This window comes from Chionomys nivalis, chromosome 9, assembly GCF_950005125.1.
Source record: "Chionomys nivalis chromosome 9, mChiNiv1.1, whole genome shotgun sequence".
NCBI lineage: Eukaryota > Metazoa > Chordata > Mammalia > Rodentia > Cricetidae > Chionomys > Chionomys nivalis.
The window spans coordinates 20,048,484-20,177,267 of record NC_080094.1 but is presented as its reverse complement, the minus strand read 5'-3'; the positions used below and the strand labels follow the sequence as shown (position 1 = coordinate 20,177,267).

The window sequence follows — 128,784 nt, the reverse complement described above, 5'->3', positions numbered from 1 at the left end:
AATCCATGGGGCCTCCAATTAAAAAGAATGTTTTATTTTGATGTACATGTGTGTATCTGCACATACAGCACATACACGCAGTTGCTCTGAGAGACCAAAAGAGGATGCTGAATTCCCTGGAGGTGGGATTACAGACGCTTGTGAGCCACCCAAGGTGGGTGCTGGGAGCTGAACTCAGGTCCTCTGGACAAGCAGTAAGCCCCCGAGTCTTCTGTTTTATTTTATTTAACTTTTATTTTATGCACATTGGTGTGAAGCTGTCAGATTGCCTGTAATGGGAGTTACAGACAGTTGTGAGCTGCCACATGGGTGCTGGGAATTGAACCCAGGCCTCTGGAAGAGTAGCCAATGCTCTTAACCTCTGAGCCGTCTCTCCAGCCCTAGCCTTTTATTTTTAATGATAAATATTTTTGTAGATTGAATAAAATTTATGCCCTGGCAACGCTAAAGCATTCATGGGCAGCCCATATCTGACAGTTCTGTTGAACTTGCTCCTATTGGGTTTCACTACGTTGATGAGGACGACTGACCAGGTCTCTTCCTCAAGAGGGCGCCAGATCTCATTACAGATGGTTGTGGGCTACCATCTGGTTGCTGGGAATTGAATTCAGGACCTTTGGAAGTGCAGGCAGTGCTCTTAACCGCTGAGTCATACACATGCACATTTTTAAAAAAGGAAACAGTGTAGAGTATTTTCTGAAGACATCCGCCATCCTATTCCCTTTCCTAGGCAACCTTAAAGAGAACTGCCTTAAGCCACCATCTCCCCTGCCGGGAACAAGAGCCCTGCTCTTTCAGGCTACATTGTAGAGGTATACCTGAGCATCTCGTTCTGGAAGGCCGTGAGACATGCCTCACACATTCACCAGGCACTCATGAGCAACTGACTCTGGCTGACTAGACGTTTAGGTTGTTGTGAATCTTTATTAATGTAAACATGTACCAGTAAACATGCCACTTATCACCCCTGCACATGGGGAGGAAGGTTTAAGGGGATGGAGAGATGGCTCAGTAATTAAGAGTAGTTGTTTAGCCGGGCGGTAGTGGTGCATGCCTTTAATCCCAGCACTTGGGGGGCAGAAGCAGATCTCTGTGAGTTCAAGGCCTTAGAAAATCGGGGCTCAATTCCCAGCATCCACACACTGTGTAGATCACAATTGCCCATACCGCTAGTTCCAGAGGATCCGATGTGTGTCCTATGTGTGCATGCACCAACATTCATGCACATGTGTGTGCATGCGTGCACACACACATAATTGAAAACAAATCTAAAAAACCACCTCTACAGTTTTTCTTTCTGAACACGTGATCCAGCATTGTTCTAAAGATGTGCACTGTCCCGTGTGTATTTGTAGCACGTATGTACAGTGTCCACAGAGGCCAGAAGAGAGCACTGGATCCTCTTAAGAGGAGTCAGAGGCAGCTGTAAGCTTCCCTGTGGGTGCTGGGAGCTGAGTCCAGGTCCTCCTCAGCAGCACTGAGTGCTCTTCACTGCTCAGCCCCCTCCCTTGCTAATACTCGTTTTTAGGAAATAATCCACAGCACATTGGCATAGCTGCCCAGTAGATTGTGTTGGGCAGGGATGTGGAGTGTCTCATCTGCTCCAGACTGTGTGATCCCATGATTCTGTTGCTGTCTGTTGTTGACATACAAGACATCTGGATTGCTTTTGTAAACAAGGAAAGTCAACACACAGACACAACTCTCAAAGGAGATAAACGATAGTTGATTCTGGAGCCAAATATGAGCACCCACAGCTGGGCAACACAGATTTATGTTGCCCCAAATACCATGTTCCAAGGTGGTCCATTTCCTGAGTACTTTGTGGGGCACAGGCAGGTTACAGTCAAGCAGGAAAACCTTTGGTGCAGGCCTTAGATAGTCTCCGATGACGTGCTTAGCCCTTGGGCTGGGGGGGCTGGGAGTCTGTCAGTCACTATGGTGTCAGCTTAGAGACAGGTAGGCAACGAACCGCTATTTAGGAGATGAAAATAGCCCCAGATAACTTGGATGCAGACCAGCAACATTCCAACTCCCCACAATCATGTAGTTGCTAGTCAGTCAATGAGCCTCGTAGACTCCCTGAAACGCTGCTGGAGAATGGCCTGTGTGCACACATTTTCATGTGCTGTGCATACCAAACCTCGAAGGAGCGTGCACCAATTACAAACCCATCTTCCATATTGTCATCAGTCTTAAATCCCAGCTGTTTTAGGAGAGGGGACTATGCCCGGAGCCTGGCCCAAACCCTTCCTCATGGAGTAGACGTGACAAGCTCACGAAGACAAAGGAACACTCAAGGTCACTTAGGGGCAGTGCCAGCTTGGTCCCTATCTCTCTGGTGTTCTCCAGAAAACTAGGGCGGCATCTGGGGCAGAAAGAGAACACTGGGTGGGGTCCCCGTGGGGTGCTCTGAGGTCTCTCTCTGTTGCTCACCTGCGCAGAGGAGGGATGGGACGGATTTTACATTTCCAGAATGAATTTCCGGCTTTTCTCTCCATTCCCTTCCCTCTTCCTGCCCCCCACCTCCCATCTTTTCCCTTGGAAACAGTCTCAGATTCCAGAAGGTGCTTTCCTCACTTCTGAACCCGTGTGGGAGGAAGCGGAGGACGTGGGGGTTACTGGTTGAGAGAGGAGGTTGAGACCTAGAGCTGTTGTGCAGAGAGAATGGCAAATTACCTAAGGACTGGAACCAGACCGGGGGTGGGGTGGGGGTGGGGGTGGTGCAGGCAGCCATTCGTCAGCGGCTTTTAACCCTTTCCTGCGGCGAGCGCAGGCAGCACTTGGTACCAGGTCAAGGCTGCTGGGGGAACATTTCCACAAATGGTAGATGCTGAAGCCTTTGAAATGAGGAGGGCCCGCTCCCTCTTCAGGCTTTGCAGACAGGTTCTGGCTCAGGGTAAAACTGTAGGAAAAGGTAGCTGAGTGCCTAATGTCGGAGATGATTCCTGTGGGAAATCAGGCTGCTTTTCAGGCATGATTTGAAAAGCCGCTGCCTCCCAAAGTCAGCAGTGGTGGGGTGGGGTGCGGGTGTAGGGAGAATGCCATTTATAAAGCAATCAGCGCTTCGCCAGAGTCCCCCATCACTCAGAATTATTTTCTGAAATTTGGCCTCTGTTCCTCACTCTGGAGGAAAGGCAATTCGGGCTCTCAGCTTCCAATCAAGCGGATGAGGAGGACTGGGGCGAGCCACACAAAGGGAGAGGGGCTCCTGCATTGTTCCGCACAGCTGGAGCGGAGGAAAATCATTTTCAGGGCTCCTCTACGCGGCTCGGGATGGAGCCCGAGGAGGCCTCATCAGAGGCCCCATTCATCTCACTTCGTACTTTTAAACTTTAAAGCACATATTTATGTGCCTCAAGTCGCTCGTGAACCACCGCGTGTCAAACAGTTCTGGGCTGATGGAAGAGGTACCCGTCCTGGGACTTTCTGAAACACAGTTCCATTGCCGGACTCTCTCTTTCTCTCTCTCTCTCTCTCTCTCTCTCTCTCTCTCTCTCTCTCTCTCTCTCTCTCTCTCTCTCTCTCTCTCTCTTCCTGTTTCTTCCGTATGCTGCCATGAGATGAATATTCCTAAAATGCTCTCCAACACATCCTGTTCGAGAACCTTCCAAGACGACCCACCGGGCTGATCCCTCAAGCCTGAGACTCCAGGCTTGGCATTCAAAGCTCTCTGCAGGTGTGGCCTCAGCTTTGCCCCAGACCCCTTACCATCCCCCCTTCCAGCAGGTTGTCACTGACAGGCTGCAAATGCAAGGTGATAAATGACTGTCACTTTCCTCCTCCCCACCTCAGCAGGCGTCTGCAGGCAGCTAAACACAGCCCTCTCTTCCTTTAGAGGGAAGCCACTGCACCCCAGTTCCTTCTGCACACGGTAGGGTGAGCTGACCTAGACTTGTGCCTCCAGGCCTGTCTGTGAAGACGTAGATCAGGGGCTGTCGAATTATGGTTGGGGGGAAAAAAGAAAAAAACAACCCATCTCATTATTAGACCTTTGAGCTAAACGACTTTCCTATTATTATTATTATTTTTTTAATGTATAGGGGCTGGAACAACAGGCCACCTGGTAAAGTGCCTGCCTTGTAAGCATGGGGACCCAAGTTCAATCCCCAGCACTGATGGGAAAGCCAGGTGTGGTGGTGTACACTTGCTACCCGAGAGTCAGGGAGGTGGGGACAGGTGGCTACCCAGGGCTCTCTGTCCAGCCAGCCATGCTTACTAGGTGAGTTCCAGGCCAAGTGAAGAGACTGAAAACAAAATGGGTGGTTCCTAATCTAAGGAAGGACATCCACAGTTGATCTCTTCCCTCTACACACAACCACATGTATTCCTGTACACATGTGCTTTCCTCCCACACATATATGCACCCACACTTAACACACATTTACACACACACACATAAATATTTTAAAAGGGTACTAAAAAATAAAAGGTGAGCAGGAATGCCTTTATTACCAGCTCTTGGGCAGTAGAGGCAGGTGGATCTCTGTGAGTTCGTGAGTTCGAGGCCAGTCTGGTCTACAGAGTTCCAGACAGCCAGGGCTGTTACAGAGACCCCCCCCGTCTCAGCCCCCCTGCTCCCCTCCCAACAAAAGTCAAAGGTGAAGAGTCCTCTGGTCTTAGAGGCCCAAGGGCCCCACTGCCTGTCCCTTTACTTAGGTGGACCACTGCCACCTACTGTAAGTGGCTGATGGCTGGTTTGGGGTGCGGCAAACAATGAACTGAGGAGCAGGTACCTTGGGCTGCATCTGACTCTGGCTGAGGGAGGCGAATCTCCAGAGTGTGAAAGAGAAAGAATGGTCACCTGGAATGGCTGCAGGTGGCCATCTCTGACTGGATAGAGGTTACAGAGAAGGAAGGTCACACTAGGGAAACAGGAGTGCAAGGCTGGACAAGGCATGTGGTGAATTCTGGCCTCTTGGTGCTCACACCTCTTATCACTCCACTTGCAGGAAGCCAGGGTGAGACACGGGCAGGGGTGCCTATGCCTGCAAGCATAGACTTCTCCCTTGTAAGAAGTCCCCACATTTCCCAGGCCCTGGCTGGAACCTTTCCCCAGCCTTCATCTTCCAGCTTTCCTCTATACAGAATCGAAAAAGGCCAGCGGCAGCCTTCCCAGGCAGGTAGACGCCAGCAGCCTCTTCCTAGGCAGGTAGACGCCAGCAGCCTCTTCCTAGGCAGGTAGACGCCAGCAGCCTCTTCCTAGGCAGGTAGACGCTGGCAGCCATCCCAGGCAAGAGCTTTCCCAGTTTAATGCATCCAGGGTCTTGTGTGTCTCCTTGCAGACCCGGCTCAAGTCCTGGTATTTGGACTCGAGTCAGTCTCCTGTCTGGCTCCCATCTGCAGCTCCCTTTGGTTCAAATGTAGGTCATGGTGAGGGCTAACCAGGGACTGTCTCAGCCAGAACTGCCTAATAAGCCATGGGCGGGCAGCAAGTTGCAAAGCAGGGAAGTCTGGTGGAGTCTGAGTCATGGTGACTGATAACAAGAGTTTAGAGTGGACTCCTCCCCACACTGCTGCTGCAAGGGGCCAAGGCAGCAACAACACCAGGGATGAGAAAGGAAACTCGGAGTAAAAAGGACCCGTCCAAGGTCACACAGGGGCAGGCAGGAATCCACCCAGCTCGGATGTGCCTAGGCATCCATGTTCCTTCCATAATGTGGCACCACCAGCCACCTCCACAGGACGCCCTACCTCCAGCTCTGTATTCCCCGACCTCTCCAGAACCTTCTACTGTACGGTAAAGCTCAGATTCACTCAACCCCTTTTGTTTTCATTTATTCACTTTTCTTCACATGTGCGGGTGCACATGGGGAGGCCAGAGGTCAACGTCCAGCATTTTCCTCAGGAGCCATCTGCCTTCTAGAAAAATAAAAATTAGCTGGGCGGTAGTGGTGCACGCCTTTAATCCCAGCACTAGGGAGGCAGAGACAGGTGAATCCTTGTTTAAGCCTAGCCTGGTCTACAAAGTGAAGTTCCAGGACAGTCAGGGCTGTTACACAAAGAAACCCTGCCTTGAAAAACCAAAATAAAGAAATAAATATTAAGAAAATTCTTTATGTGTTAAGTGTTTTGCCAGCGTGTATGTATGTACACTGTGTGACCGCCATGGGGGTCAAAAGGCATGGGGGCCCTGGAACTAGCTGTCAGTGGTCGTGAGTTGCCACAGGAGTCTTCTGTAAGACAAACACGTTCCCTTAAGTGGGAACCTCCACCTTGCTGTTTTTAAGAGAACTTACCAAGCAGGCTAGGCCAGTTGGCCTGCCCCCAACTCCACAGTGCCATCACACCTGGCTTATCTCTGAGTTCTGAGGGTCCAAGTCAGGACCTATGCCCCAAAGGCAAGTGTCTTATTAACTTAACTGTTTACTCAATTTCCCATTCTCTTCTTTCAGTTTATTGTGTGAGTGTATGTATGGGGAGGTGTCAGGACAGCTCTGGGGTCTGTGCTCTCCTATCTTTACACAGATCTGGGGCTGCCAGCTGCGCCATCTCACCAGTCCTCCCTGCCCCCTTTTCTTTAAGATAGGGTCTCATGCGCCTCAGGCTGGGATGACCTTGCACTCCCGGATCTTACCCCTGCATTCTGGCCTGGCTTCACTGTCTGCCCACAGTGTACCGACTGTGCTAGGCCACGGTGAAGGGAAGCTCTTCCCACCTCAGCAAGCTGGAAGAGGGGAAGAACCGCTGTTGGACATCCATGCGAACAAGGTCTACCTGAGTCAGCTGGCCAGGCTCAAAATTAAAGTTGTCTGAATATAACAGAGGCACACTAATTAGTTTTTTTTTTTAATCAAGTGTAACAATCTGCCTGCTGCAATCAGAAAGCAGCTCAGTCTATTTTAACTCGTTGTGGGGCAGGAGCAAGTTTGGAGCACAGTGGCAATCCCTCCTGCATCCTGTCACTTCTCTGCCCTCACCCCGACCCCATTAACTGTGTGATGCTCTGTAGGGCATGCTACCTGGCCGACATGTTTTCTCATCTGTCAGACGCTAGAGAATGAATTAGCCCATCACTCTGTGCTGGCAGAGCTTGGAACAAAGCCACCCTGGAACTTCACAACTAGAAGAGAGTCAAATGATACCTTGTGCTGCCATGGACTCTTAGCTTGGGGTCCTAATGAAATCTCAGGAGTTGTACAGAGTTCTGTGATGTCAGCTACATGGCGCGTTGGAGCGCTGAGGCCAGGGAGGAAGCCCATGAGGACCCACCTGAAGAGTGGTGGCCATCAAGACCTGAGGGAGCTGAATACCCCACTGTCCTCACAGAATAGACAGTGACCGGTAGAACTAGCTGCAGCCCCTCAATCCAGTGAACACCCCCCCCCCAATGCCAACGAAGTGCTGGAGCTTGGGGATCATCCACATCACTCAGAGAGTTATCTGGCTGGTGCCTGAAAGGGCATTTGTCAATCCATCCCCTAGCTGCACACTCAAATGTGTACTGTGCTAAATTTCTCAGCTAGAAAAAAAAAATCAAGTACTTTTTTTTCCCCTGCCTTTTCTACATAAATGGTAGCTGCAGGCTACAGATGCCTGAGGAAGGGAAGATTCCTGGTACACAGACACCTCAGGCAAAGGCAAGTCTGCATGGGAGGCGCGGCAAAGCAGTATCTGTAACCTAGTGAGTGAGTGGTGACAGCACACCAGTGGCCGCTGATGTAGGTCCTGATTGAAGTACTTACAAGGGATAGTGTGAAGCCAGGAAACTGGAAGGAGAAACAAAAACAAAAACAAAACAAGCCATGCCTGACCAGAACTCCTGCTGTTTCCCAGTTCACAGAAACTCCAGCAGAGCCTGAGCTGACCCTGCATGGATGTAATTAGTAAATCCATTCAGCAGGCATAGGCCATGGAGTAGAAAGCCTGTATCCTTACAGCAACCCTTCAGGAAAAGAGAGGTGCAGGGGGGAGCTGCAAATTAGGAGTATTAGAGGACACACCAGTACCCCCAATGTACGTGACTTGTTTAATTCTGATTCAAATATGATGGGGAAACACTGAACAGCTGACATTACTGGGTCACCGCTGGGCTCTTTAGATGCAGCCACAGAGGCTTACACTTACACACGTAAATCTTGTGCAAGACACCTAGGATCTGCGTGAGCTTGACAAGTGGGTAGGGCTGTGTGTGGTGCACCACCCAAGGCCGTGGGCACATGTCACTGTTTAGCCACACATAGCTCAGCCCTCGCAGGGACTAGTATGCAGTACCAACAGTACAAAGTTAAGAAATCAGCCAGCAGGGCTGGAGAGATGGCCCAAGAGTTAAAGCACTTGGCTACTATTCCGGAGATGCAAGTCTGGTGTTCACTACCTACATGGTGGCTCAAACCATTCACCATCCATAACTCCAGTTCCAGGGAATTTAACACTTTCTTCTGACATCCTCCAGTACCCAGCGCACACATGGTGTACATACATATACACATACGTACATGTGGGCAAAACACTTATACACACTAAACAAAAAATTAAGAAAATGAAATTAAATTAGAAGTGGTGGCTCATGTCTGTAATTCCCGGTATGCAAGAACTTGAGAAAGGAGAACTGTCATGAGTTCAAGGCCAGCCTGAGCTACCTAGTGAGTTCAGAAGAGTAACTCTGTGTCTTAAAAAAAGTGGGGTGGGGAAACGACGAGGACGGCTCAACAGGTAAATCCATCTGCTGAGCTTGCTGGCCTGAGTTCAACCCTGGGAACCCACGGTGGAAGAAGTGACTCCTGCAAGTTGTCCTCTGATTGACATGACTGACATGCATGCCCCACACCCCATAAAGAGTGAGGAGAAAGCTTTCCCCTCCAAGTGAATAAATCAATCTCCCACTAAGAATTTTTTAAAGAAGATTTATTTATCTTATGAGTGTTTTGCTCATGTGTGTGTCTGTGTACCATGTACAAGTCTGGTGTCCGTGGAGGTCAGATTCCTTGGAACTGGAGTTCCGCATGGTTTTGAGCTACCAGTGAGTGCTGAGAATCAAACTTGGGCCTGGAGCACAGCTGCGTGTGTGAGTGAGTGTGTGTGTGTGTGTGTAGGACCCGTGGGGCAGAGGGGCTGTGCAGATAGTAGGCTAACTCTTAAGCTTAACTCTTAGAGCCCTCAGACAATGCCATCTGAAAACACGAAGAGTAAAATATAAACAACAGTCAGCTACTTTCCTTCAATCCAATTTCTGAGCAGTTGTGTGATTGATCAATTTAAACATCGATTGGCCTTCACCACCTCTGTGCTGCTGCCACCGCCTCCATTAGAGGTGGCTCAGTTCAACTCTGACTGGCAGGGTCCAGCAGGGTCACTGTAGCTGCTGGAGCAGGCGGAGCACGTTGGTGGCATAGGGGTTCTGTTGTTCGGTGGCCCCCCGCAGCTGCACGGGGTGAAGGCTGGGGTGGGGGGCTGTGAACTGCTGCACAGGGCAGTGCAGCTCTTGCAGGAGAAGCCAGGTGGAGTCAGGATCTACTTTCATCAGGTGGAGGAAGACGCTGTGGAGAGAGGATTGCGTGAGCAGGGGAGGTGGGTGGGAGGAGGAAGGAAGGGCGGCTACTGCTCATCCCAGAGGCTGTTCACTCAACTCTGAGAAGTCACTTCAAACAGTAGAGGGAACCTACTTTAGATCCTAAGACAGGGCCATCAGGATGGCTCCAGAGCCTAAGAGAAATATAGGCAAATAGCTTCCGGTCCACTGATGTGGAGTAAAACAGTAATTAGTCCAAGGGGTGCAGTATTGACACAAAGAAGCTCTTCAGTGTAAAGCTGGAGTCTGAAGGAATGACAGGCCTAGCTCCACAATACCAGCTATGCCTGGGGATTTGGGAAAGCCCCTTAACTTCTTTTCTTCAAGGTCCTCATGTCCCCTGGCTGAACCCATTCTGGTCACTCAGAGTCATGGCTTCTTAGAGGTCTGGGGACAAGAGCCAACAGAATACATGCTCATTGAAGGCTAGCCAAGGGATCTTGAGGCGAACAGTATCGATGTCCTGTACAAACACAACCTGGAGCTCAATTAAGGGTCAAGGCCACACAGTGTTGCCAGGAATGAAAGTCTTCACCTTGACCTGAACTCTGACTATTATTATCTGTTCAGTTCCTGTTTCTGAACCACCAGTGTGTGCCCCCAGACTGGATAGTCCCGTGTAAACCTCACACACTTGGCGGTTCAATCCTAGGGTAACTAATGCTCTCCCTGTGCTGGCCCTACCAGCCCACCCACTGAATCACCTGCTGGAGAGGCTGCTTTCCCACTTTGTCGAGGTGGTCTCCCCTCTTTCCTCTCAGGACTCTCGCATTTAGCTGTCTCACAGTTCAGAGTGTGGCTGCTGGCTTTCCTTTGGCTTAGCACACTATAAGCACTCAGTGAGCACCTGCTGACTAACGGGCTCTCACTGCCTGATGACTGACTGATGACTCTGGGGGACACCCCTTCCTGGGGTTTTTACATTCTAGCAAGGATCTGCGAAAGGTCACGAGGCCATCATAAGGAAGAACAGGAACAGGGAAACAAAATGTGTTGTCACGTGTCACTAGCCATGGAGCCTTAGAACTACACACATGGTTTGGCCTCAGTTTCCCTGTTTCCCTTCTTTTTTCCTTTGAGACAGGGACTCATGCAAATCAGGCTGGTTTCAAACTTGCTATATAGCCAAGGTTGGCCTTGAACTCCAAATTTTCCTGCCTCTACTTACCAAGTGCCCGTGAGTTCTTTTAGTGAAACCACATCTATTTTCAGTTTTCTCATTTTACGGCATTTTGCTTAGGTTTAAGACACAGGTCAGTCCCTGCCAACTCCAGTTAGCATTTTTAATGTTTATTTGTTTGTGTGTGTATGTGTTGGACATGTGCATGCCATATGTGGAGGCAGGGGATAACTTGCAGGAGGAGGTTCTTGATTTCTTCCATATGGGTCCTGGGACAGAACGCAGGTCTTCAGGCTCCATGGCAACTGCCTTTACCATCTATCTCAGCAGCCCCCAAGTATATTTTAAATTTAATTTTGAAGTTAGCATACACAATAATATGTTTTGTTACAGTTTTCACACATATGTACCATCATAGGTTGTTCTTGCCCATCTCCAGGTGACTTCCATTTACCAGCTAAAAATACCATCAGTCTCAGTATTAGTGGACTCCATCACAGACTCAACTAGTGAAGGACTAAAATACTTAAAAGCCAAATTCCACTCGTAATGAGCATAGACAAGACTTTTCCTTGTCATCAGTCCCTGACTACCCAGTGTAACCAGCATTCAGTGTTTACACCGTGCAAGGTGATCACCATGTGCCCAGGTTGTAGAGACATGCTGACATTTCACAAAGGGACTAAGTACTTACGGGGCCTGGAGCCAATTCCTCCTGTGTACGGAGGAACAACTATACAGATAGGAAGATAACCTCTTTCTTGCCAATTATTTCTAGGGACCTCTAGCATACTTTTGAGAGTCAAATGGGAATAAAATGATTGCTAAATAAAAATTAATTTCTGGTTTTTAATTTCACTAATCAGAAAAATTTGTGCCCCTGGGGGAGTTGGGCTTTATCCTGTGACACCAGTTTTGCTTTCTTCCTTGTGTGTGATAGACATATCCTGGGGGCGGGGGAGACTGTGTGTGCATGTGCGTGTGAGTGTACATGTGTGTGCACCTGTGACTGTGTGAACATGCATGCGTACATGTGTGTTAGCTTAGAATAATCTTGTTGATAACCTACACGGTGGTGCTGAAGAAGTGATTATACTATTCTAATTCGTTGTTTCCACTCCACTGCAGAAAAGAGATGGGGCCTGCGTGGGAGACAATTTTTGTTTAAAAACAAAAAATATCTTTGATAATTAGAGTGGTGAGGGAAATGATAAAAAACACCCCCCCCCAAAAAAAAAAACCAACCAGGAAGCACATTTCTGTTTACACGTGACACTGTTGACAGTTTCCCCTGGTGCCAAAGACTGTTAGAATGCAAATGATTTCATTTGACTTTTTTTTCTATTTCAAGAACTGGAACAATTTCTTAAGCTGCAGCTGCTCTTCCTTCAAGGAATATTTTTATATGGGCAACAGTCAGCAGAAGGTGCTGAGGCCCAGCTCAGCCACAGTTCCGCTCTGCTTACAAGCTCAGAGCATAACGACGCTCATTCCTGAGACCCCTTTAGCTGAATGGGATGCTGTAATCACCCTCTGAGATCTCCAAATAAAACACTAACAGGGAACCAAAGAAAGCATGTGCAAACTTCACCTGCTTTTATTAAGCAGAACCAAACTCTTAGAAATCATTTTAGATGTCTAAAAGGGTGGACACTCAAACAAGCAAGTTCCTCCTCCTGCCTCAGCCCCTGGAAGCAAAGCATCCTGCCTCCAGAGCCTGCTTCTACTTTCTCCCAAGCATGATCACAGGCAGTCTAGCCTCCCCATGGGTGTGTTCTGAGGGGAGGAGACAGGAAGGGTGAGGCAGGGGAGCACTCTGAGTGTCTAAAGAAAGCACTGTTTCAGAGAGACACACAGAGAGAATCAGAGAGACGAGAAAGAGGGACGAGGTAGAGATAGGGAACAGAAAGAGAGAGAGAAGGTGGAGGGAGAGAAGGGGAGAGAGACAGGGATGGGGTGGGGAGCAAGAGCCCGAGGAATGATTACTACTACCGACTCCAGCAGTATCACCAGCTATGGATGATGCTCAGACTGAAAAGGGCAAAACATCTGTCTTTTGTCTCACTCAACTCCACAGTGCCTTGGTAGGGCCCAATTCTCAGCCTCAGGGTTCTAATTCTGTCTGTGATTTCAGGGACAGCGGAGTGCAGTATATTTCACCACCTGCAAGCATGAGGAGGGGGAGTGAACCTGTGCCATGAAGGCAGGTGGCTGGCAGGAGCAGCTGCGCTCCTGCTGGGCAGGAGGCATGAGGTCTGCTGAACCCTAAAGACTGACAAATTCTTAACCTTGGCCCTGTTGGCTTTGCCACCAGGAGCTGAGCCTGAGGCCTGGCAGGTTGGGTCTGAGGGCTCCAGAAGCCTGGCTTTGATTCTCAACTCTGGAGCACTTTGCTTGGGGCCACTTCTTGCCCAGCCTTTCTGCATAATCAAGCTAGGAGACAAAGGCAAGGCCTCTCTTTGAGTGACCAGGGCAACTGCCTGGAACACGTCCTCAATCTAGCTCCAGACATGGCAGGGATGGTTGTTACAACATGCCAAATGGCCAGTTCATCTTTTTTCAAACCCAAAGAGAATGTATACTATTTAACTCCTAAACAAAAACTCCTTTCTCCTTCCCCCAGGCCCAAATTGGTGGCTCCGGGGAGCACAGTTATCAAGAGATTACCTGGTCCCCAGAGCACAGGAGGCACTCAGCTGTGCCTCTTGCCTCCACATGTCCCGAGGCAGGTGATTATCTCTCAATAACCTGTAGGGCCGTGTAGCTTAAATGATAACTTGACTTTAAAAAATTTAGAACTCGCCGTTAGGCAGTTTCTAAGCAACCTCTGTTTCCATGGCAAAGAAGCCTGGTGTTTATACTGATTTTTCACTTAAAATGCGGTTTTATTGAATTTCACTTCATGCAGGCAGCCATTTCCCTGCACTCCAGCCCCATCTATGGTTGACGGGTATCAGTAAGTACCTAATAAACTCCAGAGGCCAAACCAACAGAAGGAGAGCATTCCTTCAGGACCAGTGCTGGGCTACTCCAAAGAGCCAGCTGGGGTGTGGTGGCCTGGAGGGAAGAAGTGTGCTAATGGAATCTAGCTAGCAGAGTCAGGACCTCATTCTTGTGGTTCAGACATTTGCAGACACTGTGCTAGGTTTCTGGGATGTCACAAAGGAGGCTGATGAAAGCTATGGTTTTAGGACCCATCTCATCTTCTGGGAAGGCAGACATCATAGTGTAGTATGGCCAGGCCATCCTAGAGGCCCTCTGTGGGTGTAGCCAGGGAAGGATTCCTAAGGGGTACATACGGGCAGTGGCGACTCCAGGGGCAGACAGATAGTTCTGAAGCGCTGTCTGGCTTCCATGGGCCCCCACAACTCTGTAGCATGAGCACCGGATTATCTACCACTGCCACCACTCCCCGCCCAACCCCAGTGGCAAAACCAAAAAGAGAACCCGGTGTTGTAGCAGCAGAGTATGTCTTTGCAAGCTCTGTCTAGAGAGCATCCGCTCAAAGGCGGCTCTAGAACACTGTAAGCCAATCAGGGTCCGGAATTGCTAAATAAACTGTAACTGAAGTGCAAGGCTCCCAGCTCTCCGGGTGACAGGCTATTCATTCTCTGTCAATTACTTGCTTGAGGGATCTGATGTTCCTTGTCTCTTTCTGGATTTATAAAATGCTCCCAGGAGCTGTCAGGGCAAATGCTAGAGAGGTAAAGAACTTGTGGCTTTGTGTTTATTTGGAGCATCTAAGGAAGTGGTTCTTAGGAGCATGACACACCTCTTTCCACAGGGGTCTGAGCAAATGTGGCTGAAAGCACATCACTTACTGGGAAGCGGGCCTGGTCCCCTCTCCAGCAGAACAGCTTCCACATCCCATTCTCTGGTCATCTCTTCCTCCATTACTCTGCGCATGCCAATACTGCAAATGAGGCTGTGTGCTGCCTTTTAAACAAATGGATGCCCAGGGTGTTGACTTGTCCCAGGCTGCAAGCAGTGGGCTATGTTTCCATACTCGGTAATTTACTCTAATGGGTCTCGGTTCATTGGTTAACCAGTATTTCAAGCTTGTCCTTTCTTGCTATTCAATTTAGCTATCTTCTTATGCACCAAGGCTGTTTTTTGTCTCTAAATGTTGGGAATGGGGGATTATGACTGGAAGCAACAATTTACTCTCCAAATACATGCTACCAATTACCTTTGCTGATACACTTACTTGTTAGACCTAGCTATATTTACCTGTTCAAAACCATTCACCCATCGATCGACCTCCAACACAGACTCCCATTAAAAATATTTAAATGCAGAGAGGACAGGATTTAAAACCATAAACACTAGTTGCAGCGTATGATGCTAATCATGCCCCTAAAATATCACAAGACAGAGTATCATAAATGTAGTAGAATGCTTCCACTGCTTCATGCATATTTAAAAGGACATGACACGGAGAGGCCCAATCTGTTAGAGACAATTCAAAAGGAAGCCAGAACCTAGCAGGGTTTAAGTCTTACTGGGTGGGTTTTAAATGAAGCCCCTTCCATCTGGCTAGCTTTTCTACCTCTAGGCCCCAGGCTAAGGTCCCATGGCAGGGTTGCTTGCCATGGCTTCAAAGTAGCCTCTTGTCTCAGCTCTGGCTAATATACTCAAAGGTCGCATGCAGTGTTTCCTGCTCCTACAAGAAAGATGACACTTTTGTGACAATCTAAGTGTTTTTGCCCTATCCTACTCAAATTATTTTTCTGTGACCCATGCTTTGTCACTAAGCTAGCGGCTCCTGCTGATGGGTGCAATGAGAAGTCTTTCTTAGAAATGTATTTCTGGTGGGGTATGATGGCACATGCCTTGGATCTTGGCACTTGGCCTCTGCATGTACAGGCAAGCTTACCCCCCACTCCCCGATACACACACTGGGTGCAAACTCCTGCAGGTTAGCAATCCCATGACACATTACAGCCTCGGGAAAATACTGGCAACACATGGTTTAAGAAGTGCAGAGATCTCTGCCTTCATATCAGAAACCTAGTAACCTGCTTTGTTTGTAATCTGCATGGCAGATGTCTCTTATCTCTGACGCCATGAAATCATGCCTCTATGTGCACAGTGAACGGTTTCAGATCTGAGTGTATTTTTAGAACAATGGGCCTTGAAAAGAAAAGCAACAGTGCCTGTCAAAAGATGGATAATAGGAAAGCAAACTACTTGGATCTGGATTTGTCAACTATTAATCAAATGTCAAAAGGAAAAATATGAGGAGTGCCCTCATTTCCATGCCAGGTGCAACCCAGGGGGAAAACAGCTTTGAATCCAGGCCTCAAGTGGGCTGCCCACCCCATTCAGGGGATGAGCTATTCGTTTTGAGCTAGCTGAACTAGTGGATCACCTCAGTAGCTTCTGAGCTGTTCAAACAGACAGGCCTGTGGGTGGCGTAAAGAGGAGTCAGGCTCTGGTAGGGATGAAATGAAGGAGCCTGTGCTAGTCTGTGCTGTTCAGGGTTTGAAGGCACCAGCTGGTTCTTTGATGGGCTGGGATCCTACAGCTAGAAAGAGAGCTGGGAAGTCAGTCAATAAAGGAACCTTCAAACCTGCTCCTGACTTCCCCCACAAATGGAGATGGGGAGGGTGTCCCAATTAACATGGGAAAAAAAAAACCTTTTGAGGAGAAAGCCCTATTCAGATTTTAATAACAAGTAGATTTAGAAGGAAGGCTGCACCCAGGTATATACGCACATGACAACATATTATTTGGTTAGTGTATATACACACATGCACTTCCTACATATACATATAGAATCACACTTTGAAACACACGCACCGCAAGGGCAGAATCCACCTGTCTTCTATTTTCAGTACCCAGACCAGGGCTTGGCATACAGGAGTTTACCACATAATCTTTAGATTTGACTTTCTGACCACATTTAAAAAACAAAACAAAGGCTGGGCGGTGGTGGCGCACGCCTTTAATCCCAGCACTTGGGAGGCAGAGGCAGGCGGATCTCTGTGAGTTTGAGACCAGCCTGGTCTACAAGAGCTAGTTCCAGGACAGGCTCCAAAACCACAGAGAAACTCTGTCTCGAAAAACCAAAACAAAAAAACAAAACAAAACAAAAAACACCTGTGAGGAAGACATCACCACCATCCACTCATACGGGGAGGAACTGAAAAGTAATAGATCCCATGTGGCTGCATAGCATAGGATATAGGACCTAAACCTAGGTTTGTCCAACTGGTGCTACTTGCTTTCACACCATGCCAGGTGAAGGAAGGTGAGTGAGTACTGTGTACCTTCAACACCCCCACTCTGACCCAGGTCTATCTAAGCGGTAACAGCATCAGGACCTGTATGGCAGAAGGTACACTAGCTGGTGGCTACCTGTATCCCTAGCCAGGTTCTGGGGTTGGCAAGGGCAGGAGTTGATAGAGACCAAGCAGCCTTGGAGCTTAGTTTTACTACAAAACTTATTGGGGATGGGACTTCATGCTTTAACAGTAGATATTGTCTAGTTTTTATTTTTTATTTGTTTTTGGCCCAGAGTGAAGGTGCATATGATGTAAAACCTCGCTGTAGGACAGGGAGCCTCAGAGGCTAGCAGGAGATCGGCCCATTGAGTGTACATATTCAAGGAAAAACCAAAATTGGGATGGAACCCTAAGAGTAGGGGAGTTGCTCTCCTCTGGAATTCTTCCCGGGTATGAAATGGCAAAGCCCAGTGGTCAGAAGGGCAAAGAACCATAAGCTGGGAGATATACTGAAGGCTTCTAGACTACTTAGGAATTTACAACAGTTAAGCTTGCCTTTGCCTCTGGCTTAGGTGGGGCACGGCTGATCCAAGGCTTACTCCTATTGATGCTGCCTTCTTTATAGTCCTTGGTTTGATGGCTACTCTTCCCATTCCCAGAATATGATTTACTTGTCAGTCATTAATGTTGCTTAAATACATGGGATTTGAAGAAGCGTCCCCCCCCCATAACCAGTTAACAGTGACACCTTGTGGTAATAAGCAGCAAGGTTATCTCCTGTCCCACCCCTCCCCCAAGTTGTAAGATTTATGCCCCCTCCTTACAAGGTATATTTGCCAGATAAAAGCATTAAACTGGGATGGCATCTCCACTCTTAGCATTTACAGCCTTGGTTATATCAACCACCCCCTGATCAATTTCCATTTCCAGAGTTTACGACCTGGATGTAAAGCCTACCATGAAGGCTATATTTAATAAAACAAATTAAAAAAGCAAACAGAGGCTGGGACATTCTTTGGAGCCAGGAAAAATAAACAGGAGGGAGGAGAACTTAGCCATGATGTGGATAAAAGGAATATGCACCAGTTGCCAGCTTTGCCACATCATGACGACTCCGAGGCCCACAGAAGCACCTATTCTCTGGGAATGTGGTTTACCATCTTGTAGAAGGCAGAGGACTCAGAACAGACAGAGGAGCAGCGTGAGGAGTTCCCCTCTTCTGAGGGGAGTCGGGCCATCTGCGGCCCTTCTGACTTCCCCCGTTACTTCTAGAGCTTATGCTGAGGTTTGTCTTTTGCACAACCTGCTACAAGCTCTCTAAACACGAGAGCGTTCCCATCTCCCATGAGTGTGTGTTGTGTTACTCTGACAGCCATGTGGTGAATACGGTGTTAGAGGTGGAGGTACAGCTGGTAAAGAGGCTTCTGTGGTGGCTCAGGTCAGGGCTTATGGTAGTCTGACTATATTGGTACTTGGAATGGAAGAGGGGCAGTTTTCCAAGTGGGCAGGTAGGCATTCTCTTAGTAAGGGAGGAAGGGGTTAAGGAAAGAGAACTAAGGACAAAGGGGCTGGCCTGGGACCCCTACTCTCTCTTCACGACTACCTTGACTGCTTCAACGCAATCAGCCTCACCAGGGCCCTCCACATGATGGCTCAGGATACCAGGCCTGCCTATTGTCTTGAGTGACTCTTCCTGTTTAGAGAGCTCATTAATTTCAGAATTAAGATGCTAAATCGGAGAATACTGACTCTTAGCCCCCAGCCCCTTCAAAATAAGTTTGCAGATGTGGTGTGGGTGAAGCAATCAGCTTTGTACATTCTCTCCCTCCCACAAGGCAGACATGGTCATCTGACTCAACCCCCTGGTGGAAGGGAAGGCACTGGAGCAAACAAAGGGAGCCACAGTAAGTGATCCGGCTGCATTCTCCTCCTCCAGCCACCTTGAACACCAACTTAAGATTCAGCAAGGTCCAATTCTGGGTTTAATTACTTTCAGTGGCAGAAGAGAATTGGGAATGAAAAGATAAATGCATTGTGAATATCGGCTCGAAGGCTCTAAGCTTGACGGATGGGATGCAGTGGACGTAGGAAAAGCAGAGTGGGATGGGAAGTTGAAAATCAGATTTCTATAACTCAGAAGAATTTACTCCAAGATAAAGTCATCATGTCCTTGGGTTGCACCTTAAGTCACAGCACAACCAGTTACAGCATGGCCCAGGGAGGATCCCTTTCACTCTGCGCTGGTTCTTAAGGAACAGGAACGCCTGAGGATAAGAAGCTCCTTGGGATGCTCCCCTATGCTCCAAAAACCATGACTGATTTTGGGTCTAAGAGATTTGACGGGACAGGGACAGAAGGAAAAAAAGCTACCAAGGAAATCAAGAGCAAAGAATTGCAAAGACAATAAATCAAGTCTAAGAGCTATTCCTCTCACTTGTAGGGAATGCAAGGTTTATAAGGGAGCATGCTGCTCTCCTCATTCCACAGTCAGAGCAGGCTTCCCAGCTCCGAGGGGAATGAGGAGTCACCTGACTCCCACCCCAGCAAGGATGAGGAGGGCTAACTCTAGATACCTGGGGAGAAGGGGCTATGCCCACATTAAGTTGGCAGGCCAGGCAGCACTGGCAGCAAGTGTCCAGGGACAGGCAGCTGCAGAGCACAGGTTATTCCCAGCAGGGAGGAGTGCTGAGGAAAGGAGGCCAGGGTGCACTCCAGGCCTCAAGTTAAGGATGCTGCTGTGCTCAGTTTTGGCTTATGAGAAAAAGCACTTAGTCCTTGTGGAACCAAAATAGCTTGTGTTAGAGGCACAGCTATTTTCTAACAGGCATGGCCAAAACTCTGGGAAATGAGGCTCATGTAATTTTGGAATCAAAAGGTCTATCAAGTTGCTCTTTGGGTCAGCTTACTGCCAGAAGCAGTTGAGTGGTATGAACACGAGAAACAGGCACGCATCTGCCTGCACCCAGTTCTGCACAGATTCTTCTTCCACCTATGACTTTCTGTAGTTAGTCATGGCACACCTGGTGCTTTCCTTTGGCTTTGCTATGAGGAGCGAGCAGAGGCATAGAAAGGTGCTGGATCCCTGATCACAGGAACAGAGTAGAGGCAGAAACCCTACAGCCAGGAGGGCTTGGGTTCCCTCCAGCACCCGACCTTTCTGCTTTGTGCCCCTCTGGAATTGTTGCTGACACCGCAGCACCGGGAAAGGTCACGTGCAAAGAGAAAGCATCTAGTCAAAATACCATCCTTGAAGTTGGCACAGTTAAAGAAATCATCTTAACCTGGCAAGGAGAGAGAAAAGAGAGCAGAGATTGCCTCAACTCTGCTTGCCATTAGCAAATCATCTATAATTTAGAGCAAACGTAAAGAGATGCGGGTGATGAAGCAGACGTACCTCCTGGCAGCCTCTTGTAATTTCACGGGCTGTTTAGTGCTGAGGTAAATCAAGCAGGCATCAGCCACTTTATTCAGGTCACCCTCACCTGCAGGGCAGAAAAACAAAACAAGCCTCAGGCTCTCAGACTGCACTGGGTACAAGCAATATCCAACACTGTCTTGGGACTTAAGATTAGCCATGCAAAGTTCCCTGAGCTCTTTACTCTGCCCAGCAAGCCAGGAATACCTTAAGGTAGAAGGAGAGATGGGGGGTCAGGGTAGACTGAAGGAGGTGTATAAGAAGGGAGGTGAGGGATGCAAGCGCCACTCGGCAGAAGACACAAAGCAGGGGCATCAAGTCATGTGCGGGCTCTATGGCCAGGAGACCCATGTAGTACCTACCTAAGTCCAGACTCTCACAGAGGGGACCCAGGCCCTGCAAGACAGCTAGTTGTAGCTTGAAAGCCAATGTGTGAGAATAAACTGGTCCAGCCCGGGCACTGATGGGGGCCTGGGTGATTAAGGAGCTGGCCAATTTTGGCAAGACATCTTTGCAGAACCGGCTCCGGAGAAAATCGCCGCATCTACTTCCAAGTGTCTGTAAAACCTGCAGAAACAGCCCCCAGTCTGGTGACTGCACATTGCTAAAGCAGTAAGAGGGCTGGGACACATTTGCTAATTCAATTCTATCTAGGACTCTACTTAGGAAAAAAAATGGAATTATTGCTGTTAATTCCTTGCCCATGGTTTGTGATTCTGACAGTTATGAATTCGGAGGTCTCTGCTTCCAAGGCATAGATTCTTCTATCCATAAATACAGATTACATGGAGAGTAATTCAGAGGGAGCTTGGGGTGGAGGAATAATATGATTAATACCTTGATTTCCTTTCCTTTTTTTGATAAGAGAGAGCGAGCACTTAAAGCAGTTCACATAGATCATCTCTGGAATCTTCCTAACATCCCTTGAGAAGACTTGGGCTTTTAACTCTTACTAGCTGAGCAAACATAAACTCCGAGGCTCAGCAGCTGCCATGTGCAGGCATCAGGAAGATGGCTATGGTCCCTGGCTAAGCCAAGGCTGGTCCCTGTGGCTGGAGCCATCTCTGCGTTCCGTCTGTTCAACTGCATAATCTCTCATGTACATCACCCTTTTTCTATCTTTCACAACAGGCAGTCTCTTTGCATGTGTCGTTTAAACTTTCTGTAGCAGAACATATTGAAATGTTTTGCCCCGCTGCACAAGACTGAGTGAACAGGAGGATAGGAATTTCTTTAAGAATCAGTAAGCAAGGCATAATGGGCTCACAGTGTCTGTCCAGTCTGCAGAGTAAGGTTCTCATCTCAAGGGCCCTTAGCTGTATCACATGATTTCAGGAAAAGCACTATTAATGTGTCTACATGTGGAAAAAGCAGTCTTGCTTGCAGCACACACGTCTTAGTATGTTTTCATTTTTCTACACTGGCTGGCTCTCATTTCAAATAACCTATTAATTTTCATAAAGGGAAACAGTACATCTGAGTAAGATTTAATAATACTGCCTTCTCTCTCTGCCTTCCCCTTTCTCTCTCTTCTCCTTCCCTCTTAACACACACACACACACACACACACACACACACCATTTCATGCATTTTGCTTTGGTATTAACATTAACAATTATGTCAAATAAGCTGGTATTCTGACTTAGTATCTATTAGAGAATCTTACAGAAAACCAGACTATCTCTGCCAGGCATACTGACTGCATTTCCAGCTCCCATCTGCTGCCCCTCCACATCTCTTCCCTCTGCTTCATCTTGCTCATCCACTTCTAATTTATGCTGTCTTGCATGGCAAACGTATCTCTGTAGGATGCCGTTAAGTGCTTTTCAGAACAAGGAAGGATATAAATAAATAAGTGAAAATTCATGCACTAATATAAGCCAAACTAACCAGGGAGAATGATATCTCTACAGAGCTGCAGCTTATCAAAGGCCTTCACCAGAGTTCTGTTTCATCCTTGGCAAAATTGTACCTAAATTACTCCTGAAAATGGGTGACTGTGGGCTTGGGCTAGGCAGAAGTGGGCTGTCATCAGGTCTTTCATGATGATTTACTGAGAATGAGCCTGACCTGGGTTCTACCCCTTACTAGCTGTAGAATTCCAAGGTATGTTATCATCGCTGAATTTGTTTCTTTCTTGGCCAAAAATGGAAGTAATAAGTGCCTTGCAGGTTACTATAACATGAACTCCCATGTGGACAATGCCAAGCCTTCTGCTCGGCACACAAGAGATGCTCAGTGAATACAGGTGGCCTTTGATTTTATGAGATCACTCAGTTAAATTCTAAAGAAAGTGTCATTTAATCTTTTCTGTGCTTTTCTTATTTTTCTTTACTTTCTTTAAGGTCCATGTCCAGAGGTCAAATAAAGAGAAGTAATGCCGAAGACTGGGTCAGTACCTTGAAGGCTCTGAGGACTGCCAGGGGGTCATCACTTGTGAGTCGGTGCACGAGTGAAGGCCAGGCCCGATGAGCCAGGGGGAGGAGCTGGTTCTTATGGAACTGTAGAACCACCACACACAAACCCAGCACATCCAAGACCTGAAAGAAAAGACAGGACTTCAACAGGCAGTAGGGGCTTAAAACCAGATGCCTGGGACCAAGTTCCTGTTCAACAAAGTGAGCCCGAGAAATGCATTAAAATAGTAACAGAAACTTGATACACCATTTAGTTCTGAAACAACATGAGCCCAGTATCCTGGAGATTTGGCTATTCCTGTTGATTTCAGTCCAGGCCAGGTATTAGAGTAATACAAATACACAAGGAAAAGATATGTATACTTCCTTGCCTTCATGGAGTTTAGAGTCAGCTGGCAGAGACCTTAGATACTATTCAATAGAGAAAAGATTAGCTACTGTGTCAAGAAAGACCGTAAAGTATGTAACACAAAGAGATGAAATGAAGAGCAAGGTGTCTCTCAGGAATGGCTTCTAATGATGAGCAGGCACTAGTTCAGTGCACAGTGAGGGTCCCTACAGCTGGGCTACAACGAAGAAACCCTGCGGCTGGGGTGGACCTTGGTGGCAGAGTGCTGCAGAGCTTGTGCCACTCCTGGGTTCCATCCCTAGTATCAAAACCAAAACAAAACAAAAGTCAAACAAACAAAAACCAAACCAAAACAAAACAACAACTCAAAACTAAAAAGCCCCAGAGCTCGCTCTGCTTAAGAAATGAGAGCAAGATGGAGCTGGACCATAAAAGGTCATCTTAAGAATCTTTTATTTTGTGCTAAGTATACTGGGGCATTTCCAAGTGTTTTAGCAGGGAAATGACAGGACACATCCACGTTTTCTGAAGGTCATCCTAGTAGCTGAGTAAAGAAGGCATTTGAAGGGGATTGGGAAGAAGTGATGAGGCCCTTAGGAGCTCATAGCAAAGGCGTGATCACATGATGTCGGCAGAACCACAAAAGGATTTGAACATGTTCTAGAAAGGATTTGAACCCTGTTTGACCTCAGCAGCACTGTATGACCTCAACGGAGATACTCACAGTCTGGTGGAGGAAAAGAGCAGCAGTGCCACTGAAGGAAGCAAGGAGGAGGAGGCTGAGAAGATGGTGGGCTCAAGTCTTGTTGCTATCAGGAGAATCAGGCAGGAAACAGGACTATCCAATCTTACCAGGGAGGTTTGGGCTAGCCTAAACAGTACACTGATCTTTCAGTCTACTACTGAACACCGACAGCTGGCATCAATTGTAGGTAGTGGTCAGTACAGCAGCCAACACAGGCTTTGCAAGAATGGGTGCCCACAAAGAGTGCACAGGGTATGTGCTCTTGAGTCAGAAAGGCAGAGTGAAATTGGTCAATGTTGTCTTACCAGCTTTCTACAACCAGCTGACCCCACACCAAGGGCATAGAAAAGAGGAGGCCACATCTCAGCAGGTGGAGAGAAAGCTTAGTGGGACAGAAAAGGGCAAGAGTGTAGCACCAATGGCTTTGGTGTCACTGTCTGGACAAGCTGCATTTTATCTCATGGATTCAAAAATGCCTATTTTCCCCCCTATACCGAGAAAGTTCTCTTTGCTTTATCCCTTTGCATAGCTAGTTCTTTAACCTTTAGAAATGTTGTCACCTCAGAGGCCCGCTTAGCTGGCTAGTTGGAATCAGAAAGCAAGCTCTGCTTCATGGATAGATTACCCTTCTCTATCATGGTGCCTGTTCATTATCTCGCCAGAACCTCCCAAACTTGGATATATGTGTGTATTGCCCTTTCCCCACAATAAACAGAAAGATCCAGGGGGAAAAGGGCTCCTTTTTTTTGTGCCACTCACTGTCTTCTGTATGTCCTGCATGAGGGCTGAACGAGGGCGGGAATGAATGAGTGTCTACATCATACAGCAGGCTCCCGTATTTTCATATGGACAATCCTGTGAGGGTGACATCCTTGTCCCCTCTTTCCTCATGATGATGCAAAGGTTCAAAATTCAAGGTCGCATGGCTAGTAAAGGACAGAGGCATCATCTTAACTCAACTATGTGGATCTTACACTGACAGGCTTCTAAAAGATTTAGTATTTGTATGATGTGTCTGTGTGTACATCTGTGTACCAGAGTATGTGTGCCACCGAACTATGTAGAAGTTCTAATGTGTAGCAAGCAGTTTTGCCTGCTGAACCATCTTGCTAGTCCAACTGACACTCTTTTTTATCCAAGACAAGGTTCCATTGTGCAGCCCTGGCTCTCCTGGTGCTCACTTTGTAGACTAGGCTATCCTGGAACTCACGTAGATCTGTCTGCCTCTGCCTCCCAAGTGCTGGGATTAAAGGTTGCACAACCATGGCAGGCACCAACTGATACTCTTAGTTACTGCAGTGTGTACACAGGTGCCAGAAAGATGAAGAGTATTTAGAAGGTTGACAAATAGTTTCTAGGCACTCAAACTGAAGCTTTGCATGTCACATGTACTCCTGCCCCCAATACTTGTCGAATGTGTGATGGGCAGATGTCTCAGGAAGACTGAAAAAACTCCGTAACACAAACCCTGACACTGAGGTAACTTGCAGATCAGGGTTTCCATCCTTTAACAAGGCTACCGACACAGAGCAACGAAAGCAATTGTTCTCCCTCCTCGAGGAGTGGAGAAGTGATGCTTTTCTTTGGCTTAAGAACTTTTTGGAGTGATTATGAGATTTCTCCCTCCCAATGGTCCTTTGACAAAGTCACTCACGTGGCTCAGTCCTTGGGATCAGGGCTTGTTTGGGAGCTGCTGACATAAGAAGTCAAGTTACAGAAAGTGTTAGTTTTTTTTTTTTTTTTTTTTTTTTTTTTTTTTGGTTTTTTGAGACAGGGTTTCTCTGTGGTTTTGGAGTCTGTCCTGGAACTAGCTCTTGTAGACCAGGCTGGTCTCGAACTCACAGAGATCCGCCTGTCTCTGCCTCCCGAGTGCTGGGATTAAAGGCGTGCGCCACCACCGCCCGGCAAGTGTTAGTTTTTTCTATGATGAAAATAAAAACAAAAACAAAGATAAGGGCTCAGAAGAACAACTGCCTTAAAATATTAAAAGCTGCATCCTGCATTATGTCAGCACAGAAATGGTCACCATTCAAAGTACATAGTATTCCTTGCCTTGGGGACTCAGTGAACCTGCCAGGCTCTGTGGTTTTCAAGGTAGGGGACTAAGCTCCCTCTTGATATCTGGGCTGACACAGAAAGATGTTAAAACTGCTGTCCCAGAGAAAGACCCCTTTTGATGCTTCTTTCTCATGGACATCACACATGGGCCAGGAGATGAGGAAATTTGCTTGTCTATCCAGTTACCACTGACCACAACACATCTCAGACCTGCTGCTCTATGAATGAAGAAAAGGGTTGCACACCGACCTTCAGGCGGATTTTCAGATTTTTATCTGATGATAAGTGGATGCAGCGCTCCATCACATCCTTGGCTATCTGGATGTGTACTGGCAGTGGTGGCTCCACATCTGGAAGGGTGTCATTCTCATCCACTTTTAGGGGAGATGATTGTTCCTCTGAAAGAACAGAATTAGTGACAATGCTTTAGAAAAATCCAGCTTGACAGATAGCTTTAGACTCCAGAATAGGACGGTGGTGGTTTGAAAGAAAATGACCCCATAGGGCTCATAGGGAGTGGGGTGTGGCCTTGTTGGAGTAGGTATAGTTTTATTAGAGCAAGTGTGTCAGTAGTTGCAGGCTTTGAGGGTTCAGATGCTTAAATTAAGCCCAGTGTAATTCTCTTTCTGCTGCCTGTCAATCCAGATGTAGAACTAACTCTCAGTTCATTTTCCAGCACTGTGTCTGCCTGCATGCTGCCATGCTTCCCACCATGATGATAATAGACTAACCTCTGAACTGTAAGCCAAACCCAACTAAATGTTTTTCTTTATAATATCTGCCGTGGTCAAGTCATCTCTTCACAGCAATAGAACCCTCAGTGAGACAAGGACTTAGAGGAAAATGTGTAAAGATGCATCATAAGGAATTTACGTCAAACTGAAAAAGTCAAGAAGTTCACTAGGAGTGGTGCTGCGTGCCTTTAACCCTAATGCTCGTGAGGCAGAGGCACATGGATATCAGAGTCTGAGGTCAGCCAAGGTTACACAGTGAGTGGTACCCCACTTCCCTTCCTACCCTGTCACCCCACATCTGCAGATACAGCACAGGCTCTATAATATGTTTTTGCATGAGAGGAAGAATAACAATGTATTGGGAGGGGTAGGCCATGGAATGATAGATAACTTAAAACTTTTTTAGGGCATAGTTCTAATTTGAGCCCCAGGTTGGGTAGTACCCTGGGTGGCCTTTTCTCTGTTGTCTCCTTTCCTTTTTTATTCACCCCTTGACCACAGAGAGCCAAAGCTGATCATTTCTACTAGCTTGTAAGAAGTTTAGATGACCAACACCAAAATCTTATTATCTTCGTTTGAGATTTGAAGTTCTAGGGCAGCCTGGTGCAATGCTCAGATGTAGGGCTTGGACTAGGGAGACTCCACAACCTATTAATACATCCTTTCACTGTGCATCACCTCGCCTGCACCAAAGGGATAAGGCATATCTTCTGCCACTAGGAGAGTGAGTAAAGAGGATGGCATAGCTCTCAGCTCTCCCTGCCTAGTACTGCTTGAGAAGATGATGATGGAAACTGAACAAGACTGGCCAGCTGTCTGAACCCCAGGCATCATCTCTGTCCTGCAGGACTTTCCTGTCTACAGGCCCACCTTGTTCCACTGTCCTATTACCAGCTGTGAGTGAGCATTTTCACTGAGCTGAGCACTGCTCCCCTTAACTTTGTCTGGGTTCAGATTCCTCTGCTAGAAAACCTGAACCTTATAATAGAGGGTATACTAGTCTCTGCTAGATTCTGAGAGGATGAAGGGAGATGCATCTGTGGAATATTTGGCTTTCTCAGAGAAAGGGACCTTGGCTGTATAAGCTGCCTTTACATAGTTAAACAGAACATTCACGCCAAACCTGTATTAGGACGAACAATCTTACAAAGTCAAGAAGTCGAATACCCATAAAAAATGCTAATTGCAAGAGTAACAGGGTTAGACCGCTTCTCCTCAGAGGAGGATCTGTTGTTTGAATCTGTGTGTTGTGGAGTGCTTTTCAGGAATGTGAGCTTCTGATTTTGGAGGAGGTTTGATTCATGTCATCTGATCCTAGCAGCTATCAAACAGAAGCAGATCTTTGTGTGTTTGTGTATATCCATGTGGATGGGTGGGTGCGTGCATGTGTGTGTGCTTGGAAAGGCTAGAAGTCAAACTTGTGTTTTGTTCAAGTTATCCACCTTGGTTTTTCAAACCTGGTAGAAACTGGTCTGGAGCTCACTGAGTAGGCTAGGCTAGCTGGCCAGAGAGCTTGGGGACTTGCCTATCTTCACAGCCTGAGTACTGGGATTACAAGCCCATGCTACCATGTCAGGCTTCTTATGTGACTTCTGAGGATCAAACTTGAATCCTTATGCTTGCACAGCAAGCACTTTTTTGACTGCATTACCTCACCAGAACCAGAAGACCTTACTCACAGAAGAGCAGATTTATTGTTGGGTTTGGATCTTGGACTAGAGTGGCAGCCTTGATCATGAAAGGCCAACTCACATCCCTCTTCAGAGACGCAGGACTGGGTGGAGTGTGATTCACAGGAAGGTTCAGGCTGGCTCAGCAGAGAAACAGAAGAAAAAGCCTGAAGGTTATAACCAGAGCGCTGGCTGTGGGAAAGAGTTTGGACCTGTACTGCTTGCCACTGCTCACAAGGAATCTTGTTGCATTCATGGCTGTGGGCTATACTTTCCCGTTATCCTGGATGTTTTGGCTCCAGCTCACCAGAATAAAAGCACAGATGGGAAAAATGAAAAAGAAAAAAGAAATCTGCTCACTTCAACCTAACAAACTAATTTGGGACTCAGTTCGATTTAGGATAGTTCTGGGACCACCAAGCTCATTATGACTTGGCATTTTATATTTGCAGAGGCGATTCTAATAATTTATTAATCCTTCCATGACCTAAAGCTCCAGATTGAGTTTGTGAATAAAACAAGAGGCCAGAGCTGTTACTGGCTTGAACGCTCTTTTTCCTCTATCATATATATGTAAGAAAAACACCGCAATCGTTCCCTACTAATAAAGGAATAGATGAAGCCCATGAATAGACAATGGGCCCAAGAAAGAAAAAAATGATAGGAAGAAGCATAAAGAAACACATCCAACTTGGGCATCAATCAAAGACATGCAAAGTAAAATAATGAGCCATTATTAACTTGCTAACACTGGCAAGTGAAGCAGGCAATCACCACTGCTGGGAAGGTGCAGACTGATAAGACTGTCTGGAAGGCAATCTGGGCAGCACTAGCTGATGCTCTTATCTTGGATGTAGAAACCCTACTTGTGAGAATTTCTAGAGATATGTGTAGTGATATTTCATCTGTATTTTCATAAGTAAAGCTTGCCCAAAGATCAGAGAGTAAAACAGCGCCCTGGTCAGCCTTACAGACTAGGCAGTGGTGACACACACCTTTAATCCCAGTAGCCACACTAGTTTGCCACAGAAACCAGGCGGTAGTGGTGCATGCCTTTAACCCCAGCACTAGAGAGGAATATAAGACAGGAGGAGACAGTTCTCAGACACAGTCTCATTCTGAGATTCCTGGAGGCACGATTTTCATTTCAGACTGAGGTAGAGGTAAGAGCCAGGGGCTGGATGTTGTATTTTTTTACCCTTAATCTGAAACCCAATTATCTGTCTCTGGGTTTTTATTTCTTGTGCCACAGATATGCAAGTACGAAGAAAAGGTCACACACAGAGAATTATCCCTTGGCACACTGTATCACAGCAAGGTTGCAGGCAACCCTAACTTCACATGGGGGATGCACACTTGGTAGCTGCCACCCCAACAATGACTCTGAAAACTTGGAGTGTCCTTTATGACTAAACACGAAGGATATGGGACATTTAGACGTTCGAGCCAGAGGCACTAGGTACAGTCCAGTGGTAGTGAGTCCCAGCACAATCTTCATCAGCACAAACAAAACTATGGCTGCTACCATGTAAATAGTTTTGTTTTTTTTTTTTAAATAAAAGGAATGGGGAAAGTTTACTCACATACACACACACACACACACGAACAGCTGTGAGCATAGTGAGGTTTAGGGCAACTTTTCTTCCACTTTCTGGAATGACATTTTATTGTTTTCACAATGATTGGTTCAAAAAGGAGCTAGTGAAACCAAACAGCAATTACCTTCCTCAGTTTCAAGGTCAGAAACATTCCCCTCTGCTATGTCCTTCTCTTTGAGGTAGTTCAGCACAAACTGCTCGATGTCCTCTGCTGTGGCACTAGCCTGGCGAGCTGCTGGCATTTGCCTTCCCTCCTCTTCTAAACTGCACGGCTGGAGCTGCCCAGTAGAACCTGCATCTGGGAACCAGCGGGCTGCAAGAAAATGTTATCATGACTCGTGATTAGTGACAGGCACCAGCACTGCAACCCCACCTTCTACTACGTCAGTTGGCTGCCCCCTAACTTGCCAACTTCCAGTGGCTCCAGCACACAAGGTATTTTCCTGCCTCAGAACTCTTATACATGCTGCTGCTCTTCAATGTCCAGAATACTTTTCTCCTACTTTACATCTGTCTAATTCCAAATCACTGCACATTTCAGAACAATCAGAACATTCCCAGGAACGCTGTCCCTTACACAGCACAAAGCTCTTTCCCTTTGTATTTTGTAACTGTATTTATTTTTCGTGTAGTTTGGTATGTGAATCTTCACCATGGAACTCCTGACTCTAACATGCCACAGCACAGGGTTGGAACTCAAACATATGCAGTGTGTCTGAGGACAAACACAAGTGCCGCAACTCTGAGGACAGGATACGCTCCTCGTTCGATGGGCTCTGCAGTACTGGGAGAACGGGCAGCCTTACACGGGTTTCTTAACAGAAAATGCTCCAGTGCATAAACCTTAAACCACTCCAGTGCTTTCCAACTGTCCCCTGAGGGGCCTTAGGCCTCTGTAGCAATCACAAAGGGGAAACCAGGAAGTCAGGGTGAGTGTGGGGTGTCCACCAGGGTCTAAATTCCTTACTTAACTACAGCAGTTGTAATTTCAGTCATTCCTGGGTATTGAGACCCTTCAAAGTCTTTAATTCCAAAAGGTTCTGAATACTTAAAGAATAAAGCAATAACATCCCCAATCCTACAGCCTCTTGGCCAGTGCCCTCCCTCCCTTCTGCCAACAAGAGGAGAAAGACTGTCACTTTTAGCACCTGCTAGTCTCCTTTTCAATAAGGAGCAACTGCCCAAAGCCAGAAAGCAGAAGGGAGGTGACCTGTTCAGGCACCTGGGAGTATCAGGGAGCAAATGATCGAGATGACAGTTTCCTGGCTGGTATCTGGAGGCTCCTACATGTGGAGTTAAGCATCCTTTCTAAATTAAATTGAATTTTGAGACAAGGCAGAGATCTGCCTGCCCCTGCCTCCTGAGTGCTAGGAGCAAAGGCGTGTGCTCCATGCGCAGCTAAGCATGCCGTTTCTTCAGCGCCCCATTCTCAGGTATATATTAGGCTCTGGGTGCACTCTCAGGCGCTGGACCCCAAATGGGTAAAGCCTAGCCCCAGCATTGTAACTGCAGGGAGTCCACACACTGCAGATTATTTTTACATTCAAAGCTAGTGTCAGACTGGAAAATGTCTTTGCTCACAAATGGGTTTTAAACGTATGAAAAGAAGCTCAACCTCACTCTTAATGCAAATTACAACTATAATAAGGTGCAATTTTTCTCCTATTGGATTAGCAAAGATCAAAGGCTCGGTAATAAGACAGTATAGGTGAGGGTGTGGCAAAATTGGCACTTTTACATTGCTGATGGAGCTTAAATTGGTACAACCTCTTAGGAGAGCAATTTGATACTCTCAATCAAAAATTTAAATGTAAAACCCTTTGAACAAGCATTTCTTTTAGGAATTTAAGCTACTGATAATATTGAAAGCAAAAGATAGAGAAACCTTTTTTTTTTTTTTTTTTTTTTTTTTTTTTTTTTTAGGTTTTTCAAGACAGGGTTTCTCTGTGGCTTTGGAACCTGTCCTGGAACTAGCTCTTGTAGACCAGGCTGGTCTCGAACTCCCAGAGATCCGCCTGCCTCTGCCTCCCGAGTGCTGGGATTAAAGGCGTGCGCCACCACTGCCAGGTTTAACATTCTTTTTTTTACCACTGCCCGGTTTAACATTCTTTTTTTAATGTCAAGAAAGGTCTGGTTAAAGTCAGTGTCGTGACACAGTGGGATGTGATGCAGCCGAAAGAGCACCACAGCCCTGCACACCTCGCAGCCTCCTCCTCCTTCCAGTATCAGCCTTAGCTGAATTTCCCAGAGAGGGCTTCCCTGACAGTGCAACCTCGAGTAGCCTATCCCTGCTCCTCCCTAGCACGAGGTTTTCGTGTCCTTCAAAGTGCTTACCAGCAGCTTAAGTCTCTCAGTAGCAGGAAAGCTGCGTGTGTGATCTTGTTCACTGCTGTATCCTCACTACTTGGTATAGCATCTGACGTACAGCAGCACTCTTTACGAGTAAAGAAAGAGCATCTGCGCGGTACGTGAGTGGTCATGAATGAATGAGTGAACAATGAAGTGTCGCCCCAGAGAAGAGCATGGTCCCTGCCCTAGTCACCTCTCCTGAGAAAGTTTCTCACAGGATCTTGGCCTTTTCACCTGACAGAATGAGGCCAAGGACCTTTTCCTCTGCCTCAGAGGCTATGGGCAGCACAGGAGATATGCTCTTTGGATAAAAGCACCAGGATAGAGCTCACTGTTTCTCATTCAATGATTAACTGTTCACTTGAGGGATTTATTTATTAATTACACATGGTCTTGCTATGTACATCAGACTGGCCTTGAACTCATGATGCTTCTGTTTGAGTGTCCTGGCAGCTGGGATTACAGGTATAATCCTACCAAGCCTGGTTTTTGTTCATGGTAGAAAATCATGCCATGCTAATGGTGGCTAATATCTCTAGAAAGCACCCAGCAGGATCAAAATATAAATGAGACAATTAAGTCAACTGGTACAATTAAAAGGACGGGCTGGAGAGATGGCTCAGTGGTTAAAAAACACTGGCTGCTCTTTCAGGGGAACTGGGTTCAATTTTTAGCACCCACACCTGTAATTCCACTTCCAGGGGATCTGACTCCCTTTTCTGGTCTCCAGGGGCACTACATGCATGTGGTGCACAGACATACATGCAGGTACAACAGTCATACGCATAAATAAATCTTTTTTTTTCTTTAAAAAAAAAGGTTAAAAACAAGAACAAGGGGCTGGAGAGATGGTACAGCAGTTAAGAACACTGGCTGCTCTTCCAGCAGGCCCAGTTCCAATTCCCAGTACCCATATGGTGGCTCACACAAACTGTAACTCTGGTTCTGGGAGATATAGTGCCTTCTTCTGGCCTCTGTAGGGCACTAAACACACATGTGTAGGCATATACACATATACAGGCAAAACACTCAAACATATAAAATAAAAATAAATGTTTTTAAGCTTCTAGATTACTGCTGTCCAGTATGGTCCATGTGGCTAAAATATGAAACAAAATTAAAATTTCAATTCCCTGCTGAACATAATGGTTCACACCTGTAATCTCAAGAGGCAAAGGCAGACAGATCTCAGTGAGTTTGAGGCCAGCCTGGTCCAAGTGAGTTCCAGGACGCTCAGGACTGTTACACAGAGAAACCCTGTCTTGAAAAACTAAACAAAAACAAACAAAAAAATTCAACTCCCCAGAAGTTTTAGTCATGCATGGTTACTGGCTATTGCACTGGGCAAAAGGAACAGAGGATTACCATCATCAGAAAAATTCTAGAGGGCTGAGGATGTAGCTCAGTGGTACAATGCCTTAGCATATATAAGCCCTAAGTCCAATTCCCAGAGCCAACCCCAACCAAAGAAAGAAAAGGTTCTATCTGCTGTCCCAGCTCTCGGTGGCTGAGTGCTTCCTGCTGCTCCTGCCTTCTCCCAGCACAGATGCTGCCAGCTCTAAGAAGCACCAGTAGCAGCATAGTATATTGGAAAGAATAAACTAGCCACAAATCCAACTTTATCCCTTATTAATAGTGTGACCTTGGCTGAACAGGATCTCATTGAGCCTTGGTTTTTCTTATTTGTAAAATAAAAAATGCTGTTTCTACCTAGTCTGTGTGGTTTATATCCCTGACACAGAGCAGGGCTCAATAAATGACAGAAATATTCAAAGTATAAAAACCAACACTGTAGTCTGACAATCCCCTGTGCCCTGTGGGGTTGGAGAGACAACCTTCCCAATGTCCTCCATAGCACATTCCTGAACATGGAATAAGACTAGGCAAACCAGGATCTTGGCTCCTATCTCCTCAACTGGCATCAAAAAAGGCTTTCAATGTACCTAATGCTGCCAGCAAAGCATGCAGAACGCTGACAAAGGAAGCAGCTCTCTTATCATAAAATTGGTCCAGGGTGGCCAAGACATCTTGAACCACATCTGCTACCAAAGGAAGTAGGCTAGCATCTGAGTTCCGAAGCATGACTTCTAAGACTTTTGGGGTATGAGGGTGCAGAGCAAGGTGACGCAGATTTAAAGAGATACCATTCACCAAATAGTCTGAATTTTGATTGATCAGGTGCTGTACGGAGTTATAGCCACAAGCGTGGCAGATGGCTACCATGGTGCTAGTAGCCACTTGACTAATGAGCAAGGTTTGGTCTCCAGCCTTCTCCAGTACTGGATAGAGAGCTGACATCAAAAGCAAACGGAAGTCTTTTCGTAATGCATACGCAAACTGGCCAATCCCTTCCAACTGAATGCATATCTGCCAGATGTTACTGTTCATGGAGCAGATAGTGGGGCTCGGCTTTGACGAGGCTGGAAAAGATACAACGTGGCAGGTGTGTGTACCAGATGTGATGGCCTGGAGGCCAGGAGGCTTCACTGTCGTTTCCTCCCCCTCCTCAGCTTCAATACAGGTAATCAAGTACCAGTTTTCTTGGCTGATGTATTCCTCCAATATAGATTTCACAATCTCTCTCAGTTCCTCTGGGCCTATGCTTGTACATTTGTTATGAATATCTTCTACATCCAGCCCGGCAGCCCCTACAATCAGTTCATTAAGAATCATGGCAGCTTGCTTTCGGTAAACTACAGATGCATGGTACAGTTCCATGAAGTGATCGACAAGCAAATACAGGTCCCCATAGTAACCAAGGAGCTGACAGATCTGCCGCAGGAGCAGGAAGACCCTCTCATCAGTGAAGCAGCGGAAATATCTCCTCTGGACTCGGCTCCACGGTCGCGCATCTGAGGCCTCTGGAGAAGCACTCAGGTTGTCAGAGTTCCAGCGCCGCTCTTCCACCATCTTGACATCTGCCACCTCTAGCTCTAGTACTTGGACAAGTGCTCTGGAAAGGCGCTGCAGGTGGGCAACAGAATTGAGAATCACATACACTTTGGGGCCCAATAGCTTTAGATACCCCAGTAACAAGGAAAGAGTAGAGAACTTGCCCTGGTCGTCTTGTGTGTTCATTAGGCGGGGAAGAGATGTGGCAAGTGCATGCAGGCTTTCTGACAAGATGTCAGCCAAGGCTCTGCTGCCCACCACTACTTTCTGATCTGCAAAATGCCTTAGCACTGTATTGCACTGCGCCTGGACTTCAGGACTTTCATCATTTACTAGACCAACTAACACCTTCAAGAGGGGACCCGTGCATTCAACCAGGGACTGACTGCACTTCAGAAGCAGGACCTCCACAAGCTCTACCAGCTCCAGCCTTGCCTTCCAGTGAGGGTGAACTGAGACACTCTCAATTATCTTTTTAATAAGGATCGCCAACTTGTCCCCAGTGCTTTTTACCCAGTCTGCTTCCCTGTGAATCATCAGGGCTGCCACTCTGGGCTCAACTGCAGGGTTTGCTCCAGCCTTTGGGATCCTTGTGAGCTGTTCATCAGCCATGATGAAGCCCACTGTCTTGTAAAAGACCTTTAGGGAAGACACAACAATACTGTGACCTTGTTTAAAGTCTCCTGTGATGATTCTGGTCAGTGCAGTTGAGATTCCAGGTAGGAAAGACGCCAACAAATCTCCCAGCTGCTGCTGCTGCTCCAGTTCACCCACGGGCCTCGGATGGTCTTGACAGTCGCACTGAAGGAGGAGAACCTGTAGACACTCCAAGGCAGCAATTTTAATCTGCTTACACTTCTCCTGCTCTGCCAAGCCCAACAGTAAAGATACAGCAAATCCTAACCGAGGCAGAATGGAGGGCTCATAAAAAGTCAGAATGATGTCCCTGTAAGCTGAGTGCATTAAGGTGCTAAGTCCCTGGATCACAGCCAATTTCAACTCCTCCGACACAGCTGCAGGTTTTTGGGAGTTGGGAGAGTACAGACAGGCTGAAAGTTCCGAGAAGAGCTCTTGGAGAAGCTCTTGCTCTCTCACACAAGTTGAAGAGAGGATGAAGGTGAGGCACTCCACCACGCTCTGGACCAGACGCTCTCTTTTGGGCCCTGGGGTCTTCAGGGCAAATCGTAAGGGGAAGAGGACGTACTGCTGTAGCTCCTGAAGGGCAGAATCACTCACGGCCTGTAACTGTGTCTGCAGATGTTCTACATTCTCCACTGTCTGGGCCTTGGTGAGCTGAACACAAACTGGACGGAGGATGCCAAAGGCCTCCTCAGGAGTGTCAAACACTGCCATTGCACAACTGTCTTCCCCTCACTGAGGAAACATCCTGTAGGTTGAAAGAGGGAAGCTTCTCAGTAAAGAGTGTCAAGCTCAAAGCAAATACAAAGTGAAGGTCTGTCCATCCGTCCATCATTCCATCCATCATTCCATCCATCCATCCATCCATCCATCCATCCATCCATCCATCCATCCACCCACTATTTATGGGGCCCAAAGTGCCAGTCATTGTAAGGGAGAGCAAGGGAACCGTAAAGAACTGGCTCCTATTCTTGGAGTATTCTCTGCTCAGTGAAGGATGCAAGCAAACAGCGTAGTCTCTAGCTATTAGGTCAGACCTAAGTTTAGGTTCTAAGTGAGCAGGGTTCGAGTCACATCCCTAGGAGAGCCAGAACTGAGTTTCAAAATAGCATGCCTGAACCATTACCCAGGGGCAAATGCATAAGGTTCTGGGCTAGGCTAGAGACTGAGTCCTAACTCCTTACTGGGCTGCTGAAAGAAGAGGGATATACAGAGAAAACACAGTCTTGGTGTACAGGTCAGTGAGTTCTCAAATATGTTGAGGCCTGCATAAACACTACCCAAAGCAAGACAGAAAATGTTTCTAGCATCCGAGAAGGCTTTCCCATGTCCTTTACAACTGATCCCTCTTCCTCTATAATTCTGACTTCTCTCTTAAGATTCCTTTTGCCTGTTCTTGTCACTGGAGGTTTTAAGAGAGAGAGAGACGGAGATGGGGGTTGGGAGGCTATGATCTTTATGCAGATGGTAATATGGAGGAAGGATCAGAGCTGGGTGGGGCTGATAAACACAAAAGGAAGTAGAGTATGCCCAGGGATGGAAAACCAGGAGTGTACACTGCCACAGCCATCACGGGGAAGAGATTGCTGCAGCATGGAAAGCTGGATGGCAGCAGGAAAGCAAAGGAGACAGGTTTAGAGGTAATGAAGAGGCTGAGCCGCTTAATGCCTGAAAGCCTTTCTTTCCTGTGAGAAATTCAAACTCAGACTGACAGTGAACAAAAAAAAGATAAACACAGAGCTTGGGGAGAGAAATAAGCCTCAAACATTTCATTTCCTTTAGCCGGGCGGTGGTGGTGCATGCTTTTAATCCCAGCACTCGGGAGACAGAGGCAGGCGGATCTCTGTGAGTTCGAGGCCAGCCTGGTCTACAAGAGCTAGTTCCAGGACAGGAACCAAAAAAAAAAAAAAAAAAAAAAAAAAGCTACGGAGAAACCCTGTCTCGAAAATCCAAAACAACAACAACAACAAAACATTTCCTTTAGGAAAACAGAGCATGCTGGGAAGACACAAAACTGAGGCCCAAGGGTACTATGGACCAAGTCAAAGCTGGAGCTATAAATGTATAACATTGTAAAATGCTGGCATTGGATGGAATGATCACCCATGGCTGGATTAGTGATCATTCAGTCTGGAGGGCTTGCATTTTTCCTCCTCGGCTGTCCATCTCTAGCTCATGAATGAGTACTCCTAAATCCAGGGGCCACAGGGCTGACAGGCCAGAAGAACCTAGTGTGTTTACAGACCAAGACCTGGCCATTCCAGAGAGCTGAGCTGGATTGTGCCTGTGAACCAACAGAGGGCTCCAGTGCACAATAAGATACCCTAGAGAGAGTTGACCTCCAGAGTTCCACAGACCCTGTGAGGAAGAGTATTGCTGGCATCTGTGGTTCCCATGAGGCCAAGGAAAGAATTCTAAGCCTCCTCACCTAGGTTAGGAAAATGTCAAGTGTGGATGCCATTAGCTAGACTGAGGATCAGTGACACCCCCTTGGTACTGGCTCACACACTATTTGTGGCATTTCCTGCCTGAGGTGGTGGCCACTGAATTAATGGAAAGGAAAAGAAGTTTACTGAGTCCCACAGTCGGAGGCAGGAAATTCATTTCAGTCTCCTGGAGGTGGCGAATCTTACCTGTAGCAGAACTCCTACTAGAAGCAGATGAGAATCTGAATTAAAGAAGTTCAAGTACACAATAAAAGATATTTCTTAGTATTAAAAGCATGACTTCCCATGCCCCAAAAGTTCACTTGATGTAATAATGAATGAATGATGGCTAATTGCTGAGACCAGCGAGTGACCTGGAGGGTCAAGCAGAGTTAGCTTAAACCTGGGCAAGGGGCTCTTTGATAAGGTGCTTGCTGTGGTATCACAATGACCTCAGTTAAATCTTCTCTGAGAACCCACATGAAAAAAGTCAGGTAGCATACACTTGGGGTGGTAGAGACAGGATTCCTGGGACTGGCTGACCAGTCTAGTCTAATTGGTGAGCTCCAGATCCTAGGGAGAACTTCTTTCTAAATAAACAAAACAAGGTAGATGGTTCCCGAGGAACAATACTCAAGGCTACAACTTCTGCCTCCAAACACATGCACGAGCACATATACACAATCTACAAGTATACCTTATACTTACGTACACTCTACCCATGTATACACAATCACAAAACATGTATGCACATATAAAGAAACCAATAAACAAAAACACAACAGAGACCTAAAACAGGAAGAGGAATAAAAGAAGAAAACAATGGCAATCCTTTTTTTTTTCTGTGTGGAGAATGTTCTTCAAACAGAATGCTCAAGTGAATTTCTAGTATACATCACATAAAACTGAAAAGGCTGAGGTGGGAGCAACTGTCTGGGGCTCTGCATCTCTCTTAGTCACCTTAGGAATTTCATGAAAGTAACCAGGGAGCTACGAGTCTCCCCCAGGGTAGCAGCTCCAAAGCTCAGACTGTATGGACACAGGCCTAAGGAAACAGACTCAGAATGGCTTTCATTTGTTATTTATGACCCTCACTCAAGCTAGAAGCCTTGAGATCTCTGCCTTCTTTCATTTTCCTCTTAATTTTACCATTCCTTCAATTTCACCACTTCCATGCTATCAATGCCTCCCTAAACCAAGGAGGATGCTCACAGACTTCATATTGTACCAACTAGAACAGCCCCCCACCTCTTGTCTAAGCTTCTACCAGGTCTTGTGGAGTCCTCACTAGGCATCTGCTCACTGTACCAACCTCATCATTCAATATTGTAACCATACACAATTATAAAACTTGCCACTTTCTAGCCAGGAAGTGGTGGTGCACATCTTTAATCTCAGCACTCTGGCAGCAGGAGCATGTGGATCTCTGTGAGTTTGAGGCTAGTCTGGTCTACAAGAGCTAGTTCCAGGACAGCCAGGTCTACACAGAGAAACCCTGACTCAAAAAGCCAAAAACAAAACAAAAATAAAAACTTACCACTTTCTAAAGAGATGCCATATTTCACATTTCTCTCCCCTTTCCTACCACCTCTAGCGTATACCTCAACTACAGTACCAAAGACTACATCTGAACATGCATGTCTTACTACTTTAGACCAGGGCTCTGGGAGGGCAGGGGCAACCCATACCTAGAAGTAAGAAAAGCCGCTGGCAGATATTCAACATCTCTACAGATCCTTACAAATTCTGCTCTCAAGCAGAGTAGGGTAAGGTATGGAAGGCTAACACTCTTATTGATGGCTGAAAAATCAAAAATTATCGTGCGCACACGTGTGTGTCTGAACAATTGCACAAGATGTCCTCAAATGCATAGCAAACCTTCTGCCTCAGCCTCTCAAGTGTTTGGATTATGGAGAAGAGTCATTACATCCACCCAAAAAACATTTTTTAGTTTTGAACACTTGAGAGAACAATGAAGACAAGTGGAGCAGAGAAGGGAGCTGCTCAGGGTGAGTGGACTTACAGCTCGGAGAGCTTGGTGGTACATCTACAACTTGGCACACCTTGGGGGTCTGCACAGGACAGAGCTGTCAGTGGAGAAAAAGAGAACACAATGGCCACTTGGGCCGGAAAGACGAACCTAGTGATGAGAAACTTCAAAATACAAGATTTTGGAAAGAAGGCTGGTGCTGAGACAGAAACCAAGAGATATTTTGGTGTCCCTTAAAGCTAGAGGAACAAAACTGGAGGTTTGTCCCCAAGCCTTAAACTCTTGGCTGGTGACTCAGCTCAGTCCCTCTTTAAGTTCAGTCTTGGTTCCTGTTTGTGATGAGCCTAACAGCGGAAAGGCAGAGACCTCTGAGAAGACAATACTACATGGAATCATCAACCATCTTTTTATATACTCTCTCACATACAGTAAGACGCTCCTGAACATGTGAAGAAACAAGACCATATAACTGAAACTCCATAGGAAAGACAATACAAGCAGATCCACAGGTAACCTAAATAGCCAAGGTCTTTAAAAAACAAGATTAGTCAGTAGTGGTGGCGCAAATGCACCTTTAATCTCAGGACTTGGGAGGCAGAAACAGGCTAGACTGGTCTATATTTTGAGTTCCAGTGGCTACTCAGAGAAACCCTGTCTTGGGAAAGAAAAAAGAAACCTTTCTTTTCTGAGTAAAAGCTCCCCCCCCCCATCGAATGGAAACATAGAGTTAAGAAATACAGAACCTATCACTAAGAACACATTGTAAGTTTTAGTTGCAAATGGATTTAGCAAAAGACAAGATTAATGATATGGAAGATAGATCAATAAAAACTGCCCCAACTCAAGCCAAGAAAGAAAAAAGAATGGTAAACAATGTGATAAAGGTACGTGGGATATACTGAAAGGTCTCATATGTGAGTAAGTCCCAGAAGAAAGGACATAAAACTAAGCAAAACCAAAAAGTTCAAAACAAAGAAATCAACCACTGATTTAAGAAACTCAGCAAATTCCAAATTGACCAAGGTGAGAGAAGCATGCACAAACCTATCATAGTCATTCTGCTGAGAACCAAAGGCAAATAAACAGAAACTTTTTTTTCTAGTGTGTGGGGGGGCAAGAGACAGTCTCCCTGTATAGCTTAGTCTGGCCTCACATTTGGGATCTTCCTGCTTCTGCCTTTTAGTGCTGGGGTCACAGGTGTGTACCACCATGCCTAGCCAACAAGGAAAATCTAAAAAGCAGTACAAAAAGATTGACAGATGGTTTCTCAACAGCACGACAAAACCTAGAAGTGACTAGGGCAACCTCTTTAATGGGCCAGAAGACAACTACCAACCTTGAATTTTTTTTTTGCCATACAAAAACGCTTTCAAAAATGAAGGTATGGCTTGGGGTTTAGCTCAGTGGCAGAGTGCTGCCTAGCAGGCTCAAGGCCCTGGGTTTCAGACCATAAACTGAGGGAATTCATTGCTGTCAGGGATGAACTAGAGGAAAAAGTAGAATAAGAAAATTAACCTACACAAGGTAGGTGGAATGAAGACCACAGATGTGGCCGGCACAATGTTAAGTGTACATGTCAGCCATCATCAAGTCTTCTGTAGTAAAATGGGGGTGAAGTTATGGGTTTTGGCAATCTATAAGAGCCAGGAAGTGGTAGATAATTTGTACCAGATGAACTGTATCACGATATCAAATGCATGTTAAAAATCTAGAGGATGTGCTCTTTAAAGAATTGTAAATGAATATCCTTACAAGGTCAGTAGAAATGGGATAATACCTATTTTTGAATAATCTAAAAGGTGAAAATGAAAAAATAAAACCAATGAACCACTTAGAAAATGAATAGTAAGATGAGAGACAAGGCCCAAGTAGTGCACGCTAATTCAGAGGTTTTTCTTTTGTGTCTGTTTTTCGAGACAGGGTTTCTGTGTATCTTTGGAGCCTGTCCTGGAACTAGCTCTTGTAGACCAGGCTGGCATCGAACTCACAGAGATCCACCTGCCTCTGCCTCCCGAGTGCTGAGATTAAAGACCACCATCGCCCGGCAATCCAGTTTCTTACAGCAGTTCTACCAACATTTTAGCTAGATGGTAATTTTTTGATGGAGGCCTGCCCTGAGCACAGCTGTGTACTTAGCAGTTTTCTTGACCTTTTTATTTTAGATGCCATTAGCGTCCTTACTGCTATGACAACCAAAGATGTCTCCAGCTATTGCCAACTGTACTGTGGAGGCCAAAAATCACTCTTGGATGAAAACCACCAGGAAAGTCCACAAGATCCCAATCAAAACCCCAAAGGGATTTTTCTAGACAGTAATGTCAGACATGGTGGTGCATGCCTTAATCTATGTACCAGGGAGACTGAGGCAACAGTATTTTGAGTTTGAGGCTAGCTTGGATTATACAGTGAGACTCTGCCTTAAAGCAAGTAAACAAATACACACCAACAAACAAGAAAGGAACACACTTCTAAAGTGGTTACAGGAATGCAAAAGACCTAGACTATCAAAAACAATCCGGAAGACTGAAACTAGAGAACTCACCTTACCTGATTCAAGAGGAATGTATCTGGAATGGTGCAATCGCTGCATGATGGCATAAAGACACACACACACACACACACACATATACTTTGGGAAATAAAGTCCAGAATTAGTATCTTATATAGAACATTGCCCCAATTTAGCTACATATACTTGGCAAAGGTGACCGTGAAATGCAGTGGAAGAATGATCTTTTCTTTGTTTTTATTGTTTTGGTTTTTTTTTTTTGATTGTTTATTTTTCTTTTCTTTGAGACAGGGTTTCTGTGTAACCCTCGCTGTCCTGGAACTTGCTTTGTAAACCAGGCTGACCTCAAACTCAGAGATCTGCTTGTCTCTGTCTTCCTAGCACTTAGAGTGTTGAGGCACCACCACGCTTGGCTCAGCTAAAGATGTCACATCACTTGGCCCTATATATGAAAAAAGGTATAGTCATTTCTACTTATGTATGGGGAATGTGCTGTAAGACCCCAACAGGTTCCTAAGACCAAGATTGCATCAAATTCTATACATACTTCACTTTTACCTGCAAGTATTTACTCTAAGAAGGTTTAATTAGTAAAGTAGGCAAAAAAACCCACCCAGATTAAAAAGAGCAATAATAAAAACATGAGAATGTAGTCTATAGTAAACGACTAAGTTCATGATGTGCTCTCTCTCAAGACCACATCTGCGATCATCAACTTGACACTACCTAGTACCACCTAGGGAAAGTCTCAATGGGGGATGTTTAGATCATGTTGGCCCGTAGGAGTATCTGTGGGGATGGTCTTGTTTGCCTTAAGTGACATGGGAAAACCCAGTCTATGAGTGGGTAGCATCATTCCCTGGTTTTGGGCCCTGGACTTGTTAAGAGTGGAGAGTACTGGCTGAGCATCAAGCTGGATGCCAGTATGATAGCATTAAGACTGTCACAAAACAAAACAGAACAAAATGATTCCCCAAACACCAGAATATAAAAGCAGGATGCATAAAAGAAAAACAAAGCAAGACACCCTGATGTGTTGACCATTACAAGTAAGAAGTATTCATCAAAATATGCTATTTAAAGCTGCGAGGGTAGAGATGGCTTAGAGATGGCTCAGAAGTTAAGAGAATTTATTGCTTTCGCAAAGAACCTGGGTTCAAGTCCTAGTACCTACATGGTGGTTCACAACTACTTATAACTCCAGTTCTAGCAGATCTCATGCCCTCTTCTGACCTCTGTGGACACAGGCATGTGTATGGTACACATACATACATTCAGTTGAAACACTCATATAAAATTAAATAACAATAAAAGCTGGGTGAGGAAGTGTACACCTTTAATCTCAGTACTCAGGAGACAGAGGAAAGAGAATCTCTGTGAGTTTAAGGACAGCCTAGTCTACAAAGCAAGTTCCAGGCCACTCAGGGCTACATAGTGAGACTCTGTCTTAAATAGCCACAACTACCATTATCACTGCACATCCATCGGGAAAGAAAAAAAAAAAGAAAAATACTAGGTGGCTGGCAAGAATAGGAAGCAACATAGTTACTCAGGAAATCTCTTTGGCAGCTTATTCTGCAGGAGAGCAGGTGTGCTCTATGATCTAGCCATTCCACACCAACGTCCTCAAAAGACGTGTTCAGGAATATACCACCGTGTCACCCTGGCACGGAAGCTACCCAAATGTTCACCTGTGATAAACAGTGTTATCATCTCTCAATGGAGTGCCACCCAGATTAAAGTTTACCACAGCCAAACATGTAAAGAATGGGCTAAGGATAAGAAATATAAAGCCGACTTTTGTAAGGAAGAAATACAGTATAACACATTGCTACTTTGATATGACTATAAAAGGCAATCATATAGCTTTATGGGGAGGCCATGAAATCATGCTGGTATGACAATATGTCAATTACAGAAAGAACTGTTTAGAGACTTAGAGCAGTAGAGTCCTGGATTCTACCCCTTTAACCACAGCCCTGATTAGTTAATGTGGGGCTGCTGCTGCTGGTGCTGCTGCACACCAAGGCCCCAAAAGTGACGCCGGGACGGATAAGGCAAGCAGAACAAGTGAACAATTAGGAGTTCAGGTAGGAGCTGAATAAATATAGCCAGGAGTGGACAGTCATGATTGCTAGTGGCTGTCTAAAGAGTGTCTAGTTTAGTGTGCACTTTGTGGTCTTAGAAGCACCACTGCAGAGGTGGCAGAAGAGGCTTGCAGCTGGACAGCGTGGATCATGTCCTCCCTCTGCAAGTTTTTCTGCCTCATCTCAGAGATGTTATAGACCAACAATGGGAGAATCCAAAGGTGCACTCTGTACAGGATGCTGTTATCTTTTATACACACTTGTTTTGAGACAGGGGTTCGCTACAAATTTCTTCAAACTGACTCTTGCCTCCCAAGTGTTGGGATTAAAGGCGTGTCCACCATGCCCAGCTCCTTTACTGACACAGGAAGGGTAAGAGGGCAGATCTTACCTTTATATGGCCCTTACCATACTATACAAGTAAACATGAAAAGAGAGGGGAAAGCAGGCAAAAGGAGCTCAGAAACTGGATGCCAACAGAAAAGGGCTCATGGAGAGATTCATATTGAGGAAGGAGGACCATACTTAAAATCCTGTCACAGTAAAAGGCCAGAGGGAAGCAGAGTTGGAACACCGAACAAGAGGCCACAGGGGTGTGTGCCAGGCTTCACCCTGTGGTGACACGGAAGAGATCACATGCTCAGGCTTTCATGCTTACTGCTTGCTCCCTCCTGGTCTCGCCCAGGTCTCTGCTAGATGAGACTTCTGAGTGAGGTCTTCTCATCACCTTATCTGAAACCGCAACTCCTCCTCACTCCCCACATTGGTCCTCACAACCTCCTCTCTGCCTTTCATTTTCCTTCACAGCACTCAGCGCCACCTGCCAAACCAGATTACCTACCTGCTCTCTTAGTTTTGGATCACACCCAGGATTGCCTCCACTCACTGAGATGTAGGTTCTAAGAAGCGTGACCTTTGCCTAGCTTGTTTCTCGCTTCTGGCACTGAGTAAGTATTTAATGCTGCCAATGGCTGTAACCCAAGGTTTGGCTCTCTCACTGGTGGAACTCTGATGAAGCTGTGTGTGAGCCGGATTCTGGATATGAACCATCATATTCTTCTCTTGGGAGGAGTTATCTCTCCAGGCAGTTGATCTTATTAACCCTGGATGACCTTGCTGTACCTGTTTTCTGAGGCAACCAATTTTAGACTGAGGCTGTGCCTTAGACCACTTTTAGACTTTGAGCTCAAACAGGGTTTTTCTCATGTGGGGTTTCAGTCTTGATTCTCCCAGTTCTGGCTATGTAGTTTCCATTAAGATTTAGCCAACTTTAAAGAAAACTAAATTCGATAAATAAGGTCTGCAAAACTTCCAATCTCTAATAATTGCTGTTGGAAAGGAAGACTAGGTCTGGATCATAGAGATAGGAGTTCAAACTTAAGAAGTTCCAATACAATTCCTGAAGAGGAAGAAAATTGGTATTGTTTTTGTTTGTTTATTTAAAGATTGTCACCCTCTGGGGGCTGGAGTAAGTCCAAATTGGTCATGAGCACTTGTTGCTCTTGCAGATGATCTGGGTGTGATTCTACAAGGCGGCTCACAAGACGTGGGACTTTCATTCCAGGGGATCTGATGCCGTCTTCTGACCTTCACAGGCACCAGGCATACATATGGTACACAGACATACACACAGGTAAACACTCACATAAATAAAATAAAGATAAATAATTAAAAACAAACAAAAACAACCCTATGCTAGGCACTGTTCTAAGCATTTGTGTGTTGGACTTGTAGTGTGGATGTGTACACATTTGTGTGTAAGAACTCATGCATGTGAACGGAGGCCAGAAGTCAACATCAGATGTCTTTCCTTAACTGCATTCAATTTTATTTTTTGAAACAGGGCCTCTCACTGTATCTGAAGCTCATTGACTCTGCTAGGCTGGTTGGTCAATGAGTTTGAAGAATCCACCTATCTCTACCCCTTAGACCCCCCACCCCCTACTCAAATATAAGCTTCAAAAGTTTGATTTCTGCCTAGCCCGTTTCTTACTCTTGGCACAAAGTGCCTATTTATGGAGCTAATGGCCATAATCCAAGGTAGGTGGGCAATCTGTTTTGACGGGGGGCGGGTGCTAAGTGCTGTGGAGAAAAATAAAATGCTCCCAGTGCTAGGATCATGGGTACATAGCACTGTTGCTGGGTTTTTACGTGGGCGATGGGGATTGGAACCCAAGTCCTTATGCTCTCGTAGCAGGCATCTTACCTACTTAGCCATTTCCCTAATCCCCATGCGAGGTTTGTTTTCTTGTTTGTTTGAGTCAGAGTCTCACTATGTAGTCATGTCTGGCCTAGAACTCACGATGTAGACAAGGCTGGTTTCAAACTCACAGAAATCCATTTGCCTCTGGCTCTCGAGCCCTGGGATTAAAGGCGCGCACCACTGTACCTGACCATGCTAGATACTTTATGTCCATAAATTCCTCATCCACAAACTGAGGAGCCCAAGCCTCAGAAAGATGAAGTGAAGGCCCATGCAGTGTACAGGTATCAGACAAAGGGTCTTTCTCAAGACTGACTCCAAAGGCTGGTGTATTCTTTGTACTATACCAGGGCTTCCCAGTCTGTTCATCAAAATTAAGGGGCTACAGCTTAAATTCAATGTTCTGGGCTCCATGCCAGGACTACTGAATAACAATCTATTCTGAGGGCGCCAGAATGCTTAGGAATCTATGGATGTGAGAGTTCACAAGGTCAGCCGGGCAGTTTTGGCACGTGTCTTTAAGAGGCAGGCGGATCTCTGTGAGCTCAAGGCCTACAAGACTGCAAGAGCCAGTTCCAGGACAGTCTCCAAAACCACAGAGAAATCCTATCTCAAAAAAAGAAAGAAAGAAAGAAAGAAAGAAAGAAAGAAAGAAAGAAAGAAAGAAAGAAAGAAAGGGAAAAAAGCCTGTTTCAAAACAAAACAAGGTCAGTCAGGAGTAGGAACTCGGCAACGGTAGTCTCCTTAGTCTACACAGGCTCTCCTGAAAAGCAGGAGTTCTGCAATGAAAGAGATTCAACGCTCCACTGACAGTCATATTCAGGGTGTTTGGAGGAACACAGTCTTGGGTTCAAATGACAGATTATGTCTGTCTCCCCACTAAAGGATGTACTCATTTAGAATTGCAGCTTTGCCTATGGTCCCCTTACTCAGTAAATGAGCAAAAGAAAATAGGCCTCAGACTCTCAGCACACTGAAGTTTTGTTGCTTTCTGCTTGGCCTTCCTCCTAGCTAGAACTGGTAAATTACAAACCTATAAGGTACAATAACCATTGAAAAGGATACACACAGAGATATAAAAACATCGTAAGTAAATCAAATGGAATTCAAGGAGTTATTCAAACAACCTGTGGGAAGGTTGAAAAAAGAAAACAGAAATAAAAACAGAACCAAAGTCAGGCTTGAGCTCTACCATATCAAAAATTATGTTAAATATAAAGGGTCTAAATATACCAATTACATTTAAGTAGAGACTGCCAGAATGGATTTAAAATCATGATCTAATTACAAGATTGTTCACAAGAAATTCACTTAATGTAACAATCAGGTAGGGTGAGAGCCAAAGTCAGAGAAAGTATTACCATGCAAATGTTAATTAAAGAATAGGAGCTGTATTAGATACAGACTTCAGACCAAGGTTACCTGAGAAAGAAAGGAACATCATATAATATAATAAGGAGTAAATCCACTAAGAAATAGAACTTCCAAATTACACACCAAAACAACAGCTGACAAACGTGTGAAAAATTAAATTAAAAAGCTACAAGTAGGCAAAATCGATAAGTACAGATGGAGGTATCTCCACTCCACAGTCAACAACTAATAAATAACTAGGCAGAAAAATCAACAAAGACACTGGAAAAGTCACACCACCACCACCCACAAGACCTATGCTATGTGTACAAAACTCTACTCCACAACAACATACCATCCATTCTTTTCAAGAGCCCACAGAACAAAGCCAAGATAGGCCACGGGGCTAGCGAGGTTTAACGCTAAAAGTACTTGTTAATCTTGCAGAGGACCTAGGTTCAGTTCCCTACATGCATACGGTGATTGAGAACCATCCACAATTCCAGTTTCAAGGGGTTTAACACCCTCTTCTGACTTCTGTGGGCAGCAGGCACACATGTGATACACATACATACATGTAGGCAAAACATTCATCCCATAAAAGTTCAATGGGTGCTTGAGACAAACTTTTCGTCTGAACCTGTTTCTTGCGTGGGCCTCATTTCATTTTTCTGAGGCTTGAGCTCATTTTGTGGATGAGGAATTTATGGAGTCCAGTGCTGGGAACTGAACTCAGGTCCTCTGCATGAGCAGTACATCCTCTCAGCCTCAGAACCATCTGTCCAGCCTCCAAACTCAACAAATTTAAAAGAATTGAAATCATACAGAGAATATTCTTCAAACATAACAGAGTCAAGTTTGAAATCACTAAGAGGGGTATTGGGAAATCCTCACAAAAGGGACAAGTAAACAGCACATGGGACAAAAAGGACACTGGAAGACAAACAAATGCAAAGAAATGCATGAAACAAAAATATAGTATCTATTTTTTCTTTTCTGGGAGGTGATATATGCTTGTAACCCAGCATTTAAGAGGCTGAGGCACTTGGGAGTGATGATGCACATTTTTTATCTGTACTGAAGAGGCAGATCTCTGGGAGTTCCAGACTAGGCAGGCTACATAGTTGTAGCTCAGTGGTAGAGCGCTAACCTAACATGCACAAAGGTCCAACTTCCAGTACTGTGGAGGGGAAAAAAACAAACTAGAAAATATGTGTGCACGGGAGGGGGGGGGATTTTTAAATTCCATAAACAGAAATTCCATCCTTCTAGTTGCTTAGGTCAGTATTCCTGGGGCTACCTCAACCCTTGTCTTCTTTCATATCTAAACCCAGTCTATCAGCAAATCCTGTTAACCTTTTTCTCTAAAATATCTCCATAGTCCATCTTTTCCTACTTCCTCCACTGGTACAATCCTGGTCTGAGTCATCCTTTTACCTGGGTTATTACAAGAGCTGACGAACTGGTATTCCTGTCTTTCTTGTACCATGACTTGTTTCCAACAAAATAGCCTTGCTTATGTAAGCCAAGCCTCTATGCAAATGTGACAACAGTGCAGTAAGAGAAAATGCTCTGCATTCAACTGCTACTGCCCATTCAGAGAAACGCTAGATCCTGACTTGTGCCTGGTGTGCCCACGTGGCATGGTCCCTCCACACTTTTCTGGCTTCATGTCTAGCTACCCTTCCGATTTCTATCACTCTGGTTATACCAGCTTTTCCACTCCTCAAAAGTGTAAACAAGGGTTTGAAGTTGGTTTTGTCACTACCTGGAAAGACAGCTTATGGCTAATTCTTTGCACGCTTACCAAATGTTTGCTTTATCCTCTCTAAAGGGCATACACAACAGACTATCGTGTGACCAATTTATATATTTCTCAGCCCCCATGTACTCTCTACTCCCCTTGGCTTCCCGGATCATTTTTGACTCACTTTATATTTGCATGCCTGTTTTTCAGAAGGTAAGCTCCCGAGGACATGGATGCTTTGTGTTTCCTAGCAACAGTGTTCAAAAACTATTTTACTGAATGAAAGAACCTTTGGCTAACATGTGAAAGACTCTGGATCAGGCAACCTTGACTGAATTCTAGTTTTGCCATTTGAAGCCCGAGCAACTTCAGATAGGTTACTTAACCACATTTTATGTGTTCTCATTATGAAATGGTGCTGATAGTCCCCACTCCAGAGCAACACTGTCAAGGATTGAGATTTAGAAGGTAGTAGTATGCTGGATACAGACTCCCTACAAGGGTAGCTAAAAGGCCTAGCCTTTTTTACTTTTATTTTTTTTTAGGCAGGGTCTCACTTTGTAGCTCTAGCTGGACTGGATCTCACTATACAGACCAGGCTGGCCTCGAACTCCCAGAGACCCACCTTCCTCTGCCTCTCAAGTGCTAGAATTAAAGGTGTGTGCCACCACACACAGCACAAAAGCTCCAGCTTATAATTATGAATAGGTGTTGACTTTTATGCTAATTCACTCAATCAGCTATGAACTCAGCTTTGTTCCCAGACACACTAAGATACACCCTCCCTTCACTCAGATCTTAGCTCTGTGATCTTGGGACTTCTGTGATCACTATACTTCTGTTTCCTCATTCATTAAACCATGAGACTATAATAACCTACTTCATAGCTTTGAAAAGTGTCTAGCACATAGCAAATTTTCACTGTGCTAGTTCTGATCATGAAGTAGTCCAGGTCAAAGCATGTATACTAAGAACAGAGCAGTTAAGAAAACCGGGCATCAACTATAGGAATGTTTTCTAGGCTGGGATGGACCCACAACTAAGACGTTCAACAACAATCAAGAAGTTGTAGGTATGTGTGCTTGGGTGGGTGTATGCACTGAGGCCAGAGGAGAATGTCGGGTGCCCTGCTCAGTCACTCTCCATCTTACTCCTTCGAGACTTTGGGTCTTTCACTGACCTGGAGATAGGCTGGCAGCTAGAAAACTCCAGCGATCCTCCTACCTCAACCCCACAGCACTGGAGTCATAGGCCTGGCACACCAACTTGGGCTTTTTGTTTTGTTTTTTAAGACAGGGTTTCTCTGTGATGCTTTGGAGCCTGTCCTGGAACTCGCTCTGTAGACCAGACTGGCCTGGAACTAACAGAGATCTGCCTACCTCTGCCTCCTAAGTTCTGGGATTAAAGGCATGCGCCACCACCCTGCCAACTTGGGTATTTTAGTGAGTGCTGGGATGGAAACTTAGGTCCTTGTTCATTTGAGCCATTTCTCCATACCCCTCAAAAAAAAAAAAAAGTCAATACAACAGAGGATGTTGAAATGGATTGTTAAAAATGCTGCAGGCAGTGGGCAGGGGGTCTCAAGAGCAGCCAGTTCCAGGCAGGGACGGCTGCAGGCCCTCGAGTGGGGGCTGGTCCAGGGCAGGGAGACACGATGCAGCGGGCAAGAGACAGAGACATGGATAGGCACGCCATGCAGAAGGAGGCTGGATATTTATTAAGTGGGTTATGGAGGGGAAGGGAAAAGGGGAGAAGAGGAGAAGAGCAGTAGAAGGGAAAGGGGAGAAGCTGAGAGAGACAGAAGCTGCCTCTTTGAGGTAGATGGAAGAGGAGGAGCTCGGTTGGAAGCTGAAAATCAGCCAGTCTCAGCAGGGAGGCGTGGCTTGTCTCTTAAAGAGACAGATCATTACAGATGTAATTCCATGATTTAAGCAAGCAACTGAGTCAAGAGTTCAGCAGCACACAAAGTTGTGCTTCCTGAGGTGAGGCTATTAAAGACTTAACTACAGAACTGGGCGTGAAAAGGTGATCCTGGAAGCTGCGCAGTTCCACCAGGTGAGGAAAGGGACATCCCTTCTGAAGACAGAACAAGAGCCAAGGTGTGGACGTCTGCAAAGGGTGCGTGTCATGAAGGAACCTGAGACGCTGGAGCGGGGGTGGGGGAGAGGGGGAGGGCTATGTGTAAGTGCAGCAGGCACGGAGGGACAGGGTGGCCTGGCCCAGCCACCTGAGCGACGCGGCCCTTCCCACACCCAGGTCCCACGCTTTCTGCCTCAGTGTCCCCTCAGGATCTGCCTTTGGACGCTCCTAAGATGCTGAACTCCCTGTCGCTCCCGCCACTCTTACCTCGTCTTCCAGTCTTTCCCTCACTCTCCCGCCTTCTGCACCTAGCCGGAAGTGACGCATAAGTAGCGCGCCCCGCCGCGCCAGAAAGGTTCTGCGGGAGCGGGAGAAAGGGTTTCGGTGAGGCTCACTGCGCCGGCGCGCGGGCGCGAGCGGTTAAAGCGCCTTTTGGTGGCCGAGGACCTGGGATTGTCCCCTGAGCGAGGCCCAAAGAGACTGCCCGCCTCTCAAGGATCGTCTTCCTCTGGTTCCGAAGCCTCTCGGCGCCCAGCTGTGGCCCTTGCCCTTTGACCCCGTGGCGGCGGGGTGAGAGGTCGAGTGGCCATCTTGTGGTGGCGGCGCGGGCGGCTGTTACTGCGGAGACCTGTCCCCTCCCCCAGCCTGATCCCCCTAGCTGTCTGTCAGTCGGCGGCGAGCTCTGCAGCCTGTCAGGGGAGTCCTGGGCCGAGTGCGCTCGCTCTCCCCGTCTCACCGGGCGGCCCAGGCCGCTCCTCGCCGTCGCCACCATGTCCTCCTTCTCAGAGTCGGCGCTGGAAAAGAAGCTTTCGGAGCTGAGCAACTCTCAGCAGAGCGTGCAGACCCTGTCCCTGTGGCTCATCCACCACCGCAAGCACGCAGGACCCATCGTCTCCGTGTGGCACCGAGAGCTCCGCAAAGGTGATCACCCGCACCCCTGGCTCCCCCATGAGTGTGTGTGCGCCCCAGACCCTCTAGCTTCTTAGTTAAGCCTTGCTTTGCAGGCCTGGTTCCCTGATTGAGCTTCTGAGATTGAAGACAGTGCCATTACCTTTCTGGGAGAGGGAAACTGAGGCCCAGGAAGGTATAAGATCTTCATCTGCGGCTCCAAAGGCTCAAATGTCCAGACTTGAAGCTGATAAGCTGCTCTCCTCCTCAGGCTCCCCTCTCACTTGGCGACAGTTGTTGTTTTCTTGTTTGTTTGTTGTTTTGTTTTTAAATCGTGGCTGTGCTTGAAGCTGGAAGCGTTATGCACCAGACCCTGTTTTGGGCATTTGGGATGAGATCCAGCGGTCTCTGGCCAGACGCTCCACATTGAGACCTGGTGCAAACACTTTGTAGCTAAGTAATGTTGGGCATGTTTCTTCAGATATCCGTGTGTGTGTGTGTGTGTGTGTGTGTGTTATCTGTAACACGGTCACAAGCTGTACTTACAAAGCCTTCACTCCATGTCAGTCACTGTCCATAGACTTCAGAACAGCCCTGTCAATTGGGTAGCCTTCTGCACTTGCCACTGAATTCAGACTCTCAGAATCTGACGTTTATTGAGCCCTGCCTGTTACTTTCTAGGCCCTGTGTTGGACACTCAATAACAAGTTGTCTCTGCCATCTATCTGGAAGTTAATCCTGTCTTTGCCGCTTACCCCAACAGCTTAACCTCTACGTCTTTTATGTTCCCTGCTATAGAAAATGGAAATAGTGATAATTTATATTGCTGTGGCTTTATCAAGTGCCACTGTCTGTATGTAGGTGGCTTTTGTTTTTTGCTTTAGGACAGGACCTCATTCTTTAGCCTGCAGTGGCCTGGAATTTCCTATGTAGACCAGGTTGGCCTCAGAGATCCTCCTGCTTCTGCCTCCCACATACTGGGATTAACAGCGTGTGCCAAGGTACTCAGTGGTTCTTTTTGTCGTTGTTTTGTTTTAATTCTCAAGGCCTTTTGAAGTAGGAACTTTGCAGATGGGGAAAACCCAGGGTTCAACGAAGCGGATTGTGGTGAGAAGCCAGGATAATCCAGTAAACATTTTCGCGTGCTGTAGGCGCAGTGCAAACTTGCAGTAGCAGTGGTGAGTGTGGACTGTCGCTGCCCAGTGTGCAGCGTGTCTCTGCCGTCAGGTTGCTGCCCTTGATGTGGAGCAGGGGCACGGCGCATAGAAAGCTAACTCTCACTGCCGGGTTCCTTAGCAGAGGCTGAGGAAAATAACTGTTTGTCCATTCTCGTCTCCTGCCTTTGTTGTAGATGAGGAAACTGAAGTGGATAATGATTCCGCTCAAGGTCTTTGACCTGATGAGGCTGTGCAGACCCCAAATTCCAGGATTTTTTTTTCCCCCAGGAGACTGGACTCGGCTTCATTCAGAGCCTCCCAGTTTGCATTTGCTATACTGAGAAAGGAATGCCTTCAGCCCTTTGGGGCAGTTGAGTAGAGCCTGGGGTTCCCAGTCTGCTGTACCAGTCCAATATCTACGGCATCTGTGGAGACACGAGAAAACTGCCAGTAACCTCTGCTGAGTTCTGTTTGGTGAAATCTCTTGGTCATCTTTAGAGCAGACTTGTTTTGCTGGAGCTCTTTTATCTCTAATCTTATCTGCTAGAGTCTTCTGTAGTGAGTAGACTGGCATTCCTACCCATTTTATAGATACAACAAGACGAGTGCCTTGTGTAGGGGTCTGTAGCTAGGACGTGGGCCCAGGGAGAATCGATATCAAGATTTGTGCTTTTGTCAAGTGCCTGGTGCCTCAGTGAGCTTAACGAGTGAAGGCGGTGGTCTAAGTGCAGCCAGCTTTCTTCGATTGAATACTCTCTCCCCTCCCGTCACACCGTTTAGGTTTGCTTCATTCTTAGCTATGTCTTTTTCACTAGGTTTCTTTTGACCAGGGCCCTCTAATATGCTTAGAATTGTGTCTGTTACCTGGTTAAAAATTTAGTTTAGTAGTTTTGTTGTGCCTCTGATAAGGTTTTCCTAGTTGAGTAAAGGATCTAAACAGCACTGATTCAACTCTCTGCAGCCGGCTCAGTACTGTAGTGTTTCCACAAGGTGGCCATTTACAATGGTGACAAAGGAGCTACACTTGTGAGTAAATGTGATGGAAGTTCAGGTCCCCAGTTTTATTAGCTCAGTTGACTGGCCATCCATGGCCAACGGCTGCCAAATTGGATTTTGCAGAACTAGAGTTCTTCCCTAAGCCTTGAGGTGTGTGTTCATCTCCTACCCAGTTTCTCCTGTGAACTGAAAATGTCCCCATACTAAAGTAGAAGGGTTTGTGCTCCGATGTTGAAACTGACTAGCCCCTGGTGTTCTAGCTCACCCTGAGTTTTGTGTTTATGGAGAAGTTATCTTCCCCATCTAAGACATTGCCACAGTCTTTGAGTTGTCCTCAAAGTACTTATGAGTGTTACAAAAATTATTCTTCTCACTTAGGAATTGCTTTTGTTTTTCATGTTATTTTCTGTCCACTTTCTAGGAATTACTAATTGGTCCTTTTAGATTGTAAGTAGAACTTTTCTCTTTTATGGAATATTTTGGCATTACAGTGCTTTTCAATGGTTTGTTTTGCTTTTTATTTTTTTTGAAACAGAAAAAGTAATTTTTTCCCCCTCTCACTATTTAGCCCTGGCTGGCCTGAAATGTGCTATGTTGATCAGGCTGGCTTCAAACTCCCAGAGGCTTGCTTGTCTTTGTGTCCCAAATGCTAGGATTAAAGGTGTGTGTGCCACCATACCTGGCCAAGAGGAATTATTTTTTATTTTATTTTAGTTTAGTTTTGGTTTTTCAAGACAGGGTTTCTCTGTAGCTTTGGAGCCTGTCCTGGAACTAGCTCTTGTAGACCAGGCTGGTCTTGAACTCACAGAGGTCCCCTGCCTCTGCCTCCCCAGTGCTGGGATTAAAGGCATGTATGTGCCATGCGCCACCACCACCACCCAGCCTTATGTTTTGTTTTAATTGTGACCACAATGTAAATAAATAGTTCCTTTTTTCCAGAGTAGTTTGTAGCCTTTCTCTACACATCAAAATTTTTTTAATTAGCCAGTCCTTTAAGCTTAACTCAGCAACTAGTTCTCCTGGTTTGGAATCAGCATTGGTAGGAGGTGGGAAGATATATTTTGTCGTATTATCCCCCAGAGTTGGAGTAGCAGGGTATGTGTGTTCCGTGTCTGGCTGTGTCACAGTACTGCTACACACAGGGCACTTGTACTGCTCTTCTAGGATTCCCGGTGTGATTTAGACTAGAAGAAGGCATTGGATCCCCTAGAACTGTAGTTAGCAGTTTGAGCTGCCAAGTGGATTATGGGAACCAAACTCCGGCCCTGTGGAAGAGTAGCAAGTCTGCTGTTTTTTGAGATAGGGTCTCACTAGGTAGCCCTGCACGGGTGGGAATTCACAGAGATCTGCCTTCCTCTGCCTCCCAACTGCCGTGATCAAAGGCATAAGTCTTACCCAGCAGTAGGAGTGATTTTTTCCTCCTCTTAAATCAAAATAATGGTTTGTTTTCGTTTCTTAAAAAATTATAAAAGTAAAAGCTGATCTGAGTGACCAAAGCATATACACTGAGTTTTGGGTTACATAATTAGATGCTTATCAGAGCTGAGAACTTTAATATGTTTAAGTAGAGTGTTATATTCCTCCTTCCTGTTTTCACTTTTAATTTGTATGACATTTTAATTGCATCATTTTAAATTTTAAAATTACTTCTTTCATTTTTTTGAGGTTATAATATAATCACGTCATTTTCCCCTTCTTTTTCCTCCCTACAAACCATTCTATAAACCTCTTGTTCTCTTTCAAATTTATAGCCTCTTTTTTCTTTTGTTTTGTTTATCGAGACAGGGTTCCTTTGTGCAACAGCTCTGGCTATCCTGGAATTCCCTTTGTAGAAGTCACAGATCTGCCTGCCTCTGTCTCCTGAGTGCTGGATTTAAAGGCATGTGCCACACCACACAGCCTCTTTTTAAATATATTGTTATTACATACCTATATGTATATAGATATATATTGCTGAATATAATGTGCTCTGTCTGTGTAATGTTACTCATATGTATGTTTTCAGGGCTGACCAATTGGTGTGTTCTTTTCTTCACTAAGAAAGACTGTTTCTCTCTCTCTCAGCATTCCTTGTTGCCTGTAGTTCTTTGTGTAGAGTTGAAACCTCAGGGTCTTTCCTCTGTCGGTCCATGTTAGCATGTCTGCTGTTGTCCTTGTTCAGTTCTTAAGTTTAGGCAGTCATATTGGTGAGACTTTACTGGTGTAGCCTCTGACCCCCTCTCCTGATCTGTGAGCCTTAGGTGCAGGTTTTTTTGTTTTGGTTTGTTTGTTTGTTTTGTAGATGTATTCATTGAGACTGGCTCTGCAACTGCGTTTTGATTGGTTGTGATTTTCTGTAATAGTCTCCTTCTATTGCAAAAAAAAATTTATTTGATGGAGATGAAAACTACACTTATTAGGCCCTGGAAAAAGAGATAATCCCATCTTTGTAACAACAGTAAGACACTGTATTAAGTATTGATACTTTTTGTTTCTTTGAGACAGAGTTTCTCACACAGTGGCTGTCCTGGAACTCACTCTGTAGACCAAGCTGGCTTTGAACTCCCAGAGATCCACCTGCCTCTGTGCTGGGATTAAAGATGTGAGCCACCACCACACCCAGGTCACTATTGATACTTTTGTTTTTTAAACAGTCTCAGTATGTAGCTCTGACTGACTGCTTTGGAACTTGCTAGCTCTAGGTAGACCAGGCTGGCCTCAAACTCGTGGAGATTTTCCTGCCTCTGTCTTCCCAGTACTGGGACTAACGACATGCACTATTCAATATGCCTGGCTTTGTTTTGCTTTTGAATAATCATTATGACAGGTATAGGTTTCCCACAGTCTCCTCAAGTTAATTAGGATAATTAACTTATCTAAATTGGATTGCTACTAGATGGCTGATGTAGTTCAGTATCTCCCTGTCTAATTCTGTGAGTGTTTTAGGGTATAGTTTAAGCTTTAATGTGCAACCAGACATATTAAGACTGCCTTAAGAAAACAAAGCAGCTATAATGTGCTTTTCAAACCCCGTTTTTTATTTGGCTTTCTCTGTAACCGATTTTAAGATATCAGATCTTCTGCCTGCTGTGCTTTTCAAAAGTGTTCTTGGAGAGCAGTGGAGTAAGGACTTGATACACAGTTGTGAAAAAGTTGGCATAAATACTGCTAGATTTTTCTCTTTAACTATAAAGAAAACTTAGTGTTTTGAAACATCTTATTATATTCATATTTGTTTCTTTAAAAAGAAAACTGGGACCAAAATTGGTAGTGATATAACTTTAGGGTTGAGAACTTATGTGCATAGAAGTCAGAAAATTCAGTAATGCGCCCCCAAGCAGCTGTAAGTCAGGTATATTACGTGAAGCTTTTATGGTTTAATATATGATACCATATAAAGTAATAGAAAATAGTACATTTTGTATGTGTAACAGAGAAAAATTATGTTTTTTGTGGGAGCCATCATTTTGCATATTCAGATTTGAGATGTGTGTAAATTTCCAACAATAATACGGCATTTCTACATGTTTGTATTTGAGATAAACGTTGGTTGGTATATCTAGAGAATCATCTGGACTGGAGAGTCAGTGTTATTGGCATCTCAAAGAAAGAGTCTCAGTTGAGAGCATCAGTTACAAGATTATCTTTCAAAGTTGAATCCTAACTCAGCGTTTCACTCTAGACCGCTTGGTAATGAAGGTTATATTCGAAGTAGATGTCCTCGCAGTACAGTGAATGACACCTTGGTTTTAGCATTAAGATTGACAGCTTGTCTTTAAGAATTTTCCTTGAATTATTATCTGTTTTGCTGTCAATTAATTATTCTGGTTAAAGTAACACAAAAATGAAGCTGTTGTTTTTCATTCTTCTCTCAAAATTGTATTCCCAGATGTACATGTTAGAGATTTCAGTGGGTTCCTTTATATTATCCCATTCGTTGTTTTATTTAGGCGTTTACTTGACTCTGAGAGGTAACACCTACCTTAGTGTTCTTTTTGTGTGCAGGTGGGTATGTATGTGAAGGCCAGAGGTTCATGTGTCCCCCTTAATCACTATCCACCTTATATAACAGGGTAGGATCACACACTTAAACCCGGAGCTCCTCAGTTAGGCTAACTAGCCGCCAGCCCCAGAGACCCCCCTCCACCTGGCATTTTACTTGGGTGTAGGGGACCAGATTCCAGCCCTCATGTTTGTGTGATGAGTGCCTTACCTGCTGAACCATCTTCTCATGCGTAATGTTCTTTAGGAGTATCCTAAAAATCATTAATTAGAATTCTTTGGTATAAGTTAAATTGTTCTTTCTTCTTTTTCTTTTTTTTCCAGCCAAATCAAATAGGAAGCTTACTTTTCTATACTTAGCAAATGATGTCATCCAAAACAGTAAAAGGAAAGGACCTGAGTTCACGAGAGAGTTTGAATCTGTTCTTGTGGATGCTTTTTCTCACGTTGCCAGGTATGTTTTCTATTTGGGGGGGCTTTTAAATTTTGCACCTTTTTGTTTTGTTGTTTTTGTGATATCCTTTGTAAATTGACAACTTTGTACTTTACAGAGTGTTGTGAAGGGCAAATTATGGTTTTATGTTTGTCTGAGCTCTTAACTATCATCTCAGACTGTAAACATTTTGAAACACTAAAGAGATTGATTCTGGTACCAAAAACTCTCCCTCCCTCCACCCCCCCTCCCCGAATTCACCTACTGGATTTCTTCCTTGAGTATGTTTTCCATGGCTGAGTTGTCTCTTTAGCTTATGATCAAAACCAGAGCTAGTAGTATGAAGGAGCCTTTTAGTAACGTCTCCTCAGTAGCAGAAATTGGTTACCAAGACTTCTTTATTTCCTTCTCAATTGCTAAAAAATAGTTGCCATTACTGTCACTACAAAAACAGTCATTGTAAGTGTGGAAAAGTGGATGCTTGAGCTGGGTTGTAGTAAGTCTGCTACTTGAATTGTAGAACGTGCTGAACTGTGGCGGAGTCAGGCAGCTCACACCGGTTCAAACTTTACATCTCTTATGCTCATTTTCACATCTTGTTGTGGGTATGAGTTAGGTTCCCAGGAGGAAAATTGTGCTTTTTGTTTATTTGGTAGACTGTTGTGTTTGTAAGTATGCACAAAGAATACACGGATCTTTACAAAAAGAAACCAAGGAGAGTGAAAATGAGACTAGTGGGTTAAACAAAAAATGTTCTGGGGTCTAAGAAGGTGCGAGTGAAGGTCTTAAATGTGAGTTTGTCTGTATTCCTTGAAGGATTTGAAATGTTCAAAGAATACAGTTAGGAATTCAATATTTTAAAAACACATCTAGCTAAGACTGGAAAGTTTTTTACTTGTACCTGTCGTACTGGCTTCTGATGAACAAAGACATGGAAGTAACAGGATGTATATATTAACTTGAAGAAAATTACTGAATCCTCAAACTGCTGATAAACTTAAAGTAGGCCACTGGAGCACCTATCTGCAATTGGAGGCAGGGATGTATTGTTTTGATAAGACTTAGTTCTGTACCTTAGATACTGCTCTGTCTCAAACATCATGTGAGTGGCCTTGGGTGTATAAGTAAGTTTTTTAGCCCAAGTTTCTTACCTAGTTAAAAGGCACAGAAACCTCTTATCTCTTAGTTATTGTAACTCTTAGTAGGAGGAGAGGTTCTCTGAGACCTGGTTTACATTGTACTTGGTCATTTTCATGCACTACACTTCCAGTAGGGAAGGGCACCTTATAGTGCCAAGTGCACAGCCTCCAGTTCAGGAAATGCATTTACATAGCCTTTTACGGGGCTTTGCAAGACCTAGCAGCACTGGCGTCTGTCCTGGTGCTGAGCAGGAACTTAGTGAATATTTGTTGATTGAATTAGGATAATAGTGACTAATTGGGGAAAACTAGGTAGTAAACTAACATTTTTACTTAACAATGATAATTTTTATTGACTTAAATTAGAAAAGGACAAGTAGAAAGGACTAAAAGGTAGGTACCAAGATTCAGAGGACCTGTTTAGTGTGTGGACACATCTTAAACTGTACAGAAGCCAGGTATAGAAGCACACTCCTGTAATTCCAGCCTTCAGAGGCCAGCTTGGGGTATGTAGTGAGATCTTGTCACAAAGAAATGGAAACAGGAGGCATAGGGAGAACAACTGCACATTTTACCTGTCTTTCCCAGCTCCTGTCTTTATCCAGCTGTTGAAGGTCCAGTTTGTACCATGTGTCTGGGCTTCTCTCCTTCCCTCCACCATTAGAATAGAAAGTACAATAGCTACTTTAATGCTAATGGGCATTATCAACCAAAAGTAACTTAGTATATGCTCATGGTGTACTTCTGCTGTGGCCACTTGGTGATCAAAGGTGACTGACCCATTAATCCTCAAATTGATTATATATATATATGTATATATATATATATATATGTATATGTATTTGGTTTTTCGAGACAGGGTTTCTCTGTAGCTTTGGAGCCTGTCCTGGAACTAGCTCTGTAGACCAGGCTGGTCTCGAACTCACAGAGATCCGCCTGCCTCTGCTGGGATTAAAGGCATGCGCCACCATCGCCCGGCTGATTAGCAATATTTTTATGATGCTTTTATTTTTTATTTTTTTTTTTATTTTTTTTTTATTTTTCGAGACAGGGTTTCTCTGTGGTTTTGAAGGATGCTTTTATTTATTTATTTTTTTTTAAGCAAAAAAAAATCTTTGAATTCAGAGAAAGCACGATGTTCATAAATTTGATTTGAGTAACAGTTTAACTAACCAGCCTATGAACATGTTATGGTTACAAGTACCCTGTTTTCTTTAAAGTTTACACATTTATTATTTAACATGTATGAGTGTTGTTTATATGTCTCATGCTGATCCAGAGCTTGGGGACTATCAGGGAAGAAGGCAGGCAAGGATAGTGAAGTGAACACGACACTTTGAAATGAGATGGACACAGTCAAATAGAATAGTGCTCTAGGGTGGGGTCTCCTTTAGGCCAATTGTGGGTAAGGAAGTGACATTTGAGAACCTAAGGTAGAAATAATCATGGCATCTTAAGAGGAACAGTGAAGCCAGTGTAGTTGGATATGGTGAGCAAAGTCAAATGTAGCCCCAGATGAGATCAGAGAGAGGTAGAAAAGGACTGGTGACATATTCCCTGAGAATCTGTTCTGATAGGATGTCAGTCAAGAATTGTAAGCCAGGGAATGAAACAATTCTCATAGACGTTGTAAAATACCTTTTTAAAAGCTCCTGTTCATGCATATATGTGTGTAACAGCTAAAAAGAGGCCATGAATTTGAAAGGGAGTTGGAGTGGGTATATGAGAGGCTTTTGAGAGAGGGAAGGAAAATGATGTAATTCTATTATAATTTCCAAAAATTATATATATATATATATATATATATATATATATATATATATATATATAGGCATTTTGTCTGCATGTATGCCTGTGTACCATACCACATGTGTGCCTAGTACACACAGAGACCACACAGGGCATCAGATCCCCTGGAACTGGAGTTACAGGAAGTTGTAAGCTGCCATATTGGTGCTGGGACTAGAACATGGGTCCTCTGGAAGAGCAATAAGGACTATTAACTGCTGAACTAATTCTCCAGTCCCCCTTCCCATTTCTTTAAAAACAATTTAAAAATTACATGTGTATGTATATATATGCTCATGTGTCTGCTTATGCTACAGCAAACATGTGGAGACGAGAGGACATTTTTCAGAAGTCAATTCACTCACTCCTTCCACCATGTGGAACCCAGGGATTTAACTTGAGTTATCAGGCTTGGTGTCCTATACCTTTACCCACTGAGTCATCTTTTCTGATCCTAGACTTAATTTTTTGAGAGGTAAATCAGTAGTTATTGCCAAATACATGATACTTCTTTGTTGTTTGTGGGTCTCTGTACTTCTCCAAGGAGGGTAACTTCCTAGGAGGACTCATGACTGATTTACTACAGCCAGAGCTACAGACAGCCAGCAGAGTGGAAAGGTGAATGGGTGATGGTGACAGCCAGTGTGTAGTTCATTCTGTTGGGAAGAGACTCAGCTAAGATTTATGAAAGTCACTTCTGCCATTATTCCTGGAAGTAAGCAGTCATTCACGTAGAACCATGTTGTTTACACAGTTGGGACACAAACCACCAAGTTCATTAGGAAGTAGACATTGTCCTGGAATCCCAGTCCTCAGGTGTGCTCCTGTCTTAGCTTTCTGTTACTGCCAGAGATAAACATAAGGGATTAAGAATCTCTCTAGGCTCATGGTTCCCGAGGTTTCAGTTCCTGCTGCCAGCTCCACTTCTTTTTGAATGTAGGAGGCAGAACATCACAGCAGGGAGAGTATATGGGACCCCTCATGATGGCCAGGAAAGAGGAGAAGGGATTGGAGGGGCCCCTCTGAAGCTATCTCCTAATGGTCCATTCAGCTGTGAACTCATTGATGATGTAAGCAACTTCCTGGTTTTTCTTTATCCACAGCACCCCATGGCCCGGATCAGAGTCTTCAGTATTGGATACTTTTTCTGGGGCCACTTTATACACAAATGATTAGCAGGCACCAGTTGACAGCAGGTCTTTCTAGAACACAACATTTATATTAAATCTTTTCTCTCACTCTCTTTTATTTATTTTTTTTTATTTTTTGAGACAGGGTTTCTCTGCTTAGCCCTGGCTCTCCTGGAACTCACTCTGTAGACCAGGCTGGTCTTGAACTCAGAGATCCTCCTGCCTCTGCCCCCTGAGTGCTTAATTCTTTTTCTTCAGGTTTATTTTTCGTTTGTGTGTCTGCGGGGGTGCATGTGCACATGAATTCGGGTGCTTATGGTGGCCAAAAGCAGCAGATTCTGCCTGGAACTAGAGTTGGAGGTTGTTATAATTAAGTGTTCTTAACTGCTGGGCCACTTTTCCAGCCCCATTCATTCTTTTCTGAACAATTATGAGGGAATTTTCTGTTACAACTTTGCATAAGGTACTGTGGGAAGAGCTGATTTTTTTTTTTTTTTTTTTTTTTTTTTGGTTTTTCGAGACAGGGTTTCTCTGTGGTTTTGGAGCCTGTCCTGGAACTAGCTCTTGTAGACCAGGCTGGTCTCGAACTCACAGAGATCCGCCTGCCTCTGCCTCCCCAGTGCTGGAATTAAAGGCGTGCGCCACCATCGCCCAGCTCAAGAACTGATATTTTAGAAGAAAGGATTCCACTTCTGCTGGGTCTGCCACATCTTGTTACGTAGGGGATCAGACTAATGTACAAATTACAAATACACACATAAGCACACATATGAAAAGTATATCTGTATTCAAAGAACTACCCTTGAAGCACAGGAAGGAAGGTCTCTGAGGCTAAATTGGCAGAGCTTAGGTGTCCAGCTGACACTTGAAGAAGCAGTGCAGTGTGTGCGCTGTGCCACACTGTGAGTTGGCTGATTTTGGACTTCTGTATTAGAAAAGTGAGCACAGGTTGAATTCATAATTAGAATTAAGATATATTTTAAACATTCAATATACATAATCATTGTGTGGGTGATTATTTCTTTCTTTCTTTTCCATAGTTTAATAGCAAATTATTTTTAAAATTACTTTTTCGCATAGATATTTCTCATATATACATTATTTATTTGTTTAGTTTGGAATCAGGTCTTCATTTAGCCCAGGGTAGCCTCAAAGTATTTGTGTAACCAGGGATGACTGAACTGCTCCTTCTTCCTTCACCCCTTGAATTCTGGGGTTACAGACAAGCATCACCATGCCCACTTTATACAGAGTTGGGGATTGAATTTGGCTTGGTACATGTAAGACAAGCAATTACAAACGAGTACTCTAAATTCTCAGTTTAAAATGAAATCTGTGCAACCTGAAAAGGTAGTGGTCCCTCCTACCCCCTGCTTTTTTTTTTTTTAAACTGCGTTCTTACTCTAGCTATATCTGATTTTGGGTGCCAAAGTGACTTCTGCTTCACTGGAGCGACTTCTTTCAAAACCAGTTAGTTTAGTTAATTTGTGACTTGAATGACTTTGCAGAAAAGTTGAAAGTCAACTGTTTTATATAGAATTCAGAAAAGGTTTTAAAATTCCTAAAAAGATTGATTCGGCCAATGTGGTCCTTGTGGGGAGAAAAACAAGCCCCTCTGTCCAGAAATTGCATTTATATGCAACAAGTGAACAACTACTCTGTGCAGCACACGAGAGACACTATATGGAAGACAGTGAAGGTGGGACAAGAAGTGAGAGTCCTTGTGGGGACTAGGGAGGTGCTGCTGAGAGGAGGGTGGGGCAGAGAGCTCCTGGCGCAAAGCCCGAGGACCAGAGTGGGTTGGAGAGGTTGAAAAAGCCTTGAGGACTTTGTAAGGATTCTGTCTGATAAGAAGTGCCTTCCCACAGCGGCTAGAATTACATTATTAAAATTGGAGTGGCTGGGGCTGGAGAGATGGCTCAGTGGTTAAGAGCACTGGCTGCTCTTCCAGAGGCCCCAGGTTCAATTCCCAGCACCCACATGACATTCCACGACTATCTGTACTTTTTTCCAAGGTATCTGGTGCCCTCATAAAGACAGATCTGCAGACAAAGCACCAATGTACACAAAACAAAAAGAAAGAAAGTATTAAAAAAACAAAAACAAATTTGAGTAGCTGTAGGAAGATAAGGCTGGAAGCTGGAAGAGCAGTAATGAGGCTGTTGGAGACGGCCTGTTGGGAATGGCTGCTGCTTGGGCCAGGTTGTTGGCAGAGGAAGGGTGAGAGTAACTCATTTCTGCAAATTCTTTGAAGATAGAGTAAGAGTGTCTCAGCATCAACACCAGAGAACTTGCTTATAGCTGAGCCCTTGAAAGTGTAGTAGAAGCGTTTCCCTGTCTTCCTAGTGCTTACCTCTGACTTGAAAAAAATTATAAAAAATTAGTTTATATGTTTGCTGACTTTGATCTCAGCTTAGTTGACTTGCTAGTAGTAATTTATAAGTAGGGCATCTGGCCAGACCAGGCTGAGTATTAGCATAGCATTGCAGAAGTGCGGTCATTGCTGCCAGTGCGGAGGGTGGGTAGAATTCCATCACAGTTGAATTTGCCATTCTTGACGTTCTTAGTGAAGACATTTGACTTAGCTCCTAAGATGGGGAGGTCTTTTCCCCTCCCCCTTTTGGCATAGTCTCATATATCTGAGTCTGGCCTCAGATTTACTGTGTAGTTGTGGATGGATGACCTTGAACTTCTGATTCTCTTGTCTTCACCTCCCCAGTGCTGGGATCACAGACATTGCCAACCATACTTTGCTTTTGCTGTGTTGGGGATTGAACCCAGAGCTAGACAAACACTTCAACTGAGCTACGTCTCCCACCCAAGGTCTCCTTTTTTAATAGTTACATTTTAGTTTAATTTATTTGGAGAGACAAGACTCATTCATGGGAGACAGGAAAACTTGCCTGAATTGGTTCTCTCTCTCTCTCTCTTTTTTTTTTTTTTTTTTTTTAACTATGTGGTCCTGGGTATGGAAATCAGGTTGTCAGACTTAGAGACAAGCATATTTACTTGCTGAGCTATCTTGTGAGCCCTTCTTAAGATGCTCGGTGTTAAGATGCTGGTGTTTATGCATTTTTCACTAAACAGAGTGCCCAGGAACCCATAGGTGGCAGGCGGGAGGCCTGGGTCTCTTGAGAAAGTCTCCTGCTTGTTTGCTGCCATCTCACACGTTGAGTAGGTAAGAGGTTAACACTGTGTCGGCTGTATTCTGTTTTAAGAGCAACTTACCAGGAAAAACTTACCTAACTTTTTCCTTTCAGATATAGATTAAAAATTATTTCCAGTGTGTTCTAGGATTATCCATTAGATATAGATGTGTGAACACGGGACTCAGGCTCAGCCCAGTGTTAAAGTCATTATGCAGTAGGTAATGTTGACATTTTTAGCACAGATATGTATGCATGTAGAGGTGTTGGTGTGTTAATGTAGTGAATTTAAACATTTATGCCTTTAAGATCTTAAAGGTTTGGATAATTTTAATTTCCAGTATATGCCTAGGACTTAATTTAAATTGACATCTTCTGAAAAGGCAAGTTGTCGCAATTGATATGATCAATTTTGTTTTCTGTCTGTTAAAACCAGTCATATAGGGTTTTTTTTTTTTCCTATTCCCCCACATTTCTAAGGGGAAAAAAGATTCCTTGGGTTATGGGATGCCTCTTCCCCACTCACCATGGGAGGAAATCAATTTCTGTCAAGATTTGGGACTCCAAATAGTACAGGGTGTATCGCATTCTTGTTTTAAGAATATAAATCATTTTGGCAGTTTTTTTTTTAAATGGATCTGTCCTAATTAAAAACAAAAACTTAAGCTTATATATATATATCTTTTCATCTTTTCTGGGCAGAGAGGCAGATGAAGGCTGTAAAAAACCTTTAGAAAGATTGCTGAACATCTGGCAAGAACGAAGTGTGTATGGCGGCGAGTTCATACAGCAGCTGAAGCTGTCTATGGAGGACTCCAAGAGCCCTCCCCCCAAAGGTAGAAACATTACCACATGTTTACAGCTCTTGGTCTTTGCTACTCCCAGTCCCACATGAAAAGCTGCAGTGGGGGCTGTTGTGGCTGCGGTGGTCTTCAGAGCGAGATGATGCTGAGTGATGGTGAGAATTTAGACAGAGCTCGCAGTGGGCAGGCCTGGTTCTTGTGCTCATGCTGCCATGTTCTCACTCCCTCACTTCCTGTGTGGGTTCTTGGCCCTTCTTGCTCCTTCAGGAACTGTCCTCGCACGGGGAAAGGAACAACCAACTTCTTTAGAATTGTGGTTGACTAAGAAATACCTCGCCCTGGCCATGACATTGTCCAAAGCAGGGCCTTGTATCATTCCCTTGCCCTTTTAGAACTTGACTTTATTAATAATCTGGTTTTCTATCCTTTTATGATTGCCAACTTATTGTCTATATTGATTTTGATCTTTACTGAGCCTAGGGTATCCTTGGAAAGTATGTATGTGAATTTTAAAATTCTTAAGAGCCCATGTTATTTTTTCTCTAAAGAATACATTGAAATGTTTGGTTTTTCAGTCTCTGGTTAGTTGTATGTTACTTCTAGTTGGCATCACCAGCTCCTAAGCTGTCGCTCTGATCTGACTCCACTTACACTTACTGCTAACGATCAAGTCAGTGCTCGCCATATTAAGGAGGCTTTCTGATGTGACTAGTCCACTTGGAGATTCTTTAGTCCGTGCCCTCACGATGCTCCTGGTTCTTGGGCAGGCTGAGTTTCCAAGTGTCCCTCTGGACGCTTTGCTGGCTGCTTTTCTGCGTCTGCTGCAGTTCTTCACACCACATCTTTGCACCCCTTTCACTTGTGGCAGTGTATTCCCCAAGAATGCCACCCTGGCCCCCGTGTAGCCGTCCCCGCCTTGTTCTCTGGTGCTGTGCACACACCTCTGCTGTCGGACCTCTCAGGATCAGCATGAGTGACAATAACATGTCTTCAGCCCGTTACCTGTGTGCTCTACAGTCTCTTCCAGCTCTAAAATTCCATGTACTTTACAGTACACTGAAAGAGACTTTCTAAGAAAGTGCTTTCAGGCTTTGTGCCATTACTGTTTTACTTAGAAAACTGTTGTTTTACTTGCTTCTGAAAAACTATCTGTTTTCTGCCTTGGGTTCCAGCAGTGGCAGCATTGTGGCAGAGTTGCGAACGACTCCTTTGGAGTTGGCTTTTTTACAGACTAGCAGTGACGTGTGCTAGTGTCAGTTGTCTAAAGATTGTTTCCCTTCCCTGCATCCTGTAAAGACAGACACTCAGTAGCTCCCTGGGTGTGTAAGTCATGCAGCTCACTCCTGTGTTCTCCGGAGCTGGATGATCAAAGTCGTTTATTACCTTCCTTTCAAACACCCTTGACTTCCCCAGAGGCTCATTTCCAAAGTTGAATAGTTGTTCACATTGCAGTATTGATTCATGGGTAATTCATTATATTTGGGCAACTCATAGAGTTTGCCTTTACTTTCTTTTGGAACTTTTAAAAAGTTTTTTGTTTATTTTTATTTACTAAATTTTTAATTATGTATGTATGAATTGGAGTTAGAGACAGCTGTAAACTGTCATGTAGATAAAGGGAACAGAACTTGGGTCCTCTGCAAGAACAGCCAGTGCTCTTAACCATTGAGCCAACTCTTCAGGGCCACAGTAGTGTAAATTTTATATTCATATTTTATTTTAAAATTATATTTTGATCTTATATTCATATTCTAGTGGCCACTCCTTTCACATGGCACTTTTATGCTGTAGTGGCTGAGTGTGTGTGGGTCAAACCACATGCCACACATTAAGCAGCTACTGTGCACTGAGTACTATTGGATATTTCATATGTAAACCATATGCTAGTGGGTTTTCCACTTAACAATATATCATCTTTGCTTTGCAAGACTCTAAAATGATCATGTAAATCAAAACTATGCAAAAAGAATTTAATGATCCATGTAGAAAATTGCAGTTCTCTGCCCCTTTTTTATCAGTTAAAACACTGACTACAAATGTATAGAGAAAAGAAAAAGACAGTAGAACTACTGGTGGCTTTTTCTAGGCACAGTGGCACATTCCTGCAGTCCCAGGACTCAGGAGACAGAGGCAGGAGGATTGCTAGTTTAATACCAGCCTGGGCTACACAGGAATTTGAAGACAGCTTGAGCTGCATAACAAGACCCTGTCTCAGCCAGGCGGTGGTGGTGCACACCTTTAATCCCAGCACCCAGGAGGCAGAGGCAGGTAGATGTCTGTGAATTCGATTCCAGCCTTTTCTTCAAGAGTGAAGTACAGGACAGACTCCAAAGCTACACAGAGAAACCCTGCCTTGAAAAAACAAAACAAAAGAAAACCCTGTCTCAATAGACCATTGTCCATGATGAAACTTAACAACAGAGGGCCTGCCTACAAGGAAGGGCAAGACCCTAAATTTCATTCTTAGAACTAGAGTAAAACAGAAAGTAGAAATATTGAAACAAAGTAATTTTCATTGCAACAAGTGTATCAAAAATAGTTTGAACAGTCTCTCAGTGTTTTAAAACTGGGAAATTTTTTTAATTTTAATATTTTTTTGAAGGCTGGGTATTAGACAGGGGACTTCATATGTGTCAGTCAGTGAGTTAACATCCTCTGGCCTTTTTACTTTTTTTAAGGAAAGGAAGATTTATTTTGTTTATAGTTTCTAAATATTTGTTTCATAGTAGCTTTGTTATTTAATTTGACAGAGTATCACTAAAGTAGCAATATGTGGAGGAGGAAACTTTCTTTTTTTTCTTTAATTTTACTGATTTTTATTGAGTTCTACATTTTTCTCTGCTCCTCTCCCTGCCTCTCCTTTTCCCTTTTTACTTTATTTTGAGTCAGGGTCGTGCTGTGTAGTGAACTCTTCCATACCTGTCTCTGCCTCTGCTCAGCTGAGGCTGCAGGTGTTTATCACTAGACACATCCTGAAAGTTGCTTTAGTGTGAAGTGTTTTTGTGGGGTCACTTCTTCCACCATCATCCTTTCTTTATTTTTGCTGCTAAGTTGGTATCACCAAGCCCCTCTGTGCAGTGTTAGCCTCACCGCATCACTAGGCCCCTCTGTGCAGCGTTAGCCTCACCGCATCACTAGGCCCCTCTGTGCAGCGTTAGCCCCACAGCTTCACTAGGTCTCTCTGTGCAGCGTTAGCCTCACCCCATCACTAGGCCCCTCTGTGCAGTGTTAGCCTCACCGCATCACTAGGCCCCTCTGTGCAGTGTTAGCCTCACAGCTTCACTAGGTCCCTCTGTGCAGTGTCAGCCTTACAGCATCACAAGGCCCTTCTGTGCAGCATCGCCCTTAGTCAAGCACTTACTTCTCAGCTCCTTTTAGTGCTATTCAGATTCAGTTCCACCATGGCTTTAGTTGCAGCTTCTTTGTTGTGATTTCATTTTTATGGTCAATTCTCTACTTGGAATTTTTATGAAATGTGATATGTATCTGTCAAATGGGATGACACAATATTCCACTCCCCTGTCCTTGTGGGCTGAGGATCCAGTGCACAGTGACTATCACTGACAGACATTGCGAAAAGGAAGTGATTGGTTATCGATTGTGATTTGGAGACTGAACTATTAGAAAAATCACTTCATCCCAGTATTCAGTTAATACACCTGGCTGTGAGACCTGAAGTGTGCTGCTGGGAACTGGTGTCATTTCACTAAACTGAGAGATGGTCTACATAGTAGCGTTATGTGAAACAGGGACGGCCTTTATCATAAATGTGGCCAGCTATTTTCTCACTTCCATCCATAAAACAAAAATATAAGAAAAAAAACCAATACATAATCTTGACTGGTCTTTCTGTCTAACATAACTAATAAATGTGTAAGATAGAAAATAGGAGCTACATCCTTTGTTACAGGAGAGACTTAAGTGAGCGTGTGTGCACCTTCCTGGTGAGTTACACAAGTTCCGAGGTGGGTGCCTGGTACCCCCCTTTTGACAGAAAAAGGTACTTGTGCTTAGTTGTTTGTGTATAGTGGAAAGACTTATGGGCTTGGGTGTTGTGCCAGGGAGTTGTTTAACCTCCCTGGGTCTTTTTCTGCTTGTAATAGAATGTTCTATCAGAGTTGTTGGAAAGATGAAAGGAAAGAAAACCATTGCAATGCTCCGCACATATTTGGTGTCCAATATTTCTTTTAAACGCAGATTTATCATTTAGATTTATTTTCCCAGTTGTTTGTGCTTGTTTTGTGTTGCCCTGTGTGATGCAATAAGAATGATTTTAGAATTAACACATCTATCATAATCATGTAAAAGCACAGGGGACAGATAATAAAGAATGTAACTTGCCAGCTTCAAAAGTAGTTAATTCTAGAATGAAAACTTAAATAATTTCTTCCAGTAGTATCAATCATGTTTCTCAGTAATAGTTGGTTTTTATTTTACAGTAAAATTAGGTTTATTCTGGTCTTAAAGAAAGAGTTGAAAGGGTATTTGTACTTGAAATCTTTGATAGTTTTATTGGTGAATTTGTTCCTCCTATTTATTTTCTAAAATGATTTTTGAAAAGCATAAAACTGTTTCATGTGCACTGTTTTCTCTGTCTCTCCCTGCCCTCCATACAAGTCGGTTTATTTCGATGTATTGCCTCATTCTTCTTACCATTTTACTGTTTACTTCTTTTGAAGGAAGGAAGGTTCTAACTATGGTAGCTTGGGACATACCAGTTTTAGCCGCTTTCCAGTAGTAGTTTCTTGGATTTAAAGAATAGATCTGAGATGACAGACTGGGAAATTTTTGTCTCTTCAGTAACATAAGGAATTCCACCAATTTAAAAGAACTAGCAAAAAAGTTAGCATGAAGCCATCTCTGAAACTGAACACCTCACCCTCTCCCCCAGTTTTACCTATGGTCATTTAACAGGGCACTGGATGCTTATGCAGGTCATGCAGCTCACATCTGTCATGCATTTTCCTAGCAACAGAAGAGAAGAAGTCTCTGAAACGAACTTTTCAGCAGATACAAGAGGAGGAGGATGATGACTACCCCGGAAGTTACTCTCCCCAAGATCCTTCTGCAGGCCCCCTCTTGGTATGTGACCCAGTGACTCCAGGTGACCTCTAATTGAAGATCATGACCACGAGGTGGCGCTTGTTATCAGTAGTGTGGCTTGTCAAAGGGCAGCAGCCACAGTAGCCCACCCAGACACAGCTCACCAGACATCTGACTTTATACCATGACTTTACAATGGGTTTATGTTTTATAAAGTGTTTGGAATTGGTTTTATCTTCTAAAAGTGAAAAATATTCTTTAAAAGCAGATTTATATGGTATGATAAAGATGTTTTGAAGCACTTTGCTGTGCCTTTTGCTAATAGCATTCTTGTTTATAAGCAAACAACTTATTACTATCTAAGGACAGTCTTGTAACTGCCGATAATAAATTTGCTTCCCTATAGCCTCTGTTATAAGTATTGCAACAGGAAGTTAGTATTTAAGGATGCATTTGCCTTAGATAACCCCTTATGAAACAAATTTGGTCTGGTTCATCTGTTTATCATCAAAACAATAAGCCGCCAAAAACAGATTAAATAGTATTTAAGTAATTTGCCAAGTATCTTAATTTGAATTCAGATCTGTCATAATTCAGAGTTCATGTCCCTTTTTTTGTTTGTTTTGTTTTTAATGTTTTGAGATAAGATTCTTACTGTGTAATGCTAGCTGACCTTAAACTGGATGTTTTCCTGTTATATCAGATTACACCTGTAAAACTAGCTCTAGGGAGTCCAAGGCACGAGAACCATGAGTTTGAGGCCATCCTGGCTATATAGTGAGGCCCTTTAAAAAAAAAAAAAAAATCAATGTTCCTGCCTCAGTTTCCCTGGTCCTGGAATGACAAGTGCATGCCACCATACTTGGCTGTCCATGTCCTGTTTGTTGAATGTGACTGCCTCATCTGCATTTCTGCATGGACATGGTCAGGACATAGATAACTAGGAAGTATGTGTGTGTTGTGTGATGTTAAAGTGACAGGATTAGATAATAGCATTGGTAGGTCATATCTTTGCATCTAAAAACTTTAAAGGGGAGGAGCTTGGATTATCAACTTTCAGGGTAATCTAACTATTGCCTGCAGAGCCAGCTGTTCTTGGATCATTGTGCTCGGCTACTTATTAGCATTCTGTGTTTTCTCATGGCTTGGTAAAGCCCCTTTGGTAGATGCAGAATATGCTTTTCTTGTTTTTAACACCTAATGAGTTAATTCATTTCACATTTTAATATTGGCAGTGATCTTAACTTTGTAAGGCAAACTCTAGAAAAAATGTAATCAGCCAACACACAGATGTTCAACATCTGGTATTTAGGTCTTTTTTCTATATTATAGATTGTTTTATACTATAAACAATACTTCATTTGAAATTAAGCAGCATGAACTACAGTCCATATTCTTAAGTTGCCAAAAATATGCTTTTTAATTAAAAAAAAGTTCTATAGAGGTTTATTTATGTTTTGTAGACTTAGAACAATTACCTTTATGATCTTTCCAACCACAAATTCCTGGTACTAAGAACAGTTGTTTGTGTGACTTTTGACCTGTTTTTTAATGCTAAGAATGACCGTTTTTATAATTTGTCTTTAGCTAATTTTCTTTAGCTCCATTATATCTTAATGGGTTATATATTTGTTTTTATAGACTGAGGAGCTAATCAAAGCATTACAGGATCTGGAAAATGCCGCTTCGGGAGATGCTACTGTTCGGCAGAAGATTGCTTCCCTGCCCCAGGAAGTGCAGGATGTGTCGCTGCTGGAAAAAATAACAGGTGAGAGGTCATTTAGATGAGAGAGAGGAAAGAGAAGCCGTCTGTAGTCATGCTGTATCCTAGGCAGAGACTTTCTGTGATGGTGGGTGCTCTGCCATGCTGGCATGGAAAGCCATTCAGCATGCTAAATGAGGAAGTTCTTGGAGGGACTGGACAGGTAGCTCCACATTCAGAGTACTTCCTGCTTCTGCAGGGGACCTGGGTTCCATTTCAGTCACCTGCCTTGGGCGGCTACAATACCTTTAACTCAGGGCATCTGATGTACTCTTTTGGCCTCAATGGACACTCACACACATATGGCATACTTGCATGCATTCATGCATATAAATAAAAATAATACAAATAAATTTTGGGGCTGGAGAGATGGCTCAGTGATTAAAAGTTCTTACTGCCCTTTCATAGGACCTGGGTCTGTTCCTAGCACCCACATGGTGGCACAGCTGCCTGTAACTCCAGTTCCAGGGGATCTGATGCTGTTTTCTGACCTCTTTCGGCATCAGACACACAGGTGATGTACTTAGACACATGCAGACAAACACTCATACAAATAAAAAGCAAAAATCCTAAATACATAAATAAAAATAGATCACAACAAAAAGCCTTTGCAGGTGTTTGACACTTGAGTTATAGATGAGGACTGTTGTCCACTTCCACTCTCAGCACTGGTACCTCTTCTGGCTTGAACCTATGCAGGTCCAGTGCATGATGCCACAGTCTCTGAGTTCATGTGTGCATCAGTCCTGTTGTGTCCAGAAGATAACTGTTTCCTTGATGTCCTCCATCCCCACTGGCTCTTATAACTTCAAGGCTCTCTGAGCCCTAAGGGAAGGGGTTTGATGAAGACATCCCACTGCAGGAAGAAGCTTCACTGATGATGGTTGAACAAGACACTGATATGATTCCCAGCCAGTGTGGGTTGTATAACTCTTGAGTAATAAAAAGCAGTTTCTGGGTTCCAATACTTGTATAAATGATCTGGATTCCTTATACAAGTTCTTGAGGGTGAGAATTGATTTTTTTTATTATTAAAAATTAGTGTTTCTGGGAGCTGGAGAGATGGCTCAGCGGTTAAGAGCATTGCCTGCTCTTCCAAAGGTCCTGAGTTCAATTCCCAGCAACCACATGGTGGCTCACAACCATCTGTAATGAGGTCTGGTGCCCTCTTCTGGCCTGCAGGCATACATGCAGACAGAACATTGTATACATAATAAATAAATAAATAAATATTTTTTTAAAAAAATAGTGTTTCTTTGCTGTCTTGCCACAAATACTCTAGCAATTACTGTTACAAAGAAATCAGTAGTCAAGGATTGACACAACTGAAAGTAGCCGCTCAGGCTTGTTCACGGGCCGCACCACCAGTCTATACTGTGTGGTCCCCTGCCCTCTGTCTCAGGCCTTCTTCCCACCTTGCTTTGCTCACTCCTTCCCAAGTATGTGTTCTCTAACCCACAGAGGGAGGAAAGCTTGATCTTTGGTGTCAGACCCAGTTGGGGAGCCCTCAGTAGTTCATTTCCTATTGTTCACAGAGGCAAGTAAGGACCAGATAGCTGTTCTGTGCTAGAAATTCCTTAGTTCCATTGCCTCAAAGAATGCTGAGAGCTCCAGATTTGTGTCACTGAACTGTCTGTCTGGCTACTGGAAGCTCTGATGCCCTTTTCTTCAAAACATCAACCTGCTATTTTCATCCCAAAGGTTTTTTGTTTTTATTTATTTTTAATATTTATTTTTTACTTATGTGTGTGTGTGTGCGTGCGTGCCTACATGAATTTATTTGCACCACATGTATGCAGGTGTGGAGATTGCATTGGATCCTCCAGAACTGGAGTTACAGGTGATTATGAGCTACCTGATATGGGTGCTGGGAACCAAATCCAAGTTCTCTACAACAGCAATAAAAGTGCTCTTAACTCCTGAGCCATCTCTCCAGCCCCCAAAAGACCTTTCAAAGCAAGATGCACATGTTTAAGCTTGTACCACCATCATACAGGTGCAGCAGTTCTTGATGGATCTAAACCCTCCTTTTACCTCTGCTCACTTGCTACACCAGCCTTTCTTTAGCATTTCTTTCCAAGAATCCCCTTTCTTATGATTCAGGGCTTGTTCTTCTCCTCTCCCCAAAGCATGGGTGACAGGCCATTATTAGGATAGGAAATCAGTCTGGTCAATGGTGACTAACACTTTAAAAATACAACACAAAATATTTTGCACATTTAAGAAAAAAAAAATGTTTGTTCCCTCCTTTTTCTTTTTTTTTTGGGGGGGGGTTGTGGTGTGGGACCTTGCTATGTAACCCAGACTTACGGAATTTATGGCAGTCCTCCTACAAGTGTGAGCTACCGTGCGTGGCACTGCTTATTTGTGATTTTATAAACTATTTCCACTGAGGGTTGTGCTCAGATACATTTGTGAGACCCTTCCTCTTTTTCAGGCTCTGTTTTTGGTGGACAGAGTCCTGCAGATCAGCTTCTGAGACCACATTCTGAGCCTCTCCCACAGCTTCTTTTCTCTCTCAGTCTCTCCACACCCAAGATGTGAGTGCTCTCTCTGTTACTTCAGAACAGCGGGGAAAGTCTACGGTAATAGAAGCAAAAGCACTCCATCTTCTCACAGACAAGGGAAGCCATTTCACAGATGACCCTAAATATCTATATGCTGGTTTTGTTTGAAGAACTTTTGCTGGAAGCTCTTTTCAGCATGCCAGTTTTCCTGTCCCATCCAGTTGCCTCACTTCAAGCAGTTCAGAAATATGTCTTATTGACAGAGTTGGCACCTTTGGAGTCTTGGCTAACCAGCATTGTTGGTTCACAGGTTCTGGTTTATTCTTGGACTGTGTAACCCTTCTTTTAGGAATGTTTGCACTCATACCTATGTGATTTGTATGTTGTCTCTGTTTTCTCTCTTATTTGTACTCAGACAAAGAGGCAGCTGAACGTCTTTCAAAAACGGTAGATGAAGCATGTCTGTTACTAGCAGAATATAACGGGCGCCTGGCAGCGGAACTGGAAGACCGGCGCCAGCTGGCTCGGATGCTGGTGGAGTACACCCAGAACCAGAAAGAGGTTTTGTCAGAAAAAGAGAAAAAGCTAGAAGTGAGTACATTGCAGAGCAGACCCAAGCTGCCTGAATTGCCTTCCTAAAGCCCATTTTATTCCTCAGTTAACCTTTTTTTTTTTTTTTAATCTTTTGGAAACAAGTGAGATAGGAGCATCCATTGGATAACTGTAATTACTGGAGCCTAGTTCAGAGTTGAAGTCACATTTTTACGTGTCCAGGAAAGAAAATCTCCCACAGTGAAAACAGTGCCTTCAGTCACAGCATTTAGGATCTTTAATTGTTTCAACTTAGTGTTACAGTTGACAAATTATAAATGGAGGTAGAGAAGGTCAGCAAACGGAAGGGCACTTAGCTGGTTATATTGGGAGTCTGCTTGGTTCTGAGGTTTGTTTCTGACATATGCACGTTCTTGCCAGTAAGGCGCCTGCCTACAAGCTCTTTCTGTACATAGTCTACAAGTTCAGTTATGTTTATGTAGTCTGATTCAACTATGGGCAGGAACCCACTTTTCCTGTGTTGAGAGCATGTGGCTCAGTGTCCCCAGCAAAAAAGGGTTTTGAGTCATTCCCTCACCATCTGCTTCTTAACTAAGCGTAGCTCCTTGTCCCTGGGGAGCAGAGCCACCAGTGTGGCTGTTGGGGTTCAGCAGTTTCTCCTCTCTATGTTTCTAAGAAGAGAGGAGGGGTCTCTTCCTAAAGAAACACCCCGTGAAGCCCCCTCATTAGAAAAGGGAGTGGAAGGCTACCCTTCTTCCACTAGGGAAAGTTCTCTGGCACAGAGGGAGGGAGCATTGATCTAGCTCTAGTGATTGTTGGGTATATCATTCTGTGGTCAGCTAACTAGAGAGGGAGTGCCATGTCCTTACTTGCAGTGACTATGGCAGCTGTAATAGCTAGAGGTGCTGGGGACTTCAAATGCCCAGCCAGCTTGTGAAAGATAGGAGACAGCTGAGCAGTGGTGTGGCTTTCCTGTAGATTCAGCACTGACCGGAACTGCTAAAGGGAACTTCATCAGCAGTAGCAGACGGCCATTTATCTGATGCACTCATCTTTCACTGAGGAAGCATTTCAGCACTGTATCTTGGGACTAATAAGAGATTGTAATTAATGATTCTGGTTGTGAGTCATCGTGCCATCTGTTGAACTGGCCCTTGGCGACACATTAAGGGCTTTCTCTGATCTGTCAGACATTGATTATCATGAGCAGCTGTTGTTGGGTGGAATGTGGCAAGCCACCATAGAGGACAGTCTTTCAGAAGGAAACTGTTGGTAGAGGCTTTTAACTCTTTGTTCTGTCTCTGCCCCATCTGCAGTTAGCTGTCTGTTTCATAGGGGGCCATTCTGCCTGCAGATAGCTTACCGGATGCCCAAAGAGGTTATGAGGCACAGAGGTCAGAGTTCAGTCCATTCTGTAGCTTTGCAGCCCTGTTGTTGCTATTTCACAAAATATGGAATGGAATTGGAACCCAGCACTTGAGGATGGAGTAGGAAGACCCTGGGACTGCAAGGCAGTCAGAACTCAGGGTTTCTGTCCCAAACCATGTTAGCCAGCCAACTGGGCAGGACCATTGATTGCAAAAGTAAAATGAAGTAAAAAGCAAGTGACTAGATAAAATGTGAGAGGCTGATAGATGGCCTTAACTCTTTATCCATGCTCGCTAAACAAATGAACAGTCTGTTCTTCTGAATCTACAATTTCTTCTAACCTCTTTATAGTAGACAGATCTTTATTCTGTTCTGACAGTGATGGTAATACCCAGTGTGCAGCTTGAGAGAACCTCAGTGCTGCAGTTCCTCCACCTTCCTTTCATAGTGCTTGGTTCTTAACATGCCAAATCAGAAGGCTGGGTAAGTCTTGTCTGCAAACCTTTTGTTGCCTTCTGTGTGCAAATGCACAGTTGATGGACTTGTAGACAAACAGGTGTTTTCTTGGGAGTCTTTCCCCATAGCTCAAATTTGTTAACACTTAAGTTTTTCCGTTTTTATTTGTTAACATTGTATTTTCTTTTAGATAGCAAACACCTCTCTTCTCTTTCTTTGAGAACTTTATGTTGGGTTCCTAATGGCTTTGAACCTCAAAGTGACAGAAGTTGCTCTGGTCAGAGTCCAGAGGGAAGGAGGACCCATTCTGGCTCACAGAAGGAAATTGAGTTTCAAGGAAATCAGTCTAGTGTCAACAGCATAGGTAAACGTAGAACCAAACAAGTTGTAAGACAGATGACAATTCTGGTTGTGGTTTAAGATAATCCCTGATGGGAAATAAAGCCTTTTTGTAAAAGGAAATGGCAGTTGGAGGAGAGAAATATGTTTATTGAAGAAGAGCAGCCAAATGCCTGAACAGGTGTGTGAAGGGAATAACGTGTATGGACAGAGGAATGGAGACGCCGTGTGGAGCTGGGGTCTTGGTTACAGAGTCACCAGTCTGTACCTGTTCACTGATAGACGCGTGCAAAGATGGGTAAGATGTTCCTTTTCAGGAGCAAGGGCTTTCCCTGATTCTAGAAGCCTGCTTACTTATTTTCCTCAGTGACTTGTCCTCCAGGGAGAGAATTGCAGAAGCAGGGAGTTAAAGGGGACTGTGAGAAAGCTTAGAGAAAGGGGACTCTCCAGCTCATTATGTCAGCACTGAAACAGACCAAGAAAAACTTATTAATAACATTAATTCAGTCAGATGTTTACTAAGGATGTATGCAAGGCATCAAATGCATGAGCTGTTTGGAGCACCGGATGGATGCCTTCAGACGGTCTCCTGAAGTCTTTTGGACTCTGCTCTTTGGCTGCTGTCATGCCACTAGGGACATATTTGTTCCTCAGAGAATGCTTGTTCTTTGACTCATTCCTCAGTGGAAGTGTCTTTTCCTATAAAGAGAGTTCTTGTTGCTAGGTTCCAGTAAGTGGTTTAACAGATGTGATCTATATCGGCTGCAGAGAAGCTGTTAGGGAAGGTGACTCTGGTCACCTGCTGTTGCTCTAGTGCACCTTTCCTTTGTTCTTTAAGTAGAATTAGGGCTCATTGAGAGATGATACATTTTAACCATTTTTATGGTTTAGAGTGTCATGGTTGACACTCCTGTACCACTTTTCCCTTAAACTCCAAGCAAGGTTAAAGGAAAAGCTAATGAAAATCTGTAATGCTTTGTGTCATGAACAGAGAAAACCTAGAAATAGAAAAGAAGGCTGTGCAAGAGACCAGTTTTACTAACAGCTCAGAGGCCAAGCTACACTGTCAGGCATAAGCTAGCCTAACTCAAAAGGCGAAAGCCAAAGGCACCAGATCAGCTCTAGCTATCACTTCTCAGCCGGCTGACAGAGGTGACTCTTAGCCCAAGCAACTGCTTAAAACTCCCAAGCTTTAGTCTGAACAGGTTGTTCAGTCTTGGCATTTTGGATGAAAAGTGGTGTGCGCATATTCATCAGAACCACCAGGGGGAGGAGGGGGAGGAGAAGCCACTTGTACAAACTTCCAAGAAAGAAAGATAAAAACCAAAGGGTCAAGTGCCTGCAGTCTCACCTCCTGGCACAGCAGCTTCCTGCATTAAGTCATGGTGTGTGTCCATGATCTAGGCTGAAAGGGGCTCTCCACGGTGCACAAAGACCGCCAGACAGAGAGCTCCAGATGATCCCTAGCTGCAGGCTTGTTTGTAGGTTAAGGTGGAATTTATGTAACATAAAGTTAAGCATTTTAAAGAGTCAGCGTTTTGGTAACATGTAGTAAGTACTCCATAGCATAGAGCAGCTATCTGCTAACATTTTCATCACTGCCCTTACCCTCTCTGCCCCTGGGCATTTTATATACTCGTGTCTCTTTTAATTAGGGAATAAACTGAGGTTTATCCACAAAGTACCATGTACAAGTGCTTCATTCTTACTGAGGTTGAATGTTAGTACAAATATTGATAATTATTGTAACAGTAATAGCTATTACATGGATCTGCCACAATTTGTTTGTTATTATTGATAGGCATTTGAATCTGTTACTGTGAGTAGTGAATAATGCTGCTGTAGACAGTGATGTACAAGTTCTTGTAGACATCTTTTCATTTTTCTGTGTGTGATACCTAGGATGGAGGTTGCTAGATGAAATGGTGAGTCTGTGTAACCTTTGACAGCCAAAAACTGTTTCCCATAGCAGCTGTCCCAGTTTCTTTTTCTTTTTCTCCCTTCGAGACAGGGTTTTTCTGTATAGCCCTGGCTGTCCTGGAACCCGGTTTGTAGATCGGACTGGCCTCAAACTCAGAAATCCACCTGCTTCTGCCTCCTAGTTGCTGGGATTAAAGACGTGTGCCATCACTGCCTGGCATTGGCTGCCCCATTTTCTGCTGCCACCACCAATGTATAGGTCTCAGTTTCTTCATGTCCTTGACAATACTTACCACTTCTTTCTTCTATCCAGCACAGAGAATGTGAACTTGTACCTGTGGTGATTGATTTGTGTTTCCCAGAGGAACAGTGGCAAAGAGCATCTTCACCTGCTTCGTAACATTTGTTGTCCTTGTTGGAAGCTTGTCTGTTCAAGTCCCTTTGTCCACTCTCAAGTTGGGCTATGTGCAGTTTGAGTCTTAAGCGTTCTTTATGTATTTGGATAGCTGTGTTCTTAGATAAGATTTGCAGATATTTTCTCCTATTCTGAAAGTTTTCATTTTAATAAGCTCCAGTTTTACTCTTAATTTTTCCTTTTCTTGCCTTTGTTTTGGTGTTTTATCTAAGAACCCATTGTTTAATTCCAAGACATAAAGGTTTCTCACTTTGCTTTTTAGGAGCTTTAGTTTCTGAACTCTTACATTTAGACGGTCAACAATTCTGAGTTAGCTTTGTGTATGGTGTGAGGTAGGGAACCAACTCCTGTTGAAAAGACTGTTCCTTCCTGTAACTGAGTGTGTGACCGACACCTTTGTCAGAAACAGTTGGTCCTAGCTGTATGCATTCTCAGTTGTGGGCCACTGGTCTCTGTGTCCCATTGGGACCTTGCTTTCGGCATGTAGCTCTGTAGGAAGTTTGAAAGGGAGATGCTTAAGTCTTCAATCCATTTTCTTCTTTTTTTTTTTTCTTTTTTCTCCCCCCCTCCTCCCGTGTTGTTTTGGGTACAACCTCTTAAAATTCTATATGAATTTAAGAATTTCCCATCACTATTTCAATTTCTACAAAAACAAAAGAAAGTCATTTGAATTTCACTAGCAGTTGCTTAATTCTTATTGGTGGTGGGATCTTGTTTTTTGATCCATGAACAAGAGCTATATGACCTTGCATTAAGCCTTCTTTAATCTCTGCCGCAGAATTTTAATAGGCATGCCAGAGTGTCACTTACTGATGTGTTTGGCACTCACTGTAAAAGCCTTGTCTAGGCACCATAAGTCTCGTTGACACAGATTGAGGGTAGAAATGTCACTTCAGTAGCTAGTGGTACTTCCAGTCTCTAGAAGGCATGCATATGTACCCTCAGCAAAGTTCCCAGGGTGTGGATGTCTGTGTAACACGATGTGGTATGATTTTGAATTAGTGAAGAAACTTAGACCTAGAGGGAGCTAGCCATAGGGCAGGAATAGAATCCAGGGCACACACATCTCATAACTTTCCATTCAGATTTATAGTTTTTGTTTTTGTAACTTTATTCCATGGGGGAAAAAAAACAACAGAAAGACATCTTACTCTTGTACAAGAGCAGCCAGAGTTGAGTCATTTAGACAATTCCCAAACATCTTCTTGTGACGCAGTGATATCTTATGCAGGGAAGTGACATCAGCAGCAGGCAAGCATTCCAGAATGATCTGTGAGTATTTGAGAATCCACTCTGCTCCTTGATGTCCTTTCTCTGGTGGAAGAGGTGAAGTGAACTTGGGGGTCTTGCTGTTTCTCCACACCTCTTCCTGACTTGTAATGAATCCTTAAGAATTCGACTTGAGACAACACAGCTGGGAGGGCAGAATAAATGATGTAGAATTCAGCATGGCCATGTGACTCTTTGTATTTCTGTGCGCTGCAGGTTTTAACAACTCGAGAAATTCTTTGGCTCCATTCAAGGGACTTCTAAACCACACTGCTGCCTGTTGGTTTTGGCAGCATCCCTTCCTCCTCTTCAGGGTACAGGCGTTTAGAAACATTCGTTTCTCCATTGGGACGAACAGTATGTAGAGATAGAGAAGTCTGGAATATATTCTTCCTCTTTCCCACAGGATCAAAGCCACTATCTTATCTCACTGTCCCTTACAGTAAAGGCAGGCAGTCTGATCCTTGTTTTTCATAAAAGAATTAAGCTTGGAGTTTATGTAGAAGCTCAAGGTCATACTGTAGTACAGGATTTCTGACCCTAGTGAACATGACTAGAGCTGGCTCACATGGAGCATGTCAGAATAGCCAAGTGGCCTGAGATACTCAAGCTGGCTCCACCTACCTGCCCTTGTAACACACAACTCTGCCCTCATGAGACAGCAGTATCAGCTCTAAGGGCAATTAGAACAGTTAATGAAGAGGCAGTTCTGCTTACAGCTGCCGGGTGGTCATGGGGTCTGATACCTAAATCTTGTCCATAGCAGGCCATGGCTTGCTCCCTGCCATGTTAGGGGCCTTCCCGCCCCCGCCCCCCGCCTCTTTATGTTCCCCTCCAATCTGTGAGGACTCCTGTTGAGTTGGTATTTGGGGTTCTATGAATGAAGTAGGACTGGACATTGGAGTTTTGGATTCTTCTTGATCCTTTCACTTGGCTAACATTTATAGTTCAGGCCAGATTTATAGCAGCTGTCTCACAGGTTGTGGGGTGTGTGTGTGTGTGTGTGTGTGTGTGTGTGTGTGTGTGGTGCTTGGAGTGACCCCGGGACCGCTTCTGCTAGGCAAGTGCTATGTCAATTAGTGCGACCCTTAGTTCGTTGTTGGCATCATTGAGCTGCCTTCTGAGCAGCCCTGCTGAGTTTCCATTGGTGTAGGTATCACATAGAGTGTATACGTGGAGTTGCAAACTGGCTCTGTTGCTCCCCCAATGCCCGGTACTTAGCCATTCTTACACTCCAAATACTCTGTTCTTTTTTTTTTTTTTCTGATTGTAAAAACAATAAATCAGAGGAAAACCAGATAATACCTGTAAGGAAAGAATCATAATCTTATTGGTTTATAATCTACAAAGAATTGTTGTTAATTTTGATCTAGTTCCTTTATTTTTCTTTCTGTGAAAGTTCAAATAGAGAGCCAAGCATGGTGGAACACACCTTTAATTCCAACACTGAGAAGGTTGAGGCAGGAGGATCATAGGTTGGAGGCCAGTGCCAGCCTGGGTTGTATGTGGGGAAGCACAGTTTTCTCTCAGAGAAACCTTTGAAATCAGGGGTAATGTTTAGAGCTTTTTAATCTTGTTTTAACTTTGCATAATTACTTTGCTTCGTAACAGAAGCTGTGAGCAGTTTGGATACCTGTGGTCCCTCGTGTTTCTCTCCTCACTCTGCCTCTCCTTTCATCCTGTGCCTCCTCTGCCAACTCTGGGTGTTTGAATGATTTTCCTCTAGATTCCTAGAGGTATCTCTGTGTAAATATGTGGGTGTCGCCTGGCGATGGTGGCACACACCTTTAATCCCAGCAGTCAGGAGGCAGAAGCAGGAGGATCTCTGTGAGTTCGAGGCCAGCGTAGTCTACAAGAGCTAGTTCCAGGACAGCCAGAGAAACCCTGCCTGTCTTGAAAAACCAAACCAAACCAAACAAAAAAAAAAAACCAAAAACCATGTGAGTATCTGTGTGTCTTTCTGAACACTAAACAATGTTTATTTCGGGGCTGAAGAGATGACTCAGAGATTAAGAGAACTGGCTGCTCTTCCAGAGGTCCTGAGTTCAATTCCCAGCAACCACATGGTGGCTCACAATCATCTATGTGCCCTCTTCTGGTGTGCAGGCAGAACACTGTCTATGGAATAAATAAATCCTTTAAACAACAAAAAAAGATGTTTGTTTCAGGGTCTTCCCCTAACTCTGCATTCCTGTCTTAGGAGTCCGTGTTCTCTTCCAAAGCTTCCAGACACAATCCTCCCATGTTAAGGGGAGTCTTTGTTTTGTGTAGGAGTTTAATTGGACAAAGTGGGCTGTCTTCTAGCTTTTTAGTGAACTTGTTTACATTTACGACAGCTGTGGGGAAATGACAGATACTTATAACGCTGACTTGAGTGAGCATAATTTTAAGAGCAGGGTTCAGATGACAGACATTTGAGCTGTGGTGGCTAACTCTGTTTGCCCCATTGAGTGTGTGCTATTTTAGTCTTTGTGAATGTCCTGCTGGTATGCTGGGCCTGTACTCCCTTCAGACCGGTGCTTTGGAAAGGGGACACTGGAGGGTGGTTGCATGCTTTGAAGTCTCAGAAGCTACATCTCTGTTTCTTTCTGTAATGTCAGGTTATACATGGCTATAACTCCAGCATTCAGAAGGCTAAGGCAGGAGGATTGTGATGTGAGTTCAAGGCCAGCTTGCACTACATAATGACTCTACCTTTTGTTTAAAAAAAAATTAAGGGGTGGGGTAGATGACTCAGTGGTCATAGTGTGGACTGCTCCTGCAGAGGACCCAAATTTGTGTTCCAGCACCTATATTAGGTGCTCAAAACTACTTGTAGGGGCTGGAGAGATGGCTCAGCAGTGGGTAGCTCTCTTTTCCTAATTTAGCATGCACAGTAACTTTGTAAGCTTCAACGCAACAAAATTACCCAGCAAGGAAGGCCTCTGAGCATCCTTGAGACCAGCACAGTGGTTATGAGTGAGCAGGTCCAGTTCAACAGGCTTGTCCCTGGGGGGTTCTTTGTTCAGAGAGTTCACTTCTATGGGGCATAGCCACGACCTCCGGCAGTGATCCTGTGATGGGGAGCCGCATGGCCTTTTTCAGGCCTTCCGTGGCTTTCACCATTGTGGTCGCTGCAGCCTTTTAATTTTGATGTCATTTGTTGTTGTTGTTGTTAGGATTTATGTATTTTTCATTTATGTGTGTGCGTGTGTGTGTGCGTGTATGTGTAATGCGCCTTTGTGTATTTGTGTGTACTACATGTAAACAGAAGTCCTTGTAGGCCAGAAGAGGGCATTAGATCTCAGGAGCTAGAGTTTTAGGTCATTCTAAGCCATCTGATGCGGGTGCTGGAGACCAAACCCATGTTCTGGAAGAATAGCAAGTGCTCTCAGGGCTAGAGAGATGCTAGTGTCATCTCTCTAGCCCATTGATGTGATTTTTGTGATCTCCATCCTGTAGGATTCGACACACCTTTAGCCTTCTTCTCATTCTGGATCTTTTTCTCCGAGTGACTTCCACTTCATTTGCTTTAATTCCCATCTGCATGTCTGTGCCTTAACCATCCCAGACAGTTCAAACACCATGGGAAGGCAGACTGTCCTTCTGCTGAACCACCCTTCCTTCTCACACAGTGGCTACTTAGCAGAACTGCACTCAGGAGGCCAAGGCACGAGGGTGGAGAGTGTAAAGCCGTGCTAGGCTGCATAGAGCCCCTCCCCTCTGTGCTAGCACTTGCCCGCACTGCTCCCAGGTTCCCACATGTCAGCGGAGTCAGTCAGCCTAGACTAGAGTCTCACCCTCAGCTCCTCTGCTGCACCTCTTAGTTTCTCAGATTGACCTCCCAGCTCTTTTTAATGCCTCCTGTTTTTCTCTAATCTGCCCCTCTCTGCTCTGTCTCTGCCTCTGTCACCTCCCTGCTAATCAGGTGGCTTCTCATTGTCTCTAAAATGACCCAGATTACAATTTCCCTGTCACTCATGGCTTGCCTTCCCTCCACCCCTCTCTCCCATCAACCATAACTTGCCTTCCCTCTTCCCCACCAGCCTGATATTTGCCCATGCTGATCTCTCATCTCTGACTTTATGTGGGTTGTTTCCTCCACCTGGTAGGGATACTTCTTCTTTATGTTCCACTGTTTCCCTGACCTCAGTCCCTGCTCATCATCAGTGGTAGTTTGAATGTAATTGGTCCCATAAACTCATAAGGAGCAGCACTATTAGGAGGTGTAGCCTTATTGGAGGAAGGTGTCACTGTGGGGGTGGGCTTTGAGGTCTCCTTTGATGGTCAAGCTACACCCAGTGTCAGTTCACTTCCTGTTGCCTTTAGATCAAGGCGTAGAATTCTCAGCTCCTTTTCAGCACCATGTCTGCCTGTATGCTGTTATGTCCCACCATGATGACAATGGAGTAAACCTCTGAACTGTAAACCACCCCAATTAAATATTTTCCTTTATAAGAGTTGCTGTGGTCCTGGTGTATCTTCACAGCAATAGAAACTCTAACTAAGATATCATCTATCTGTACCTCATTGCCTCTTTGGGCAGCATGCCTTTAGACCCCACCCTGTAAAGCCAAGTAAGTACATGTTGCCTCTGCCTCCACTCTATCCTTCAGAGCTCTACATCTCTTGTGGATGCATAGTTATTCCTCTGTGTCTGTATCACCAGTCTCATACCGCTACCCCTTTTAGCTGGGCGATAAACGCTGGTCCTAGCTTGATGAATTTCTAAGCATGTTGGAGGGTTTTATCTTTGGCAGGGAACTTCCTCTACTCTGAGGGTGCTCTCAAAAGGTTTGGGCTTACTTTATAGACCAATTCCTTCCTCTCTCTGGGATTGTAAATGCGTGGATTTGGAATATGGTATCAATTAGTTGAAAAGCTTTGGGGTTCCCCCATGGTTTTAGAGGCAGGCCTTTAGAGAAGAGAGGATGATTCTGGTCAAAGAAAGGAGGACCTTTCGTGCTCTCAAGGCAACGTCTGGTAGATTTGCTTGACTGTAAGGACAGTCAAATGGTTTGTGAGAAGAGGATTTTGTATTTCATCAATAATTCTTTTTATTCAAATCTACATGTCTCTTAACATAAATCAGAAAGATTAAATATTGCTCATAAAATAACAGAAACTAGGAGGGCTGGTTGTTTCACATCAGATCTAATTCATACTAGTTTTGTCAAACCTCTAACCACCCGCAGTACAGGCAGGTTCCCATTCCTGTTAAAGGCTTATAATCACAGAAGCTGGAAGATGGAAGCAGGAGCATCAGGAGTTCAAGGTCATCCTTAGCTATACAGCAAGGGCTAGCCTAAGTTACATTAAACCCTATCTTTAAAAAAAAGGTTTAGCATTTTGATTTTATTGGAATTATATATTATGAAGGGTCCCATAGTACAATTGCCTGCATTTTGAAGGACCCAGGAGTCTTCAGTGTTCTTTATAGATTTCTATTAAATTATTAGTGTTTGTGGGTTTGTTTGTTTTTTTTTAAACCTCTGAGGAGCTGGGATCTTGAGCATGAGGCGTTTTGCTGTTAAACTGTGTCTCCTGCACTCTTTATATTTTTAAATTTTGAGACAGAGTTTTAGTAGATTACCCTGGCTGGCCTTGAACTCCCTCTGTAGTTCAGGCTAGCCTTAAGCTCACTTTGTCATTTGAGCTGGACTTGACTTTATGATCCTCTTGTTTCAGCCTCCCAAGTAGCTGGGATTACAGGCCTGCCACCACCAGGTGTGACTTTAAATTGTGAATATTTAGTTTTGTCACCACGTTAAAATTAGAATTGCCTCATCCTAAAATTAATTTAATTTTTTTCCTTTACAATGCTCTTAGTGTATGTATAGGCACATAACTTTGTATTCCTTTGTTTGTGTAAATCCCTGTCAGATTTGTTTTTTTTTTTAAATTATTTTTTTATAGGCATGCATGTTTTGTCTACATGTCCGTGCATCATGTGCATGCATGGTGCTCACAGTGGCTAGAAGAGGGTTTCAGAGTCTCTGATGTAGGAGTTACAGATGCTTACGAGCCACTGTGTTGGTGCTAGGAATTGCACCCAGGTCCTCTAGAAGAGCAGCGAGAGCTGTTAGCTCCAAGCCATCTCTCCAGCCCCAAGACTGGGATTTTTGTTGTGATAGTAATACTTGAGGGTCCCCAAGGGAAAGAAGCGCCTGGACAAACTTTGTGTCTGAAACCCACTGGCATGGGACAAAGGCCCTGGTGGATGGATGGGTGTTCAGAGGTCTGTCCTCTGATGGCCATCTTGCCATTTGTCCTTTTTGGAAGGTTTTGTATTCACTTTTATCATTGATGTTAGCAATGAAGCTGACCAGGCCCCAAGCTTGGGGGATGCAGCCACAATTTCTTCTTTTCCTTGTATTTTCCCCAGCATCTTACTCAGCAGCCTCAGCCCTGCTGTGGCACCAGAGTGTATCGTTTTGAAATGTGGTAACTGCCTTGGAGCTGGCTGAGAGAGAGGTACAGGTTAGTGATGATTTTTGTTCCACATGGATCTTTGACAGTCAAAAAATGTAAAGAAAGCCGCATTCTTATTTCCAACATGAAAACATAGATGCTATTCCCTGGCCAGATGGACAGTTGGATGGAGCTGCTTATGGAGGTTGTCATTGTAAATGCAGGTCCTGTGAGCCATAGTGGAGGCTGTCTTCTGGTGCCATGGGAGGACTTCGGATAGGTTAAATCATGTCCAGGAAAAGATTTACTTCCTTTTTTTTTTTTTTGCTCTTCACTTCCTGGTGCTGGATTGGAACAAAGGCCAAGTGCTCTACCACAGAACTGCCAAGGCCAGCTTCTCCTCTAACAGAGTGGCTCTTGGAGTTAAGTTTGATCTGGTGCCACCTTCATTTAAATCATGGCTCTTCATGGACTGTGTTGTTATAATAGTCCTTCATGATTCTTACCTTGGAGGAGCCATGTTTATGTCCCATAGCACAGCAGAATGTGATAAAGGAGAAAGCCATGGTGTCCCATTGCTACTTTTCAGCAGTTCAGGCCGGAAGCCCGTCCCAGCGTTAGTACTTATGCAAACACTCAGCCAGGGAGAGAATGAGCTTGAGAATGCTCATATTCTGATCCACATTTCTTACATGAGTTGCTAGAGGAAATGCTTACAATTTTGTTGGTTTCAAAAATGGGATTCCTGTAGAAAGGTCACTGTGCTGTCAGCCCTGTCATTTTTAACCTCCTTATCCCAGAGCTCATCTGCAGTATGTCAGGTCTGGCTTGCTGCTCTGGCCATAAAAGGCAAAGAATGTGGAAAGCCTTGCTCCCTCAGCGCTTCATCCCATGTGCCATGGTGCTTGAGTTCACAGTATCAGCCAGGGATGTTAACGCATTTTCTCCTATAGTCTGACTATGAGGCAAGACTCCGCAGCTTTGTCAGGAGCTTAACTCCTAGGCATTATCTCAGAACACACCTTAGACTATCTACTTTTGAAACATTTCTTGGCAGTCACAGGAACCCTGGAAGCTTATCTTAGCCCCTGGATTTTGACTGAGGGGGTGGCAGCAAATCAGGTGTGGCTTGGCATGTTTCAGGTCTCTGCACTAATATTCGGTGGGCAGCCTGGCAGCAGTAGCCAGGGGCTGAAGTATGTCTGAGTAGGAAGGACAGGATTGGCTTCTTGGGAAGATACTTGTGAAGGAAAAGAGCAGGAAAGGCCTTGTGAGTTGTATCTAGGAGGACAACTGCAGGAGAGAACACAGCTGGCAGGGCACCACAGCAGCAGTGTCCTGGGGTGCCCATGGTGTGCCTCCTAATTTCTCAAATGCCTGGACCAAGCAGGTAGATCAGTGGTATATCAAGGTATCATACACACACACACACACACACACACATGCGCGCGTATGCATGCACGCACGCACGAGACCCTAAACAAACAGCCTGTGGTTTCCGTCCTTGCCTTGTTTGAGTAGCCCTTGGTGTACTAAAAAGAAGAGAAAAGCTGCACCTTTGGGGAGCCAGAGTGCTCTAGTGGGCCTCCTCACAGGAAGCTGGTCTGAATGCTGTCTTAGTCACTGTCCTGTGGCTGTGAAGAGATACTATGACCAAGGCAGCTCCTAAAAGAGAAAGCATTAACTGGAGGCTGTTTACAGTTTCAGAGGCTTAATCCATTGTCATTTTATCAGGGAATAGCATGACGGTGTACATGACACCTGAGCAGTAGCTGAGAGCTGTGCCTTAAAACATAGGCAGAGTGAGAACTGGACCTAGTGGGGACTTTTGAAGCTTCAAAGCCCACACCCAGTGACACAGTTCCCCCAAAAGGCCACACCTTCTCCAACAAGGCCATACCACCTAATCCTTCTCAAGTAGTGCCACTCCCTGGTAGCAAAGCATTCAAATTTATGAGCTGGTGGGGCCATTCTTATTCAAATCACCACAGGTGGCATTGTGGAAGGGAGCAGGAGTTGCTGAAGCAGTTTCCCAAAGGAGTCTTTTAGCAACAGCTTAAGAACCACTCACTGCCAGGAGGAAGGGCAGGCTGATGTTGAGAAATGAGATTCTTAGATTTTCCTGGAACACTTACTATCCCTGCTCAGAGCCAGAGGAAACTGGGAAGGCAGCAATGGGACTGGGGTTGGGGGTGTTGTATACTGCCCCACCTTAGAGAGCATCAGAACGGGGAGAATTAGAAAGCGTGAGCTGAAGTTGCACGTGGGAGTTTTGCTGGGACTTGTTCTTGAGTGTGTTGTTAGTCCATGGCAGCATTTACAGTTGACTTTATTTGGAAAGCCTGATTCTTCCAAAAAAGAAGAGATGGAGTCTGCTCGGTGACCCATAAGACATCTAGCTACAGCTTGACCTGGTCGCCTGTCAGTCACTAAGCTGCATCATTCTGCTGCCCCTGTGAGGCCCTTGTCTAAGGCAGTCCTGACTTGTATTAGGGAACTCAGGCTTTGTCTGCTCACTCTGATGATTATTTAAACCTCTTGGCGTGCTAGATTTTTATTTATTCTGCTTTTGAAACAGGATCTCTCTTTGTAACCCAGATTGGCCTTGAATTTGTGATCCTCTTGCCTCAGCCTTCCAAAGTACTGTGATTAGTAAAATTATGTCCAGAAAGAGATCATTGGCTTTATGCCTTAGGCAAATGTCACTTTAGTGTTGGTGTAAGCAGGTGGAGGGGACGGTGGACTTGTAGAGCCCAGGCTTGAAGACATCTTCCATTGCAGGAGTGAAAGTATTGCCTGAAGTCCAAATTTGAGGAAGATTTCTATATCTGTGTTTCTATATCTTGTGAACTGTGCTGGGGGTTGTAGGGTGTGGCGGGTGCAGAGTGAGGCATATGGATCCAGAGCATCTGATTTGTTGCAAGAGTCTTCATTAATAGTTTACTTAAGCCTTCAAGCTAAGCTAAGTTTAGCTAGCTAAGCTCTAGTGTACCTAGGCATTTGGCTTTGAAGAACTGAGAATTACTGCTGGGTGTGTTGGTGCATGCCTTGAATCCCAGTACTTGGGAGGCAGAGGCAGGTGGATCTCTTGAGTTTGAGAGCAGCCAGAGTCTCACTATACATAGTGAGACTCTATGCTGTCCCTGTACTTTGGGCAGGGAAAAAGGACACATGTGTCTAACATGACAGTACAGCAGAAGCATGCTAACCCCTGACATCTGAGTCTTATCCAGTGCTGTGGGTGAGGCTCCTCTAAGAAAGTCTTTAACCTGCATGGGCCCAGCCTCAGGAACCTCCTTATAAAATGCCTTGTGAGGGGGAAAATAAGCCTCTAGGAGTTTCTAAGCCTCAGACCTCACATGGCCCAGTAGTTTCCCATACAGATGTATCAGAAGGTATTTGTGAGCTGATGACAGAAAATATGGGTCACTGGGAGCCATAGTGTAGAGGACTGTGGAAGTCTGATGTGGCTGAGGTAAGTGAGCACAGAGCAGCTGTGGGAGCTCCAGTACTCACCCAGCACGGGGGTTTGTAGAGCAAAGGTTTGGGTAGGATACCTGTTCTCTAGGTGCTTAGTGATTTTCTGCGGTGGGTGGAGCTCAGCTAGGAAGTGGAGGGGCAGAAGCAGCCTTGTTAGGACCAAGAGAAGCAGCTTGAGGGAATCCTGAGTGAATAGACTATGGGCAGTGGCGTGCACAGAGGTCAAGAAGGGAGAGGATGAATTTGGAGTCGGCTCTGAGCAGCTGTGGGGATGGTGGGGCACAGTGTACCTTCTCAGTAGAAGGGCGTGAAGAACTGGACTCTGGAGGTAAGGCTGGCAGCGTTCCTAGAGAAATAGCCCAGACTTCTGGGAGGCCTTTCAAGGACCACGGCAGTGAAGGGGTCTTGGACTCAGGTGGCGACAGGTGGGTATTTTGAGCCTTCTAGAGAGCTTGTTTCTGAGTGATCAGTCTGGGGTGGTCTGTAAGTTTTTAACACAAAAGGTGTACTTTTGTAATCATTTGTCTAGCTTTGTCCAGAGCAGTGGCTCTCAACCTTTCTAATGCTGTGACCCTTTAATATACTTCCTCATATTGTGGTGACCTCTGGCCATAAAACTGTTTTCACTGCTATTTCATAATTCATTTTGATACTGTTAGGAATCTTAATGTAAATATTTTTGAAGATGGGGTTGTGACCCACTGGTTGAGAACCACTGGTCTAGCTGAAGTCCTCAAAAGTCTCAGGAACATGTGAGCACCTGTTCCTCGCACTGCTCTTTACTTCCCACCTCCATGTGCTGGGTGGATGTCCTCCCACGGGCTCTCAGCAGTCTGGCAAATTGGTTATTTCTTTATTAAGTTGGCAACTGCAGTGTGGTGGTAGACCTGAGGAGCAGTCTGGTTGGGGAATGCAAAGCAGGTGGGTGGAGCTAGCAGATTGACCTGTGGGCTAGTCCAGCAGCCCGCACAGCATAACCCAGTGTCTTCCCTTGTCTTCCTAGGAGTATAAACAGAAGCTTGCGCGAGTAACCCAGGTCCGCAAGGAACTCAAGTCCCACATTCAGAGTTTGCCAGACCTCTCACTGCTGCCCAATGTAACAGGGGGCTTGGCACCTCTACCTTCTGCTGGTGACCTCTTCTCAACTGACTAGGACAGGTCTCACGCTCCAGGGTCCCATGTGTGCCAGAGAAAAGAAGCAAGTCACTGTTGGACACAGCCTTCTTGCCCTGGCTCCACCTCTTCAGCCAGCATCCGCCTCAGGAACGAAGCAGGGGACTGTGACTCATTCTCCAGCTCCTCCTGAGCACAGTTAGGGAGCCGTGTGGTTGGACTCAGTTTTGACTCGTATTTGCTAAGAGTACTGACTCTCTCCCCCGACTCATGTTCTCGTGCCCTGTTGCTTTTCCATTCTTAGCGCTCTCTTACTCCCGTAAGCCATGAAAATCATGTGTATTTCTGGAAGCTTTCAAAAGAGTTTTTCCCCAAGCGACAACACGTGTCACAGAAGTAGCTACCCCTTTCTGAGCTAGGCTTGGCCAGGTTCAGAACAGGCTCCCAGGGAGGGACTCAGGCTGCAGCCGTTGGCTTTCCTGGCTACCATCTGCCCACAAGGTTGGCAGCACAGCCGTTAGGCAGTTTGCCACAAGAAGTTTGCCAAATTGCTGACCCTTCCTGACCATTATTTCTACTAGAGAGGTGTGGTCAAGGTTAGGTGTGTTTGTTTTTCAAGCAATCTAGAGAATCTAGTAGTAAGATTCAAAGCTGATCTGGGGTGCAAAGTCACAGTGCAGGTACAGACTGACTGGGATCACAAGTCAATTGCCTGGTTTCTCCCCTCAGCCTTCCCATGCCACACATCTCAAGGGTCCCTGGTATCAGAGCACCTCCCTAAATCAGGACCCTCTGCCCCCTGGTGCTGTGAAGGTAGCTGATCTGGATGGCGTGCCTCGGGCCGAGGATGCTCTACAGGTTGTACCTGGGCTCTCGTGAATGTTGCTGTCACCCTTCCCTTGGGGACTGGAGTATACGCCAACTCCACCACGTGGGTGTCCATCCACAGTGCCGTGACTAAATCTGAGCAGCTCTGCAGATAGGACCCTGAGCACGCCAGGCAGTTCATGCTGCTCCATGCTTCCATGTTCCCGTGCAAGGAGAGGAGTCTTTATACAAACAGCTCACCTCCAGCAGAGGATGGGGATGTAGGGAGACTAATTTGGGGTTTTAATTCCATTATCATGCCAGCCGACATTATGACTGAATGATGTAGTTAAAATTTTTATCTTATGTCTAGTAAAGATAGGGCTTAAACCTGAAAAATCTTTCTAATATGGCAGGCTTATTTTTGACATTGGAAAGGGCAGAAACCATTTTGCCCTGGTAGTGTAATAGGAATTAGAGCCCGAAACTGAAGTCTAAAATCCATAAGAAGGAATTCAGTGAAGGGGCCTGAGAAGCTTCGTTATTCTGAGTTGCTGTTTTTAGGATCACCAAAAAAAGCACATGTCGTTTTACATGTTAAAGCCAACCTGTGTGTCACCAAGTAGGCAGCACTCAATGTGGCAGCGGTGGTGCTCAGTTCTCACCGAGCGCATGCTGCTGATGGCTGTTCACTCTGCCCGTGGTTTTGTCGACATTGTCCCCAGAGGCTACAGTAGGTGTTTGCCGGCCACAGACCAAAAGACTGTAGCAGCTCTGCTCTGGTCACTAGGAGAAAATAGGACAACATCACACATCTGACCGGCAATCGGTGCATGATTCCTACAGCAAGATCAAGACATGAACCTGTAGCGGTCATGTAAGTGAATGTGTTGGCCTCTTAACCCCTGTTGCTAGCAGACTTCCAACGAGGAAGTTGGTTTTGTTTTAATGAAATGCTTCGGTTTTAATCTTCCTTGCCGAACCCCCACTCCCACCACCAGTCTCCCAACCGTGTGCTTACTCCCCTTGTTTAATTTAATGGAGCGTCTTGTTGCTGAGAGTTGATCTAGCGGGTGGGGTGGGTGATTTATGGTTTTGTGTTTATTTAGGGCATCCATAGGCCTAAGGTTCTTCCCTTTAGGGTTGTATTCCTCAGAAAGTCTTCAGTCTTTTTTTGTTTTTGTTTTGTTTTTCTTAAAGAATATTTTTAAAGCTTAAATTTGTATATTAATTTAGGACTTTATTTAGAAGTATAGGCTGCCATCAGTGGTAGCAGTATATTCTGAGATGTCTCATAGATATATATTTTTGAATAAAGATGGTGTTGTTGAACAACATTTTGTGATGTTTCTTCTTCCTGCCTTGTGTTGTGGTGATCACCCACGGAGAACACTGTCTGCCCAGACTCTTCCCCCTTGGGGCTGTTAGCAGCACAAACTTAAAATAACAAGATGAACTTACTCTCCGATTCTTTCTTCAAGCTTGATTGACAGCTAGCAGTTCACACTGTTGCAGAGAGAGCCAACTGCATTTTATCCTTGTGCCGGCGTGGGGACTGGTGAGAGCAGCTGGTGACTACCCCCAAACACGGATGGCAGCTTGGGAAGTCTTGGCTGCGGCATTTTCATTCACACTGCCAGGCCTCATGGGAACCGTTTGATTTGCAGTATGGTGAAGCTGCTGTAGGAAAAGTGCAAAATAATCAAAACACCATCTTTTTAAAAGGTTTCTATGGGTTTCCAGCTAGTGTTGACATCTAGTTGTAGACCCAGTAACTGAATATTCCTGGTTAAAACTCAAAGTAATAAAGAAGGCCCTGGAAATGGGGTGCTCTGAAGCAACCAATGTGTTTGGAGGATGGATACGACCGTCCTGCCAAGTGATGGCGGTGTTACCTCCCAGGTGTGGGATTACCTGTTTCTCTCCTGATGCAAGAGACTTTAGTAACTGTGTTCCATCAAGACCAACTACAGCTAAAGCCCTAGTTCACTGTCAGGAAAAATTGAGACTACATATTATCTGTGCCCTTTTTTTCTCCCTTAGATTTTTTTTTTCCATGTGTGTGAGTTTTGCCTGCATGTATGCATGTGCGCCACGTGCATGCCTTGTGATTATAGACTAGGCCAGAAGAAGACATTGAATCCCTTGGAACTGGAGTTACAGATGGTTGTGTGCTGGGAATCAAACCTGGGTCCTCTGCAAGAGCCCTAACTACTCTTTACTGCTGAGCCATCTCTCTAATTCTTCCCCAACCCCAACCCTGTGTTCTGTCTTAATAAAAGTTGAGTGTAAATTGTGAATCTCAGACAAGATCTTGTGTCTCAGCCTTCATGGTCTTGTGAATTCCTTTGCTCCTCTCTATAAATAGTGTGTTCATAATTCTCTTGATTTTAATTAGCTTTTGATACTGTGACATGACACTGAGGTCCTCACAGCTTGAGAAGGAGTTGACGAATCTGCCAAAACACTTAAACCTTGGGTGATTAGAGTCATTAACTTTGTGTGACCTTTGTGGGCCTGGTACCTCCCTCCCAGGACCTTGATTGCTTATCTCTGAGCTGCATGGTACCAGATCATTCCAGGCTCTCTGCCAGCCCTGAAAGCTGAGGTTGTTGTTGCCTACATCACCTTAGAGAACTCTGGGCAGAATGTCCTGAGATGCCAGTAATATAAATAAGTGAGTAGGGTCCTGGACCTACTAGGTCGGCGTCCATGACACCTTGGAGATTTGTGTCTACAGGAACGAGGACCCAGAGACATTGCCAAGACCAGGAAGGTGGATGAACGCTGTGGCTTGCCAGCTGTCAGCTGTATTGGGCTCTTTTAGAAAAAGCCATTTCCTGGCCTGGTTTTGCTCTTTCTCCTAGAATAATTCATCTAACTAAACTTATTTCTCACCGCCTCTGTGAGGTTTCCATTTAAAAATCATTCTTCCACTCTCGGGCACAGATTCAATTAAGAATCCATTATTCCCCTGCACAGTAGGTTGGGATTCATACAGCTTTATGTAGTGTTGAAAGCCCAGTTTGTTCAATTTTTTAGACCAAAATAGTTATTTTGCATTAAAAATTTATTCCTACCACTGGCTTGATAAATATTAAAATTAGCATTATCAATCAATTCATCTTTTTTATTTTTTTAACAAAGAGGTGGCTTTGAAAAGTGCTAACTGTCTTGTCCCTCACTGTGATGACCTTGGGTAGGTCTCCTGGTCACTTAGGCCCTTGGCTGCTTTCCATAGGAAGCCCAAGTTGCACAAGTAACTGCTAAGGTCCTTTGAAGGTCTAAGTTTAAGACCTGGGCTTCTGAGCATTTTTGCCCCCTGAGACTTCCTAGTGAACTCGGTGCCCGCATAATACCCTCCCTCCATAGGTTTTTAAATGGTGGTTATCTGCATGAATTCTTAGTTATGAACTAGATAAGGCAATTACAGACATCCCTGTTGATAACTTAACACAATGCCTGTCAAACGAGACTAGTGCCAGGTCTGGGACGATGAGCACAGTGATGGCTGTGACTGTTAAATAATATATGTATTCACATGCATGTGCGCTGAGAGGCTAAAAGTAAGGTGTGTTGGAAGGCTGTGTACCGTATAGGTGGTACTTACAGTAAAGGGGGTCAAACCCCATACCTCTTTCACCCCCTCACTCAGGGGTGAGGCATTAGAACCAAAGGAAGATATGGGGGTAAGGATTCCTTCAAAGAGCACCACCATCAGTGTGTGGAGTCTCACACAAGGGAGCAGTGGGTGCCAACATCCTCTTTCCCCAAGACTGAGGCCAACATGAGCTGAGTGGGCCCTGTAGGGTGGCAGTCCAGTGGACTACAATGACCCCTGCCTGGCAAAATCTAAATACGGTGCTAGTAGCTAGCTAGGTTCACAGATGAGGGGTCAAAGAAAAGATGTGCCCCAGTCTGGTGAGGCCTCCGCTCCTGGGGTCTGTGAGGTCAGAGTGGGGGAGAGCAGCGGCCACATTCTGGCATGCTCTGACCTTAGGTGCTGGGTAAGGACCACGTGTGAACTAAGAATCAGGGAGAGTACATCATTGGGAGAGCTTGCGATGGCGTGAGCCCTGGGGACGGGGAGAAGAGGGCGAGAACAACCCAGAAGAAGTTGTGGGGGCCAAGCCAGGTCAACTCCTCAGAAAGTGCTGTTTCTTGCTTCCCTGACACCACTCAGTTCCTGGAGGGGTTAGAAGCTTTAACGAGGGCATCCTGCCCTGTGCTGCTGTCTCACCCGCTGCAGACCTGGAGCAGTCTTGCCACTTGCATTGCAGTTTAGCTCTGTGCATGTAGGTAGCCGAGTTGGGACCAGCTTGCACCTGCATCACCATGACTACTCCCGAGTGAAGTGCGGAGGCCTGAGTTGTCCTTTGGTTGGAGACTCTTGCCCACTCATTGGGCTACAGTGCTGCCTGCTGTCATTGGAGTCTCACCAACCTTTTGTTTATTGTGTTGGTGATCTAGGGCCTTCACGTCTCCGTTCACTGTTCTGTTTCTGCTACCCACTTTCCTTTCCACAGCATTAAGCTGTTAGTAAGCTCGCAAACTACCGTTCTCTGTGTAAGTGTGGATGCACAAAGCACAATTGACCAATGCTGCGTGCTGCATGTGGATGCTGTGCAGCCAGCACCACCATCCAGTTCCAGAACATTCTCACCCCACTTGAGGAAACCAGCTAGCCCTGAAGCAGTCACTCCCAGACCCTGGCAAACAGCCTGCTTTCTGTTTCTATGAAATTCCATACTCTAGCCCTTAAGATAAATAGAATCACACAAATGTGACCTTTGGGGGACTCGTTTCACTTGGCTCAGTGTTTCCTGCTTGCTTTGCCTGCCTTTGTAGCAGGTGCCAGATTTCATCCCTTTCTGGAGCGGTGTGACATTCTGTTGCGTGGACATGCCACATTGTGTTTATCGGTTAATTTGTGGACGTTTGGGTTTTGTTTTGTTTGCTACCTCTTGGCTTTGTTGACTGAGCTGCTATGAACTCGTTTTGGTTTGCACACCTGTTCTCAGATCTTTAAGGTATGTGCCTCTGCAATGCTTTGTTACTCCCATGGGAGGCCTTATCCTTTCTGAGGAGTGGATGGGGCGGGGGTAGCAGGAGGGCACAGGAGGCGAGGAGGAAACTGTGGTTGGTATGTAAAATAAATTTTAAAAATTTAATAAAACAACTACAACAACAAAAGGTATGTGTCTCTGAGTGTCATGGCCAGGTCACGGGGTAATTGTTTGCTTACCTTCTTGTGGAATGTGTTAGCTCGCTGAGGATTAGAATCTGTAGAAAAGGGCTGAATTGTAAAACAGAACATATTAACAGCAGGAGGCTGGCTGGTCCTTGACTTTATGCATGCTAGAAAGCCAGAAGACCCAGGACCTGCTCACCCCAAGAAGCTGGAAGCTTCAGAAAAAGAGGCAGAGAGTTGACTCGGTCCCAGTGGGAGGCCGAAGACCCAGAGGCTCCCTGGAGTCACAGTTTTGAATCCCTGGGTGATGGTAGCCATAGTAAATGCACTCACTCAGAAAGGAGTGTAGTACGCACATGCTGTTTCCTTCTGGTTCCCTTCTTGGTTCCGCCTGGGTCTATTGGATGGTACTATCCACGGTACCATCCTTGTACAAGCTGGCACTTCGCCCTTTGCCTGCTCTCACACAAGCCTGGTCTCTTGCAAGGCTCCCTGAATCTAGAATGCAGGCCGCTTTCCAGCCAGTCAAGGTGACAAGATTAGCTTTCCACAGCAGCTGACCGTTTCCATCTGTGCCAGCGATTTGGCAGCAGTCCAGTTTTCCTGCATTCTCCCTGTTACCTGTAAGAGCCAACCCAAGAGCGCGAAGACTTACTTCTGTGTTCTGAGATTTAATATCACCCTTATACATAGTAAATGACCGTTATAAATGTATATACTTCTGAGATGGAGGAGGGAGGTGGTGGAAGGGGTGGCTTTTGTTTAACAGATGGTTCCTCCTTGTGCACAGAGACCATCAGTCTTCTGCTAAGGCCTGCAGTGGACCGAGGGAGGCCCACACCTGTTTTGGAAGGCAGCCTATTCTACTTGCTCAAACTCTGGTCTCAAGTCTAATCCTAACTAAAAATACCTTCACAGAACTATCCAGAACAGTGTCAAAGTGTCCGAGTACTTCTGCCTAACCAAGTTCACACAATTTTTAAAAAAACTTTTAATATTTTATTTGTCTGTTTATGTTCATGAGTATCTTGCTTCCACATGTACCTGTACAGAACATGTGTGTCTGGTGCCCTCTGAGGTCAGAAGAGGGCATCAGATCTCCAGGAACCGGAGCTACAGATGATTGTGAGCCACTGTGTAGGCGCTTCTGTCTCCTAAGTGCTGCGATAATGCCACCACTCCCAGCAATGTGAGTATATCCATGACCTCAGATATTTAGAGTGTGTGTGTGTGTGTGTGTGTGTGTGTTAAAAACATTAGAAATTCTCTTCTAGCTATTTTGAGGCATACAATAAAATGTCCACCATAGTCATTGTACTATGTCACGGAACATGAACTGTTTGTTATTCTCTGTTCCGACTGAGCTCCCAAACCTGTCAATCATCTGTCCCCAGCCCTCCTGCCACTATTCTATTCTCTACATCTCTGAGGTCAGTGTTTTGCCACCCACATATGCATATGAGCAGTAATTGTTTTTTCATGTGGACACATCATCACACACACACACACACACACACACACACACACTTACTTCATCCATTTGTGAGAGCTGTGAGCCACCATGTGTATGCTGGGAATTGAACCCAGGTCCTTTGGACGAGTAGCCAGTGCTCTTAACCACTAAGATATCTCTCCAATCCTTTTAAATAATTGTATTTCTTACTGTGTGCATGCATATGTGTTGTTGAGGGGTAGGAACATTGCAATGGCATGCTGTCAGAAGACAATTCTGTGAAGTTGGTTTCCTGTGGATTCTGGGACTTGAACTTGGGTCTCCAGGCCTGTGTGGCAAGCACCCTTACCTGCTGAGCTGTCTTGCCAGCCCTATCTTGAGAACCCTGCACGGTGTTTCCCATTATGAATATACTAACTTTTGTGGCTAAGAGCTCCCCTTTCTCCACATCCTTGTAGGCATGTTTTATTTTTTCTCTTCTGTAAGGGTCATTCTGACTGTTCCAAGTGGCAGCTCATGGGTTTGATTTACAGTACCCTGACAACACATGATGTTGGATATTTTTTCATATATTAATTACTTTGGAGACTGGTTTCTTTCTTTCTTTTTTATTTATTTTTTTTTTGAGAAATTCTATCCAGAGCACTTGTCAAATTTTAATTGGATTATTACTGTTTTGTTGTTGAACTTCTGTTTGTTCTGGACACTAATCCCTTCCTGGATGAATAGTTTGCAAATATTTTCTCCCATTCTCTAGGCTTTCGTTGATTGTTTGAAGTTTGATACAATACTATTGGTCAATTTTTGTTTTTGTTTCCTGGTCCTAGCAGTATTTGTGGAAAAGACCATTCTTTCCCCTTGAATGGTTTGACTTTTTTTCTCTTAGAGCCACACCCCCACTTTGGACTCTGGAGACAGGTCTTATTATGTAGCCTAGACTGGCCTCTAATTCTCTTGTCTTTGCCTCATGAGTTCTAGGATTACAGATGTGCACCACCACATCTGGTCCTGAAATCCTGAACGCTTCGAAATGGGAATTTAAAAGTTTCCTTGGTTGTGGGATGACCAGTCAACCCAGATTAGCTTTAAAGATGGTCTTCCTATCTCAGTACTTGGTTAAAATGTTCATGGTCCTCGCTTCCTGGTCTAATTGTAAAACTTAAGAATATTCATGAACCAGCTCCAAGCACACTTTAAAAACTTATCTCTACCCATCTTCAGCAAGGGTGCCATCTCTTAGTTAAATGACATTCTGAGTAAAAATCATGGAAAATAACTAATCCGTGGAGGATTAACCGCTGTGTGATACCCTAAACTCAGGCGTAATCGCAGAAAATGCAAGTACGACAGAAGCAAGACCCAATTACGTGCTGCCTGGAAGAAACAACCTTTAACAAGTAGTTTCAAAGGGAAGAATGGGGACTGGGAATGTAGTTGAGTAGGTAGATTGCTTACCTAGCGTGTATGAAGTCGTGAGTCACGTGTACTGGGAAGACAGGTAGGAGAATCAGAGGTTTAAAATCATTCTCAGCTTCTCAGCTGATTTTTGTTGTTGTTGTTGTTGTTATTTGATTGGTTGTTTTGTTTTTGTTTTTACTGAGTTCCAGGGCAGCCTGAGATCCATGAGACTATCTTTTTTTTTTTCTTCTCTTAAAGGAGTTAAAATGGTAACTGAACCAATCTGGGTAATACCATTGGGAAAATGACATCAAAGAAAAGAATATTAGTGTTGTTAGAACAGTTCATTTTGTAATGGTAAAAAGCTATGGATAAAGGAGATGCCACCCTAAGCATTTGTGCATTTAATAACAGCTTGAAAATGTATAATGCAAAAGCTGATGAAATTGCAAATAGACAAATATACTATTATAATAGAGATGTCAATACCTACTCTCGGGGATTGATGGGATGAGTATGGAATACATATTTGTGAACTCATCCATCTCAGATGTTGAAACCCTGGCCCCAGTGTGACGGTATCTGAAACTAAGGTCTGGGAGGTGTACTGCTGGCAACCAGAGCCGCTTGCGTCCTGGAGCCCTGACTAGGGTCAACTGGTGGATAAAGGACGAACACACAGCTAGAGGAACGAAGAAAGGACAGTCACACAGACACAGTTGGAAGTTGGAACCTTAGCGGGTGGTTTATTAGGCACAGATGGGGAGGGGCAGAAAGAGAGGGGGTGGCTGGTCTCCGCGGGCTGTTTCTTCAGGGAGCAGTTCCAACTGTAAACATTCCGGAGGAGGAAGCTGCAGTTGGCAGTCTTTGCACACATACTGGTCAGGTTTTCACAAACGCGCACACTCAGACCCCCTAGGAAAGCTCTGCCACTCCTCTTGAGTATGTGGGGAAAGCCATGGAGCCGAGGCTTGAAGTCTTCAGCATGGCTTTGCCCATGTCAACAATATACATTTACTCAGGATTTTATTCTGCTCCCTACAGAGGTCATTAGCTCATGGTGGGATTAATGACTTTGTAAGAAGCTGACAGCAATGTAGGGTAAAGGGGCCAAGGGGAAAACACCCTGACCCTGGCTTGACCCTGAGCTCAGAGGCTTGGAAATCCCTGCCCCCCATGACTCAGTGTTAAGGGGCATCCCTGGGAAAGGTGTCTTCCATACTCTCTTGTTCCCCTTGGGATAACTCCTAGAAAGCCTACCTCTCCACCTGGCATCCAACCTGAAGGGCCCTAAACTTATTTACTTTGCAATCAAATTTGGCCTCAATATCCCTGAGCTAACCAATCCAAATTACTGCCTAACGGCACCCTAGATGCCAATATTTGGGACCTTTACAGCTATTACGAGCAATAAGGGAAATGGAAAGAGATTCCATATGTCCAGGCTTTCTTTTATCTCCACTCCAAACCCTCTCTCTGTTCTTCCTGTCCCGTAGTCCCTCCCCTCCCCCACAGCTCTTCCTAGCCATGAAGCCTGACCGGATGGTTCCTCCACCACTTTTGGTCCCACTAACAAGCTTCCCACTATCGGCCTCAACCCACAGCTCCTTCTCCAATGGCTCCTCTGGTCCTCCCTTCTCCCTCTCTAGCGACAGGCCACCCTAATCAAATCTCCCTGGCATTCCCTCCCAGCCCACTGGCAGCGCTTAGTCCTCCTTCTGCTCATTCCTGCTCCACCGTGGAACCCTCTCTACCTCCTACTGGGCCTAACCTGGCCATGGTTTTCCCTTTGCAGGAAGTCACCAGGGTGGATGACTCTGTCAGAGTACATGTCCCCTTTTCAATAAGCAAACTCTTTCAGATAGGAAAAAGATTGGGGTCCTACACTGCTAATTCCTCCACCTCTATTAACGAATTCCAAACCTCACCTTCCATGATGTTTATAGGATTCTCACCAATAGCTTTCTCCCTGAGGAGCGCTGGCAAGTCTAGGAACATGCTAGGGTGCATGCAGACGAAGTCCACCAAATTGACGCTGCCTTCATGGTTGGGGCTGAAGCAGTCCCCGACGGGGATCCCAAAAAGAATTATTATACTGGGACATCGGGGTGGGGCGTTTTAGCTACAGATCAATTCATAACTTGCCCCGAGGCTGGTCTCTATAAGGCTGCCCTAACAGTGGTAAATTGTAAAAAGAATCCGAAAGGTTATTTAGGACAAAAATGAAAACCCGTCTCAATTCCTAGGCCACCTTGCAAAGGCCCTCCTGCAGTATAACAGTCTGGATCCGATAGCCTTCTCCCCCAGATGGGAAACAATTCCTTTTGATCTACTTCTCCCAGAGTTTGCCTGACCCTCTGACCAAACTTAAATGCCTTGAGAAAGGGCCCCTGATCCCAAAGGTAGAAGTCTTAGCAGTGGCCTTCAAGATGTACCATGGGAGAGAGAAAACGAACAAACAAAAAACCTGATGTTAGCTGAGGTCTTTCAGCTGACCATAGAAACTACCCAACCCCTAATACCTCATCCATGTTCCTAGATGCCATCATGTTGACTGCCCCCACGTCCTTCTCAGTGTTGGGACATCAAGCCCAGATCGCCCTCCAGCCAACCTCTTAGGCCTGGCCATGGACAATTGAGGGGGCCTGGACCCCCTTGGCCCAACCACCACCAACTCCAACAGGGAACCGTGTGTAGCCATCGTGGTATCAGGGCAACGAATCTCTCTCCTTCTGGGTTCTGGAGCTATTTATTCTGTCTTGACAGAGTTTGGGGGACCCACTCTCCTTCTCATTCCCCTATTATCAGGGTAGGGGGACAAGCCTTACCAACCTCACCAAATCCCACCACTCAGTTGTATCATTAGGGGTGTTAATGCCTTTACCCACTCCCTCCTAGTGGTACCAGTGTGCCCCATCCCCTTGCCAGGGAGAGACCTCCTAGCCAAAGTGGGAGCCTCTATCTCCTTTGCTCCCCCATCCGCTTGACCCCAGGTTTACCAGCCATTCCTTTCCTTCTCTTCCAAATCACACAACCTGATACACCTTTTCCCTTGCTAACCTCTCAGGTGCATCCCTGAGTATGGGACACCCCAAACCCATCTATAGCCAAACATCATCTCCCCCCATCACCCAACTATAAAACCCTTTCACGCCTGTCCAGGGCAAAGAGTGAGATATCACCCACCCACCTGGTTCTGGTTGTTTGGGGAAGGTTTGTCTGTCCGTTTTGTGGGTGTGGATGGGTCTGTTTTCTGGTGTGTCCATGAGTCTTGTGGCAAACATGAGAACCGAGACATAAATGGGTCAGGCTCAGATGATTGTATGAATGATGGTGGCCACTCCATGTTTTGTTTCTGACTGGTCTCTTTTGAACGTGTGAGCTTTCTGGTTTGTGTGTGTGTGTGTGTGTGTGTGTGTGTGTATTCGTTGGTTTTTTTGTCTTTTCTGCTGCTCCCAGGCACCAGTCACCACTGCTAATATTACTCTCTGTGGCTGCTTTGAGGACCAGGGCTCAGAATTTACCTCTGAGATTTCTGGTCACTGGGTTCAGTTTAGCAGAGATTCAAATGTCTTTTGAGTGTGGGTAACAGTGAAGCTGTTCTGCTTTATTGGAAAGCCGGCTCTGGAGTTGGGCTAGCCCATCCCCCCTCCCGACCCTAGTGTGTTGTTTAAAGGTTTCCCTCACAAACTCTGTCCTGTGCAAACCAACTGACTGTGCTGGAGAAAGGAGAGCAAAACAAAAGGAACTTGCTTTGCAATGACTGCTCTCGGTAATAACTACCCACGGCTCTGATTAGTGGTTAGCTGGAGGATGTGGAAACTTAAGTAAACAATGATGGGCTAAGAAAAGTGTTCTTTTTTTTTTTTTAATTTATTTATTTATTTATTTATTTATTTATTTATTATGTATACAATATTCTGTCTGTGTGTATGCCTGCAGGCCAGAAGAAGGCACCAGACCTCATTACAGATGGTTGTGAGCCACCATGTGGTTGCTGGGAATTGAACTCAGGACCTTTGGAAGAGCAGGCAATGCTCTTAACCTCTGAGCCATCTCTCCAGCCCAAGAAAAGTATTCTTAAGTAAGCAGTGGGGGCCTGAGAAAGTGTAATAAAGGTCTGAGGCTAGAAAAGCTTAAGTAAGCTCTCAGGATCCGAGACCGTGTCTGAGGATATGTATGAAAGCTAGTCTTTTAATGTATGGAAATGCAAGTTGTTAGGACATAAGAACACAATCGAAGATAATGAAAAATGTTTCAGCTTCCTGTCCCCTCTGTTTTGGAGGTCCAGAGTTTTAATATTCATCAGTGGAGTTCTGATAAGCCAAACAATGATTGCTCTTATCAGCCACACGCTCAAGATTGTAAATTTCTTTTGGTCGCTGTGGTAGTTTGTATGTAATTACCCCATAATCTCAGGGAGTGGCACTATTAGGAGGTGTGGCTTTGTTGGAGGGGTGCTGCTGGGTTCTAATGTCTTCCTCGGGGAGGGAGTGAAAAGGCACCACACCAACGAGTACAGATGCCAGAGTCAGGTAGGTTTACAGCAGACACATTTATTTAACAACCGGATTGGCGGGGTTGGGGGGTGGGGGAGGTACACATATACCCTCCCAGGACCCAGGTATCGTCTCTCATTGGCTAGGCACTCAGGAAGCACCACTTGGTCGCTCCTTATTGGCTAGGCACAGACAGGACCTTTGACAACTCCAGACAGACTCCAGGTTGGCTCCTTTTGGCCTGGTAGGCCTTAACTTCCTACAGAAAGGGTATGGCCTTGTTGGAGAAAACGTGTCACTGTGAAGTCGGGATTTGAGGTTTCCTATGCTCAGGATACTGCCGAGTATCTCAGCCGACTTCCTGTTGCCCACAAGTTGTAGGACTCTCTGCTCCAGCACCACACCTGCCTGCGTGCCACCATGCTCCCCGCCACAATAATGGACTGAACCTACTAAACTGTAAGGGAGCCCCCTCAATTCAATGTTTCATTGTGCCAGAAAATGACTGACCTTGAGTCTCTGGACAGACCCCCCAGCTCAGGGTCACCTCCCACTCCACCTGGAGTGTTTTGTCTCGTCTAATAAAGGCTGTGGTTTTTATTTTTTAAAAACATTTTCTTTTACAAGAGTTGCTATGGTCATGGTGTCTCTTCATGGCAATAAAAATCCTTACTAAGACAGTTGCTTTCTAAGTATAGACTTAAAGGTGCCTCTCATTGTGCTGCAAACACCTCTCTCCCATCTGGGTGTCCAGCTTTCTGGACAGATGGAAAATGTTCATGCTTTTTAAGCCAAAGCTTCTGCTATGACTTGAAGGCATGAGTGGCTATTTTATCGATATGCGTTAGCTGCTCTCTCTACAGTGTGAAATGCAGTAGAGATTGTAAGCAGTGGTAACACTAGTCAACAAGAGTCATGTAAGCTTCAGAGAATCGAGGGAGTCATAAGACTTGGGTCCACCTCTCACAGGTCGTCTAGACTCCCGGTAAGTCCAGCCTAAGTTTCCTGAGGGTGGGATCTCTCTCCCTGGTCTTGGGACTCCTTCCCTCCTCCAACTACCAGGATTATGGACCTAAAAGTTCCAAATATGTGGTTTTCCTTTCTATTCCTAAACTCTAACTTCTGTCCCTGGTCTATGTCTGTCTTAGCACATTTCCGCTTGGCTGGTAGACACAAACTGCTCCAAATGGCTGCAAGCCCTGAACATGCTGAAAGGTGGTATGAACCCGTTTAGCCAATGCGATTGCTCCCTATCTCTTCAGCTGCGTCTGCTAGCCAGCTGCTTCTGACAAATGCCCCATTGTGTGAATCTTCTCCCAGCCTTTGACTAGCTTTCCAGCCTTCCTGGGCTCTGACAACACAATCCTAGTCTCAGCAGGAAGTAGTTACAGAAGGAAATACAGCGTTCCTAGCCATGGAATCAGAGGCCTACAACCCCCACCCCCACCCCATTATGCCCTGATGCTGAAGATCAAGCTTGCCCCATACAACAGGAAGTAGTCTAATGATAATGTTGCCCTCTTTCCTGATTTCTGATTAGTTATAAATAGTAAACAAAAAAGGGAGGGATGTATGAACAAAGAAAGGCTAAGGGAAAAAAAACCCTGCCTCTGGCTTGACCCCCATGCTTCTGAGATTTGGAAATCCCTGTCTCCGTGACTCAGCATTAATGGCCTAACATTGTCTCAGAATTAATAACCATGCAGTATTTTTCGCCATGCAGTTCTTTACTAGTAGCTCAATGTGCATGCTCCAAAGACCCTGTAAAAGCCCTCCCCTTTGTCCAGCCCCTCATTGTCTCTCTTTCCATTCAAAGGCATCTGCCACTTTGTGTTTTTCCCCAATAAATTGTTTACATGAGGTTTGTTGCATGGTGTGAGTTTGTTGTATTCCTTGGCTTCTAATTGTCAAGATGCCTTGTGCTGGAAAACACTTTTAAACAGAGTTTTGTCCTCTCTCTGGCCTCCCAAGGGAGGACACAGCACAAGGTCCTATCTACAAACCTAACAAAGAACTTCCCCCAGAACCCAGCCACACTGCAGCCCTGATCTTGGATTTCCAGCCTCCAAAGCTAAGAGTAATACATTTCTGTTGTTCAAGCTGTACTGTCTATGGGGTTTGTTATGGCAGCCTGAGTAGACCAATGCCAGGAGGCAGGCTGGATCATTGATTGATCTGACTTAGTGACATTTCTCCAGAGCTTTTGCCCTACAACTTGCAGAATACAAATTCTTCTCCAGATTAAAGGTAAGAGTAAAAGCCATAAAACAAATACAATCTTTTTGTTTGTTTGTTTGTTGAGACAGGGTCTCATTATGTAGCTTTGGATGTCCTAGAATTCACTATATAGACTTCAAACTCACAGAGATCTGTCTGCCTCTACTTTCCAAGTGCTGAGATTAAAGGTATGCCCTACTACACCCTGAAAATCTAATCAAACTTAGGAGCAATAGGAAGTATGTTCTCTTACCATTGGGAATGTCTTATTTAGGGTTTCTACTGCTGTAAAGAGACACCATGACCATGGCAACTCTTATAAAGGATATTTAATTGGGTAGCTTGCTTACAGTTTCAGAGGTTCAGTCCATTATCATCATGATGGGGAGCATGGCAGCATGCAGGCAGATGTGGTGCTGAATTAGCAGTTGAGAGTCCTGCATCTGCAGGCAACTGTGACACTGAGTGAAGCGTAAGGAAAAGACCTCAAAGCCCGCCTCCACAGTGACATACTTTCTCCAACAAGGCCTCACCCACTCCAACAAGGCCACACCCTATTCCAACAAAGCCACACCTCCCAATAGTGCCACTCCCTTTGGGGGATATTTTCTTTCAAACTACCACAGGGAACTAAATTAGAAATTAACACTAAAAAGAAATTCCCCTTTCAATATTTAGAAACACACGTTCATTCAAAAGGAAACGGAGAAAGTATGTAGAGCAGATGAAAATGAAAACACGAGATGTCAAATTCTCAGAAACACTCCACATACTGTGAATAGAAAGGAGGTCTTCAGCCTAAAAAACCCACAGCAGATCAGTGCAGAGGCATGAGGACCTGAGTTCATATCCCCAGGTCCCACATAAAGAAGCCTGTGATGCAAAAAACCCAATGCTGGCATTGGAATCAGGCGGATCACTGAAGCTTGTTGGCCGGCCCTAGCATAGCTGAGTCAGTGAACCCCAGGCTCAGTGAGAGACCTGCCTCAGAAATGAAAGGTGCAGAGCAACTCGGGGAAGAGATTAGGGATGAGACGAAAATGTCTTCTCTCGTTTGTACCAGTGTTGTGGTGAGCATTGTTGGGACAAACTGGAATAAAAGGCATCAGAACTGGAAAGTAAAAAAGTAAAACAATGAATCCTTGTTATTGACATGATTTTGTATGCACCAAAATCCTAGATAACCCACCAAGCATCTGTAAGATTTAGTAACCGGGGCCAGCAAGATGGCTCAGCGGGAAAAGGAAGTCTGATAATTGGAGTTCCATCTTCAGAACCCACGGAGAGACGAAACGAGACAACTGACAGACGCGGTGTCCTCTGACCTCCACACTCCCTGACACACCCACCCCACACTAATAACACATTTTTGAAAGGTTCATAAGCAAGTACATCAGGGTAAACAGTCATGCTGGCATACAAATTCCAGTGTGTCTTCTAAACAATGAACAACCCCAAAACAGCTCTACTTAAAAAGCGTGAAGTAAAATAAATCCCACAGGAGCACAGAGCTTCTTCTTCTCTGGAGATAACAATGTTACAAGAAAAACTAGAAATAATTTGGAAAAATACACTGTCCAGATGCCAGTGCTTCCCAGAGTGACCCACAGATCCCATGTACCCCTTATGGGGAGCCCAGCTGGGTTTTTAATTTATTTTAAGAAACAGCCTCAAGTAATTAATTAATTAATTTTATTTTGAGACAGGGTTTCTCTACTAATAGCTTTGGCTGTCTTGGAACTCACTATGTAGACCAGGTTGGCCTTGACTCACAGAGATCAGTCCGCTTCTGCCTTCTTAGTGTTGAAATTAAAGGCACGCACCACCACAGCTGGCCACTCCCAAGTTTATAGTTTACTCCAAGGTGCTGTCATAGGTTTGATGGCTCCACTGGATCCAAAACCTAACCCATGCTTTGTGCTTTGTGACCAGTCGGTTGGCAGTTACAGAGGCGGGACTACCGGATAGGGAAAGTAGAGTGTCTTCAGTAAGTAGCAGGATATGTGCGCCCCTGCACGGCACACATAGAAACTCACTCCGAGCAGATTGCAGAACTAAACAGTTAAAACTATAAATCCATTCGTGTAAAAAAAAGTGAGTAAATCTTGGTGTCCTTTTTTCAAGTAAAGCGTTTTGCGATGTAATGAGCAAAAGCAGCAAAATCAAATAGAGATTGCTCAGATTCCATCAACACTACCCACTACCAGGGCTAGGGACACAGTCAGCCAAGGGCTTGCTGCGTAAGCATGAGGATCTAAGTTTGGACTCGCAGCACCCATGTAAAAGCCAGATGTGGCAGTAGGTACCTATAACCCTAGCTCTGGGGGACAGCCAGGCTCCAGAGGCTCCATGGCAGCTAGTCTAGGCAAGACAGTGAGTCCCCGGTGAAAGACCCTGCCTCACCAACCAGGAGGATGTCTGGGGAGATGGCTCAGTGGGTGAGGTGCCTGCTGCTGAGATGGATGATCTGAGCCCCATCCCAGAAACTACCTGGTGGAGGGAGAGAAGCAACCTCGACACAATGCTGCATGCACACAAGTAAATAAAAATGTAATAAGGAAAATTTAAAGGTGGAGAACAGAGGAAGACACTCAACATTGACCTCGGCGTCCACATGCACATAAATGTGCAAGCACACTGCACACACACACGCACATGCATGCACCCCTATACACACTCATCCCTACATACACACACACCCAAACATGCACCATACACACTCCTACACACATGCACCCCTACACACACACACCTTTACACACACACACTCCTACACACATGCACCCCTACACACACACACACACACCTTTACACACACACGTGCACACACAAATGCTAACTATAAAGTTCTCAAGGGACACTGGAAAGAGTGAAGGAAGATCACAGATCAGGCTTAAACAAGGTGCAGCTGAGTAATGAGCAAGCGTCTCAGCACTGGGGAGGACAGAATTCAACACCCAATCCCACCTCCCTGCCCCCCCACCCCCACCCCGCTTTCCTTTTGTCATGCTCCATAGATAGTAGGAGAGTGACTAGCCTTGGAAAACACACAGCCTTTTGTTTTACACAAGGAGGAAGCTGAGGTCCAAAGGAAAGAAATTTACCTCCGAGTTCCTGCAACTGTTTCTTGCCTCCAGGTTTATTGCTCCGCTGTTACAGCCAACAGGGGTGAGCGGCGTGATAAAACCCGACTTATCTGGTGTAATGTTGGCATGGCGCGGATGGCCGCTGTTCTGAAAGAGATTGTTGTATTTCTGTTAGTGTTGTGAGGGAAGAGCTAGCCGATGAGCGACACAGTGTGTGTCTGTGTGTGTGTGTGTGTGTGTGTGTATGTATGTGTGTAGGGGTGCGCATATAGCTTTATTTTTTGTGTGTAGATATATATGTGAATATGTGTGCATGTGTATGTATGATGTCGGGGTGTGTGTGTGTACAGGTGTACGTATATGGGTGTATGTGTGTAGGGGTGTATGAGTGTGTTTATGTGTTTGTATGTGCATGTGTAGGAGTGTGTATATAGGAATGTATGTGTGTGTGGAGGTGTGTGTGTGTATGGGCATGTGTGTGTGTGAAGGGATGTGCATGTGTACACGTGTGTGATATGTTGGTCATGGAACTCAGGGCATCACTCTTGCTAGGTAAGTGCTGTGTCACTGAGGAACACTCCAGTCCAGCTGACAGTTATCAATCAATTCCGAGTTATGTCTGGTGCTCTTGGTGAGGGTCCCCAGAGCCGCCCTCACCCCTCACATGAAAGGGCTGTGATCTGCTCACTTGTCAAAGCAAGATCAGAGAGGCCAGGACTCTTTCAAAATGGTAGACTGAGGTAAACACGGGCATGGTTTTATGGTGAGAGGGCTCGGGCTGTAATCCTCTTTTTGGTGCTGTGGTGTGGGTGTGGGTATGGGTGTGTGTGTGTGTGCACGCGCGCGGTGACTCTTTTAACTGAATGGCAGTTATGGATGCTGTTGTGTGGAATTCTGAGGCAGCCTAGCCACTGTGGGACGTGACTTGCTCTGTGATGCCTTTTCCACAGCACAGCAAAGGGACCAACCAGCTGCCCTGTGTGCTTACATGCGGCCACAGCTGTTTGCCCCATGGGTTAGCTGGACAGTTGAGACAGACACTCTATGGCCTACATATTCTAAGAGACTTTGTCAAACCTAAGAGTCCTGTTGGCACACCCAGGGTGGATGACGGCAGTTAGAACTGTATGTGCCATGAGGAGCAGTGATCTGAAGATGTCAGCCTCTGTGTGGCTGCCAAGAAACACACCCTACACAGGATGGCGTGACGTATACCTTTAATCCCAGCACTTGGGAAGCAGAAACAAGAGGATCTCTGTGAGTTCGAGGCCAGCCTGGTCTATAGAGAGAGAGCTCCAGAACAGGATCCAAAGCTACAGAGAAACCCTGTCTCGAAAAACAAAGAAAGAGAAAGAGAGAGAGAGAGAAAGAGAGAAAAGAGAGAGAGAGAGAAAGGAAAGAAAAAGAGAGAGAAAAGAAAGACCCAAGGAAAGAGAGAGAGAGAGAGAGAGAGAGAGAGAGAGAGAGAGAGAGAGAGAGAAGAAAGATACCCGACACAGTGCCTTAGTTATGGTTTTATTGCTGTGAAGAGAGAAGAAACACCACGACCACAGCAACTCTTATAAGGGAAAGCATTTAACTGTGACCTTGCTTACAGTTTGGAGGCTTAGTTCATTATTGTCACGGTGGGAAGCATGGTGGCACGCAGGCAGACATGGTGCTGGAGGGGTAGCTAAGAGTTCTACATCTGGATTCACAGGCAGCAGGAAGTGATGTCGCTAGACCTGACTTCTGAGACCTCAAGACCTACCTCCTAGTGACGCACTTCCTCCATCAAGGCCATGTCTACTCCAACAAGGCCACACCTCCTAATAGTGCCACTCCCTATGAGCCAATGGGGGCCATTTTTATTCAAACCACCACATGAAGGTATTGGATGGAATAGTATTTTGCAGAGACAGTCAGCTTGGCTTCTGTGCCGAGCATTGCTCCCCCAGGACCCGTTGGCTGGGACCAGTTCTGGGCAGTGAATTACAACAGGGCCCTTCACAGGGCAGGCTTTACAAGTTCAGCTTTGAGTGACATGCACTTCACGCCAGCAGAGGCTTTAATGGTCCTGAATTTTCTGGCTATTAATTAATGAGATCTTCATGTTTTTACAGCACGTGCACTTTCAGACTCTCAGGTACTTATAGTGGCTATGTCTCTGTTCCCTGGCTTAGGGATCTACTGTGTAAAACCGTGGCCTAGGGACCTACTGTGTAACAACACAGCCTCTAGATATGCACTGGGCTCAAAGCCAGGTTCAAATATGTTTCCTTTCCCTAGAAAGGATCTCAGTAGCATTGCCTCCCTGAGGGGTTTGTTTCCACTTCATTTAAATCAGATTAGTCCACTCAGAATACTTCCGGCTAAGGCCAAGAGCCTTAAACTTGGACTCCAGTGGACATCACAGCTGGGTGACTCCAGAACAGATACAAAGTAATTTTAGACCTCCCTGGAAACCCCCTCTGGAGGTGAACACTGTACACTGTTCAGAGAGGCAGTACACAGGGAGTTCCAAAGAAGTGTTCACTCTAGACCCTAGTGGGTTCAAATCCAAACCTCATCATTTAACTGACTTCTGTGTGGTTTTCTTATCCAAATGATAAAAAAGATGACCCGTTCTAGCACACGGGTTTCTGTGGCAGGGACCTGAGTTCACACTGCTCTCCTAGGCTGAGCCATATGGTTTTGAGGACACTAAGCATTTGCTGATGCGGAATGCTGGGACAGAATAGCCCGAGATGAGCTCCGCCTGGATGTAGCCTTTCTCCTCTGGAGAGAATGCTGCAAGAGCTCCATACTTTAAGGACACAGCTGTTGTGACAAGATGATGAAAGGGACAGCAGCCTGTCACTGGAGGGTAGCCAGACCTCCCAGGAAGGGCTGGAGGACCTGGAAGGTCATAGCCTTCAGAGGAAGAGAAAGCAAGTGGGGTGTGACCAGGGGCTGTGGTGTGCCATAGGTCACATAGGGCAGATGGCTCTTACTTGGAGGATAAGACTGAGGTCAAGTTCTAGGGGAAAGAGCTGCTGAGCCCTCAGCCAGGGCCTCTAACGGAGGCTCTTCTTTACAGAGAGACTTAAATAAAGAGCAATACACCAGGCCCCTTCCAGACCCAACTGTCCAGACTCCTAAGACTTCAGCTGGCTTTGAGATGGGGGTGCGTGACAAGCATGGTAGGGACAAAACCACTCCTGCTTTAAAGGTGGATGCCCACCAAGAACTTGGTAAAGGGTGTCCTCACGTTTTCTCCAGGCTGTCCCCTGATGAAGTGCTCAGTGCCCTGACCTTGCTCGGGATCTGCCCATTTCTGGCAAGGTTGACTATCAGCCCAGATCGGCACCATATGGGAAACTTGGTCATTGCTCAAAAATCCAGTGGAGGCCCCCCAAACACTTTTGGTATTTGCTGAGGTTGCCTGCAGAACTTCAGAAGGGCCGTCTAGACGTGGCCCTGGTGTACCCAGAGCACGGCTGCATCTGGACGTCATTGTCACGGTCTAAGTCACTTCCAGCGTTGGCTGTCTTATCTGCCTCAGTCTACATGAGCAAGAGATGCTGGTGATGAGGCAATCAAAGTTTATGAGGCCTGGAGCAACATTCATGACCTGTTTCAGATAAGCCATGGCTTAAACCAGGTTCTTTCTCCTCCCTCACACCCCCGACTCTCTGAACGAAGGGACAAACTGTCATGACCTCCCTGTTACTAGGGGCATCCACTCAAACCAAGGCAAACTCCACTGGGAGAAGGTTCAGAGGAAGAGTCTCAGCTGTGGTGGAAGAGAGGCTGTAAAAGCCCTGGGGCCTGGGAAACAGAGAGGATAAAGGATGGATAAAGAGAATGTGGTACTCGCACGCAATGGAGTTTATACTGCCATAAAGAAGAGCAAGATTATGGGACTTGCAAAGGAGTGGGCGTGATCTTTAGGCAAAACGCACCCACTTTTCAAGACAAATAAGGAGTATTTTCTCTCATACTCAGAATCCAGATGTCTGTGTATGTGCACGTGCATGCGTGTGTGTGAATGTGTGCATGAGTGTGTGTGTGTGTGTGCATGCATGTGTGTATGACACAGAAGCAGAAGAGGGTTTGTTTTGGAGAAAAGGAGGGAAATTGGGGCTTGGGCAAGAATGGGTAACAGGGTTGATTATGAGCCAAGGAGGTGACGTGCCTGCATGAGAGTGTCCTAGCAAAACCCGTTACTTTATATGAACATTTACAAAAACATCCACTTTCTCCATGAAACTAAACAGATGAAAGAAGCGAGCAAGCAAGCAGGGGAACAGGAGAGTACATGACTTCCTGGACCATCAGCCATGCTCAGTTCAGCCAAGTGTCAACAAGCTGGACTACATTGCAAGATGGTCTAATTTTTCCAGGGGACGCTGGACCCCTGGATTTACATGTGAAAACTCTTTCGGAAAACCAGTTCGCCACTCTTATTAGAAGCCGTTCCCCTCCTGTGGGGGTCAGTGGCAGAGGTCCACACAACAGACTGTGTGTGGTCTGTGAAGGACTCTGTTCTAAGAACAACCCGCTAGCTTTTGGACAGAGCTGAGTCCCATCCTACCTGAGTGCGAGGGGCCAGGCTTGGAGCCCAGCCCTGCTTTCAGGCTTCTTGCCAAGAGCCTTACCGACTGCGACACTGGCGGCCCCATCCTGTCTCTGGGTCTGTTTCCTCTCCTGGACATGAAGAGACGATCGATTTCTGAATACCCCCTTCACTCCAAAGTTGTGTCATTCTGATGGACTTTGTCTTCCAAACTGTCCTTTGTCATCAGAACTCCGACTGTGCATGTGTGTAAGAGAGGGCATGATAGTAGTGTGTGAGTCTGGTTGTGTGCGTGGACACATGTATACATGCATATAAATTATGTGAAGGTCACAGGGTCGCCTCAGATGTCGTTCCTCAGGTATCATCCACCAGGTTTTCCCAGTAAACTCAGTTGGCTGGCCATTGGGCTGCAAAGGTCTGCATGTTTCCTGCATCCCTAGAACTGAGATTATAAGTGACCAAGCAGCCTCGGGATGAGATTCAAGCCATCATGCTCGCGATGTAAGAGTTTGGTCGACCGAGCTATCCTCCAGGGGCCTGTTTGGTTTGTTTGTCTATCTGTCTGAGACAGGGTCTCCCTACGGAACCCACTTGACCTGGACCTCCTGGTCCTTCTACTTCAGCTTCCCAAGTGCTGGATTCTACGTGTGCCACTGTACTCATTGTTAAATAAAATTTTAATGTCCGTGTTTCTTAAATAGTCACTAGGCGAGAGGCAGGATGGGTACATTCAGCAAAACTAAACCCAGTTGGAGTTGAGATGTGCAGTTAGCAGAGTGTTGCCTAGCATCCCATAAACAGAAACTGGTAGTGCATGCCTAGAACCCCAGCACTCAGGAGGCAGAGGCAAGACCAGAAGTTGAAGGTCATCCTTGGCTAAATGGTAAGTTTGAGGACAGCCTGAACTCTATGAAATTCTATCTCAAAAAACAAAGCCAAACCCACAGTCCGTGTTTGTCTGGCATACGCAGTCGAGACAGACATGATGACAAGTCTCCAAGTGGTAGCTGGGCATTGTGGCGCACGCCTTTAGACCCAGCTCTCGGGAGGCAGAGGCAGGCGGATCTCTGTGAGTTCGAGGCCAACCTGGTCTACAAAACTGGCTGGGGTGGATAGGGACAGCTCCTCTGAGGAAGGGACTCGAGCTCAGCTCCAAAGGGCAATTAAGGGATAGGTAGGACAAGAAAGCCATCCTAGAAGAGGAACAATGTGGGAAAGCCTGGATAGGGAGGGTGCAAGGTTAAGTTAAGGTCCCAAAAGGCCATATTGTCTCATGTGGTGGGAGAAAGCCATGCAAAGTGAGGCCAGCAAGGTTTGGGGAGAGCTGGACATGCAGATCTTCGGGTCCAATGCTTGGCTCTCTGGAGAGTGCCATGAAGGTGAATCTTCCCCTGTCTCTGTGAATTCATGGTGCCAGGTCCCAGCAACAGCTTCCATGGGGTAGGCAGCCTTCGGGGCGGCCCCATGAACCCCTGGTTTCCCTGCCCTTTTATTGTTGCCTCCTCCAGAGCATGGGTTCACTTGTCGACTGGAATCCAACCAACCAGAGGCCCCACGTGGAGAGGTCAATGATGGCAGGTGGCAGACTTAGAAGTGGATCTTCTGAGCCCTGTCAGCACCTGGTGAGGACTTGTGGAACCTGATCTCACCCCAGGCAAGCCTCAAGGTGACTGTTGGAAAGGCTGATGCCTTGATTGTAGCCATCCAGAACCCCAGTGAGTCAGAAACACTCTGCTAGGCCTTGTTCAGAATCCACCCTCAGAAACAGACGGAATTAGTTCATGGTTCTGGCAGCGATGTCCTGGGTGACTGATACACAGCAATAGAAGACCATCGCAGCTCATTCTCCTCGGGCTATGCCTGGCTCCACTGCCTGGGGACGGAGGGGGTAACCCTAGAGTCTGACTTGAAGGAAGGCAGCAGGGATTTACTGAATGACGGGGATAGGGGCATTGGCACTGCTGCCAACCGGTCCCGGCCCTCCCAGGGTGCTGGTCAGAGGAGGGGCTCTTGTTGGGGATGGGGACATTCTGAAAGCTGGTATTTATTAGTAGCTTCTCCACCCTCCATCTGTCCCTGATGGACCGGTTATGAATAGAACAGCAAAGCTGGCCCAGGTCCCCAACAAGCATCAGCTCCATCCCCAGATCTTCTGTCCTAAGAGAAGAGGGACTTTTCGGGTTATCCCTGGTACCTAGGCAACAGGGAAGGAAGCCTCTGTGATGGGGAGCCCGTATTCTGGCCAGTTCCGCCAGTTCTCGGTGAAGCAGGCACAGCCATAACCCATTTTATAGGGGAGAAGATGGGCTATGGGTCTTGCAGAGTTCAGGACTGTCTGTCAGTCTGGCCCCAAAGTTCTCTCTGCCTCCTCAGCCCCTCCCTGATGAGGATTAGTGCCTTAGCAGTCAAAGGGAGCTACTTCAGGAGAAGGAGGCTAAGACAGAGCTGTAGAGGCAGGAATCCTTATTCACACCTGCTCTTATGACACCGACTGAGCCATGCCATGTCATGGAAAGTTGCATTTGAAACAGCTATAAACCCCAAAGCCAAACCAGGTAGCATAGCTTTTCCAGAATTTGTGGTCTGATCAGAGGATGTTCCAAGTCTCAAGTCTCCATATTCTGTGTCACCTGGAAGCTGACAGAGGTTCCCAGCTCGTGGGGATTTATGATGGTGGGGACTCGGAGTCAAACATGAAAAGCTGTGAGAATAAGGTGAACGCCCGGGATGGTGCTGGGTCAGGCCACCATTTGTTTCAGGCTCTGTAAAAGAGTATGACGGGGTGCACTGTGGGAGTGGCAGGCATTCCTGAGCTAGGAAGCAGGCTTAGTAGATGGGGGTTGGTGGAGGGAGGAGGAGTGATCTGGTGGGTTTTCCCCTGAAACCAAACGCCTATTAGACAGGCTAGAGGAGGGATTGCTGCCGCCCACTTCCCGGAGCCATAAATCTTGGCTCATTTTATTGGCAACATCAGGGAGATTAAGCGAACTCTGAGAGGAGCCAGAGGCAAGCAGAGGCTGCCTCCCAGGGCCTCTGAAGAGCTAAGGGCCTGTTTGGGGAAGGACCAACTTCTCACTGGGCACCCAAATCCTTACACACCAGCTTCGGAGGCAGCTGGTCCTGTCCCCGCCTGAACTCTTCCGGTAATGCTTCTTTGCAAGTGGAGTCATCTGTTTCCACAGGGGTCACCCCGAAACGCACAAGAACTTCTTGCCTACGCCACATAAATGTTTCGCCAGCAGCTTCCTTGAGGGCCTGCCGCATGTCTGTGGTATAAAGAGGGAAGGACTGGGCACTGAGTAGGAATGAGTCTGAATGTTCAGGAGATCAAACAGATTTATTCAGTCTCCTACCTATGTGTTATTTTGTGGGCTAGTGATTTGAGGTGCAGTCTTCTCTTGAGGTGCCAGTCGGTGACAGGAGGGTCACGGCTCCGAATCGCCCACACCATCACCAAAGAAGACATCATAGCAGGGAGCATGGCAGGCATGGTGCTGGAGCAGTAGCTGAGAGCTCACATCCTGATCTGCAAGCATGAGGCAGAGAGCTAACTAGGAATGGCGTGGCTTTTGAAACCTCAAAACCTGCCTCCACACACCTCCTGGTCCTTCCCCAAACAGTCCCGCCAGCTGGGGACCCCCAGGCATTCAACCATATGAGCCCATGGGGACCATTCTTCAAACCGCCGCCAGGATAGTCGGTGCATTTTACTTAAAACATTTTCACCTTCGGTGGCTTAAGCTGATTGCAACCCTGTCCTAAGCTGCAGGCGGTAGGTGCTGTGAAAGGCGTTAGAACGGGTGAGGACTGTAGACGTGGCTCGGTTGGCAGAGAGGCTGCAGAGATGGCACTCGGTAAAGTGCAGGGATCTGAGTTCAGTTCTCAGCACTCATGTAAAAAGCCAGGCACTGGGTCACATGCTTGAAATCCCAGTGTCCGGGAGGTAGAGACAGGAGAGAGTTCCTGGGGCCTGGCAAGATAGTCTAACCGAATCGATGAATTCCAAATTCTCTGAGAGACCATGTCCCAAAAAAGTAGGATTGAAGAACAGTTAATGAAGACATGGAGTGACCTCTGGCTACCACATGAACACATGTACACACATGAACATTTGTACACAATACATGAACACGCATGTACACATAAGCACACACATGCACAGAGACTATGATAGCAGCCATGCCAAGTCATGTCTGGATTCCACTGCTCAGGCTGATTTTGTCCTTGTGTCCTTGGGAGTTGGTTTTTGGGCCACTTTGCCTTGGAACCAGGTTCTGTGAGAAGCTGAAGCTACATGGAGTGTCCCTGGGTAGGTACCATGGCATCAATGTCAGCCTTGTGGGGGGGGGCACTGTCTGCTCATCCCACAGCAGAGGGAGCCTTCCGATGTCAGAGCCCTCCAGATCTGACTACAGCAGCTGAGGAGAGACATTCACTGGGCCCAGTCAGTCTTTAGAGCCATGAAAGGTGGCTGCTCTAAGCTGGTATTTTGGGGTGGGTTGTTATAAAATGAGATTCTACTGGAGGCCAGCAAGATGGCACAGTGGGGAGAAGCTCTTGCTACACAGCCTGTCGGCCTGAGTTTGATCCCCGAAACTGACTTTCAGAAATTGCCCTCTGACCTCCCACATGTGCTGTGGTACCACCCGCCCCACTAAATATAGTGATAACAACAATAATAGCAATAATAATAATAAACAAAGTGAAACTTTAAAACTAAAGGACTGGAATACTGGAGACCTAGATGGAATATCTTTGAGTATAGGCCATGGAGAAGGAAAGGGCTTTGGGTATCTGAAAGACCAAAAATGGTCAAGTTTAGCTGGAGTCTAGCAGGCAGCTGGGGTGGCAGAAGCAAGCGTGGGCCAGACTACAGGGACTGTTGAATGAACCCTCCTGGTGTCTGAGAGTAGGTGGCAGAAAGACACAAGACACCCTGGGGTGTTATTAGGCTTATGGGTGATCCTGGTGACTTGGAACATGGAGGTCAGACTTAGTGGTTTGGGAGTAAAACTCATCAGGTCTGGATGGGTAGGACAAAGGCTGAGGGAAGTTGGTGGGGTTTGGTTTTGAGCAACTGAAGGGCCAGTGATGCCTGTTACTAAGGTAGGACAGGTCTAAGAAGGAGCAGGTTAGAAAAGAGGATTCTTTTTTAATCCATAGAAAGCTTGGGATCCTTAGGCGCAGCCTCACAGGGATGGATGAGTGGACAGTGGATGTGTCAATCTAGCGTTTAGATGGATGTGAGTGGACGGTGGATGTGTCAGTCTAGTGTTTAGAGGAGAGTTCTGGGCTGGTCAGCACACAAAGCTTCAGCTAGATGAGCTGAGCAAGTGGTGTCAGGTGAAGAGAGGAGTGAACTCTCAGGGGTCCTATCGTCCGGGGTCAGAAAGAAGAAGAGGAAGCAGAGTGAAGCAGATGAGGAAGAGTGGCCCCATCAGACAAGCAAAGAGCCCGGTGGCACAGGCCTGCTCTCTCTGTTCCCGGCAACTTTGAGGTAGGTCCTCTGCTCACGGTCCCTGACAAAATGGACTGAAAACTCCTGAGCCATGAACCAAGAACCAACATGAACCCTTCCCCTAAGGTTGTTCCAGTCGGATATTTTCTCACAGCAATGAAACGTTTGGCTAACACACACATTTTGAATATTTATTACTTATAAGATATAGGCCCCCTCTGTCTGAGTTAGTAATCCTTGCCTATCTCTAGCCACCCCTAACCCTGGAGGCAAGCGTCACGTCCTTAAAACAACTGCCTGGCTAATTACAGTGCAGACCAGATGGTTTCATCATTTGATCATTTTGTGTTTACTTTAAGGAAAAAGAAAAGGGTATTTCCACAATGAATAAATTGGCAAATCAGGTCCAACATGTTCCATCAGTACAATGGTTCTTAATCTGTGGGTTGAGGCCCATTTGGAAAACCTCTATCTCTAAAAATGTTTGTATCGTGCCTCATAACCACAGCAAAATTGCAGTTATGAAGTAGCTATGAGAATAGTTTTATGGTTGGGAGGGGGTCACCACTACACGAGGAACTGTGTTGCAGTACCCATGGAGGCCAGAGGCGCCAGGTGCCCCTGGAGCTGGAATTTCCAATGGTTGTAAACAACCCGGTGTGAGTGCTGGGAATTGAACCTGGGTCTTCTGCAAGAGCAGCCTGAGCCCTTAACTGCCGAGCTAACTCTTCAGCCTCGTATGAGCCACACGCTCACCTCCTGAAAGCGTGGAATCCCGTGTTCTCAAGTCTGCTTAGGACTAGCAAGGCTGCCATTGTCATCCGTTGTCATCTTACAGGAGTTGGATCATTCCCAGAGAAAGCACTCATCAGCGGTCACTCTTGGCTCCACCCCACCCGCCCATGCACCATGGCTGATCTACTCTTGGCCTACTGGTCTGTTTTGGGGCTATTTCACACAATGGAACCATAAATGTGTGGTCTGTTGTGAGCAGCTTCTTTCTGGTAGCTGGTCAAACCCCATCCATGTTGTGCACACATCACTCCTCCCTTACTTTCCATTGCAGGTCACTATTCTACTGAGTAGCTGGCCTCTATTGGCCCTTATCAGTTAGCACAAGTCTTGACTGTGCCCACTCTTCGGCAGCTGTGAACGCTCACAGACAACTTTTGTGTGGACGTGCAGCTCACTTTCTGGTTTCACCGTGGGAGGAGCCAGCTGGTCAGACTTTGCTCTGTGCTTAATCCTTTGTAATATGCAATGGTTTCCCCCGACAGCTGCAACACAGAGTGGAGCTGTGAGAGCATCCCTGCTCTCCACATCACAGTCCCCAGGTGGCTGTGATGGATCATCTAGTGGTTTTGAAGTGAAAACTTCTCGGCTAAATGGCTTTCCAGGTGCTCAGTAAGCCTTTTGTATAGGCTTCTCTCTCTCTCTCCCCCAACTTCTTGTGTGTTGTGCATACATGTATGTGTGTGGTGTGTGTGTATGTGCGCATGTGTGTGCACATGTGTGTGTGTGCATTTTATGCTGTGTAAGACTTCAGTGGCATTTGAAGAGGCTTTTAATAACAATTCATTCCTCCTTTGGGTCATTGTAAGGGGCAAATGGTAAATGCATTCACAGTGCCTCACCCCGGGTCCCACATTAGCATGTGGTTACTTTTACTGCAATTATTATTAAAATCTAGCTCTGGGCCTGGGAAGATGGCTCAGCAGTTAAGAGCACTTCATGCACAGGCACCAAAGCTACACAGAGAAACCCAAAAAACAAAACAAAACAAAACAAAAAAGGGCTCCTCATGCCCTTGCAGAGAACCTGAGTTCAGTTCTTAACATCCACATCAGGTGGTTCACAATCACCTGTAGCTCCAGTTCTAGGAGATCTGACACCTTCTTCTGGCCTCCACAGACACCTGCATGCATACAGTGCATGCACGCACACACACACACACATACACGTACAGGCACACATACATACACATAAAATAAATAAGTGTTTAAAAACAGAAGTTATACCTAAAAATTTAATCCAGCTCTGCCCATTATTTGGCGGTGACTTGGCTTCAAGTCATTTCCCTTTGCTGGGCTTCATTTTTCTCAGGACCACCAGGGGCCTCAGCAACACAGACTGGCAGCATCCAGTTCAAGAAGCATGCCCCCTTCACCAAAGAGTGGGCCAGTGAAGCAGGAAAGAGAAAAGGGGGGTCTCTGTGATGGATGGGAGACAAATCGCTAGGGCTAAGAGGATTTGGCACTGCAAAGCACTGGGTGTGGGCGGCTTGTCAGCTCTAAGAAGAGCCAGCCAGGCCTGGGAAAGAATGGAGGGGGAGTTGGCAGAGAAAACCCTTTCGGGGGTTTGGGGTTGGTGGTGCCTGGTGGGGCTGGGCTGCTTGTGTTCATCTCATCTTGTAGCTCCCTCCTCCCCCATCCCCATCATGGCCCCTACCCAATTCCCTCTTCCCGGCTTTGCCCAAGCCTCCCAGCCCACCTTCCGCCTACTCCCACCTACCTCCCGCCTACCTCCTCTCTGCTGTGTCCACCATGGAAGGCCTCTCTGCCATCTCCCTTTTTGGGCAAATTTGCAGGTGTCTCCACTTCTACCCTCGCCCAACATCCCCTAGCTGGATACAGCTTTCTAGAGGAACAAGAAGATTGGCTCAATGCCATCCAACCCTCCAGGAGGCACCCGTCATGAAAACACATCCCAACATTTTTCTGTCCTGAGGACAAGCCAAGGTTTTGAAGAGCCTCGTGCTTAAATACCAGTGCAGGACAGCATTCCCACTCAGGTTTAACATGTACATAGAGAGGGCACAGATCAGCAGTGTGTGTGGGCTTGTGTCTGTAATCTCAGTACTAGGGAGCTGAGGCAAGAGAATTACTGAGAGTTTGAGGCCGAGGCTGCTTAGAGAGTGAAATCATCTCAAAAGAACTAGAAAGGGGAGGGTGGGCAAATGGTTTCATGGATAAAGGGTTTGCCTAGCAGTTGTGAGGACTTGGAGGTCATATCCCTCTCATGTAAAAGCCAGGCAGGCCTGGTGGCCACCTAGAATTCCAGCACGAGGGACTGGAATTCCCAGAGTAAGCTGGCTAGTTCAACTGGCAGGAATTGGTGGGCTCCAGGCTCAAGGAGAGCTCTCGCCCCAATAAACTAAGTGGAAGTTGATGAACGAAGACACCCAATGTCAACTTCAGCACTCTCTCCCCACATGTGCACACACACTTGAGCACACGCACACACATGCACTCACACACATGCACATTTGCACATGCATGCACCACCTCACATGCAAACATACACATAAAGGCAGGCCTAGGGATGTAGCCTATTTGGTAGAGGGTCTTCCCGACACACACAAAGCCCTGGATCCCATCCCCAGCACTGCATGCATACTCAGGAGTTGGAGGCAGGAGGATGAGAAGTTTGGAGTCATCCTCTGCTCCAGAGCAGCCTGAGGGTCGGCCTGAGATACCTGGGACCCTGTCTTAACTAACACGTTCCATTATTGTGATAAAATACAACGACAAAGGCAGCTTCAGAGGGGTGGTGGGGTTATTCTACCACTCCAAGGGATACAGTCCACCATAAATGGGAAGGCACATGCAACAGGACCAGAGCTCTACCTGGTCACATTGTATGTGCACTCAGGAAACAGAGTGGATTGGCGGTGGCCTCAGTTTCCACCTCCAGTGAGACTCCACCTCCTGCAGGTTCCACAGCCATCCCCATCAGCACCACCATCTGGAACCAAGTGCTCAAACGTATGAGTTTTTGGGGAATATGAATTTCATATTCAAACCCTTCCCCAGGCGGGGGAAGGAAGGACGAGGAGACACAAATGTTAAGTACACAGTTACCAGTGTGTTTTCTTAAACAACCCAGTCTGGCTAACCAGCATCCAGACTCCAAACACTACAGCTCCCTCCCCTGCCCCCAGAGCTCCCTGTTCCAAGTGCCCCTTCTAAGCTGTTGCCCATCTCTTAAAGGCCCCTCCTACCCTGACCTCCATCATTGTGGGTCAGCAATGTCTGGGATGGAGCTTCCAGTGAGTGAAACCATCCCATCTGTGCTTGCCAGCAGGTGAGACACAGCCTGCTGTCCCAGAGTGTCATGTGGTCATTTCCCCTCCTTATGGCAATATCTGCCCAACTGGCCCACAGATTCAGTATCTCTGCTGTGAGTGTCTGTCCCTACATTGTTTTCAGCATTGGGGTATCTGGGAAGAAAGATGCCCTGAGAATTCTTTTCTTTAAAAAAAAAATTTTTTTTAATTGTCTTTATTGAGCTATACAATAGCTCCCCTCTCCTCCCCTCCCTTCTTCCCCTTCCCCCTTTTACCCTGTCCTGTAACTCCCGTGCTCCCAATTTACTCAGGAAATTTTGTCTTTTTCACCTTCCTATATAGATTCATGTATGTCTCTCTTAGGGTCCTCTTTGTTGTCTAGTTTCTCTGGGGTAGTGGCCTGTAGGCTGGTTTTTTTTCTTTATGCATAAATGCCATTATTGAATGAGTACATATTATATTTATCTTACTGGGTTACCTCACTCAATATGTTTTTTTCTAGCTCCATCCATTTGCCTGCAAAGTTCAAGATGTTATTATTTTTTTACTGCTGTGTAGTACTCCATTGTGTAAATGTACCACATTTTCTTTATCCATTCTTCGGTCGAGGGGCATCTAGGCTGTTTCTAGATTCTGGCTGTGACAAATAATGTTGCTATGAACATAGTTGAGCACATGTCCTTGCAGCATGATTGAACGGCTTTTGGGTATATACCCAAAAGCAGCATCACTGGGTCTTGGGGTAGGTTGTTTCCTAATTTTCTGAGAAATCGCCATACTGATTTCCAAAGCAGCTAAACAAGTTAGCACTCCCACCAGCAAGGGAGGAGCAGTCTCCTTACCTCACATCTTTTCCAGCATAAGCTGTCATCAGTGTTTTTGATCTTGGCCATTCTGACAAGATGGATGGAATCTCGGAGTTGTTTTGATTTGCACTTCTCTGATGGCTAAGGATGTTGAGCATTTCCTTAAGCGTCTTTCAGCCCTTTGAGATTTGTCTGTTGAGAGTGCACTGAGAATTCTTGCTTGTGACTTTTGGAGGGCATGTGGGCTCTCATCTGTCTGCTCTATGTCCAGCAGGGCTTGCCGACCCAAAGGGAAAGATAAGCATGCCTCTATTTAAGCTTCTGCCTAATGTTCCCCAGGATGATGTGCCAAATCTCCCCTCCCACAGCCTGCTGCACATCTTCGCTGACAGTGTGTGTGTGTGTGTGTGTGTGTCTTACACTTACTGATAGACTGCTGTTTAGACTTTACTGTGGTGTAACAATATGCTCACATGAGAATAACGTTCTTCACTTGTAGGGACACATTTAAAAATAAAAAATAACCAAACTCAGCAGGGCAGGCTGTAATGACAAGACTGTAACCTTGGACTTGGGAGGTGGAGGCAAGAGGATCTAGAATTCAAGGTCATTCTTGGCTACAGAGTGAATTCAAGACTAGCCCAGGCTACAGGAGACCCTGATTCAAAACAAGAAAATGAATAAACAAACAAACGAACGAACAAATAAAACCCAGTCCCAAACCAGAGCCATGCGAGCTGGTCAAGCCTTTGTTGTAAAGCAGGCTTTGGCCCAGCCATAGGCTGTTGGGGTGGCCAGAGCATCTCTGAGGGAGGCTGGGCTGAAGAGGGTGTCCAGCTGGTCGTGCAGCAAATACATTGTGCGGAAGAGGGTGAGGGGGTTTGCAGGGGCTCTCACCTAGGTAGGCTCAAGTGGAGGCCGGAAATGATGTCCAGATTCCTTCCTCAATCACTTCTCCATTTTAATTTTTGAGCCAGGGCTCTCTCCGGAACTGGGAGCTTGATGTTTTCATCTAGACTGACTGGCCAGGGATCCTCCTGTCTCAGCACCCCAAAGCTGAGGTTACAGAG

At 45.5% G+C, this 128,784-nt stretch overlaps 2 protein-coding genes across 2 annotated transcripts; one reads left to right on the top strand and one right to left on the bottom strand.

Moving 5' to 3' along the window:
• Nucleotides 1–8,378: 8,378 nt before the first annotated feature.
• Tti1 (TELO2 interacting protein 1) lies at nucleotides 8,379–52,438 on the bottom strand. Its single transcript, XM_057781737.1, has 8 exons — nucleotides 52,386–52,438; nucleotides 34,137–36,472; nucleotides 29,969–30,157; nucleotides 26,092–26,240; nucleotides 22,673–22,813; nucleotides 20,636–20,840; nucleotides 20,253–20,340; nucleotides 8,379–9,479 (listed from the first exon to the last, which is right to left on the bottom strand). The coding sequence occupies exons 2-8, from the start codon at nucleotides 36,436–36,438 to the stop codon at nucleotides 9,293–9,295; spliced, it is 3,261 nt and encodes a 1,086-aa protein (XP_057637720.1). The 5' UTR covers nucleotides 36,439–36,472; nucleotides 52,386–52,438; the 3' UTR covers nucleotides 8,379–9,292.
• A 58-nt stretch (nucleotides 52,439–52,496) lies between these two features.
• Rprd1b (regulation of nuclear pre-mRNA domain containing 1B) lies at nucleotides 52,497–96,337 on the top strand. The gene is made up of 7 exons (XM_057781869.1): nucleotides 52,497–53,039; nucleotides 59,465–59,594; nucleotides 67,479–67,612; nucleotides 72,549–72,661; nucleotides 74,264–74,390; nucleotides 77,307–77,482; nucleotides 94,084–96,337. Exons 1-7 carry the CDS (start codon nucleotides 52,889–52,891, stop codon nucleotides 94,231–94,233), a joined length of 981 nt encoding a protein of 326 aa, XP_057637852.1. The 5' UTR covers nucleotides 52,497–52,888; the 3' UTR covers nucleotides 94,234–96,337.
• The last annotated feature ends 32,447 nt before the right edge of the window (nucleotides 96,338–128,784 follow it).

What these genes read in the sequence shown, in the direction of transcription:
- Tti1 (XM_057781737.1), bottom strand. Translation starts at nt 36,438, where the DNA reads ATGGCAGTGTTTGACACTCCTGAGGAGGCCTTTGGCATCCTCCGTCCA. An exon ending in TGACCTTGAAACTGAGGAAG is followed by an intron (nt 26,241 to 29,968) that starts GTAATTGCTGTT and finishes CTGTTCTTTCAG; the next exon opens with AGGAACAATCATCTCCCCTA. An exon ending in TTACAAGAGGCTGCCAGGAG is followed by an intron (nt 9,480 to 20,252) that starts GTACGTCTGCTT and finishes CTCTCTCCACAG; the next exon opens with CGTCTTCCTCCACCTGATGA.
- Rprd1b (XM_057781869.1), top strand. Translation starts at nt 52,889, where the DNA reads ATGTCCTCCTTCTCAGAGTCGGCGCTGGAAAAGAAGCTTTCGGAGCTG. An exon ending in GCACCGAGAGCTCCGCAAAG is followed by an intron (nt 53,040 to 59,464) that starts GTGATCACCCGC and finishes TTTTTTTTCCAG; the next exon opens with CCAAATCAAATAGGAAGCTT. An exon ending in GCTGCTGGAAAAAATAACAG is followed by an intron (nt 74,391 to 77,306) that starts GTGAGAGGTCAT and finishes ATTTGTACTCAG; the next exon opens with ACAAAGAGGCAGCTGAACGT.